The sequence below is a fragment of the Gossypium raimondii genome, chromosome 8, assembly GCF_025698545.1.
Source record: "Gossypium raimondii isolate GPD5lz chromosome 8, ASM2569854v1, whole genome shotgun sequence".
Classification (NCBI taxonomy): domain Eukaryota; kingdom Viridiplantae; phylum Streptophyta; class Magnoliopsida; order Malvales; family Malvaceae; genus Gossypium; species Gossypium raimondii.
In genome coordinates, this window is record NC_068572.1 from 44,104,089 (window position 1) to 44,227,323 (window position 123,235).

Genomic DNA, 123,235 nt, shown 5'->3' on the forward strand with positions numbered 1-123,235 from the left:
CAAACTTCAACAACCAAAAACTTCCTAAACCTCTGAAACCAAGCCAATCAGAATAGCCAAGCTCCTCAAAGAAACAAAAAATTTGGCTAACAATACGATGATTCCTACAACTCATTCAATCAAGAACAATATTCCCCTTGTAATTCATTCTCTAGGATACTATGATATTTATCCAAGATATCCCTCACCAACTTCGAGATATTAGGTACTAAACTAGAACTTTAGTCCGTCGTAGTTCATAGAGCTCCAAGGACAATTCTTATAACATCATGCATTTCAACACCAACAAGCACAAGATTGATTGTCAATGGCAAAATCTTATTCAATAGTGCATAAAAGAGTTGATGGAAGCTCAACGAGCTATTAACACATATAATGTGTTATACACATATAATATTATTATACATATCAAGTCTCATCAAGGGATCCACCAATCACATCCACCATAACCTTATGACAACCTAAGTAGATTAGGCCATCATTACCAAGGGACTCTTTTCTCCTCCAAACTTATTCTCTTCTCCATCTTTTTCTATGTCTCTCCATGAAAGAGCTTACTTATGACATTATCTTGTTGGGAAATATGTTCATCTTGTAGTAAACATGTAGTTGTTTTCTATGTATTTGAATGATGGATAAATAAGTAAAGTTAATTTCACATATCACTATTATATATTTTGTGTTTTTGTCTTTCATGTTTTGCATACATAACGAAATTGTGACAAGTAAATATTAGCTCATTGGGTGTCTAAGTTTGAACTAATGATAAGTGGTACTGTAAGAACGTTTACATTGCGAGAAAGATAACTTACTTTAGTAGATAATCTAAACGAGTCCGTAATCTCGTAAAAGAATCAAAGTAAGCATTTGATTCAAATACTTAGAAATATTAATATGTTGTCTACAATTTCGATTGGGGAGATGGCTAGTCTTGGTTGTCGGAGCAGTTGACTCCACGGGTAAAGACATAGATGTACTCATTGGAAGAATAATATATTGGACTGGACCTAAGTTGAATTAATTTTGAATTCGTTTGTAAATTAATTCACTTTTGGCATTCATGGTGTGACTTACCTAAATCCTAGGTTAGTCACTAACCATGCATATGTAACTCATGTGCTTTGATATAAGCGGAGGCTTACGCTCTAAAGATGATTGAGTCGATAGCCGGTATGTTGGGTACATAACTTGTGTATGTCATGACTTTACTAGCAACAATAGAATTCATAGCTCAATTAAAGTGTTAATGATATCCTCTCATTGGCATTGTGCAGATTGATAAATATGGAACGTGGTCACGGGTAACTTGTTCTCTAATGAGTAATTTATCACAGTCATTAGTTGATAATGATCATATTAATCATTAAGAATACACAATGGTGGCAATGAGATAAAACATGATTGTATTGAGTGAACGGATTTAACTCAAAGGAATTAATAGTATCATATGAGAGTAACATACATGGAGAGGTCATTGGATATAGCAGTTGGATTAATTATTTCCATAAAGAGTATACAGTAATGAGTTTTCAATGATGGTATTTCTTATAGACTGACTCCATGATTAAGTAAATTGTGACTTATCGGAACGATGCTTCTAGACATAATTGTAATTAACTCGAACCTAATTGTATATGTCTGATTGATCCATCCGCTAGTTCAACAAAAGCTCGATTGGACTACATTTGAATCAGAAGAAAATTCTACAACTTTGGAAATAATTTATTTGAGTCTATTTATTCGATGTGGAATTAAATTAGGTGGTCATGAGAATTGTTCAACTATAGAATTTGATTAAAGAATTTTTTTTCACCAAATTAATTTGGAAAATCTAAGTGATTTCTGAGAAAATTAATTTTAATAAAGTAAAATTATATTAATCAAATTAATTAAAATAAATATGATCTTTTTGGAAATTAATTTTCAAGTTAGACAATTGGCTTAGTGGGTAATTAAACTTGAAAATTAAACTCGAGATCGAAAATTGAACTTGAGAACCAAAACCCGAGACCAAAACCCAAAAACTAGTTAAACTGGGCCCTTTGTATAAAACTAAGCTGACGGTCTAACTGGTGGTTGGACCGAGCTAGTAAGGCTATCACTAGCCTAGATCGAACTGGCAGACCTAAGCTGGCTAGGCCCATTTGGGCAAAATAGTGACGATTCGAGGTGCTGGGGGAGTCGCGCTGACGATGGCGCCGCAAGGCACAACGGTTGCGATGGCAGTGATCCGGCGGTTGATGGATGGTCGGCGACGGTGGTTTTTCGATGTTAGAGCAGTGGAAAAATTAAACTCCTAGTGGAAATCTACCGGATAACTTGATTTCAAATTAAATTTTCCAAAGATAATATTGTTTTAATGAATTTAATATTAAATTAAATTTAATATTTATCTAGACATTAAAATGAGACATTAAATTAAATTTAATATTTATCTAGACATTAAAATGAGACATTAAATTAAATTAAATATTTATCTAGATATTAATATGAGATATTAAATTTAATTTAATATTTATCTAGATAATATTTTATTAATTTAATATTAATATGATTAATTTTAATCCTAGTTCAATACTCTCTAAACTCTCTCTATATAAAGAGAGCATGGGTTATTGTTCTCACACACTTGAATTCAAGAAAACTTGTAGAGAGAAAATCCTTTAAAGAAATTATTTCAGAAAATTTCTAGATATATTCTTGTTATTTACAACTTGACCCCAAAAGTTTAGAGAAACCACAAAATTGTCTCATTGGTAATTTTTTCAAAAATTTTCTAATTCGAAGCGAGCCTACACACGACAGATGGGAGCTTGAAGATAGTGGAGAAGACTACTCGGTCAAAGCGTTCATTCTAGACGAATCATAAAGGTACAATTTTGATTAAGTGTTTATTATTTTGGATAACACAACCAAAATCTTGTTTTTGGAAAAAAAATATTTAAAACTTTGATTTTCCGTTAAACCTATTTTTTGTTGCATTTTTCGAACCCGATTTTCCAACATATCCACCACCAAAACAATCGACTCTCTACCTCGTCCTAAATGGGGTGAACCGACCAACGCCACCACAACCTAAAATTTGTCTGATATTTGCATCAACAAAATGAAATCCCTAACAACTAGTCAATAAACAAGTTCACCAACATAAAGATTAGGAATATATGCCCTAAGTACCTCACTAGAATACTGACCTAGAGAGCAAGATAGAAGAGTTGTAAAAGGCGTTTCACGATATGCAAAAGGCAGTACCTCACAAGTTAGCACTTTCTTTCCTTAAAATTTGAAGTTGACGAGAGAATTATGATGAAATTAAAGAATTTGAGGAATACACCAATTAGTGTTATGATTACATGGAGATTCTGTGATTCTCAAATGTGTTGAAGTATAAGATGTTTCTAATGATTATATAAAAAAAAATGTTGAGAGTTGACTCCCTTCACTTTTAATAAGATATATTTGCAACTTTTTCGAGTTGTAAAAGCGAATCATGTGACATATTTTAGCCAACAAAGAATAGAGCAAAACCATGACACCTTTTCTAAGAAAAGTTATAAACTCTATTCTGCTCCTATCTCCTATCCATTCTTTTCTCGGTACTTATACTCCGATCATCTTTACCCACCCACAACTCTTGCAGTATGTTTGGTTGGGTTGAATGGCTATTCCATTCAAGCCCGATTCTGATTTCTACAGTAAAACGCTCCAAAAAAATGTTTGGTTTGGATGAATTATGGATTATGGGTGGGGATGTTTAACACTCTATTACAGTTGGGCCCGAGATAGCCATTACTTAGTCCTCCTTATGAATATCAATTCAACGCTCTATCAAATAGAGAAAAAATAATTTATTCCATCTATGCCCTTATTTATTCACAAGTTTCTTGTTGAGAAATATGCCCATACTGTAGTAAACATGTAATTATTTTCTTTGTATTTGAACGATGAATAAATAAAATTAATTTCGCATTTCACTATTATGTCTTTTGTGTTTCAAACTTTCATGTTTTACATGCATAGCGAAATTGTGACAAGCAAATATTAGCTTATTGATTGTCTAAGTTCAAACTGATGATAAGTGGCACTATAAGGATGTTTACATTACGAGAAAGGCAACTTATTTCAATAGATAATCTAAACAAGTCCATAATCCCGTAAAAGAATCAAAGTGAGCATTTGATTCAAATACTTAGAAGGATTATTATGTCGTCTACTATTTCAATTGGAGAGATGGCTAATCTTGGCTATCGGAGCAGTTGACTCCACGGATAGAGACATGGATGTACTTATAGGAAGAATGATACATTGGACTGGACCCAAGTTGAATTAATTCTGAATCTGTTGGTAAATTAATTCACTTGTGACATTCATGGTGCGATTAACCTAAATCTTGAGTTAGCCACTGATCATGCGTACGTAACTCAAGTGATTTGATATGAATGGAGGCTTATGCTCTAAAGATGATCGAGCCTATAGCCGGTATGTTGGGTACATGACTTGTGTATGGCATTGTTTTACTAACAATAATGGAATTCATAGCTCGATTAAAGAGTTAACGATATTCTCTCATTGGCATTATATAGATTGATAAATATGGAATGTGGCTACAGGTTGTTGGTTCTCGAACGAGTAATTTATCACAATCATTTGTTTATAGGTATCATATTAATCATTAAGAAGACACAATGGCGATAATGAGATAAAATAGGATTGTGTTGAGTGAACGAATTTAACTAAAAGGAATAAAAAATATCATATGAGGGTAACACACACATGGCGAGGTTATTGGAAAAAAGCAGTTAGATGAATTGATTTCGTAAAGAGTATACAATAAGGAGTTTTCAATCATAGTATTTCTTGTGGACTGACTCCATGATTAAGTAAATTGCGAATTATTGAAATAATGCTTCTGGACATAATTGCAATTACTAAAGCCTAATTGTATATGTTTGATTAGTCCCTCCACTGGCTTAACAAAAGCTCGACTGGACTGCATTTGAATCAAAAGAAAATTCTACGACTTTGAAAATAATTTAAATTAGTCGATTTATTCGATGTGGAATTAAATTAGGTGATTGTGAGAATTGTTCAACTAGAGAATTTGATTAAAGAAATTTCTAGAAAAATTAATTTTGGAAAATCTTAGTGATTTTTGAGAAAATTAATTTTGATTAATTAAAATAAAATTAATAAAATTAATCAAAATTAATATGATTTTTTTGGAAATTAATTTTCAAGTCAGACAATTTGCTTAATGGGTAATTGAACTTGAAAATTGGAGTTGATATCGAAAATTGGGCCTGTAAACCCAAAAACTTGTAACACCCCCAACCCGGCTTAGACGTTATGGCCGAATCTGGAGGTGTCACATAGAAGGGTTTTGAAAACATAGCTATTTCGATAAAGCTTTATATAATTGTTTGAAAAGTCATCTGAGTTTCATAACCCATATTCGATTATAACTATTATTGGAAATGTTATTTAATCAATTCATTTGCCAAAACATAATTAACAGCGAAAATCTTAGAAATTGTTATATTTGAAAATCCCATCCGTGTTTTCTAAAAACCTTTGTTTTAGTAAAAACCATGTTTTTAGCCAACTGTTGCAAATAAAGTGTCAAGTTGAAAATTTAAATCCAAAATAAAACCAAACAGTTCGGAGAGTCCATAAATTACAAAACTCCCAGAAATAATTATTAATTAAATAAAAACCATTAATTATAGTCAGTTCGCAAATTTGTGGTCACCGTAGGACTCCGCTGCACCGATCCGCCTAGGTCTGTGGATTACCTGAAAAAAACAGACAAACGGATGTGAGTTTTCGTAAACTCAATATGTAACCCAACAGAAATAGACATGCTATACATACAACAATCACATGTACAATCAGATTCAGATTCGAGCCCAAGTCTTTTACAGATATAGGCAACAAAATCAGATATGTAGAACAAATATACAGAATCCTACCCCCATCCTCTAGACACCAACTCCGACCATCCCATCACAACATGTGGGGTTAAAAACACCCACCTATCCTTACATACCATATAGTGTCATTACGACACATAACAGATAATATGCAGTTAAGCTGCCAGAATATAGGCGAAGGTCGCCATACAGAACACTTCCTCCACATATACAATTCCGACCCCCAAACATATATACAAAACACAGATATAGAAATATAATGTTTACATACTCGTATACAGATAACAAATATATATTTAACAGAATGATCAGACATGCATAACAGTATCCTACTCAGAGAACACTATTAGAACATCAGATCACATAATTTAGGGTTTCGTTAGCCCTTACCGACTCTACGTTTGGCCCATAGTTGATCAGAACGACCTGTGCGACCCTAGGGAAAATTTCAAAATTATAGGCCCACATGCTCGTATGGGCCCACACGCCTAGATTGGCCTTGCCCGTGTGGCCCACACGGCCTAGCCTAGAACCCACACGCCCGTGCGGCCCATACGATCAATATGGCCTAACTCGTGTGGCCCACACGACCGCATTCACACTATCACACTGTCGTGTCTTGCACACGACCAACCACACGGCCAGGCACACGCCCGTGTGGCGTCAACAGAATACATTTTCGACTTTCGCTGAAACTCAATTTTCTGCGTTTTGGGAATACACCTGGTACGATTTCGATGCAAAAATACTCTCGAGCCACACAGTACCTAAAATCAATACAACAGTCTCCCAAAATCATTCTAAATTCACAGTTAAACCAAACTAATGAAACCGACGAAGGTGAAATTTGAGGGTTCAACGCTTACTCGATTTCCTGAACGACTCCAATTACGATTCCGTGAGAGAAAAGTCCCGTTCTTCACGATTTGTTGCTGTCAAAACACAATTTCAATACTAACGGAAAAACCAACATCATTCTAAATGAATTTAAAGAAAATTCTCTCTAACTCGAGCAAAACATCTATCGCCACTTACCAAAACACACAATAACACTGAAGAATCGTAATACCGAGATTGAACAATAAAATTATGACAAAAAGCAAAGAACAAGGGAAAGGAATTGTCAATTGATAGAAAACGCAGAGAAAGGGAAAAACTAACGTCAGATTTTTTTTTTGAAAAGAGGAAAAAAAATTTAGGGAAAAAAATAAAATAATTTAATTTAATTTGAAACCAAAATCCTACTAAATCCCAACTCCCCACTAACCTACTAACCAACAACATGATCTTTAGAATTTTAGCTCTACCGAAACTCTACCAGACAACCGAGCAAAAATTAACACCCTCGCTCACATAGGGATTCGAACACAAGACCTCCAACACACTAACTCCTTACCACTTGAACCAGTAGGCTCATTCTAATATGAGTTTACTAAAGATACAGTATAATCCAATCTGTAATGGCTTAAATTTTCAGTGGTGTCAGAATGGTGATTCGAGATCACTAAATCTGAAAAGTGAGTAGAAAATATTATTAATTTAGTGAGTATAAGTTAAATGTGAAGTTAGAAAATTTTTTGAAATAGTGAATAGTATACTTGAAATAAATATTAAAATAATTAGAATAAAAACGAGGTATCGAGACCTCTGAGATTTTAAACCGAGGTATAAATATTTTTATAAATATTTATGGAGTTTAAAAAGATAGTATTAAAGTTTCATCAAGAAAATTTAAAGTTCCAATAGTTAATTGAACAAAAAGGACTAAATTGTAACAAATGAAAAATTATGGGAAATGATTAAATAGCTTAAATGATAAAAGAATGAGGGCTTAAAAGGAAAATAGACCCAAGGTCTATTTGGGCTGGACGGTGAAGGCATGAAATCAGCAAGAAAATAAGGAGAATTAAGGGCAAAATTGGAATATTGCAAAATTTACTTAATAAAACTAGGATTAAAGTGGAATTATCTAGATTTCTCTTTATTTTTCTGCATTCTCATAAGCAAAAAAACCATAGAAGGGTTTCCTTAAGCTGGTTTTTCATATTTTTACTGCAAGTAAGTTCAATTCTTGATTATTTCTTGAAAGTTTTGTGTTTTTGTGACTTTTACAACTAGGTCTACTTGTTGAATTCATTAGTTTTTGATTCTATGAAAGAAAATTGAAAGTTGCTATGAATATGTTTTGGAAGTATATGATGATTTAGCATGGAATTAGAGCTTTAAATTGTTTATATGCCGATTTTATTGAAAGAATTGAATAGAAAGTGAATGTTTGGGACCTAATAGTAAAAGAGTTTGAAGTTAGGGTTTTATGTGGAAATTCTGAATTTCAGTAGTTGTGAAATAACTTATAATGTCTAGGTAAAGTACTAATTGAGAAAAAAAATTAGCTTAATTTAGAGGTTAATTGAGCAATGATTGAATTGTATGAACTGTGAAATTTGGGGCAAAATGGAAATCAACATTTCGCACTAAAACAAATTTGGACAGCAGCAGTAGTCTAACTTTGAAAAACCACCAAAAATTTTGGGAATCGAATTAGAGGATTAATAAAATATAAAATTAAAGCTTATTGAGTCTAGTTTCTCATAGAAGAAACGGTGAAAATAATTAGGGGCTTAAATTTATATATTTAAAATCCTAAATGAATCTATTTTCAAGAGAAACAAACGGGAACATCATCTGAATCCTATACGAGGAGATAATTAATTTTTAGTGAAGAAGGGTTGGAACTGTTAGACAACGAAACAGAGGTGATTTTAAAGAATAAACTGTACTTATTGGCTAAATAAAAAATTTCGAAAATTTTATAGTAAGAAGATATGTGAGTTTGGTTTTAGGAAAAATTAGCGGATCCTAATTTAGAGTTCTGTAGCTCAAGATAAAAATAATTTAGCGACTATGACACGGATGGACAACATTGAATATACAAAAGTAAATAGTGAAATTATAGATAATGTTACTTATAAGCGGGTTATAAACATTAAGGATGTGAAATAGAGTAAAGGTGAAGTCAATAATGATAAGTGAATGATTTTACATTGATAGATCGAGAACCTGAAGTAAGTCGAGGAAAAGAAAGAGTAGCTGATTAGTCCTTGAACTTTCACAAATTCTGCAAATCAACCCAGGTAAGTTCATATGGCTGAAATTTATTGATTAAATGTTAATTTCATGAATTATATAATGTACGATGAGATATATTTGTTGATGAATTGAGAATAAAATAACAATGTAAAAACCAAATAAATGATCAAATTGAGCGGAACATCGGATTTGAATACTTTTGATCAGTGACAAGTGATAAGTGGTAGCTTTAGCTACACTTATCTGATCAGTAACAAGTGACAAATGGTAACTTTAGCTACACTTATCTGATCAGTGACAAGTGATAAGTGGTAGCTTTAGCTACACTTATCTGATCAGTGACAAGTGACAAGTGATAAATGTGATCCGTGTAAGACCGTGGCAGTTATTGATACGAACCCAAGCCCAAGGGAGGCCTTTTAGAGCTCACAAGCCCAAGATGATGTCCAAGCCATCTTCCCTCTTCCTACGGGTCTAATAACCCGTTCTAGAGCCCAAAAACTCAAGCAGGCCTTGGCAATACTTCTTTCACAAGCTTGGGCCGAATGTGAAGCAAAGGCCCAAGGAGAAGAAGTTTTAAGCCCATATAATTTATTCTTAGTGATAATTAAAACTTAAACCGCTTTTGGTATTTTGGGCCTATTTAAATTTGTTTTTTTGGTTGATTGTTTTGGGCCTAATTAATTAAAGTATTTAGTGTTTCTATATTTTAAATTAAGTCATAAGCATGTTTAGGTTATTACATATTTTATAGTATGTTTTAAATGTGTTTTCATTATATATTTAATAAGGTGTTAATATGCCTTCACTATTACATAGATTTCGTGTGTTTAATTTATCCTAGATTGTGAACTAATTTGGGTTTTAATGTGTCCTAGGAAAGCTTTAAAGTGGACGGTTGCAAGGGGGGAAGTATGTGACCATTCGGCCACCATCATAATCACCCATTCATGCATTTCCAATATGACCATTCAAGTGGACAGCACAAGGGCCGAATCATACAAAGTACTCAAGGAACATTCAAGGTGGTGCATGTTATTCCATAATTACATTCCATGAATCCTATGAGCCCATTCGAGTTTCTAGGTGACCATTCATGATACAAAGTCTTTCATGGTTGAATTTGACCTTTGGAATTGTGACCATTCGGCCATACAAAGCATCCATCCGCCCAAGGCATTAAAATCAAGTCTTTTGGCCATTGCTTACTCCAAGGTGCATGGATGAACATCAAGCTTCAAGTTGTCTTCTTGGGTTCATCAAAGGTCCTTCTAGAAGCCATTAATGCCCAAGCTATCCATGTATCATCTTTAAGACGTTTGACCATTCATGTACTCATCTTGGCCTATATATTTTCTACCATTTGGACTGCTTAAGGTTAATGAACAATTTATATTTTGTGAGAATTAAAGTTCTTCCTTTGTTCTTATTCGCTTTGTGAGACTTATCAAGCTAGCTTGTATGTCTTCCAAGTCTACTTCCATCTTGATAACGTTGGTTCTTACCTTCTATAGGTAACGGGTCACGTTCCTTAACACCACCACCCCCCTCTTTTCCATTTCTTTGCAATCCTTGCCAACATAAGAAATGGGTCTGACTCTTTAGTCTGGGTTCTTTCTTCGGCTAAGTCTTAGTTCGTATCAATTTGGTATCAGAGCAGGTTCGGGATTTCAAAAAAAAAGAAAAGAAAAGAAAAGAAGAGAAATTCGGAAAAAAAAGAGTCTGGAGACCCATCAATAGAAATTTTTCCAAAATCATCATCTATACCCTCCAATACCCTTTCGGGTGAAATTTGACGCTATCAAAAAAATTTTGACCCAAAATTCCAATTTTACCCCTGCACCCCGAAAACCTCAAAACCCTCCCAGAATTCTGTAAACATCATTTTGAGTCAATCTTGAGAAGACAAAAAAATATATATAATATATTTTTTTAATATACCCAAAATACCCTTTCTTTTTTTTTCCAAACGACACAACCGACATTTTAAAGCAGTTCGATAGAGTAAACAGAGCCTCGGTAAGAACTTGGAAAAAGAACTTTCGAGAGGAAAAAGGCAAGAGAGGTGAGATCATTCGAGTGAATAAAAGCCAAAATAGAGAGTTAAACACGAATGGAGTGAAATCAAAAAAAATTTCTGAGTGACTAGTGAGTTTTTGTTGTGAGGTGATATTCTACAAAAAAAATGTCTCGAAGTCCAATGCGAGAAGGAAACAATATGCGAGATGCTCTTCCAAATCTTCAAATGCAAGCAATGATAAGAGAAATGCAAAGAATGTTGCGAGAAGAATTAGAGCCAATTCATGAGCGTTCACAACGTGGCCGATCTCCTCCTGAAGTAAGGCGAGGCCGAGAACCAATTAGGCCCCGACGAAATGCTTTCTATGATCACCCAGATCAAGCAAGTGATCAGGAGTCTATTTTAGAAGAACGGCCGCAAGATCGTAGACACCGTCCCCATCACGTTCGTGATCGAGTGGATGATAACTTAAACAACATCAAGTTGTCTATTCCACCCTTTTAAGGGAGAACTGATCCAGAATCATACTTAGATTGGGAGCGCAAGGTCGATTTAATCTTCGAATGTCATAACTACTCGGAGAACAAAAAGGTGAAGCTTGCCGCAATCGAGTTTAGCGATTATGCTAGCATTTGGTGGGATCAACTTACCACCAATCGGAGAAGAAATGGAGAACGCCCAGTCTCTAGTTGGGCTGAAATGAAGGCTATAATGCGGAGGCGTTTCATTTCGTCCCATTATCATCAGGACCTCTTTCAAAAGTTGCAAAACTTGACGCAAGGGTCCAATAACGTGGAGGATTATTACAAGGAAATGGAGATGGCCATGATAAGGGCTAACGTAGATGAAGACCGTGAAGCCACCATGGCAAGGTTCTTGGTCGGTCTTAACCGAGACATAGCCAACGCTAGGAACTCTAACATTATGTGGAACTTGTTGACATGGTCCACATGGCTATGAAGGTGGAACGTCAACTAAGACGAAAAGGCCCGATGCGAAGTAATCCTATTTCCCATTCCACGAACAAATGGGGCCAAAACACCTTTAAAAAGGATCCAACCCCACGATCCAAAGAAGTGTCTACTTCAAACAAGCCCACTCCACCCGTTGGTGATTCGAGCAAAGGCAAGGCTGTGGAGTCCAACCAAAATCGAGCTCGCGATGTCAAGTGCTTTAAGTGCTTGGGACGAGGGCACTTTGCAAACCAATGCCCCAATCGGAGAACTATGTTACTTCTTGAGAATGGAGAAGTCGAATCTGAAACTGATTCGGAAGATGTTTCCAAAAATGATGTTGTTGAAGAGGAGGACGAGGAAAATTTAGAATATGCTGTTGAGGGAGAGGCCCTTGTTGTCAAACGGAGCCTCAATACACAAACCATTCCGGAGGAACTCCAAAGAGAAAACATCTTCCACACTAGATGCCATATTTACAACAAGGTTTGTAGTGTGATAATAGATGGCGGGAGTTGTACAAATGTTGCGAGCACGTTGTTGATTGAGAAACTTCAGCTTGCCACCACAAAGCATCCAAAGCCGTACAAACTTCAATGGCTCAACGATGGTGGCGAGATTAAGGTGACCAAACAAGTAACACTTACCTTTTCGATCGGAAAGTATATCGATAAAGTTCTATGTGATGTGGTTCCGATGCACGCAAGTCACCTACTTTTGGGAAGGCCATGGCAATTTGATAGGCGAGTTACTCATGACGGATATACGAATCGGTACTCTTTCCGGTTCCAAGGGAGAAACATCACTTTGGCACCCCTTACGCCAAAACAAGTATTAGAAGATCAAATTAAATTGCGTGAGTCTTTTGAAAAAGATAAGTTTGTTGATTGTAAAAAAGAAAGAAAAATAAAGAGAGAAAAGAAAATGAGATGAGTAAAGAAAAGAAAGAGTATGAAAATGAAGGAGAAAGTAGTAAAAAAATACAAAAGAGTGAGAGTGGAAAAATAAGTGTGTTTGCAAAATCAAAAGATAATCGGAGGGCCTTATGCTTAAAGCAGCCTATTCTAGTACTCTTGTACAAAGAGGGTTTGCTTAACACTAACGATTTAAATGATTCTCTGCCTTTGTCTGTTGTTTCGTTGTTACAGAAATTCGAGGACGTGTTTCCCGAAGAAATGCCTAGTGGGTTGCCACCCATTCGAGGCATTGAGCACCAAATTGACTTCATACCGGGAGCCACTTTGCCTAACCGACCAGCATACCAAAGTAACCCTGAAGAAATGAAGGAGTTACAGAAACATGTAAAAGAATTGATGGAAAAAGGATTTGTTAGGGAAAGTTTGAGTCCATGCGATGTTCCTGTACTTTTGGTTCCAAAGAAGGATGGAACTTGGAGAATATGTGTAGATTGCCGTGCAATTAACCAAATTACTGTCAAGTATAGGCATCCCATTCCCTGCCTTGACGACATGCTAGACGAACTTAGTGGAGCCATAATTTTCTCTAAAATTGATCTTTGAAGTGGCTACCATCAAATAAGGATACGAGAAGGTGACGAATGGAAAACGGCTTTCAAAACCAAGCAAGGTTTGTACGAATGGTTGGTAATGCCATTCTGTCTTACAAATGCTCCAAGTACTTTTATGCGCTTAATGAATCATGTCTTGAGATCCTTCATTGGTAAATGTTGTGTAGTTTATTTTGATGACATCCTGATTTATAGTCAATCGTTAGATGATCATGTTTTGCATTTAAGGCAAATTCTGGATGTGTTGCAAAAAGAAAAATTGTATGCCAATTTGAAGAAATGTGCTTTTTGTACTAATGAGATTGTGTTTTTAGGATATGTTGTAAGTGCTGCAGGTTTGCACGTCGATCCTGAAAAGATCCGTGCAATTAAGGAATGGCCACACCCGACGAATGTAAGTCAAGTTCGAAGTTTTCATGGGTTAGCAAGTTTTTATCGAAGGTTCGTACCTAATTTCAACACGCTAGCCGCTCCTTTGACAGGTATTATTAAGAAGAATTTATCGTTCAAGTAGGGTAAGGAGCAAGAACAATCATTTAATTTGATTAAAGAAGCTTTGACTAATGCACCTGTTTTATCTTTGCCTAACTTTGCTAAAACTTTTGAGTTAGAGTGTGATGCTTCAGGTGTAGGCATAGGTGCTGTTTTGACCCAAGATGGTAAGCCCATTGCTTATTTTAGCGAGAAACTAAATGGGCCTACATTGAATTATCCCGTGTATGATAAGGAGATGTATGCGCTTATAAGGGCTTTAGAGACGTGGCAGCACTATCTTTGGCCAAAGGAGTTTGTGATACACACTGACCACGAAGCCTTGAAACATTTGAAAGGTCAGCATAAACTCAACAAAAGACACGCCAAGTGGGTTGAATTTTTAGAATCTTTCCCTTATGTTATTCGGTATAAGAAAGGTAAGGAAAACATTGTTGTCGATGCTTTGTCACGAAGGTATGCATTATTTGGTATTCTTGAATCTAAATTACTTGGTTTTGAACATTTAAAAGAATTGTATGTGAATGATGCTGATTTTTGTGAAGTATATGTAGCTTGCGAAAAAGGAGCTTATGACAAGTTTTATAGACAAGATGGATTTTTGTTTAAGGATAACAAGCTATGCGTGCCCCAAGGGTCAATGCAAGAATTGTTGATAAGAGAGGCGCATTGTGGCGGCCTTATGGGACATTTTGGGATATCTAAGACCTTAAGTATGCTTCAGGAGCATTTTTATTGGCCCAAAATGAAGCAAGGTGTTGAGAAGATCTGTGCCAATTGTTTGGAATGCCGAAAGGCAAAGTCCAAAGTCCAACCCTATGGGCTTTATGTGCCACTTCCTATTCCCGAACATCCTTGGGAAGACATATCGATGGATTTCGTCCTTGGTCTTCCACGATCCAAAAGTGGCAAAGACTCAATTTTTGTTGTAGTAGATAGATTTTCAAAAATGGCACATTTTATTCCCTGCACTAAGACTAACGATGCTTCTTTTGTTGCTTCTTTGTTTTTCAGGGAAGTGGTGCGTTTACATGGAGTGCCTAAGTCTATAGTGTCAGATCGTGAAGCCAAATTCTTCAGCCATTTTTGGAGGACGTTGTGGGCTAAACTGGGCACCAAGTTGTTGTTTTGACAACATGCCACCCCAAACAGATGGACAAACCGAGGTGGTGAATCGAGTTTTGTCGACCCTTTTATGCGCATTATTAAGAAGAATTTGAAGTCGTGGGAAGATTGTATTCCCCATGTGGAGTTTGTTTACAATCGAGCCGCAGCCCACTACCCAAAGACACACCTTTTGAAGTCGTCTATGGGTTCAACTTTAACTCCACTTGATTTACTTCCTTTACCAAATAATAAGTTTGTTCATGCAGATGGCAAGAAGAAAGCAGAGTTTGTTAAGGAGTTACACAAAAAGGTGAAAGAGCATATCAAGCGCCAAACTGAACGTTATGCTCAAAAAGCTAACAAAGGTCGGAAAAGGATCGTGTTTGAACCCGGAGATTGGGTCTGGATACATATGAGGAAGGAAAGATTTCCTACTCAACGACGGTCCAAGTTGATGCCTCGAGGAGATGGGCCCTTCCAAGTTCTAAAACGCTTGAATGATAATTCAGATCAAATAGACCTCCTGTGTGAGTTTAATGTGAGTGCTACTTTTAATGTAGCTGATTTATCTCCTTTTGATGCAGATGTCGATTTGGGGACAAATCGCTTCCAAGAAGGGGGGAATGATACGAACCCAAGCCCAAGGGAGGCCTTTGAGAGCTCACAAGCCCAAGATGATGTCCAAGCCATCTTCCCTCTTCCTACGGGTCCAATAACCCGTTCTAGAGCCCAAAAACTCAAGCAGGCCTTGGCAATACTTCATTCACAAGCTTGGGCCGAATGTGAAGCAAAGGCCCAAGGAGAAGAAGTTTTAAGCCCATATAATTTATTCTTAGTGATAATTAAAACTTAAATCCGTTTTGGTATTTTGGGCCTATTTAAATTCATTTCTTTTTTGGTTGATTGTTTTGGGCCTAATTAATTAAAGTATTTAGTGTTTCTATATTTTAAATTAAGTCATAAGCATGTTTAGGTTATTACATATTTTATAGTATGTTTTAAATGTGTTTTCATTATATATTTAATAAGGTGTTAATATGCCTTCACTATTACATAGATTTCGTGTGTTTAATTTATCCTAAATTGTGAACTAATTTGGGTTTTAATGTGTCCTAGGAAAGCTTTAAAGTGGACGGTTGCAAGGGGGGAAGTATGTGACCATTCGGCCACCATCATAATCACCCATTCATGCATTTCCAATATGACCATTCAAGTGGACAGCACAAGGGCCGAATCATACAAAGTACTCAAGGAACATTCAATGTGGTGCATGTTATTCCATAATTACATTCCATGAATCCTATGAGCCCATTCGAGTTTCTAGGTGACCATTCATGATACAAAGTCTTTCATGGCTGAATTTGACCTTTGGAATTGTGACCATTCGGCCATACAAAGCATCCATCCGTCCAAGGCATTAAAATCAAGTCTTTTGGCCATTAAGCTACTCCAAGGTGCATGGATGAACATCAAGCTTCAAGTTGTCTTCTTGGGTTCATCAAAGGTCCTTCTAGAAGCCATTAATGTCCAAGCTATCCATGTATCATCTTTAAGACGTTTGACCATTCATGTACTCATCTTGGCCTATATATTTTCGGCCATTTGGACTGTTTAAGGTTAACGAACAATTTATATTTTGTGAGAATTAAAGTTCTTCCTTTGTTCTTATTCTGGCTTTGTGAGACTTATCAAGCTAGCTTGTGGCGTCTTCCAAGTCTACTTCCATCTTGATAATGTTGGTTCTTACCTTCCATAGGTAACGTGTCACGTTCCTTAACACCACCACCCCCCCTATTTTCCATTTCTTTGCAATCCTTGCCAACATAAGAAACGGGTCTGACTCTTTAGTCTGGGTTCTTTCTTCGGCTAAGTCTTAGTTCGTATCAGTTATGGCTTCGGAAAGTGATAAGTAATCATACGCAAGACCATAGTTATACTATGGCAAAGTGGAAGTGAAGTACTCAATTTCCGTAACCGTTCCCTAATTTGATTAGGGATGGTAAGTGACAAATGGGCTCAAAAGAATTATAGTAAATAGATAAGTGGTAGTGAGTTTATACCAGGGGACTCACAAATGATTGTGGTTGACAGGTAAACTTAGAAATGGTGTATAATGTATAAGTGTATGAATGTTTGGTAAGATTTATGTTTTATGCCTATTAACTTACTAAGTTTCTATAAGCTTACTTGAGTGTATTAAATGTCTCTTGTAGATTGACGTAAAAATATACGGAGGATCAGATCAACACTGAGGATCATACTATCCAGATTATCTTCGGTAGCTTTTGTAATTTCCCTTTTTGATTTATATGGCATGTATATGGTTTGATGATTATATAAATGCCAAAACTTGTTTAATGAATATGTATTAAAGTAAAGAGTGATGAATATGCTAAATGGTATAATTATAATAGAAGTATGATTTGGTATCAAATTAATTGAATTGGATTGGTTGGTTTGGATTGGTCTCGGTCTTAAAATTGCAAGGAAGGTTGGATATTTATAAAGGGATTATATTGAGTTCAAAAAAAATTTGGGATTTTGCGAAAAATTCCCTATGGTTTCGATTTAATCTTGGTTTGGTCTCGAAGTATGTTTTGGGCATTGGAGGCCCCTCTAAAGGACGTCATGACATGTTTAGGTAAATGAATAGTAATTAACTCGTAATAACGAAAAATTAATTCGGTAAACTCCGATAATGCCTCGTACCTATTCCGGCGACAAATACAGGTGGGGGTGTTACACAATCTACCAAGGATAAGACTAGGATTAGAAAATTAACAAAATTTGCAAATGTCGGACTTGAACCCAAAACCTCATACATACACCCAGAACAATTAACCACAAAAGCAGATACACATTTATGTCAGATATTTACAGAAACATAAATAAATTAAGCGAGGCGTTACAAAACTAGTCGAACCAGGTCTGGTATGTGAAATTGGGCCAACGATCGAATCGGTGGCAGGACCAGATCGACCAGGCCATCATTGGCCCGGACCAAACTGGCAACAACTGAACTAACTCGAGGGTGCCATGATGGTATCGCACCTGCGATGGCACCACCGGACATGTTGGTGTTGGTGGCATTCCGGTGGCTGGCGGGTAGTCTTTCGTCGGTTGAACAGTGGAAAAGTCACACTTCTACTAAGATTCTATTGGATAATTTGATCTCAGAGTAACTGTTCCAAAAATAATATTATTTTAATAATTTTAATTTTAATATTAAATTAAATTAAATATTTATCTTGATAGTATTTTATTAATTTAATATTAAAGTAATTATCTTAATATTAAATTTAATTTAATATTTATCTTGTAAATAAATATTCTATTAATTTAATAGATTTAATATTAAATTTAATCTAATATTTTCTTGATAAGTATTATATTAATTTAATATTAAATTGATTAAGTTTAATCATAGTTGAACTCTCTGAACTCTCCCTATATAAAGAGAGTCTTGGTTTATTATTTTTCATACACTTGAATTTCAAGAGAAAGTTGTAGAGAGAAAATTTTCTAAAGAAATTATTTTAAAAAATTTTAGAGATATTTTTCATATTTATAACTTGACCCTAGAGTTTAGAGAAATTGTGAAATTGCCTTACTGGTAATTTGGTGGAAAGTTTTTTTGATTTGAAGCAAGCCCGCACTCAGTAGACATGAGCTTGAAGATAGCGGAGAAGACTACTTGGTCAAAGTATTCATCCTAGACGAATCGAAAAAGTATAATTTTGATTAAGTATTTATTACCATATATATTAAAACTAAGTTCTTGCTTTGGAAAAAAAATTATAACTCTTAAATTTTTCTCAAATCTATTTTCCGCTGCATTTTTTAAACCCGTTTTTGCAACACTTCTTCCCTAATTAGCAAATCTCAAACCCTCATTCAATTCCAATATTAGTTTGGAGGTTGTAAATCTCTTTATCATTCAACTTTGGAGATTTGTGTATGCCTTGATTTCTTTCTCTTTGTTTAATTTACTTGTTATGGTAGTTCATTTGATTTCCATAAAGAGAAAAAGGTAATTACAAGCAAAATCTAGAAAGGAAACCAAGAAAACCTGATTTGATTTACAAATTTACAAGCAAAGTTCAGAAAGTAAGATCCTAATTCTCCCTCTTTGTTCCCCCTTCGTAAATTTCTCTTTAAATTCTCTCAATTTTCTCTTTTGCTTTAACTAGTTTATTCATCAATTTGAAACATTCCTAATTTTTTTTTATGTGTTTAAATGATTAGTATTTGAAAAGTATTGGGTATTTTAGATCTGGGCTTTTCAGCTCGTGCGAGATTAGAATTTTCCCTTCTCTAACTTCAAAACTGTTTCTTTTGGGCTGAGTTTAACAATTATTTTTAACATTATTATCCTTTTCACATTTCTCCATGCTTATAGTGGAATTTGATTCCAGTGACACCCACATCCATGATTCATTTGTCTAGTTAAAGGTAAAATGTTGGTGTTTTTAAGGCAAGAAGAGCAGAGAGCAAAAAACAGAAAAATGCAGCAAGAAGCATGAAAAATATCAACAACCATGCTACAATCGATTTAAATCTGTTTTATCTTTACTATTGGTTTGCTTTGGAAGCTTTTAGTATAGTGGTTGTTTTAGCTTGATTATGGATGTTGAGAGGATTGTTGGTGCTACCTCTTTAACAATATTTTTGTTTTTGATAGTAACACTCTTTCACAGTACTAGTGATGTTATTAAGCAAAAATATAATGTTACTCTAATGGAATATAATGTTGGATATTTGGTAAACGTATAAAATATAAGGTTAGGTGCAAATACAAAAATAATAGTATACAATAAAGTATATTAAAATATAATTGAATTAGATGTTAAAAAAAATGAAAACAGAAAACAGAAAAAACTAAATAGTATATTTGTCATTTCAGCGTCTCCACAGATATTATTTCCATTAAACTCCTATTCTGTTTAAACCGCTTGCAAACATTATATTGAGATCTTATTAAGGGAATCTAGATGCGCATGTGACGATAGAATAATGAAATAAAATCACCGAAACCGATTGTGTGAGTGAAGTCAGTGGAAATGTCAACCACCACATTAAACGCTAGCACTTTAGAATTAAATAAAACAGTAACCTTCTCTCTTTCTCTCTCAGTGGACAGTCATTTTCCCTTGCTTTTAACTCCAAAACTTTCTTCAACAATTCTCTTTCCCTGGAATTGCTTCCACTTCACTTTTCCTTTTCGTTTTTTCGTTTTGGGGCTTAAATTATTATTTCTACTTTCTCTCTCAAGTTTGTTTAGCTATTCCACCAAAAACCTAACCCCAAATCTCCTTATTAGTCTCTTTCTTACCACTTTCATTCATTTAATAACTGCACCTTCGCTTCTCTCTTTTGGGATTGAGTTTTCCTTTTTCTTCTTTACGGTTCTATTTGAGGTTTAGGAGGGTTCTGCGATTTTTATAAGAGAAGGTGACGTAAATGGAAGTGGAGTTACCCAGGCCTGATGATCCCGCCATGACCTTTGACGAGGTTTCCATGGAGCGTAGCAAGAACTTCGTTAAAGCTTTGCAGGTTCTACCAGATCTGGTTAACTTTTTAAATTTGATTGTTTTGTGAAGATTTTGTTTTTTGGGTTGACTTTAAGTTTAAAGTCACTGCTTGATTGCTGAGGGGAAATGTGAGGGAGAGAAAATGACCTGAATAAAGAAATTCCCTTTGTTTGGCTTAGAAAAATTGTGTTTTTTTTTTCCTTTTGATTTAATATTGGTAGATCTTTGCATTTGACTAAAGTTAGATATGTTTCAAAGCTAGAAAGTAGAGTTGCAGCACTGGATGAATCTATTGTAAGTTAGATATAGTCTCTTATTGGGTTTATTGAAGAAAAAGAACCGCTTACTTCCCATTATTGAGTTTAGAGCCGTCGTATTAGTCTAAGTAGAATGCGAATTCGAATTGAATTATGCAATGGAAAAGCTTTACATATTGTATTATCTAATAATATCTTATCAGAAGAAAATTGGAAAATTCATGTATCTGAATCTAATATCTGCAGAAGAGTTAAGATTTTAATTTGGTTTGCTAACTTGTTCTCCTTGTTGATGTCAAAATTTGTCTTCATGAGTTTTTGAGCTTCCCAGCATTTCATTGTTATACTAATTGATTAGTTGACCCTTTGATTTTATAGGAGCTCAAGAACTTAAGGCCTCAGCTTTATTCAGCTGCTGAGTACTGCGAGAAGTCGTATCTCCATAATGAGCAGAAGCAGATGTAAGGTTACCTATTTTACTTAAATACTTGCTTAGTTTCTTCATTGTTTGTTTAACAGCCTTTTCATGTTCATGCAAGCTATACCATAATTGATTTCAGAACTTGATCGATTACCAAGAGCACTGGCTTGCTTCTGTGATGTTTTTCATATCAATGCTTATGCATTGGATTGTGTTTACATTTGTTAGGGTACTGGACAACCTGAAAGATTATGCTGTACGGGCTCTTGTAAATGCTGTTGATCACCTTGGCACTGTGGCTTACAAGTTGACTGATCTTCTTGAGCAGCAAACATTGGAAGTGTCTACCATAGAGCTAAAAGCATCTAGTTTAAATCAGGTAATCTCTTTGTACTTCTCTGGTTTAATATGCTAGTACAAGAAATTTATTGAATGGAGAGCCTCAGCTAATTTAAGCTTTTTAATGTCAGAAACTTCTTACGTGCCAAACATACACGGATAAAGAAGGTATCAGGCAGCAGCAGTTGTTGGCATTTATCCCAAGACATCACAAGCACTACATTTTACCGAGTAAGAGTAGTTGATAGAGGCCTTCTTTTTTTCCTGGAAGCTAATTAGTGGGTTGAAGTTTTGTATGTTTTCTCATTTCCATTTCCTTTTTGTCCTGTTTCTTTGCCTCTCTTCTATTGCAATTTTTTCTAAGCCAGATTCTGTCAGCAAGAAGGTACATTTTAGTCCCCAGTTACAGACTGATCCTAGGCAAAATTATCTCCATGCTAAATCTCGTCTTCAGCCTTCAGGTATAGTGTTTCTTAGCAGGCAGGAACTCTTCTATGTTAGTTGTTTTCTGCATTGTTGTGATATAATTTCTTAAAGGAAGAATGTAAACATCATGGTACTGATTAAAAGATTTTCAAATATAGATACTCCTGCATCAAAAACTCTTTCTTGGCACTTATCCTCAGAAACCAAGTCTACTTTGAAAGGGACTTCACAAACTTTAGCAAGGTTAGTTTGGCTTAAAAATTCTATGTTGAATGGATATTTTCCTTTCTGTGTAGCGCTTCTAATGTTCAGCTGAGAGAAAGAAGTTATTAACATTGCTTACCATGCAGCAATGAAATCTCAAAACCTCCTGCTCCCGCTTCTGAGGTTTTCCAGTTAGTGGGTATGCACGTTAGACCAGTAGCTCATTTTTAGTATTGTTAAAAAAGGCTTTAGATGATAATACTTGTATTTTGACTGTAATTCTGGCAGAGAATGGAGACAATGCAAGGGCAAAGTCTTCAGCAGCACTTTTTCCTGCTTCTAATGCACTTGTCCCATCACTGGGTATCACACATAGGGTAATGTTTAAATCAGCAAGAATACATACGTGCTTGATGTTCTTTAAATTGATGCTTCTATGTTAACACAAGAATGATTCATCTTGAACTGCCATCTTCATTCCTATTAGTATGCTAGTTGATCTTTGGCTAGAGAGGCATTTCATTTCATTTTCATTTGTGAATTCTGGAAAATGTTTTATCTTATTTCTTTTTAAGAATTTGAAACGTGTTGGGAACACCACACAAATTGGGTTGCTCTCTTTGGGTGCTGCTAAAGAAGACACATCCTCACAGTTTTGTCCCCTGGTTCTAAAGAGAGCCTAGGGGTGTCTCTTAGGTTGCTAAAGAGCAAATCCAACCTCTATATCATAGAAGTCATGGTTTTGATCCATGCCTTGCACTCTTCAGCACCATGGATTTCCATCATACATCGGTTCTTCAGTGGTGTGGTTGGATTTGTTTTTCAGCTACCTATGAGGCACCCTTAAGCTCTCCTCAGAGCTGGGGACAAAATCTTGAGGGGACGGTTCTTCAACAGCACCGAAAGAGGACAATACCATTATATTATCAGCATGATGCTATAACTGGGAACCAACTTACGATTCCAAGTGGGTTGGTAAATATTCCTATGTACTTTGTTACATTGCATGTTTATGTAAAATCCCTGTTATCATTGGCAGGAGTTGGAGGGTTCCAAACCTTTGACAGCATTCAGGTCATTTGATAACCCAAAGCGCGACATTATACGTGCACCTGTTAGGAGCAAAAGTGTGCTGTCATCTTTCTTTGTCAAACAAAAACAAATGAAGCTAAAGGCTGGATATGTTGCATGAATCTCCTAAAACAAACTTACGACAACGATGATGCCACACTATGTAAAATCTCTCCTTTATGCGGATGGAGTTGCCTGTAATTAGCCACCCTCGATGTTTTTTAGTTGTTGGTTCCTTCAACAGTAGTAGTAGTATATTAATTTGCCCCAGATGAAATTCTTTTTTTTTTTTTCTTCTCTTAATTTGGGTTTTTAATAATGAGCAATTTGTATAATATATCCGATAATGAAGGTGAGTAACATTGTCCACTCTTAACAATAATTGCTTCAGTCTTGATCAATAATCCTATAATATGATCTTTAATCTCCATCTCATTTGAAATTTGGTTATATATTGGTGTTTGAAGGTTTGGATGGTGGAAAAGGGTTTTGTATTCTAATTTGATGTTTTTGATTTAAATATTTGTTAATGTTAACAAATGTGTTATGTGAAAATTTGATATTAGTTACGCAGATAGATTTACATTTTTGTTCTTTAATTTAGTATTTTGTTTTTATATTTTTCAAAATTTGAAGTGTCTTGAAGAGATTGAAATTTAAAATTCTAAAATTAAGGCGCTTGAATTAAATTTATAATTTATGGAGAATATAAAGACTAGTAGAATTATAGTAATTGCAAAATCTAAGAATTCTAATGTTTTTTGGTTAAATGTTGAAATTGGGTCTAAGTTTTTAGGGTTATAGAATGATTTAATAGGTTTAATTTTTGGTCAAATAAAATTAAATCTTTACAAAAGTGCTAAAATAAAGGTTGATCTTTTCGAAAGTGCTTAAATATGTTATTATTATTATTTTCTCTTTTATTTAGGCCTTATACAACAACTTAAGAAAAACATAAATTAACATTATCCGCGTTTCAACATTGAATTTGAAATTGCTAACACAAAACTTCAACCACTTGTTTGTTTGTTTTTTGTATTGTTAATCATTGTGCTAAATCCTTGGTAAAAATATGTTGTAATATAAATTATATATTTTATGGTGGTGTTGCAAAATGATTTAACTAAAATTTAAATTAATTATTATAGTTAAATAATAACTCAGCATCAACACTAAAATTATTTATGTAAGATAGCATTGGAAGATCATTAAAATTTCGGACTCAACACCGACAACCCGACCCACAATCATATCCTTTCCATTACTGTTTTCCTCCTATCAACTATGGTTTACAGATCCGATCTCAGAACACGTTTCCTTAAACCCAAAATTTCCCCCTTCATTGGAATCTTCTTGTTATTGTTAGTGTAAAACTACATAAACAAGCTCTTTTGTTCATGATCTTCAGTATTACCAGCAACAATGTCATCCTTCTTGCACCAACGACCCATCCAGAATCCATTCTCGAACGCCTACCCAGTCTCCCCACGTTCTTCATCAACCTCGCAAAGACCCATTTCGATCTTCAGTCCAACAGGCCTAATTATCCTCCTCTCCCTCATGGTAATCCTCGGAGTGTTCGTTCCTTGGTCTGGCATGCCCGTAGCCACCTTCTCTAACTCTAAAAAGGCATCTTCTTCCCTTTCCAAATGGCGTGACTACACTTTGGCCGAAGCCGCTTCCTTCGTCGCCAAAAATGGTACCCTAATCGTTTGCGCCGTGAGTCAACCTTACTTGCCTTTCCTCAATAATTGGCTGATTAGTATTACCAGACAAAAGCACCAAGAGAAAGTCCTTGTGATAGCTGAGGATTACGCTACTCTTTATAAAGTTAATGAAAAATGGCCTGGCCATGCCGTCCTTGTCCCTCCCGCAATTGATTCACAAACTGCCCATAAATTTGGCTCTCAGGTTCTATCCCTGTTTCACATATCTGGGTTTTTGTTCTTGTTTCTCCCCCTAACATTTTCAATTGATGCTGATTGGGTGCTTGATCTAGGGATTCTTCAATTTTACTTCCAGGAGGCCTCAACATTTGTTGAAAATTTTGGAGCTTGGCTACAATGTTATGTATAACGATGTTGATATGGTGTGGTTGAGAGATCCCTTTCCTTATTTGGAAGGAAACCATGATGTTTACTTCACTGATGACATGGCTGCTGTATGTATGCTAACTTTGCTATATGTTTTACTGTGTTAGGCAATAATAGCCTAACTATATTCATTAATATTAAGCAATTCTATTAGATCATGAGAAATTAATGAACTCTAGCTTATCTGAAGCCATTTCACAGTCACCATGATTTTTAAACTATGAATAATTGGATTGTATTCAGTGGATAGTAGTAGTAAAAAGAATGGAGAGGATGGAACGAAGACTGAATCTTGTACTTAACCTAATAGTCGCCCCACTACCCCAGACTCTAGGCTGCTATATACTAGAAATATTGCTGCCACTGCTTCTTTATCGTAAAGTTGCTTCATGCTACTTCTCTTTGGTTGATCAGGTGAAGGCTTTGAACCATTCCCATGATTTGCCACCTCCGGGGAAAAAGGGTCGCACTTATATTTGTAGTTGCATGATTTTTCTGCGTCCCAAAGATGGAGCTAAACTAGTAATGAAGAAATGGATAGAAGAACTTCAAGCTCAGCCATGGTCGAAAGCAAAGAAAGCAAATGATCAGCCTGCTTTTAACTGGGCTCTAAACAAAACTGCTGGTTTGGTATGTTTATGCATCTTCTTATCATTTCCGTTTTAGGTTGTAGCATATACCCCTAATAGTTCTCATTTGTTTTCTTCTTTGTTAAGTTGAAATTTTATGCCACATTTGCCTGTGTTCCTGAATTGTGGCTAACTCCTCAAGGTTCGGAGTTTCAGACAATATCCCGTGCATGTTCTACATGCCATAATTTGAAAAAACTTTGCTAATACGTGTACATCCTTTGATCAGCGCTGCACTTAGTGCATTCATATTCAAATGAATTCTCAGTAGTTCCATTTTAGGTTGTAGCATATACCCCTAATATTTCTCATTTCTTTTCTTCTTTGTTAAGTTGAAATTTTATGCCACATTTGCCTGTGTTCCTGAATTGTGGCTAGCTCCTCAAGGTTTGGAATTTCAGACAATATCCTGTGCTTGTTCTACATGCCATAATTTGAAAAAACTTTGCTAATACATGTACATCCTTTGATCAGCGCTGCACTTAGTGCATTCATATTCAAATGAATTCTCAGTAGTGTGTAATTGCATATTTTGTTAATCGGTAACTTGGAAATCGGCTTACCATAATGCTAAAGGAACATCTATTGTTAATCCAATCCAATGTTTAGAAAGTCCTACTTGCATTTCTGGTCCATTGCAAAGTGTTGCTCTTGGTTTGGGTATGTAAAGTCTCTGGGGTGTTAGATTTGTGGTTCTACGAGCCCTTTTTCTCTCTCGCTCTCTGTCTTTAATATTCATAATAGATGGTGTGTGATATATTATTAAAATTTGTGGTATTAAGATTTGATTTTCTGATAATCATACATTAATAATATGTTCTACAGGTGGATCTCTACCTGCTTCCTCAGGCAGCATTCCCAACAGGAGGATTATACTTCAAGAACCAGACATGGGTGCAGCAAACCAAGGGAATGCACGTCATAATTCATAATAATTACATCATCGGCTTTGAAAAGAAGATCAAGCGCTTCCAAGATTATGGCCTTTGGTTGGTTGATGATCATGCCCTTGACTCCCCTCTAGGCAGATTATGAAAAAGCTGGAATACCATCTGATTGCGTTCTGCATAACCAATTACATCCTCAGAAACCGTCCTAAGAGGTGGAACATCCAGTTTGATAATCTTCTTCACAAAACCGTCTGCTTCGATGCTCTCAGATAGGCATTGATCATTAGCAGAAGACACTGCAGATGGATGTGGACCTTTAGCAGCTAAGAATGCTCAGTTCTTCAGCAAAATTTTTAAATTTAAATAGTGTTCAAACAGGGCAAAGTCCAAATATTCTGTTGAAATTCACTCTAAACTTTTGTTTCCAGAAAAGACTTGATCAATCAATCAAATTTTTGTCACAATGTTTTTACTTAACATTATGCAAATACAATATATATTCTTTGCTGTTATAATATCTATCTCAGCTAACATCTATTCTTTGATAGCTTTGCTAAAAATCCAATGCTGACACTGGATCTGATTGCTATATTATGCATAAAAAATGCTCTCACAAAAGGCAAAGAAAATATCATATGCGTTTGCCGGGAGTCGAACCCGGGTCTATTGCTTGGAAGGCAATTATCCTAACCGTTGGACTACAAACGCCTGCCTGGAATGGGTGGCATATAGAATATATTAGTACCATAAAAAAAGTGTCGGCCAACTATTCCTGAAAACAGATATATTGTTTTTCTGTCATTAATAAACTAACTGGTCTCAATAAAAAGCGATAAACAAGAATCTATCATCTGTCATCTCTCATACTGATTTTATTTTTATTGGTCAGAAGGAAAAATAAATAATTAACAGCAGCCCCACGCCGATAATTTTACTGAAATTAAAATATATTATAAAAACGTGGCAGGAATATCTTAATTATTTAAAGCTAAAAACATAAATAAAAAATTATTTAAGGCTAAAGAAAAAATAATAATTAAAGACAGAACACGCTAAAATAAAGGGGAATAATAATATTATAAGATTCTCGACCGAAGAGATTACAGCTCGCAGCCAAATTCTACTGATCTGATCTTACGTTTTGTGTTTTTTTTTACTAATCTATTACTCTTTTGCTTTCCCTTCGTAGTAAAAATCTGTAAATCCCCCCGCCCCCCCCCCCCAAAAAAATCTCATGCCGTCTGTCAATTATTGTGTATGTCACTCTATTCATCTTTGACAATTCAATGATCCATTCAAAATCCATCTAAATGCTATTGTTGCCATATCACAAGCTTCCTCTTTCTGTAATAAATAAACTTTAATACATCCCACTTTCTAGTCTTTGCTTTGCTTTGCTTTGTTGGGTGTGTTTCGTTTATTTGTTCTAGTTATTTTAGACTGAGTTTTCTTTTTGCGTTTCAAGAGCTAAGGTTTTTTTTTTTTTTGGATGAGAATGTAAATGGGTTCCTTAGAAAATGGGATCTCGTTGAAGAGAGCCGGTAGTAGGAACGAAAGGAACCCGTTTTCGAGCCGACCCAGATCGAGATTTTCTCGGCTTTTGCTCTTCAAGAAGCTAGATTATCTCCAATGGATTTGCACCGTTGCTGTTTTCCTCTTCTTTGTTGTGTTTTTCCAAATGTTTTTGCCCGGTTCAGTAATGGACAAATCTCAAGGTTCCTTCTTGGATGATAAAGATTCGGTATTTGGAGAATTGAGTTATTTGAAAGAGATGGGTGGGCTAGATTTTGGTGAAGATATCAGATTGGAACCGTGCAAGCTATTAGAGAAGTTTCAGAGAGAAAATAAACTAGTCAATTTGGATTCTTCATCTGGTTTCAACCGGAGTCAACACCGTTTCCATTATAGAAAACCTCAGCTTGCATTGGTTAGTTAAAATTGTCTCTTACTTTTGTTGATTCAATCAATGGATACATTTTTAAGGGGGTCAGTTTTTGTTGTTGGATCTTTTGCTGCATGGTGATATTTATAGTGCTGTTTTACTTCAAAATGAAGGTGTTTGCTGATCTATTGGCTCACCCACAACAATTGCTAATGGTGACCATTGCAACCGCATTGAAAGAGATTGGGTATGAACTTCAGGTAAATGACAATGAGTTCTATGCAGTTCATGATTTGTGAGTTTGACCTCTTTTAGTTTTAATTGTTGAATTCTGTTGTTTAGTCAAGAAAACCCTAAATGTCTTTTCAGCTGATAACTTAGTGCTTGTATATTGCTGGGAATGTTTGGAGTGATAGCCTTGAATAGGCTAAAAATCTTAGCAAATGAAGTTAACGGTTCATCTTAGCTTAATGTGTTTTAATTACTTTGTTGAAAGGTATACTCCCTTGAAGATGGTCTTGCACGCAATGCTTGGCAAAGCATCGGAGTTCCGGTCACCATTCTTAAAGTCGAACAGAATGAGATTGCTGTTGATTGGCTGAAGTACGTTTCTTTGTTTGTAATCTACCAAAAACCCACTTTAGGCTTGATATTTTATATAAGTTATGTACATTAATTCCTATTTTAAGAAGTTTGATCAAGCTATTGTGACGGTTTTTTGCTTTCATTCTGGATAAGACATCCTTTTCTTCCTCAAAATGGTTTGAGTTTTTCCTATATAAAGTTTTTTTTTTTTTTTGGTATGTAATTGTGATATATTGTTCTGCAGCTATGACGGCATACTCGTTAGCTCTCTTGAGGCCAAGAGTGTCTTTTCTAGGTAGGTTATTCTATATTCTTTAGGCAAAACTCTATACCTATTGCTTTCTGAAGTTTAAGACACTTTTCCATACATGCTGAAGACATTAATTTGTTTTATTTGATCTTTTATGATGCATGTTTAGAAATTTCACTAGAATGTTATTCTGTTCAAGTCAATTAACGTGAGTGAGTTTACTTGTTATAGTTTTATTCAGGAACCTTTCAAATCTATTCCACTTATATGGACAATCCATGAACGAGTGCTTGCCATACGTTCTAGAGAATACACTTCAAGTGGACAGACTGAGCTTGTGAATGATTGGAAAAAAGTTTTCAGTCGTGCTACTGTTGTTGTCTTCCCTAACTATGCACTTCCGGTAATATATCTTTGAAAATCATTTCATCATTGGTTCATAGTTAACATATTATAACTAAAGTAGTGAAAGTATATAGGTGCTATTTAGTCCTATTAAGATGGTCAGAGGAAGAAATGCATGCAACAAAGTGATAATGCTCCTATTTTATTAGAAAACATCCTAGTAACTGATTTATATTTTGAGCCAGTTTTTACTTCAATGCCTAGTTTATGTGATTTCAGTTTCATCTAGTGTTTATGCTTCTAAGAGTGGTTTCTCACCTGGGTTTTGTTTCTAATGATCTGATTTCTTACTCTACCTTCTGCAGATGATCTATTCGACATTTGATTCTGGAAACTATTATGTCATTCCTGGTTCTCCAGCTGTGGTATGGAAAGGAGAGAATGCAATGGATTTGTTAAAAGATAGTCAGCGTATAAAGATGGGTTATGGACCTGATGAAGTACTCATTGCAATTGTTGGAAGTCAATTCATGTACAAGGGCTTGTGGTTGGAGCATGCCCTTATTTTGCAGGCTTTATTACCCCTCTTTGCTGACAATAATTCAAATTCCCACCCGAAAATCATTATTTTAAGCAGTGATTCAACAAGCAACTACAGCATGGCTGTTGAGGTATGGCCATAATTACTACATAGAGTTCTGTGGTTAAATTTATATGTGGACATAGTTTTCAAGCTTCTCACTACTATTTCACATATATTTCGCTTTCCTAGAGAATTGCTCTCAACTTGAGGTATCCTAGTGGTGTGGTGAAGCATGTGGCTGTTGAGGAAGAAGTCGACAACGTTCTGAGCATGACTGACATTGTGATATATGGCTCATTTCTTGATGAGCCATCATTCCCGGAAGTTTTGACGAAAGCCATGTCCCTTGGGAAACCAATCATAGCACCAGAACTCTCCAATATCAGGAAATATGTAAGCCTATATCACTCTCTTTTGTTCATGCATATTCGGTATCATTAGGCAAACAAGCTACTGACTTTATGTTGGTAATAACAAATAGGTTGATGACAGGGTAAACGGCTATATTTTTCCCAAGGAGAATATTAAAGTTTTGACCCAAATCATTTTGCAAGTGATATCAAATGGAAAATTGTCTCCATTGGCACGCAATATTGCTTCGATCGGGAGAGAAACTGTTAAAAACTTGATGGTTCAGGAAACTGTTGAAGGATATGCCTTTCTACTGGAAAATGTTCTCAAGCTTCCATCAGAAGTTGCACCTCATAAGGCTGTTGCTGAACTTCCTTCAAAGTTAAAAGAAGAATGGCGATGGAACCTGTTTGGGTATTTTCTAAATTTTACTCTCGAAGACAGGAGTGCCAATTTTTTGAACAAGTTAGAGGAGCAATGGAACCATTCTCGAAGGGAGAAGTTTGGTTCATTAATTGCTGTGGATGATTCATTTTCATATGAAATTTGGGAGGAAGAAAAAAGGACGCATATTCTCGATACTAAAAGGAGACGAGAGGAGCAAGAGGTAAGAATTGTTCTGTGGGCATATGTTAGCCAAAAGTTTAGTTGAACAATTTCAGCTTTTTTTTCTTTAAGTTGTTACTTAGTGAAGTTTCATGCTCTTTCAAATATGTTATAGTTGAAAGATAGAACTGATCAACCTCGTGGAACCTGGGAGGACGTATATCGAAATGCCAAGAAGGCGGACCGTATGAGAAATGACTTGCACGAAAGGGATGAAAGGGAACTCGAAAGGATTGGTCAACCATTGTGTATTTATGAACCTTATTTTGGTGAAGGAACATGGCCTTTCCTGCACCAAAATTCTCTTTACCGTGGAATTGGATTGGTAAGTCAGTGAAAGAATCATATGGGTTTGTGTTTTGTTGTACTTATTAAATTACTTATAATGAAATTAAGAATCTCTTTAAAACTTATATGTAAACAATTGGAGACCTATTTCTCCTTCAAGAAATAGAAGTTGTAAAAGGAAAGCATGAAGGTACTGTAATTCATAATTTTGACGAATCTCCATAAAGCAGTGGCACTTAAAAAATGTCTAATGTGTGTTGCAGTCCACCAAAGGTCGAAGACCTGGTATGGATGATGTTGATGGACCGTCTCGTCTGCAACTTCTTAACAACCCATACTACCGAGACACTCTTGGTGAATATGGGGCCTTCTTTGCTATTGCTAACCGGATTGACCGTCTACACAGGAATGCCTGGATAGGGTTTCAGTCATGGCGAGCAACAGCTCGGAAGGTACTGTAATATGTCAAACCCTTTTGTTTCTAGATTAATTTGTGAGAATCATGCCATTTGGCTTAGCAACACCTTAAATTAAATATATTTTGTCCTTTTAATTGTTCCCCTTTACTCGTACCTAATTGTGGGGACAAAACAGGCATCCTTGTCCGGAATTGCTGAAACTTCATTGTTAGACGCCATTGAAAAGCGAAAGTATGGTGACGCAGTATACTTTTGGGTTCGGATGGACACTGATCCAAGAAACAACATGCAGAGGGACTTTTGGTCATTTTGTGACGCTATAAATGCTGGAAAGTGCAAGTAAGAGCTGTAAATTTGCTGATTATTTCAACTGCAAAAGCCTAAACATATTTGCTAAACTCGTTTATCATTTCATTGCAGGCTTGCATTCTCTGAGACTCTTAAAAGGATGTATGGCTTAGGGCAGGATTTCAACTCTTTGCCACCCATGCCTGAAGGAGAAGGCACATGGTCTGTCATGCAGAGTTGGGCCTTGCCAACAAAGTCCTTCCTAGAGTTCGTTATGTTCTCAAGGTGAGAGCCTTTACACTTAATGTCTTCTCTGCATGAACAGTTGAAACTGTTGCAATCCGTAAACACTTAATTTCTCATTTGCTATTTGCAGGATGTTTGTGGATGCATTAGATGCACAAATGTATGATGAGCACTATCAAAGTGGTCACTGTTATCTGAGTTTCTCGAAGGTAAACTATAAAGTGCATTATTATTATGAAAGTTCATCTCAAATTATATAATTTATACAATTATTGAATGGCATTCATCAATTGAGTTATTCCCATCAGGATTTTGCAAATATTTTAGATGGTAGACTACATTATTTTTCAAAAGTCCGTCGATTCTTCTGTTGACATTGTAGTGATTGTGTTCTACAGGACAAGCATTGCTACTCACGGGTGCTTGAGCTGCTTATAAATGTTTGGGCATATCACAGTGCACGTCGGATTGTATACGTGAATCCTGAAACCGGTGCGATGCAAGAATACCACAAGTTCAAGGATCGGAGGGGTAAAATGTGGATCAAATGGTTTTCATTCAACACTTTAAAGGTCATGGATGAGGATTTAGCCGAGGAAGCAGATTCTGACCACCCAAAAAGACGATGGTTATGGCCATCAACAGGTGAGGTCGTCTGGCAAGGTGTTCTTGACAGAGAGAGAAATCTCCGGAACCGGCAAAAAGAGACAAGGAAGCAGAAAAGCAAAGACAAACTGGAGAGGATGAGGCATAAACACCGTCAAAAAGCATTAGGGAAGTATGTGAAACCCCTTCCAGAAGATATTGAGATCTCAAATTCAACAACAGTAACATCAGTTTAATTTCATGTCTGTTTTTTGCATCTTTGGCAATAGAACCTAGTTTGATAATTCTTTAATTTTTGATCTTCTTCTACCCTTTTCTTTTGCTTCTATGCCTTGTTTATGTCAGAAAGGATGCATCATTTGTTTAAATGTGAGTATTTTTGTATTTAGCTAACAGCATCCTTCTGGTCATTAATATTCTTGAATGGCTCAAACTGTACACTAAGTTTTACCTTTCTCCTTATTTTCTGCCCTCAATTCTAAATTTTATTTTTCGATGTTAAATTTTGTCTCTTTGCTTTTAACTTAATTCGATATTCTGTTGACATAGAACATTAAAAATATCATTATAGCATAAAGCTCATAGCACGGTTACAAGATTAATAAATAGCAATCAAACATGGCTTTTGATAGAAGAGCTGTATCCAGTTTGGTCATCATAGTACTTCGACCATAGCATAACACCTCCGTACTTGATGGAACCTTTGATAGCAGGGAGCACTTTTGAGGTAAGATCAGCTACTGGAATGAAGCCGCTTCCGGCTGCAGCCGGGGCTGCTGGGAGTCCCAAGAAAATTTTAGTTGCAGGAATGTCTGTAGTCCATTGCTTCCATGCATCTACTAGATTTCCAGAACTTCCAGATGTGTATTGGCATGGTGGATTGTTATAGAATTGAACCCAAACGTAGTCAAATAGACCAGTTTTCAGGGCACTCCCGACCCAAGCATCAGGGAAGGGGCATTGAGGTGCTGCGGTTAAGTACACTTTTTTACCACGTTTGCTGTATCCTGAGAGGTACTTTGCAAGGTCATCCCAATGTTGGATCGTTCCTCCTTCAATATCAAAGTCGATTCCATCCAAAACCGCATCCCCTAATGGTCGAGAAGATGACGTTCCCCCTAAAAAGTTGTTCCAAAGATAAGTAGCCACCTCCCTAGCATCTTCAGCCGAGGTAAGGTAGTAGCTCCCAGCACCTCCCCCGATTGAAAGCATTACCTTAATTCCTTTCGCCTGACACGATTTAATGTCGGAACTCAAACCAGTGCAGCCATTACTGTAGGGATCACAATGACCGGCAAGGTTAATCATCGGTGTCTGCCCATTGCCAAACGTCGGAAGAAAAGCTATGTTGACAAAGTCATAGCTACCAGTGGCACAAGTCTCGGCCAAGGTACCCTCGTATCCGTTCTGACCCCAATAAATAGCAATTCCACCAGCATCAACAGTAACAAACAGTAAAAGAACCATTGAGCAGAAAAAAGCAAGTGAGGTTGCTGGAGTTAATGCCATCTTTGATCCTACTCTGGTATATACTTAAATTATGATGCTTGGGGGTATTTGTGAATAGCTGTTATATAGAGAGGAGAAAAGCATAGGGTAGTGGAGTATTTGTTTGGAAGTGAATTTCCACGTCGTTACACATTCATCTTCCTTTACTGTTTACTATTGGCTTCATCCCTTGAGTTGAGTGTATATGGTGAATATCAAACGTGGCTCACCATGTCCATGCAATGTTTGGTGGTTGGCCAATAAAATGTGGCGTGCAATATAAACCCTTAGACTACTACTTGACTTCTCCATTTCAGAATGTTTAATGGCCGTATGAGTTAAAAGATACAACGCTAGCTTTTCACATTAGGCGACTGTTAAAAAGTAGTATTCTATCTCAGATGTTTCATACACAATTTAAAATTTATATTATTTGGCTGGCGATAAGTTATGTACTATAAATATTATAATTATTCAAATAGTATTTAATGAATGATTGTGTTTATTATCCAAATAAAAACTTATTTGATAGTTATGTCCTTATACGAGATACGAGAAATTAGACAAATTTTATTTGTAAGATATGCAAATGCACACCAAAATGCAAAACATAAATCCTTTCTTTTCCTTTATCTTTTACTATTTTCAGATTGTTTGATGTTCATGAAATCAATTAATAGTTAGCTACGGTAAGTAAGATATTGTTCTCATGAAGACTAAAAGTACTAGTAATTACCGCATTTCTATTATTTAACCGATTTATTAAAAACTGAAATTAACTAAATTAATTAACTAACGAATACGATAAAGAATAAATCAGGAAAATCGATTACACCCAAAAATTAAAATAATACCCAAGAAAGAATTCACGTAGATTTCATCTCAGAACTATCAATCTAAATTACACAATTTCAAGACTTAGTAACTTGATATGTAGAAATTCCTAAATTATGTTAATATCTCTTTCGAGCATAAGAGTAATTGAATCTAGGTTAATTAGTTGAAATTTCTTTCTAATTCAATTAAAACATCTATTATCATATTTACTCATGCTATGGATTCCCTTATTAGATTTGACTCTAATTCGATATATTTATGTCGTCCTATTTTTAGAATTACGTGCAACTCCACTCAATTAAGCAAAAATTAGTTCAAACAACAAAATCCATCGTAGGTTCATCTCCCCTAGGTATTTAGAAAATTAATTTATATTTGAAAATAAAAACATTCAATATACAATATAACTAAAAGAAATAAAGAAACTCATGATAACTTCTAAGAAATCAACTAGGAATCTTCAATCTTGACGGAAATCTGCTTCAAAGTTGACTTCAATGGTGTTTTTCGAGTTGTTTTCTTGAATATTTTATGATGGCTCAATTCTATCTTTTTATCTTTGTCATATATATGTACTAAAATGCCTGAAAAACGATTTTTCGAAGTTCAGTGTGCAACCCTATGAAAACGACACGGACTACCACACGGGCGTGTGGAATGGTTTAGCTCGTGTGGGTTACACGGCCGTGTGATCTAGTCATGTGAAATGGTTCAGCCCATGTGGCTCTTGCAGCTTGCTCCGATGCTCCGATTTTTACTCGTTTTTCGCTCCTTTTGTTCCCAAGTGCTCTATCAAACATTAAAACATGAATTTAAATGATTAATAGTATAAAATTCACAATTAACATCGAATAATCATTTAAAACACATTAAAAATGAAGTTAAAACATATTACTTTTAGCACTTATCATTATTCTATAAAGAATTATCTATAAATTCTTCATAAAATTTGATAACCTTAATGTACACCGCTGAATAAATTATTTTTATGGACACAAATAGAATATTAAAAAGTGACATATTGATTAATATTTTATAAATTTATTTTTATTATCACGCACCTACAACAGCTATTGTCTACACTGTTGGAGTGTTGAGTCTAGAAGTTAAGAATTGTGCTTGTATGATGACCCCTTTTCTTTTCACTGTGACATACCCCTTAACAGAGTTTGGAATTTATGGGCCTGAGATTGCGGCTGTGCGTAGGGCTGTTTAACTCTTCCACCCAATTGAAATCCGATCGAAGTCACAGCTTTTTTTTTTTTTTTTAAATTTCACTTTTAGGTTAATATCTATATAAACTATATTAACATTTAAATTTTCTAATTTATTTGTGAATTTACTAAAAATATTTTATTTTTACGAATAATCAATATTATTTTGAAGATATTTTTATATGAAATTTAAAAAATACATGCAAGTAATGATATCCGAACTCAAAATATAATAAACTCTATTCTTTCAATTTTAGCATTAGAACTAAACACATATTTAGTGTCTATATTATTATTATTTTATAAATTTATTAGATAATTGTTTTCAACCAAATCATGGATGTGGAGTAAATCTTATCGATAATGTCGTTGATTGGATTAGTGTTACAACTCAACTCTATACGACTCAATAAAATGATAATACCAATAAATAATTAAAGTGCATTTAATATTCTTAAGATGATGTATTTACATTTCCTTTTAATTAGTCACAATTTAAATTACCTTTTAATTTTAATTCTATATATATTGCATATATGTTATTATTATTATTAGTTTCAAACCTTACATTTTATTATTTATAGTATGTTACTTTCAAACGTATACTTGTATTCTAAATACGCAATTTCCTCCTGCATACACGCAAGAGAGAATTTCTAGTACTATTATCGTCGTTAATTGAATTGGTATTACAAGTTAACTTAATACCAACTCAAGAAAAATGACATTACTATGATAAAAAAAATGGAGTGCAATGTTCTTAATCGACGATTTACCTATTTTAATTTTTAAAATAATTTGATGCTTCATTATTTATTGTATATTATTTTTAAACGCATACATGTGTTTCTAAATATGTAATTTTCACACGCATATATATGTGATGGGATTTCTAATATTATAAATGTGTGTATATCTATATATACTAACATTTAAAATTTTTACTAAGTTGATGTTACTCTTTGATCGGGCTTCAACTCGGTGCTGAATTTACCAAAAGCTTATTATTTTTACAAAGTAATAAATATTATTTTGAAGGTAATTCTGTCATTTCATATAAAATCTTAAATGTTTTTTTTTTGCACATAATGGGATTCAAACACACAACATTATGATTTTAATAATTCAACTTTACTATTTTAACTAAAGCCATATTTAGTTTTTATATCCAATTTTCTTAAACTTTTATGCTTCGTCTGAGAATTTGGATTTCATTTATTATGTAAGTTGTAAGAATGAAATGCATATATTATGAATAAATTAAATGAGATTCAATATGGTATATTAGAAAAGCATAAAGTCGTGATTTGCCAAATCCAAAAATATTTTCAAGGATTTCAAATTCATTACTAAATAAGTCTCTAGCAACAAACAAGTGTTGGTGTAGTTCAATGCTTGGAAACAACATTGTTGATAGAAATAGTCACAAACCCCAAACATGAATCATAAAACGGATACGAACTCTACCAAAAAAATAAAACTTTTAGCAAATCCATTGATTTTTTTCTAAATAGCTTACTACTCAAATTGTACTATTTTTAAATTCCAAATTTTGAAATCCTAATTCTTAAATGCTACTTTGAAAATAAAATTTACCGACATCATAAGTGTGCCATAATTTAATATATGTTAAATATTTTGATTTGTTAGGTATTTTAAGATGATGTTGACAAAAAAAGTTGAACATATTTGTAAAATTTAGACAATTGAAGATCGACTTAATTAATCAAAGTTAGTTCAATTTGATTAATAATTTTTCCTTAAAAGTTTTGTTTAATTAATCATTAAATATTTTAAAGTTTCAATTAATCTATTTATTAACTAGACAAGCTGTTTAAATACCACTAAACTTAGCTCAAGTAAAAATATAAGTCTCAAATTTTGCTGAAGCTCACTCATATTTGTAAATAAGTAAATTAAGTTTATTTTAGGCTCACATTTGTTTTGTAGGACACGTAGGGGTGCAAATAAGGCGACTCATTCTCTAACTAGGGTTTTATTGTATGCAAATCATACTAAACGAGACTCTCCTCCTCTTTCACTTTTATCCAAGTTCTCTTTCGATGCCACTGTTGATTGTACCAATGAGGAAGTAGGACAGTAGCGTCAGGTGTATGGGGTGAGCCTACCAACTCGAGTCTAATTATCCCTTTCCTTATCTCATTGTTTTTCGTTTCTATGTTTTCTTAATTTAATCTCTTTACCTTTCGAAAAAACTTTATACTTAGTCAACATAACATATTTTTTAATGTTTACATCATAATAATATTTAAAATATTATTATATATTATAAGAGATTTAATTTTTATGTGACATAAATTATGCAATTTATATAGATAAAACAATATAATATCTTACACAACTAAAAAACGGATCAAGCTCTTGCTTTGAATGTGGAGCTCAAGTTTAGATCATATTTTAAACGGATCTATTCTTGTCTAAACCTATTTATTCTTTAAAATATTTTTGTCCATACATTTTAAATGCATTCGAATTTATTCTTAACTCGAGAGGGGGAGGGACAGGTGTATTTTTTAATATTAATATAATTATTTTAATATAAAAATTAATATTTATTTTAACAGCAACAATAAAATCAATATTTAAATCGATAGTTTAAACAAAGTCAAGATATATTTTGCATGGAATGGGTGTGTTATATACATTTGTCATTATTACTGACTTTATGGGTGGGAAAGGTTTTGGCATCCATTAATAGACCGACCAGTTAGGACTCCCTGTCCTTTTGCCTTTTTTTTTTTTTTTTTTTGCATAGCCTTTTGGTAAAGATCCTCCATTTATGCTGTACTGCCTTCATCTTGTACCTCCCCAAATACCCCTTGCTGCTTCATTTTTCTCTCAAATAGCAATATTAATACCACTTCTTTTTCATAATTCAATTTTGTTTATCATATCTTTTAAGCCATTTTTTTTCTTACAAAATTATTTCAGTTAGGAATTTTTAGCTTTCACACATATAACATTTTAAATATATTCCTTTAATTTATTTGAATTTTCAAATTTTGCTATAGATATTTAAAAAATGTCAAATTTTGCTATTACTTCATGTAAGTTGTCAATTTAGTTTTATATTTTAACGTGTAATGTTATGTCGGTTTGTTATTTTTATATTAAAAAATGTCAAATTTTGTTATTAGTTCATGTACTGTGTACAAGTTGTCAATTTAGTTTTTATACTTTAATTAATTTCTATACTTTAACGTGCAATGTTATGTTACCTTAATATTTTCATATAATATTCAAAAAAAAGTTACGTTATTTTAGTTAATAGACTTAAAGGCTACCGTTTGGGTCTAAATTGAAATTTAAAAGTTTGAAAACAGTAAGAACTAAAAATGGTCAAATTGGAGAATAGAGACTAAATTCATAACTTATGCACTGTACAAGACTAATAATAGAATTTGACCTCACAAAATTAATTAAGACTAAAATTTAAAAAAATTGAAAAACCTAGAGACTACATATATACAATTCAAGCAGGGTTAATGACGAAAGAATAAGACCTCATGCAATTATACTCTAACCTTTTGTTTGTTTCTCTTGTTTTCTTTTGGTTGCTTAAAATCCCACTTATATCAAAAGCATTGTAATATAATGTATGAAAATTGCATTCCTGTTTTTTATTTGGAAAATGGTCCCTCCTCATTTTCTCATCACGCAATCAAGTTGTATCTTTTAAGTTGGAAGTCAATTAATCAAATTCTTCAAGTTCACTTTATTAAACTTCATTCCTATACTCTAATTTTTAACTTGAATTTATTAAAAGTGGGTTTGGACGGGCATGCCTTTATCTGCGGTTAGTATAAAAATAGCGGTGGCGGTGAGGTTAGATATTGTAACGTGAGACAAAAAGTAAGTTAAACGCACTGCACTACATCACACCCTACCACCTATCCAAACCCTCCCTAAATTATTAATCTAACTAGATTAACCTACTTCAAATTGAGTGCAAATATTTCTTATTTACATCCACTCTTGGTAAAAATATTATAGAGGCCCCTATACTAAAAGTTAGATTGCATTTTGTTCCCTTGACTTAAAATATGAACAAATTAATTTATGTACATTAGATCAAAAAGTAAATCGGTCATTTCTATTTTATTCATTTTTATTATTTTTAATTGGTGTGACTAATAAAATAATTAGTAAATTACGTAACGTCAGATGTACCTATTCTTGAGACACATTTTTTGCCGTAGAAATGAAAGGAATTGTCTCATGCATGATGCATGTTACTTTTACTGCTAATTATAAATGTGTTTAGTCTTTAGAAAAGGGCCAGGTATATCTGTGGTTGATGAAAATTGTGTACGTACACGTGTGTGTTTGTTATTTATTGTTAGTTCCCATGCGCTCCATTTGCATGAGAGAGGACATGGTTTTGTGCACTCAAAACACAAAGCATCAGTATCGGACACATATGCAGCAATGTTTTTCTAATGCCGCTTGTGACCGACTCTTTCAATTTGCCTGCTGCGTATAACGACCACTTCAGTTTCATGGTTGTCAGTCAAACAGTTAGCCATTTTTTATATAGTTTCAAATCCTATCAGCAATACATATGGTAAAATCAATCTGGAAGAGCATAAAAAGCTTGGAGGGATCTTCCAAGACACCATTTCAAAAGTTGGGCATTTTTCTCATCACAGGCATGAATTCAATGATATTAATGGGTAACTTACAGGGAACCATTTTTGACAAACAGATCATTCTTTTAATAACGGATTAGCTATATATATAAGAAAAACAGATAAGAACACAAAAGCTACAGTCTATTACTTTGGCCCATTTGTCCCCTGCTTGACTTTGACAGAATAGACAATGTATACCGTCGCGGTCACCATGGTTTTCTGGTCATTTCAAAGCTACCCATTATATAAGTTCTTTAAATCCATTCAAAACACATTAATGGTTGATGATAATGGAAAGCTCACAACCCTTAGCCATTGAGAGTTTTTCTTCTAGTTGGTTATCTGACCATAAAACCTCCTTAGATGGCCTGGTTGAGTCCCCCAGAGAATCTTTTGGGTATTATTATGGAGAGTCGTCAAATAGATTTCTAACAGACCAGAACTTCAATTTTGATGCTACTGCTCAAACTCCCGAACCTGTTATTATTCATGCTGATGAGCTTTTCACCAATGGCTTCATTAGACCCATTTATATTGATCCATCAAAGAGAGATTCTTGTAATACCTTAGATTCCATTTCCATACAAATCCCACCTTTTACTTCAAGAACTGAGAATCCAAAGGGGAGGAGTGGTTGCTGCTTTGTTAGAAAGTATAGGAAATCAACAAAGAAAGTCCTGAGAAGCCTTTTTGAACATCTCAGACCTTTGTGCCATAAGCTAGGGTGCTCGAGAAAAAGTACCAGGGTTGATGACATTGAGAGGAGGATGATGGGGAGAGCTAAGAGCTGGAACGGTTCACCACAGGCATCTCCACAGCAGTTTACACCTTGTGCTTCAATGGCTGCTTCATGCCATCTTGAAAACTCTATTTATGAGGCTGTTCTTCATTGCAAAAGATCAATAGGTATTTTCCAAGTTTTTTGTTAATAACTAAACATAATTTCTAAACCCTAAACTTAATGAAAACATCACAGATTCTTATGTTGTTTTTTTGCCTTGTTTCATTTCAGAAAAATGATTCATTCATAATCTCAATATGAGAAAAAAGATGATAGCAGAATAAAGAAAGAGATGCATGATGGGTGGAAGCTGATCAAGTGTCAACTTTTTATTTTGTCTCATCTAGGTGTCTTCTTCTTTCTTAGATGTTTATGAACGACAGCAAGGTTCTTTTCTTTTAAACTAATAAGAATTAAACTAATGTGATATGGATTTTTTCCAGCTTCTTGTTAGTAATGTAAATGAACTTTCATATTATATCTATAAACTGTTTTATAAGGTTACACCAATCCATGGATGGAATCACAGATTCTTTCCCTCATTGTGATTCGTGCTTATGAAACTACAATGGTACGGTATTGATTAGATTTACATGGAAGTTTGGGATTTGACCATTGAAAACTATATGCTGCCATTGTTCTCTTACAAGAAATGAGAACATCTTTGGATGATGATGGTAAAAATTTCACCATTTTGAGAGGTTCCAAAGTTAAACAAAAAACATGTTTGTTTGTGCCTTTTCTTCCAATATTTTTTCAATATATGGGACATGGAGAAAGGACAATTCAGTTGTCCCACCTTATGTTACACTTGATATAGCATTGATGGGGAGCTAAAAGTTTTCAATATTAATTCCAATGGTTACCTTTACCAGCAGTAGTAGTTCAAAATTCTTGACAAAAATCAATCATTTTTACACAATAAGTTAACCTGAAATCCAACACTAATTCAGTAACTCGCTTTGCAAAAGCCTTGGTGTGAACGTTCGAAAGGATGTGTTGCCAATATCCACACGCAACTGTTGATATAGAGACAGAGAGAGAGGATCTTTCCAGTGTTTCTTGCATGAAACAAGGTAGACAAGACAGGGAAGGGGCACATGGAGAAGCTATATATGTTAGGACAAATTAAATTCCGTAGTCAATGCAATCAACTTTCTGCAACTTTTGTTGTCTTCTTCTTAGAGAGCTTCTTTAATACCTTCAAAGAAGCACTATAAAACAATTGTGACCTTGTCCAAATAGAACCAGTTTTTATTTTCTCTAGTGATCTCCTATACAAACCTTAGTCTATCATCAAGATATGTCTTCACTTTCTGGTTTTCAGACACAGATTCTCCACCATTAAATGCAATGTCAAGAAATTTACTAGGCTCGTTTAGTATTACAATAAATTCCAACAGGTAGTTTTGACAAAGATTTTCATTAGTCAAAAGCAATATCATGGTTTTGGTTGAAAAAAGAACATTCCGGACAAGTGAGTAAGCTAGTTAGGGATGGGAATCTTACGTTAGAGAGGGGACCAAAAACATTGCATGTTGGAAATGTCGGCCATATGTCGTTCTTTTTGGTAATGAATGTGTAGCAATGCTTACCACTCCTTGCCATTGCCATAGTCTGTCTTTGATTCATATAGTTTGATTCTTGGAGAACTGGCCCAATCTACAAAATAATAAAACGGGTAAACTACCAAAATAGTCACTTTTGTTTGGCTCAGGTTACATTTTAGTCACTTATGTTTGAAATGTTACGTTTGTCACTTATGTTATCACGTTGTAACATTTTAGTCACTGAGCCGTTAGTTTACATTAACGTTAACATGTAATGATGTGTACGTTAAATCATCATTTCAAACAAAATTATAGGTTAATTTATACAATCGATCCCCATATTTTTTCGTTTGGAGCAATTTAATTTTTTTCTTTTATGTTTTTTTAACTTTATTTCTTTTCCATTCTCTTATGCTTCTCCCTTTGTTTTCCTCCCTTCTCCATTTCTTTCAACGTAGTTTTTCTATGTTTTATTTTTTTGAACAAGTTAAATATTTCGAGTGAGGCGAGCTTGTGGACTAGTTACAAATGGAAAGCATAGTAAAACTATGTTAAAAGAAATGAAGAAGTGAGGAAAATAGAGGGAGAAGCATAAGAGAATGAAAAAAAAAATTAGAAGAACATAAAAGAAAATTTTTAAATTGTTGAAAATGAAAAAATATAGGGACCAATTGTAGAATTTAACCTAAAATTTTGGTTTGAATGATGATTTAACGTGCCACATCAACTTACCGTTACACCATTGTCGGCAATTAACGACTCAGTGATTAAAATGTTACAACATGATAACGTAAGTGACTAAAACGTAATATTTCAAACATAAGTGACTAAAATGTAACCTAATGCAAACAAAAGTGACTATTTTGATAGTTTACCCTAATAAAACTAGCCCAGGCTTAACTGAGAGAGAAGTAAAAAAACTGACCCAAAAAGAAAAAAGCATTGGGAAAATGTCAGAAGTGGGATTTGAACCCACGCCCTCTCACGAGGACCAGAACTTGAGTCTGGCGCCTTAGACCACTCGGCCATCCTGACTTTGTTGTTATATAAAATATTTCTTGAAAGCTTGTAATAGATGTATCAATCTTGAATTATTTCTATGCATTATCCTGGTTGAGAAAATCACCAAAAATTCTCCTTTTTGGTTTTACATATTTTAATTTTTATTGAATTTTATAAGGTTTTAACTGTTTTGTAATTATTTAAGTTTCAATAATGTTTGATAAATTAAAAATATGTTCAATTTTAATTTTGAATTCAATATGTATTGAATTTGAATTATAAAAATGATCGATATTTACTAAAATATAAATTTATAGTTTGTTAAATATTAAATAAAAGTAATTAATTTAAATATTTATGATTATGGTTTTTTTACTTAAAGGATAAATAGTCTCAAGAATTTTTTAAAAGAGTAAACTAAAGATTGACTATCCATTACATTGAAAAGAAAAATTAAAGATTGACTAATGTATGATAAGTTACATACAATATATTTCTGGTGAATGTATCTCAAAGGTTTCTTAATCAAACTACTTATGATATACTTATCTTTTGGTAAATGTACTTTAGAGGAGGGACAAATTTAAATTACATCTACTATTCTTGTATTATTAAAAAATTTAAATATCAAATTGAAATGGAGTTAGTATTTATTGCTTTAAAAATATCAATTATTGTTTAATGAAGTTAATTTTTAAGTTTTATGGTTTTGTAAATAATTTTTTTAGAATTAAACTGTAATTTAAAAAAATTAAGAGTAATTTGATCCATTCTTGGGTACTTAAACCTTTTATCCTTTTATAGAAAAAGATGAATTAAATGGATTTTAATATTCTCAATATTTTAATTTTCAATGAATTGAATTTATTCACTGAGTTATCAAACAAGCTCTTAGATATTTTTAATTTTTATGTAAAGATTAATGTAACATAATATTTTTCGGGAGGAAGTTTTCTATTTTGTGATCGAGTTAGGAGTACTAAAATTTTATATAAAACTGAATTCAAAATGAGTTGAAGTGGAGAAGACATAAAATTCAGTTTTAGAGTTGGAGCGAGCAAAAACCCTGCTCGTCCCGTTGGTGGAGAAGTGATGGTAGCCAAAGGTTCAGGACGCTCCAAAAAATGGAGTAACCCAGCATCCTACGAGTTCCCTTTGTGTTAGTGAGGTCTCCATTCATTGAAGTCCTCCCCTCCCTGCTGAGATCTTTCGCCAGTTTATAGCCAAAACAACACACGTTCATTCCTTTGTAAAGAACCAAATTCGAAAACCAGACCCACTTGACATACGGAAAAGGAAAAGATATCGATGTCTCTTCTAGTGATCCAATCCAAATATCAAGACTATACCTAAGTTGTTTCCCGCATATAATCATTAAAAGGTATGGCTTCTCTCTTTGTTTGTAGCCACGAAAACCATAAGGAAATTTTCATAGTGGCATAGGAACAAGGAAACAACACAAGGTCATAAAACAGCACAAAATCTGGAGGAAAGCATACATAAAAAAGCTGATTGTTATCCAAATGAAACAAAATGTCATAATAAAATCATCACCTGATAGTGGTGCCATCTGTAAGCTTGGCCTATCCCTAACAACTGATATTGCCTCTTACTCATATATGATATTTTGAATTGCAAACCAAAACATTTGTGAACAATTTGATTTGAGGACGAAATGCCTCTAGCTAATGTGAATCCAGCACACAAAACCACATCCCAGAACTAGCCAAATGTTGCCGGAGAGGTGGAGACTGAACCCCCCTTTCCTTGTTAAACCTTCTTGGCCTTCAAAGGGCCCATTGGAATTTTACTCAGAACCTTGGCATCAAATACTGCATATTGTTTTTTAATCTCGATCGCAGCCTTCTCTGCAAATGGGTCTACCTTATCCTCGTACTTCTCGTATAATACAGGTACCGTGTGCAGCAATACGAAACCTGATTTCATATAAAAGATAAATAAACTTCAGTAAATGATATCATATAGATAAATATACTAAGAAAAGTCAGTGTCATTACATATATAGAACAAGGTCAAGAAGTTGCACCAACTCCCCACAATTGACAGAACCCAGAATGCAGCTATAACCTGAAAATTCAAATCAACGAATGGAAACATAAGTAATTCTCCCACCCATACTAAAGATGAAGCATATCCCCATACACATAAGAAATAAACACACCATAAGGAACTCCTTCAGATTTCTTCCAGATGCAATATCTCGCAGAAGTTTCAATCCCTGGTTAAGTTCAATTGCCAATGCAGAGGCAACTTGGAGGAATGGCTCCTCTGGCAAATGAATTTCGGGGATGCGAGGTGGGGACCTATAAAGAAAATGGGTGGGTTATAGTCTTTAAGAAATCATACAATACCTTAGTTTAAAAAACCAAATCAACTAAATTTGCTGCAAAGACAGTAAAACTTTACTTGTGGATGAAGGTATGAGCATTGGACCACAAAAACAGTAGTGCAAGACAGAGTATCGAAATGTGACAGATTAAAGCAAGTAGGTGGTATTCAATCAACTCAAAAAGGACCCAAATTGCGGTTGCTCCACCAAGGACACCAGCTGAAATCTTCTTGTTCCTCCACAAGAACACATCAGCAGCTGCACCAAATTATTACCAACAAAATAAGATGAAAAGATACAACATCAGTATTGATCTATGCTTTAAATCTATTCACCCAAAATGCAAACAAGAAAAAAGATAAAAAAGAAAAAGACCTAAAATGTTTTAAGGTTGCATCTAATAGCTTTATTATCAAGCAAAACTTCAAAGAAAAACAACTATTTTATATTAACCAAAAAAATAAATAAAAATTCAAAAATGGGATAGATTCAGCAATGCATTTTTCTAAACTATCAAACAGATCATAAAAGCATAAAGTAAAATACAGATCCACTAATATAGCATCCAAGTAAACCATTTTAAACGTAACTGGACTATCTTTTTACTCTCATTTACATCAAGTCCACAAAACAAGAAAAATTAAAAGCATAAAACCCTAATCTCCATAATAAAATTTGAAAATTAAAAAATGGAAAAAGAAAAGGTGAAATGAGAGAGTTCAGAGTTCGTACGTTTTCCACCACCAAGCACATGATGAACTGGTCTCTCTCTTCCAAACAACCGATAAATCTTAGCCTTAACGGAAGAAGGAGAAGCCGGTTTCTCATGATCCGAATCCGAATCCGAAGATGACGATGAATCATGGCCGTGAATCTTCTGGCTGATCTTCTCCATCATCGACTCCACCGCCGACTGCTTACTCTCCGATTCCTCCGCCATTGCTAGAAAAATTAAAATCCGAACCAAACCCTAAAAAGACGGATTCTCGGTCTCCAATTCTCACGGTGTCCAAAAAGTATCGAGGTGTGTGAGAGTTGAAGTTGGAAATGTAGGGTTTTATGATGGGAATATATAAAACGTCGACGTAGTCTGAGCCTGAGGGTTGGAGCCAAACCTGAAGGCTCGGAGGGAATTCGGAAATCTAGGAAGTTGACGGCGTTTAGATTTGGACGGCGTTATGGTACGGTGTGGTGGGGTCCAGCATAAATTGAATCCTGAAATGTTTTTCTTTCTTTTATGTGATGTAAGAGGAACGTGGGGGCACATAGGGGAGGGTCGGTGCGGGGTTTTGAGAAAGGTTCACCGAAATGGAACACGTGTCGATCATCTAATGGATGAAGGTGTGTCATTGACGGCTATCACTCTTAGGGGTTAGCAGCAGTGGGCTCCACATTACCTTAACATGAAGGGTTAGCTCCGTTCCACCTTTTTAATTTCTATTTATATATTATTATACATTTTATTTTAGACCCAAAATTTTGAATTTAATATCTTATTTTAAAATATCGAATTACAAATAATTGATTATAATATAATGTATTTTTAGAAGGTAAATATTTTTTTTACTATATTGTTTTGAAAAGAAGATGTATAATAAATACATGAGATTTAGAGGTTGTTGAAAAAGGCTATCTTTATTGTTCTTCTCGTAGTTGTGTGTTCTAAATCTTACTTTAGATTCCAGCATTATATTACAAAACCAAGTTTGTTAAAATGGCATAGTTAAGAAATTATCATTTATTTGATAATTATTTGTCACGTGTTTTTATTGATTAAGGTTACGGCAATAAGATTCATAGAAGTTCCACCTTATTCGTATGGATTTAGTTCAAATAAACTATATTAATTTTATAAGGGTTAATGTGCCAACTCAATAGTATCGCTTATTGCTGTTTTATTTTTACCAAAATAAATTTAAAATAAATATTATTTTAATCTAATTTTTTATAAAATATATCAACATTGAATACCTATTTATGTGACAATAATTACATATGTCATAATCTTTGTTATAATTGATTTAGTCATATATTACGAAAAAATTAAATATTTACACACTTTGTTTAGTTTTATTTTTTAATATTAATTATTTATATATGATTTTAAAACCCAATATTTAAAAATATAAATATGTGTTTCAATTTTACACATTCATTCATGTAATTGTTTTTTAATTATTGAGAATTGAATTTCATATATAATATATATCAAATATTTTTTAATAGATAAATGTGAAATATATTAAAGATATTATTGGAATCATATAGATTAATTTATTAGTTTAGTTACCACTGGTATGTTTATTGTAGAATCATAAAATTCTTATACAAAACTTAATAAATTGGGATCTATCATATAAAATCATTAAGAATAAATTAAAAACAAAACTAGATGTAGAAGCGTACTTAAATCCATCGATTTCTTGAAATCTTGGATTTTATAGTTTTGATATTCCAAATTAGCACACAAGTAATTCAAAGGTGACTCTCTCTTCCTAAAGATAGAGATATTAGAAAAGTTACGTATGTGTAATTTGTGAATCATAACCCTAATATATATAATTTTGCACATTAATCTTAATTTTAATCAGTCAATTATCAATTAGAAATTAATTACTAGAATATCTACACATATTTGACCCATACTTTATTTAATAATTAAAGCTCAATAAACCTTAATCAAATTAGACCAACTTTTAATTTAAGCTAATCTTTTATGATAATAAATAATACCACGTAATTGCTTTTATTTTATATGTAATTTCTATATTTTCCAACAATATTTTCTTTTCATTTTGAATAAGCATATTTTTTATACAACTTTTCTTTAATAACTTAATTTACATTTTTTTCTTTTTTAATCTTTAAATTGTATTATAACTTTTTTAGAGTTAAACTAAAATCATAATTTGGAATAATATCTTCAAGTTTATTTTAAATAGTAATTTTTGGTCTTAATTATATTGATTATTATTTAAACTACCGTCACTATAAAAATTAATTAATTATATTATATTTACTTTTTCAATAATATTGTTTATGAAATATTACAAATTTTTATATTGATTTTAATAATTTAATATAATATAAGATACCTAATCAACCTATGCATCACTCGAAGAAAAAAATAATTTTATATTCTAAATTATATTTTGATAAGTATTTTATAGATGTGCTATATGGAATTTTTAAAAGGTGTTGGAAGAAACTTCATTGGTAGGATGCAATTGAATCAAGTTAAGATATAGAAAGCCCCAACTTATTTCCAAATTTGGTCGTCAAAGACTTATTAAATTTGATGAAGTTTTATTTTCAAAATTTGAGTTGGAATCCAAAAGGAGAACTTCAAACTCCTTAGATTTAGTTAATTTACTTGGTAAAATGAACTAAATTATCATAATTGAATTTAAAAATTTGTTTAAACTCGAGTTCAATAAATTTACAAGCTATTTGAATATTATATTAAGATATTTGAATTTGATTAGTTGAATAATTATATTATTTAATCATAATTTGAAAGTCCGAGATGGAATTATGATAAAACATCATGGAATAGTTCAATATCCAATAATTTAAATTTTGTTACAATCCAAATTTTGATATGTTTCAGTTAATTTAAGCAAATATCAAATTATATTGATGCATATGAATTGATACAATATTTTAATATTTTAAACTATTATGAATATCTTATTAAGTGAATGTTCGTCAAGATTAAGATAATTTTAATGTACTTTAAATTCTAATAGTCATTAGAAGTAGATCTCTACTTCATTTATATTTCTTATGCCTATAAATAGAGACTTTAGATAAGCTTTGTAAATACTTGATTAATCAATAAAATACACTCTCTCTTTGCTCTTCCATGCTCTTTATTTTTTATTTTCTATCTTTTTATTTTATAACACATTATCAACACGATTCTCTTTTAATTGTTTTTCTCCATAAGTCACAAAATTTTTTTCCCTTTCACCAAGCCTTACCCCTTTCAAGCAACAACCAATGTAATAGCTGGCCACTTAAATTTGCTACTCAAGCTGTTATCGATTGCCTTCTAGAGCTACTGCTATTTCAGTCTTTAATTGAGTAATCATTATGTAAAGAAATTTATATAATCCTTACGTGATATGTTTTTCTCCTTTGTTAATGGATTTTTGGTAAAAATATTTTTACTTTAAGGTTTCTTATAAACTAAGATTCTTTTCTTAAATAATAATATTATGATATTTGGATGATTAATTTTTTATGATTAAATTATTGTTATTAAATATGCTTGAAATTATTGTATTATATCTTTTAAATTGAATTTATAAATATTTGATTAGAGCATTAAAAGATTTTATAACATATATGTTGTATTGAAATTTGGTACAATGTGTATCAAATAACTTTCAAGCATTGTACACAAAAATTTTGATTTTGTTTACTAAATGATTTCTTTTACTATTAGATTATAAATGTTATTACGAAAACAAAACTGTTTTACTACTTGTAATAGTACTTGTGATAATAGCCGTGGTGATAACAATGAAGTTAAAGAATCTCAAGTATATTTACTATGATTTATTTATTAGATCATGTTTATTATAATTGGAGACTAATCATGATAGATAGATTTTGATTTGAAATCCACGCATGTTTTGCGATGGTGATTATGAAATAAAGAATCAATGGAGGGGTTTAGAAGTCTGTCCTACTAGATTTGTTGCATTCCCCGAAATGAATGCAAACATAAAGAAAATAAAAGATATAATCATGGAGCACTAAGGGAGAACATAGTAATAAATAAGAGAACAATGAGAGTTCTCAAGATAACTGTTTAAAGGGTAAAAGATAACATATGTTATCAATGTGATATGAAAGATTATTGGCCACATATGTGGCGTATGCCCAAATATTTTGTTTCTGTTAATATTCTTTGAAGAAGGATATGAGAACGTAGTAATGAATTCTATCATTACGGATAGAAAATATTTATCTTATTTGGTATTGAAACAAACAAATATTATTCCAATATTTGATAGTACAAAATTAGTTGAAAGCTCTAGAAGAACTAATATATCAATATCTAAAAAGCACAAAATTTGTGATGGCTAATGCATTAGTTTTAAAAGATATTCATTATAATGTATATCATATTGGGATTGTGAATGGAGAAAACATTATATTTCATATGAATCAAAAGAGGATTGAGTTATTGATTTATATTTATTACTCTTGTTATAAATTGAATTGATAGTGACTATCTTTGTGATCTTCTTTTATCATCATCCCCGTTAAGCAGTTGAAAGCAAAATATTTGACTATGAAATATCTACTTATGAGTAATAGAATATGGTAAATCTATCTAAAGATCATTATGGTTGCATGCACCTGAAGTTGCAAGTTTTTTAAAACTGTGAGTATAACTCTATAGTATTCAGAATAGGAAAAATATTACTAATGAGAACCTTGCAAGAGAGAACTTATTCAACTTTCCATGATTCAAATGTGCTTTTATAGTAGCAATATCATAAAAAAAATTTACTTATTCTTGAACAAAAATTTTTAACCACGAAATCTAACAATTCCCCGAAGAGAATGTAACAATATGTAATAAATTTGAAAGACATAATCTTTAACGTGGATGTAGTAAATTAGATTATAATAATAGTCACAGAGGATTGTCGTAATAAATTTTCTCACCTCTAGAAGTGGAAAAATGAATAACGCAAGAAAAGAGCAAGAATTCCCAAGAACTTTTTAAGAAAAGAGACAATTTATTTATGAAGAGTCATTGGTTATGTACCTATGGTACACTTAGTAAATAAGATCCACTTTCAAAGTTTGTTATTAATAGATTTTGATTGGATTCAAAGTCTACTACTGAAGTTTAATTTACTTACTTTTTATTGCCAAGGCTCAACATAGAACAAAAAAAGGTACGTCTTTAAATATTAAATCAACTTGATATATCATTTAAATATTTTGAGATGGTTTTCTTTTTAGTTTTGATTACATGTGTTACATATTGTTTTAAGAATCTCATTTGTTCATGAAAATGAATATTAACTGATTTATTTATATCGTTATAGTAGATTTTATAATTAAATAATATATTTGATTAAAACATATCTAGTATGCAAATTTATGTTAACAAACCAATGGATTTATGGTTATTTAGATTTGATTTAATTCAAATAATTGTTAACGGTAGTAGTTCATACGTTTTATATTATTCCATTTGTTAATTATTTAGAGAAATAAGATGAGCAATTGTAAATAAAGTTCTATGAGCTTGAATGGTTGGATTTTGAATTAAATTTCATGTATGTTTATAATGATGGTTATGAAAAAATTTGCTACTTTTCATTATGTCATATTTTTATGTTTGAGATGTGACATTTATTGATATATTTAGTATAGGTTTGTTTCTATACATGACCTAGACAATTATTCTTGGTAGTTAACTGATTATGCAAAACTATTGTTAAAAGGGTTTTAAAAGTATTTTGAATCGAACTCAGGATTTCTCGCATCCGAAGCAAGAATCATACCACTAGACCAAATGCCATGCATTTGAAGATTTTGGCATATTCCCTAAAGCGAATATTGCATATAATTATTTGGAAATTATATTTATTGACTTATTAGCATTATAGACTTCACATTGATTTAGATATTTCCAGTAGTAAATGTCACAATAGTACTTATATGTGGATACAAAGTAAAAGAAATGATAGTAAAATTATCAATTTGCTACAATTTAGTACAGTTGAAACGCATGTTAAAGTAAACCAAAGTTTACTGATACAAATGCATTTACTACTTGGCATGACCAGTTAGACCATCCTAGATCATATATGATGCGAAAATTAATTAAGAATTCATATGGACATTCATTAAAGAACTAGAAGATTCTTTAATTTAAAGAACTCTCATTTTTTGTTTGTTCTCAATGAAAATTGATTGTTAGAAACTCAATAGCTAAAATTAAGATTTAATATCTTGTATTTTTGAAATGAATATGGGCCCATTCATCCACAGTGTGGATGGTTTTGATATTATATGATTTTGGTAGACGCATCTACAAAATAATCACGTATGTGTTATCAACTTGTAACCTGTCATTTGCAAGATTGCTTGTTTAAATAATTAATTTCAGACCATGCAATTAAGACAATTTATCTTGCTAATATTGATGAGTTTATATCTCAGTCTTTTATTGATTGAGTTTGAAAAACTTTTGTAAAAGTTTGTTATTTATGCGCATAATGGTTTAGAGAGATTATTGACTGAACGCCTCTGATTAATGTCTAAACCATTACTTATGAGAACTAAACTTCCTATTTCAACATGAGATTATGTTAATTTACGTGTTGTATGCATCAAGCCAATAAGTTATAAATACTCCCCATTACAATTGATTTTTAGTTAAGATCTAAATATTTCTCATCTTTGAATTTTTGTATGTGTGTATATGTTCCAATTGCTCCACCATAACGCACAAAGATGAGTGAATCCTCAAAGAAAGTTGGGGATATATATTAATTTTAAGTCTATTTGTATTATTAGATGTTTTGAATGTATTAGAGATTCAATTATGACATGATTTGTGACTACCATTTTGATTTGATAGTTTTCCCGACATTAGGGGGAAAGAAATAATAACTTGTAATGAGTTAGAGGGAGAGTAATTTGAACCAAAAGTTCAACAAGGATAACTCATTACAAGTTAACTGTCAGATGTATTTACAAACTTAATGAGATTAACCAAGTGTTATATACCATCTAATATTTTAATTTGAATCAAAGTCTTAGTAGGACAATTAGTTAGAATAAATAATAGATTGATCGGTTCCAAAGATGAAATTTCTTCTAGATGGTCATATAGTGGAGGCGAGTGCTCCAGAAGAGACCCAAGACATAACTAATAAGTAAAACTCTAGAAGAGATTCAGGTATCTAAAATTGAAGATTAAAATAATGAAAATAAGAGATCTCATAAGTTATGTCAATTTGAGAAAATGTCAAACCGATAATAAAAGTGATCAACAATGGTTTTACATGCAATATTATTGAAATAATGAAATGAAATGAGGATCTTGAATAAATCTATTGAGAAATATAGATATGGAATAAATTGGTCAAAATAGAAAGGTGCAACTTGAGTACAATTAAATTTGTGGAGTTTTTGGACCAATAGACCAAATATCTAAAGGTATAAAGCCAGTGAGGGTGCAAATAAAGTAGTTTTGCAAAACAGAATAAAATATGAAGTTTTTGCTAAGTCTTGGCATTGATTATGAAAAGATATACTATTCTTTTATGGTGGATGCAATAACCTTTAGATATATTATTAAACTAACAGTTCATAAAATATTTAACTTGCGTCTAATGGTTATTGTTACAACCTTTTATGAATCACTATAAAGTAAAGTTTATAATAAAATCCTTGAAGGATTTAGAATGCCGAAGCATATTGAAATTATTGAGAAATTGTTCATTTATATGAATTGAAATAATTGAACATATGTGGTAAATTTAGCTTAGTCAATAGTAGTTGAAAGAGGATTATAAAATGATCCAAAATACCTATTTGTATTTTTATAGAGGATCATGATTAAAGTTTGTTATGATTATTATTGAAACTTCTAAAGAGATCAAAATATATTTCCCCAAAAATTTTCCCTCACTCATGACTTTCAAAAGAATGTCGATATAAATAATTAACAAATAGGTTCAAATGGTCATTTGAAAAGTTAGTATTCAAGATTGAATACATAGAATGTGAAAGATATTATGTGATGTTTTTATGAGGGGGAGTAAATACGCGCTGTACTCTATTTTCCTTAATTGAGGTTTTGTCCTATTGGGTTTTCTTGGTAAGGTTTTTAATAAGGCAGTATATTATGCGTATTATAGATATGTGTACTCTTTTTGTAACATCCCAAAAATCGGGGGTTAGTAAAATCAGGTTTGTGAATCGAGAGAGAGTGGTCATGCCTTAATTTTGAGATTATCTATGCATTTTTAGGAAAAAAAATGAGGTATTGGTTTGTTGGTTAAGTGTTAGTGAAATATTCCTTGAAACCCAAGTTCAAATCCCTTATCTCTCACCATTTTTATTATTTTGCAAATTTTTCCTTAAACCCTAGTTTGTGACATGTCTTATATTTTTACAATAAATATTTCAAAATTATATCAAGAATGAGTTATTAGTTTGATGGCTAAATATTACTGAATTTATCCTTGAGGTCTTAACTTCAATTCCATTCCCATGCAAATAATTTAATTTCTTTGATATAAACCTCTTGTTTTAATGTGTGGGCCATCCAAGCCTAGTTAACCTAGGTATAAATATTAATTTTTCACTAATAATCATCCTTTAATCCTCCTCCTCATTGTCTTAGCCGTTCCTCTCCTCCTCTTATTCTCTTTGCTTTTAATTCTTTTTCCTTTCTTCCATTGTTGTCGTCACCTAAACTTAGTTTTACCATTTTTTTTCTTTTTGCCATAAGATTTGTTAACATATTCTCCACCATATTCCTGTCAATTTTCCTCATTAAAATCATCCCCAAATTTGAAATCTTAAACTCCAAGATCGATCCCGAATATTGTCAAGAAAGTGTCATTGTCGTTTCTCTCGACTAGCTTGGGGAAAAACGTTCTTGATCGGTTGGCCATTCAAAACCCACAAATCACGAAGCGTGCTAACCCAAATGCTCCAAATTATCTGTAAAGGCGAAGAACAATTGTACGTATGGTTTGCATTAATACAGTGTTCATTTAAGGAATTATTAAGGAAAATTGGAAGATTTGTTAGTATGCTGCGAGGAAGCGAAGAATAAGGTGTGGGTCCTAAACTCATAAAATTATTTGAAAATGTTAAGTATCATGCTATATTTGATAAATTAGCTTGCTGATTGGATTGACTTAATAGCCAAATTATTGATTTTGTGAATGGTCGAACCATGTATGTTTCGAGCCTTAAAAGATTGACATGTTGGCAAAATTGCTAGTTTGATAGTATGAATGTTTGATTGAGTTTGTAATTGCATATTTGAGTTATGAGATATGAGAATGCTTGACTGAATGATATAATGTGTTGAGATATCAGGCTTATGTATGATTTAAATGTATGAGATATTTGTTATATTGGGTACTAAAAAGGGTGCTATTTATGCTCAATGAAAATCCATAAAGTATGTGAAATTGAATGATATTGATTGATACCAACACAATGGTAATTTGAAATATTGGAACACTGTTTCCAATTACTGAAAGTATGTGATCATTGAGGACATGCTGAGCATGTCAAATGAATTTGAAAAGTATTGAGATATGATTATGTGTGAGATTGTGTAACATATTGCATATGCATTGGGTTGAGATTTTGTGGTTGACGGAGGAGTTTCGTGGAGTACCGGTGGCATATTAAGTTCGCATTATTCGTAGTCAGTGCACTGCACCTAGAGTATCGAGGGGAATGGCGATTTATCGCAATATTACAAGCAGAATTTTCTGCATATTATTATCGGTGGTTTTAACCACAATAGGGTTAAGCCCATAATATTTTTGAGTTCAGATGACGGGTTCTGGGGAAACTCATGGTTTGTAGCGGATGGTATGGGTAGGAACCTTTTTGCATTGCATCATGCTCACGACATATTCGAATGTTATTGATATATGATATGTGTTGTATTGTGTTGCGCTATATTGAATGGTATCGAAATTAATGATTGTTACTCGAATGAATGATGACCTATGCTCATACACCGTTTGACATCAATATTGATAATGACTATGTAATGATATGAAATTCCTATGATGGTTCTATTTTCTTCTGTTAAAGATAATTTGTTTCACTGTATTTGATATTTTAAATAATTGTTTGACTCACACTAAGCTTTTCATAAGCTCACCCCCAATAGTGTTTAACCTTTCAGGTAAACCTTGAAATTAGGACCGGACTCGGCATTCGGAGAATCACTTTGGACCTCGGATTATTTTTCTTAATAAGTATTATTAAGACTTTATTGATTTTGGTTTGTAATTTTTAATTATTTCTGGTCTGTGGCTTGGTAACTTTTTATTTGGGGATTTTTGCATGCATGGATTACTCAAGCATAATAACCGGAAAATGCATGATATTGGGCTTAAGTAAAATTTGACATTGTTCCCTAATTTCCGCTGTATTAGTTTAACATCGAGTTTTCTTTAAAGAAGAGCGACAAGTAAACAGTTTTTCTAAAACAACACTGTTAACAATAAAATGAATCCTAAACATATACAACCTAATGAATGAACGCTTTTAAGCTAACTTAAAGTACAACTACGGTTTTCTCTAAAATGATTTTATTTAAAGTATTCAAAAGTAACGTAAGTTAACTTAGCCATTTCGGTGGCTAATGTAGCCTTCTCAATTTAGCCATAATGTCTAGGCCGGATTTGGGAGGTTACACTTTTTCCTTCACTAGGAATTTTTTCCATAGGGTTTTTATCTTAGTAAGGTTTTAATGAGACATATTATCTACCAATGGACATCCAAAGGGGAGTGTTAATGAATATCTTATTAAGTGGGTGTCTATCAAGATCAAGATAAGCTTTAATGTACTATTCTAATAGTCATTAGAAGTAGATCTCTACTTCATTTATACTTCTTATGCCTATAAATAAAGAATTTGGAGAAGCTTTGTAAATTTTTCGATTGATCAATAAAATATGTTCTCTCTTTAATCTTTCATTCTCTTTGTTCTTTACTTTCTATCTTTTTATTTTATAACGTAAAGTAATTTTAATTTTTTAATCTTAAATTAATTATATTTTTTAAGTTTTCGTAAAATATGAATAACAATTGAAAATTAAATATGAGTAAGAAATTATATAAATATATAAGACTAAACACTTGTGATTAAATTTAAAAGTTGAATAAGCTAATAGGTTTCAAGGAGTGTTAGATGATTGTATTAAGAGTGCTCAAAGTGCTTTTGTACCTGGAAGGCTGATTTATGATAATGTGCTACTTGCCTATGAGGTTTTACACTCTTTTAAACAGAAAAAGGGTTGGTAAAAAGGGCTTTATGGCCTTAAAGTTAGACATGAGCAAGACATACGATAGGGTTGAATGGGGTTTTCTTCGAGTTATGATGGAAAAGATGGGTTTTTTTTGTCATGGATTGAGCTTATTATGCGATGTATCTCATCAGTTAAAAATTTTGTGATCATCAATGGGCAAGTTAGGAAGGCTTCTCAACTAAGTAGAGGGCTTCGACAAGGGGACCCTTTGAGTCCATTCCTTTTTTTTATTTGTAATGAAATTGGCGGTCAGCGATGGTTTGCTAAAAGGGGCTAAGGTAAGTCGAAGAGGACCACAAATTTTGCATTTGCTTTTTGCTGATGATTGTGTCGTGTTTGGTGAACCAAATGGGAGAGGAGCACAAGTTTTGAACAAGGTTTTTAAGGAATATGAGAATAGTTCAGGTTAGTGCATAAATTATGATAAGTCCACAGCTTTTTTCAGTACGAATACTAGCGAGAGTGAGAAGCTATCAGCCTCGAGAATCTTAGGTGTTAAGGCTTTGAATAATCTAGAGCGATATCTTAGACTCCCAAATGTGGTGGGAAGATGAAAGAGACTAGCTTTTCAAACTTTAAAAGATAGGGTCAAGCAGAAGATAGATAATTGGAGCACTCGGTTTTTGTCTCAAGGGGGAAGGAAGTATTCATTAAAGCTGTCCTACAAGCCATTTCTACTTATTCATTTATGTGTTTTTTGTTATTGAAATCGCTTTGTAAAGACTTAGAAAGCATAATGGCTAAATTTTTGTGCCAAAAAGGTCATGGTAAAAGGGGTATACATTGGTGTGATTGGAATGGTTTATGTGAATTAAAAGAAAGGGGAGGATTGGGTTTTTGTAGCCTTGCAAAATTTAATCTTGCGTTGTTAGAAAAACAAGGTTGGCATCTTATTTGTAATAAGAATTATTTGTTAGCATGAGTGTTAAAGGCTAAATACTATCCAAATTGTGATTTTTTGGAAGAAAGGTTAGTGAATCTACCTTTCTATACCTAGCAGAGTATTTGGGTAGCAAAGGCTCTCTTTGAGAAGGAGCTTTGTTGGCGAGTGGGGAAGGGAGATAAGATTTCTATTGTGGATGATGCTTGGATCCCAGGAGCTAAAAATTATTTAATTCCTGGGGTTATGAGAAATCGTGATGTAACAAAGGTTTCCGACTTAATTGATAGTAGTACCAGAACATGGAAATTGGAGTTGTTGAGATACCTTTTCTGAGCTGGATGTGAAAAGAATTTTGTGGATCCCTTTAGCTTTGGTGGAACATGATGATTTAGTGGTTTGGAGGGGTGAGCTTCTGATGAGTACTCGGTTAGGAGTGGATACTAACTTTTACTTAAACATACAACTGATCCTAATTCTACTGAGTTGTAGAATGACATGATTAAATTTTATAGAAAACTTTGGACCCTTAAGCTTACAGAAAAACATAAAATTACTTTATAGAAAGTTTCCTGAAATTTTCTGCCAACTCTAGTTAATCTAAAACATAGAAGGTTGCGAGTGAACACAATTTGCCCAAGGTGCAAAGAGGGGGTGGAGACCACTGACCATGATTTTAGAAACTACCCTATATCAATTAAAGTATGGAAACAATTAAATCTTGAGTGGGTCATTTCGGAGGTTAATCTAGAAGATTGGGATTGGCTTACCTGAGTGTTTCAAAGAGCCTCGAGCTATCAATGCCAACTCTTTTGTTGCACGATATGGATAATCTAGACTGAAAGAAATAGAAGAGTACACGAATGAAAATATACTTCAGGCAGAGGAATAACTGAACAGATTTTCAAATATATCTAGGAAATTGAAGAGTTGGGGGTTAGGAATCTAACTAAACAGAATATGTCTGTTACTTGGAGACCTCTAGAGGATGGTTTTGTTCGCATTAACTTTGACTTGGCATACAATCGCCATCAGTTCCGATCGACATCTGGGTTGGTTGCTAGAAACAACAATGATGAGGTTCTGGCCTCACAAGCAACTTTGGAGAAAGAGATTACATCTTCGTTTGCTGCTGAAGCTTGTGCATGCACTCGGGCAGTGAGATTAGGGATCCAAATGGGAGTGAGGAGGATTGAAATAGAAGGTGATGCATTAACGATTATTAAGAAATGTCAGTCCAATAGTGTTGATAAATCAGAAATCAAGTTTTATATCAAAGACATCAAATAGTTTGCATTTAACTTTCAAAGCATTCGATTCAAGTATACTCAAAGATTAGTGAATTAGATGGCACATTTTATCGCAAATGAGAGTTTAAAGTGGGGAGAAGAAATTTACCTGGAAATACAGAGAGAAAGGGAGCTTGATTAGGGATCGAAAGGAACTCAATTGATGGAGAAGATGTTGAGATTTGGGGTTTCATTTTGGTAGCATCGTTTGGTCTCCTCGGGGAACTGGAATCGACATGGAAATGTTGTTTTGAGAAATGAATATGGTTGTCAGTTCATTCATCATGACTGGATATAATTCTAGAATGGTCTTTTGTTTTTGTATTTTTTTTTACTTTTGATAGACATGCCTTGATTTATTTGGGTCATGGTTAAAGACATGATTTTTGTTTAGTTAGGTTTCTTTGGGTTTGTTTTGATTATAAAAAAGTTCAATTTGATTATTTCAAAATTTTAAAAGTTGAATAAAATTATAATTGAAAAAAAATATTGATAAAAAATAGACAATATATATTTTAAATTTTTAATATGAATTGCCACATGATAGTATGTAAGGGTAAAAAAGAAAAGTGAAAATAACAAAATGCAGATCAACTTGGCGAACATAAAGAAAAGCTTACTGTCATGGGTTGTGGATGGGAGCCCACAACCATGGCACACTTGTGTGATCCATCATGTTCAAGGGAGGTAATTTGGCTCAACTGGACTGGTCCATTGCTTGGAGAGGTTGAAGGCTCATTTATAAAGCATGGAAAATAAAGAATGTAATCTTCAAAGATATACAATCTTGGTTATGGCTTGTAATATTAGAAGATAATGATTATGTAATCTTAGAGAAATTTGATTTTGTAGATAGCTTTTAATTTTAGCCATTGATGTACTTTAACCTATACCGTTGAATTTGGGGAGGCTCAAATATAAATAGAGGCGTCTCTCCCTCATTGTAAATCACTTCAGTTTTGAGTAATAGAATTCTTGAAAGGATTCACTCAAACATTCTTTCTAGTGCTTTTCGTTTTTCTATGGCTTTGTTTATTTTTCAAGTTTTTCATCTTTGAGTTGCTTTCGCTTTGTGTTGGTGCATTGGAGGAATTCTGTTTGAATCCTCAATTGTTGGGAGTTAGGTTGACTTAGGTGTTTTTGTAATGCCCATTTTGTGCAAGTGTACATAGTTGTTCAAGTAATAAGTAAGTAAATGAAGGATTGTGCATGTTAATTGATTAATTGCAAAATTATAAGTTAACAATTTGGTGGTAAAAACACAATAATTTGAGTGATGATGACTAGATTAATTTAACTAGATGCAAAGTTGATCCCTAATGCAATTTTAATCTAAGTATGCATATTATCTAAATGTATGAATGAATTTAGTAGTAGAAACACAACTTCAACAATCAATAACATGAATAGACTAGGATAACTACATTAATCAACTTGATTAATTTTCATCATGTTTAACAGTGTTCGAAAAATATTTCATGGCAACTCGATCTTTCATGAGTTTGGAAACCAAATTAAGTCCTTTCGGAATCTTTTTTACTTAGTGAAACATGCATTTTACTGATCATATTAAACTAAAGGTTTCTTAGTATTTATGTGAAGTAACAGGGACGGGTTAGGTTTGAAACAGTTTAATCACATAACCTAAAAACTATGCAAGATAATAGAGCTTGTTAAATTTATTATGAACCTTTAATTTAGTCAAGTTAGGATCTAAATTAAGTTTGCACTTCAAACACTTTAAACATGAATCAAACAAATCTCATTGAATTAATGCAATTAACCTAGTTAAACAAATTTAAGCTACCATTGTTGATGTCAAGATCATAAAACACATTGCAAACATAATTAATTTAAAATAACAAGTAAGGGAAGAATAAACTCTATTTCAAGTCGACAGTCTCGCGGACTCTGATTGAAAGTGTTTTCCTCTGCTCCTCTTATTGCACATTTACTAATGGCTTATCAAGGTGGCCAGCTAAGAGATGATCTTTTCACAGCTTTTGCTAGCTAAAAACTAAAGGAAAAATGGAATGATAGGCATGGTGAATGAAGAGATCAAGAGACGGAATGAAGAATATTGTGAAAATGAGGGATGAAGGGATGAGTAAGGGATGACTGAAAATGTGAGATATGTGTGGTATTTATATTTGAAAAAGGTGGGAAAGTTTACTAAAAATAGCAGCAACAATCCCTTGGATTTCTCCCTCCTATAACTGACCATGATATGTGGAAGAGAAGGTGGTTTGGTTGCTTAATTCAAGCATGTTTCATTATTGAATCATGCAAGGGGTGGACGGTTTCTCAAGCAAATCTTGTGTACAGATTTCCAATATTCCTCCAATTGTGAGGAACTTCAAAAAATTATCCCAAAATTAATTTCTTGTCTGCCAAATTATGGTTGCCGGATTGGGCCTCTCTTCTCTTGAACTGGACAGTTAATGACCCAACTAGCTTGTAGACTTGACCAACATGTATCATCTTTTTTTATTGGGTCAATGTGGCATCTTGATGACCCATTAAGTTTGGTCTTGCCGTCCAAAAAATGAGAATAATAGCTCATGTACATGTAACATTATAATAAACTCAACTTTATGGTGCCACTGCATAAGTAAATTTAACATATTAATACATAACATGAAATACTTTAATTTTATGCACAAAATCATATAAAAGGCACAAATTCACATACTTCATAAATTCGTGTTCATTATTAACATTTAAGCAAAATCCACTTAATGAATTAACAAATACTCAAGATTAATATTATTTTTAAGTAAAAAGGTGGTAAAAATTACTAAAAAAATCCTATATAATTTCAAGTTTACACTTTGAAGCAAAGAAATCGCCTAATACGATAGGGATTACGAGACTAAAGTTCTAGCCCCGTGACAGTTGGTATTCGAGCTAGGGTTATGAAGGCACCGTTAAAAGATGTTGAAAGAAGTTGTCAAACAAGTTGAACCAATGGAAACTCGTGGGAGGGCTAAGAAAGCTAGCCGTTTGAGGGAAATGCTTTCGGCACTAGAAGGACGAGTGGTCAATCTTTAGGAGTCCATGGGGGACATAAAAGAAACTCTCGAGATGATGGGGGGATGCATCGAGGAGCTTGGCTTAGAGAATGAGCAGCTCAAGGAGCATGTGGTAAAGGCCCTTAGTTCCAATGTGGATGCATTATAAGCTCTCCTTAACACTACTGTGGTGAAGCTGACGAAAAAAGAATAAGACTCTTAAAGCTATTATGATGGAAATAAAGGCATATAACGAAGCCACAATGGAGGAGTTGTACACAAAGATTGAGGAGCTTGAGGGAGAGCTTGCTTTGTGTCGTGTTGATGTGGGAAAATGGGTGTTGGGTGGAATATCGAACCATAAGGTTGATGCTCCCAAACTGGAGAAGTTCAAGGGGGCAAGGTCCACAAGGGAGGTGGACAAATTCTTATGGGAGATTGAGCAATACTTTCATGACATAGGCATCAATGATGACGATGCTAAGGTAAACACTGCTTCTTTGTATCTCACTGATGTTGCTTTGTTATGGTAGCGTCGTAGGTTCACAGATGAGTTCAAAGCACAATTTTACCTAGAATATGTCGAGAAGGAGGCACGGGCTAAGTTGCGTCAGTTCTCGCAATAGGTACAGTCAGGGAGTATGTGAAACAATTTAATATGTTGATGCTGCAAATCACTAATCTGAGTGAAGATGAGGCATTCTTCTTTTTGATGGATGGATTGAATCCTTGGGTTAAGTAAGAACTAGAACATTGGAGGGGGTCGAAGAACTCTCCAAAACCATAACCGTTGCTGAATCACTTCTTGAGCTAAATGTTAAGAAATCGAAAAATTCTGAGTCTTTAATGCCCAAATTCAAACCCAAGGGTAATGGTGAGAGAGACAAAGACAAGGCAAAAAAAATTGCCAGACCCAAAAAGCTAAGCAAGACATGCCATGAGGGAAGAAAGGCCCGATAAGTTGCTACCTTTATTAAGGCCCACATAGGGTAAGAGATTTCCCAAAGCGATTTGAGTTCTCTACTGTCAATGGGAGTGATAAGTAGGAAAAAACAAGAAAAAATCTTGGTTCAATACTTAAGGGTGTCGAAGACAAGACGAATCATGGGCTGATGTGTAACACCCCAGATCTAAAGGATCCAAAGTTTCGGCATATAGTAGTAAATAGTCTGTCTAGCGTAACATTATCTGCCAAAAAGATTTTTTTTTTGCATATACGTTTGGGCGTATAGTATCTGCCACAATAGTAAGTAAGAATTTGATTTTATAATATTTTCTCATGTATTAAGGAGACATCCATGTTAAGGGATAAAAGGGAAATATAGGATGAGTATTCGCCAAAGGTATCGTACGCCTAAATTGTATGGAATACTATTCTAGTTAGATTTTAAATAATCTGGTTAGAAACCAACTGTATAGTTTAGCCTGATAAGTTTGATGAAGGGAACTTATTTATATTTTTCTCAGAAACTATAGGCCAATAAGAAGGCAAGTTCTGATACGTATGATACTTGTTAAATTCCATTAAGCAAGATGATTCATATTTATAAGTGAGAATATGTTCTGAAAAGGGTTCTTCTTTCTTTTTCTTCCTCTTCCTCTTCCTTAAGTGGTATATACTGAAAACTTCCTTAAATATGAATGTATCCCACGTCGATAATCTAGAGGCTAAGGTTATTTTATGATCAATAGTTACTTCGCATCAGGGTAAGTATTTTAACTCTGCATGTTAAGTATTGAATGAATAAATCTGTATTTAGTAAATGAACAACAAGATTGTAAGTATAAGGTTTTTGCATGAGATGGTCAGCGATTGAAATGATAATTAATTTGTATGTATGAGAGTATTAATGGTGAAATTATGTTTCTAACCAATGGTTGTTGCTGGTTTGTGATGGATATCTGAATTTGGAGCTTTGAACTGCAATAGGTGAGAATCAGGTGAGTTTTTATTCTAACTCTTACATGTATATTGTTCATATTCGAAGTATGCCTATAAGAAATTGATTAAACTTTGGATCCAAAGTCATGAAAAGTATAGTATGTGATGATTGGTATACGAGTATTGAAACATTGAAGTGTGGCTTAGTACGTATATGTATGAAGGAGAGGTGTGTTCTGTTTGGGTGTATGTTAGTGAAGTAAAAGTTTGAATTTAGATTATGTTAATGCATAAAGAGTCTTTCAAGAGAGTTTGTGTCTGTTCACTGCGGTGGTGTCTGATGAAGTTTGTTGGGATTGAAAACATGAACTCTGAAGGAAAAATCCATGCTCATGGCACCCTCTGAAAAACAATTAAAGAATGGTGATTACCTAATAAGGTTCTCTATGTGTCCCAGGATGATGATGGAAAAACCTCACGTAATGTAAGTTTAGACAAATCCATATCGTAAACACGGCAATTAAGAATAACCTTTGTGGTGAACTCTGAAAAGAATAGCCTTTATGGAAAACTCTGAAAGGGATGCCTTTGTGGCGTGTTCTATCTAATTGCCTGTATAGTGTATTCTGATAAGTCTATGTGGCGTGAACTGTCAAGAATATATGGTAAGTTATGAATATGAATGTCTGTCTCTATGGTAAAATATGAGCAAGTTCTAGTAGTTCTGTAATAAGTATAACCAAGATAATGTATTGATATACTCTGGAATAAGAGTTGAATAAAGTTTTAAGGGTTTTCCACAAAAAAGAGATGTGTATTTGTATGTCAAGAAGGGTATTTGTTATGGTGTTTTGTTAGTATGAAAAGTAAGGGGCATCACATCTTCTTCTAAAATTATTTTGAATCTGAGTTAGTGCCATTATGAATTATGAGATTTTGTAATAGCATGATATGGAACTCAATTGGTTGTTATACCTTGTGAATTATCAATATGAATATGTGTACAGAACTGGATCAGGGTATTTCTAAGTGTGAACCAATGGTATGAAACTTTGCGTAAGTATCCGCCATATATATTTATCCACCCAAGATTATGTCAGTGGGTAGTTGTTTGAAATAAGAGCATGGGTTAAGATGAGGGGTGTGGGAAGTAGTTTTTAAGGGTATGTTCTGTTAGGTAAGTATTATGGGATAAGAGATTCATGAATTGATTGGAAGGATTCCTTAATTAATAAGATATGGAAGATTAAGTATGACAAGTGCATGATAATTGGTGTATAAAAAAATGATAACACGGTGATGGTACCAGTCGAAGTAAATGGTGCTAACTATGGCTGGCTCATAAAAAATTCTTACCATATTGCAAAGTATCCATAATAACTGTATGGTTATAGTGGGATTCACTAAGCACTCTTGTACTTATAAGGTTTGTTATTGCATTTTAGGGTTGTAACACCCATATCCTGTCTCCGTTGTCGGATTAAGGATCGAAGTGTTACAGAACCAAATAGAACAATTTATCTTGAGTCGAAACAAAAATTCAATTAATTTATAAACATATATCAATTCACAGAATAAATATTCACTTTGGCCATAATCCAGGTTTATGGGGCCCTAAAGTTAGTTTGAAAGTAATCAGGGATCAAAAGGAATCAAAACATAAATTTTAGGAAAGACTTTAAAATTTGGAAAATAGGTCGTGTGAGCATTTGAAGTAGGGACACACGGTCATGCCCCATCTCGTGTCATATACCGTGTAACTTACTGACTTGAGACACATAGCCATGTCTCAGCCCGTGTCTCAAACCGTGTGAAACCTGTACTAAAACTAATAGAGCGCATACGACCGTGTGGGGTGACCGTGTGTGGCACATGGTCGTGTGACATCCCGTGTCCCAAGCAGTGTGCTTCCAAGTTAAACCCTTAAACGAACTAAAACTTACACATCAATATGCACCATTTCCATAAACATTCATAATACCAAAACTCATTCCAAACTTACTCATAATATACCAAATTAATCATCCTATATGTTCTAACCAATGTACCAACAATATGTACCACAATTACAATCAATTTTGAACCTATTCAACAATATAATTTCCATAATTTAGCATACCATATACATACCAAAAGGCCATATCTCAAACATATCAAACAACCATATTCTTTCAACCTACATGAGAGTATGCATAGCTACCATCATCTCATATGAATACACATCATTTACAAGCCTTCATCAAAAAGACATAAACCAAAATGAACTTGGCACCATTCAAAAACAAACCAACCACCAAAACAACACTTAATACCTTATTACATTCAAATAATATCAAAATAACACACAACTCTATACATGCCACTTATAACCAATTCAATATATTCAAAAGCTACCAAAGTGGATTGATGGATAGTATGATCATGCTTCGACAAAGATTCCAACCGTTCGAGCTATTTGGTGATCTACAAAACAAAGAAAAAAAATTATATAATCAACTAATGTTTAGTAAGCTTATATAAAAGAACTTAAACTTACCAAATGCATTGAATTAAACAACCATGAGAAAACTCATTTAATCATAGGCCAATTTTCCTTTTCCTATACATCATACTTCACAAGGTTAATAGGTGAAGCAGTACACATATAAATCTATCCCAAACAAGGCATGTAATATATCAAACGTTTCAATTTCACCATTCATCTATTATATGACTACCATGTATCTTCGTCTTTTTTAACTAAGCTTATCATAAATTCCATATTCTTACATTAAATCATAGATCATTTTATATAGTCATATATTCGTAAAGCTTTAATTACACATTCATACCATGAAAAGAATTTCACTATATAAATCATTCGTCCACATAACTCAAATGTTATCTCTTCAATCCAAATACATCAAAACAATCTTCATTTCAAAGGACTTTTCATGCCATAAATCACATATTCTCAAAGTAACAATCCATATATGTAACTAATAAACTCATTATAATATCTTTCACTTACCATTACTATAATTATGCCATAATATATAAGCACAAAATAATTTACAATTCAACTCTTTCCATAGCCCGATGAACTAGTAATTTTAACTCGAGTACTTGAGTACCCACACCAATTCCATGTAACAATCCATATCATTTAGTCTAAATCATTAGTACTCAGTTCACATGCTCAATCATCACTCCATTTTTAGGGGCATCATAGATGCAGAACATAGGCACATACATGTAGTTAGGGGCACCGAAGTACAAACAGGGGCACAGATGTGCAAACAGGGACACCAAAGTGTATACAGGGGCATCAAAGTGCGAACAGGGGCACCAGAGTTCGAACAAGGGCATAGTCGTGCAAATAGGGACACCGAAGTGTATACAGGGGATCCGAAGTGCGAACAAGGGCACAATCGTGCAAACAGGGGCACTTCTTCATTTCTGTATACAAAAAAACTCGTTACATTCACAAATAATTTATTTCAAATCCCAGAATTACTACTAACAATCTTTTCTTAATTTTATATATATATGTATAATACTTGCAATTCTCATTGTTATATAAATAACCAAAGATATCTCACATATACATATATATACAATTCCATTAACAAGAAACAACATTATAAAACTCAAGTGAATTATATTCAATAATCGAATTACCATGAACTTTAATTAAAGTAACATTTAAATAAACAATCTATAATTCAAAATCACTAAATACATTAGTGTTAACTCTCATATCATTTTATTTGATTAATTCATCTATTTGAACCATAATAATAATTTATCACATCTTTATCAATTGTAAAAACGAACTTACCTCGACAAAAATAGCTGTAAAAACAAAGTAGATGACTAACCCGACACCTTAGCTTTTCCTCGGTTTAAATCCATTTGATTTGTTTCTTGATATAATAAAAATTTTCATTCAATTAATAGCCCAATTAACTTAATACCATTAATTCTAGCTTATAACCCCCTCTATTATGAAATTAAAAAATTACCCCTAATATTTTAACTTTTGTGCAATTTAGTCCCTAAACTCAAATTTCCAAATTTATCAAAATTTCTGAAATACCCAATGCTAGCCAAACTTATTTATATTTTGATACAATCCAAAATTATTCACAATTCACAAAAATTCCATGTCAATTTTAATATTTTATCAAATTAACCCTTTAACTAAAAATTAAATAAAATCACTTTACAAAATAGTCCTAAAAAATCAAGACTACAAAATCATCATTTAACATAAAAAATAACTAAGATTCATCAATGGCAAAATTCAAAATCTTTAACAGTTTCAAAAATATAGATACGGGTTAGTTGGACCAAATTGTAACGATCTTAAAAATATAAAAATTATAAGAAACGTGCTTAAATCACATACCATGCAAGATGAGACCAGCTTGGCCGAAAGCTTATTTCAAGCTCCCATGGAGTTTCGGTTCTCCAACTAAAAAGATGATGCCATTTTTTTTGTTCTTTTCATCTTTTGTTTTATGTTTTAATTTAATTTATTTACATAATTACAAGTTTACTCTTTAATTATACTTAAAATTCATTAAAAGCAATGAAACTACCGTCCATCACAAACTAATTTGGTATAATTATCACATTAATCCATTAATTTAAGAGTCCTTAGCCATTTAACCCTTTTTAGTTAATAGAGTTTAACATTTGCATATTTTACAATTTAGTCCTTTTCAATTAATTAACTATTTAAACGTTAAAATTTCTTAACAAAAATTTAATATGACCCTCTTAACACTCAAAAATATTTAATAAAATATTTAAAGGTTCGGTTTATAGAAACCAGGTCTCAATACCTCTTTTTTTAAACCCACTTGACTTTAGGGATATACCACTTGAAACTAAATATTCGTTCAAATAACATAAATTATCAAATCAAAATTTATTAAAACACTATATTTGACTCATAAATAATGAATAATAATATTTATGGACTCGCTCATCAAGTTTGTGGCCCCGCAACTACTGTTTTCGACATTATTGAAAAATGGGTTGTCACAACTCTCCCCCTTTAAGAAAATTTCATCCTCGAAATTTCTCAGCTGGTAATAGCAATCTAGATCAAGTCTTTCTTTCTGATCTTCAAAAGTAGTCCATATACGAAATTCATCTTGACTTGCTCCCATTTCCAATCAGAACTCATATCAAACTATAATAACTCAAATAAAATTTGCTATTCAACTTTGACCTATTGACATACTAGACATCTCAGTAAAAACTCTAAAATTTTTCGTCTTAATTCTGACCACTAATAATTCTGTATCCAGTCATTACACATTTTATCGTTGTTTGACTTAATCAAATAGACGTTGCTGAGAACCTTATGTAAAATATCTTTACAATCTCAAAACTATTCAGTACACATTTTTTATTTCGAAAATATAGATTATTATCACAATCTACACTAAAATTTATTGTTCTAATTATTCTGAATATGCTCTCGTTCTACTAACAAATTCGAATATTTTCTTTATATCACACAAACTCTCTAAAGAATTTACAATCTAACTCTCAAATTTGCAATAATCGAACTGGCATAATTCAAGATCATCTGAGTGAAGCATTGCTGTAAATAATGCATTCCTTCATAAACTTAGACTTAAGTGGTTACCTGACTTTACAAAAGAAATTTGATGTTTTCTTGTAATAGCTTCATCATCTATAATATATATTTTCAAATGCTTAGCATGCTCTAAATTAGTCTTATAACATATCAGTATATCATCAATATAGAATAATAATGATTCCGTCGAAACATGACTGAAAAGAAACCTGATTCATCGAATCCTCAAATGCTACTGAGTATTAATTAATATGAAAGACATAACTAGAAACTCGTAATGCTCATAATGGATTCTGAACGTTGTTTCGATACATTTACATATGCAATTCAAAACTAATAGTAACTAAATCAGTAATCTATCTTTGAAAATACTGTAGCATTTTTCAACTGGTCGAATAGGTCTTCAATACGAACTAACAGGTGTTTATTCTCTATCGTGACTTTATTCAACTACAAGTAATCTATATACAAACTTATCGACTCGTCTTCCTTTTTCACAGAATAATATAAGCGTGTCCCAAAGTGACGCACTCACTCAAATAAAACCTCTGTCGATTAATCCTTACAATTGAACTTTTGATTCCTTTAATTCGGTTAAAGACATTTTACATAAAACTACTGAGATTGGTGTAGTGCCTAATGTTAATTAATGCAAACATAGTAACATCAGAGATAGAAAAGATACTAGTAATATCGTCAAGGACTGAAACTTCCTTGTATACTTAGATCATACAAGCTTCGGCAAGAGTTCTAGCTTCAGATCAAACGACTATATCTTTTATTCCACTTCTATTGGCTCTAGTCGTACTTCAAATTCCTGGTCATCTGTCTCTCATAGAATTAACAAAAAGTCTTACATTTTTTACACAAGTGTGTTAGATTTGTTTATGTCCAAAGAGACTACTCAAGATCCAGAATGAATCGGATTGGATCAAGACAGTGAACTTAGAAAGTGTTTCAATAAAGGGTGTAGCAAAAGGAGTGGAGCTCCAACTTGGTGATTGGACCGGTAAGGCAACCATTAAAGTAATACCACTTAATGACTATGACTTTGTGGTTGGATTGAGTTTTCTTGACTGGATTTATGTCTCTATTTTTTCTTCTAGCAATTACATGGTGATATCAAATTCAAACCATTAATATATAGTGCGAATGAAAAGGAAAAGAGGCATGGAGGGAAAGACACTGTTGGCAATCCAATTTTCAAAAGAAGCATGATAGGTCTTTGAGATTGCGCATAAATTATCGGGCCTTAAATAAGATCACTGTGAAGAATAGGTACTCGATTTCTCTTATTACAGATTTGTTTGATCAACTTGGTAGTGCGAGATGGTTTATCAAGTTAGATTTGAGATTGGGGTACCATAAATTTTGAATAGACAAAGGGAACGAGCTGAAGACAGCTTTTGTGATACTCTATAGTTTGTATGAATTCCTTGTGATGGCATTCGGACTAATGAATGCTCCAGCCAAATTTTGCACCCTAATGATTAAGGTACTTCAATCCTTCCTAGATCATTTTATGGTTGTTTACCTTGATGATATTGTGGTGTATAGTAAATCGCTTGTGGGAAAATGAGATATATGTCAAAGAGGAGAAATGCTCATTCACCCAACAAGAGGTGCCATTTTTAGTCCACATTGTGGGAGGTGGCAGGATCTAGATGGATAAAAGTAAGATTCGAGCCATTTTTTTATTGGGAACCACCAACTAAGGTGATGTAGTTGCAATCTTTCCTTGGGTTTGCAAACTATTACTGACGTTTCATTGAAGGTTACTCCAAAATCACTACACCCTTGATGGATTTGTTGAAGAAGAGTAAGCTTTGGGATTGGAATTACTAGTAGGAGAATGCAATTAACCAAGTGATGACAAGGGAACTAATATTTGCTTTGTCAAATTACTCAAAGTCGTACGAGGTATGCACAGATGCATCAGACTATAAGATTGGGTGAGCATTGATGCAAGATGGGCCTCCAGTTACTTTTGAGAGTCAAAAGCTTAATTAGATGGAGCAGTAATATATGGTCCAAGAGAAAGAAATGACCACTGTGGTGTATTGCTTGCACACATGGAGACACTATTTTTTGGGTTCCAGGTTCATGATCTTTACTGATAATGTTGCAAACAGTTATTTTCTAACTTAGAAAAAGTTGTCTCCCAAATAGGCTTGTTGGTAGGTTTTCTTAGAAGAGTTTGATTTTAGCATGGAATATAAGCCGGAGAGTGCCAACACAGTGGCTGATGCACTTAACCAAAAGATGGAGCTTGTGGCAATCAGCCAGCCTGATAACTCTCTTTTAGAGTGCATTTGAAAGAGATTGTCCCATGATCCCATAGCGAAAAATTTGATCGAGCTTGCCAAGGAGGGGAAACGAGGAGATTTTGGCTTGAAGGAGAGTTACTACACACTTAGGGGCATCGCCTTTATGTGCCTCAAGATGGGAAATTATGCAAGGAAGTCATGAAGAAGTGTCATAACTCGAGATGGGTTGACCATCTAGGTATGCACTGCACTTTGGCCCTTTTGGAGGATCGTTATTATTGGCCTCACATGGGTGATAATGTGGAGACCTATGTGAAAACTTGTTTGGTGTGCTAATAAGATAAAGTAAGGTTGAAGACTGTGGTCGTATTGTTACAACCTTTGTCCATTTCGAAAGGCTCATGGGAGAGTGTATTCATGGATTTTATTGTTGGTTTGCCTAAGTCTGATGAGTTTGCAAACATTTTTGTTGTGGTGGATAGGTTTTCCTATTATGGAACGTTTATTCTAGCGACCAAGGAGTGACCTGCTGAGGAGGCAACTCGTTTGTTTCTTAGACATGTGGTGAAATATTGGGGAGTGCCACAATCTATCATTAGTAATAGAGATGTGCAATTTACAAGTCAATTCTAGATGGAGTTGTTCAAGCTGATGGATTCAGACTTGAAAGTTTACACTAGCATGCATCCGTAAACTGATGGCCAAACCGAACGAGTGAATATGTTGTTTGAGACATACCTTCGGCATTATGTGAGTGCCACCCAGAAGGATAGGCTAAAGTTGTTGGATGTGGCCCAATTTTCTTACAATTTGCAGCAAAGTGGGGCCACAAATCAAAATCTGTTCAAGATAATAATGGGCCAATAGACATTCACACCCAATACTATTGCGACTTGTAATGGATGACCAAATCTAGCAGTTTATAAATTTACAAAGGAGTGGTAAGAGCATAATTACTTTGCCAGAGCTTGCCCACACAGGGAGAGTAAGTGCAACAAGAAGTGGGTTGATCAGAGTCGTAGGGATGTGGAATTTCAGGTTAGTGATTCTGTCCTTGCAAAATTACATTTAATATTACATCACAATGGCTTGCATAAAGAGCTTGTACGACAGTATCAGGGACCTTTCCAAGTGGGGAAGAAAGTAGGCAATGTGGCCTACAAACTTGAGTTCCCAGTAAAACTCAAGGTCCATATGATGTTCCATGTCAATATGCTTAAGTCATTTCATGAGGATTAAGAAGATTTAGATCGAGGCAAGTCTGAACGAGCTCTAATGGGGGTAAAGGGCTCTTATGATCTAGAAGTAGATTGCATAATGGCAGATCAAGTTATCAGATGAAAGTCCTATCGGTCGAGGCATGAGTACTTAGTGCGATGAAAGGGACTTCCTAATAGTGAAATAAGTTGGGAACCTATCGAGGTCTTATGACAGTTCCAAGACAAGATAGACCAGTTCAATTTGGAGGACGCGTCGAGGGTGTCACTAGAACAGGTGGGGGAGAATGTCATGGGTAGCGCATGAGAGCCCACAACCATGACACATTTGTGTGATCCATCATGTTCAAGATAGGCAATTAGGCCCAACTGGACTAGTCCGTTGCTTGGAGAGATTGAAGGCTCATCTACAAATCATGGAAAACATGGAACGTAATCTTCAAAGATATGCAATCTTGGATATGACTTGTAATATTAGAAGATATGATTATGTAATCTTAGAGATTTGATTTTGTAGATAGCTTTTAATCTTAGTTGTTGATGTACTTTAACTTGTACCGTTGAATTTGGGGAGGCTTAAATATAAATAGAGGCCTCTCCCCCTTATTGTAAATCACTTCAGTTTTGAGTAATAGGATTCTTGAGAGCATTCACTCAAACATTCTTTTTAGTGTTTTTTTGTTTTTCTGTGGCTTTGTTCATCTTTCAAGTTCTTTCATCTTTGAGTTGCTTTCGCTTTGCGTTGGTGCATTGGAGGAATTCTGTTTGAATCCTCAATTGTTGGGAGTTAGGTTGACTTAGGTGTTTTTGAAGCGAAAAAATCGACTAAGGCTACTCAAATTGTGAGACTAAAGTTCTAGTCTCATGACACTTAACACAAAGTAAAAATGAAGATAAACAAAGAAAACAGAAGATAGAAATGCGAAATCAAAAATTAAGAAGGTTTTTGTTAGGAATGAGCGGGTGGTAGACAACTTGCATTGATCAATACAAATGGAGTGAGGAATGCCTTCTCCGGGATCACAACTACGAGAGTTGCTGTTAGAGATCATGAGGGGAAATGGTCGGTACAGGGTTTCGCCCATAATATTGGTTGTTGCTCGGTCTTTGAAGCTGAAACGTGGGGGGGGGGGCGGGGAGGTTGCAAGTGAACCATTTCTATCGGGAAGGTAATGTATTGGTAGATGTGATGGTGAACCTTGCCTTCAGTAAGCTTATTGATCTCTATATCTACCATGCTGAGCCAGATGAAGTCTTGACGGCGAGATAAGGGGCTCGGGATGGTTTAACTAAAACAAGGATGATAGTGGTTTAATTTCTCCATTCTTTTATTTTCATACCAAAAAATAAAAAAATAAAAGTTTTTGAAATCTTAATGGTTAAGCCACCAATTTAAAAATTAAATATTAGAAATATCTAATTTATTCAATTTCAAAATTTATAGGGACATAAAAGATATTTAAGAAAAAGAGGGATCAGGGCTCAATTGGCATAACTTAAGACGCATTTAAACCAAAAAGTAGCAAATGCCCCTCCCCCCTTCCATTTAGTTCCGTCCCTGTCGACAATGATCAAACCAAATTCAAACATTTTCATCTTATAGCAGTGACAAAGAACAGAGACCAGGATTCAGAAATTAGTTAGGAACAAGATGATGTTACTGTAATATTTCTAGTTGGCATCTACAAACATTTTGATTCCAATAAACTAAAATAAAATCGAATTCTGTAAAGAAATTAAGAAACTTGTACCTGTGTTTCAAACATGAAACTATGAACTAAAAGATAACAGTATATATCAGAATGGCCTTGGCGGCTTCTCTAACACAGCTGAGAAAAACACCTCTCTATCATCATCTTTATCTCGCTTTGGAACAACGACCCATTTGTGTTTTCTATACCTCAGCACCTTGAATGCCTCCATGTAATCTTCCAAATCTTCTTTTAAACAGAAGAAACTGTCGATCCACAGCAATCCCCCTGGTCTCAAAACCCTGTCCCAATCAAACAACACAAAGTCCAAAAGTACAAAATCAATCCACCCATCCAGAAACCTCGTCGTGTGTATCAGATCCAGGGTGTTGTCGAAGAAGGGTAGCCGCTGGTTTATTGACAAATAAAGAGGAACTAATCCTCGAAGAGCTATCATCTCGTTGAACGGTGCCCCGAGGTTGATGGTGGCTGAAACTATCGTCACGTTGAACTCCCTCATCCTTGCTGCAAATGTCCCGGTACCTACACTGAAATCCAATCCGATTCTGACCTCCCCAGGCTTGATTTTAAGCACTTCGGGTATTAAAAAGTCTGCGGTTATGTTTGTTTCGGGGTCTAAATCCGTGGGTTGAATCCATCTCGGCATTTCATGGTGTGTGAGATTGAAGCAATCTGCACATTTGAAGAATCCTTTGCGGGTTCCGTTGTTTGCTAAACAAGTGAAGTTCTTGCACCAATATCCACTCCATCGGACGTTGCGATCGTCGGGAAGTTTCCAGATGGACTCGTTGATGGGGAAAGGCTGAGTGTATAGCCGCGGGGCTCTCGCGAGGCACCGCCTCCTCGGTAACGGATCGCAGCCGTGAACCATTAGTTTCTGAGCTAGCTTCCAATCGTCGTTGCAGATTTCGCCCACGTCGTAATCCATGTACTCTTCCAGCTCCTCCTTCATTGCGAAACAAGCGTGGCCGATGCTCGTGAACGTACCATTTGCTCCCATGAAGTTCTGTTTCCCTAGTCTGTTCGGCTTTACCCGAACGTACTTCCGAATTTCCTCGATCAGGAAGTAATCCGCAGGCTCATCGGATTGATGATTCAGTTTTACCAATGGATGATCGACGGTCGCGTTTTCGACGTCGGGACCCAATGCCTGCATCGACTCGATTAGACCAAGAATATCAGCAAGAAAAGCACTATGTCTAAGCAAGATTTCCGATGACGACGACTCTTTCAACGTGCCGTTCTTCAACTCATCCATTTCTTGTCGGATTTTCCGAATAACAACCTCAAAATTCATCCTCGCTTCGCCTTCATTCAAAGGGTTCACATAGTCGCAGAAGGAATTAGTAACAAGGAGAGATCTAAAAGAATAAGACCCAGACAAGGTAGCCACTGAAACCAGAAGAGCACAAATACCCAATATAAAGATTGTCCTATTTACACTTTTCCATGTCCCCATCTTCACTAGGCTATTTAGTTTAGCCATATTATCGAGAACGAGAAGTATCATCTCCAGTCGGCGATTGAATCCAACAAATAAAAGCTACCTATTGAGTTAACTCGGGAAAGAAATCGCTTAATGTACAAAACAAGCAATCATGAGACAGCAAAGACGATGAGTAACAAAGTAGAAAATGAAAGTGAATTTGAGCCAAGTTGATATATATATATATATATATTTTTAATTTGGAAAACAATGAGCTTTGAGCTTGGGGCACATGGGTACTATTTTATACTATTCTTCATTGAGGTTTGAGCTTTTGAGAATGCGTTGTAATGGCCATGTCAACGCTTCCGAGACTCACATGTCAGTCCCATGTTATAAAAGCATCAATCTCCAAGTTTCTGACTTTCAATCTCCCACAATTTGCGTTATCTTTATAAACAAGTTAGTGATCTTCAATGGATATTGATAATTTAAGGTTTCTGGGATTTGAGAGAGCTTTCAGGCATATTTCCAATTTTAGGGGGTCAACGCTCACGTCGTCTCAACAAAAGCATACATTTTTTTACACACTATGGGTCTCTCTGTATACGTTTCCCAGTTAAACAGGTTTATGTTTCAATGAAGTTACAAACTTTAGGCCGATTAAAACTCAAGAAGGAGACATTGATGACAAGTCAAGTTCTTAAAATCGGATCTAATTCGATTCGAGTCCAAACATGATCGAAACCCGAAGCTCGACTGTTCTTTTAAGTTGGCATAATTCTTGTCAAATGTCAACTGCTTGAAGAAGAATGTGAAACAATCAGATAAGGGGGAACCAAAGCAACATGGCAGTTAAATCAATGTTTCTCTGTCAAATAAACACCACAAAAAACAAAAATTTGTGCAATTATGCATATACAAATTTACTCTCTTTGACTGAAACAACCCAAAAAACACAACCGGAAAACAACCACTAAAAACGATAAGTCACCTTCGACTCCTTCGATCCGCAGCGTATTGAGACAAAGGAACGACTTCCGACAAAGGTGTAGAAAGCGGAGTCGGTAGTGGCGAGTTCCGACAAACGGGACAAGACCCATTTAGTTTCAACCAAGCATCAAGACAAGGAACATGGAAATAGTGCCTACACTCAGGCATCATCCTCAACATCTCCGAATCTTTATACTCGCACAAACAGATCGAACACGTCGTGTTAACATTACTGGAATCCACCGCAGCCGATCGATCTTTACTGAACTGAAACTTTGGGTAAGAATTTATAACGGCTTGGTCAAGCCCCACGGCGGCGTTTTCGTTGTCGTCATCTTCAGCAACGAAGATAATCCTGGGAAGGTTGATTCCATCGGAGGCGGAGGCAACGGTGGCGTTGGGAGAGAAAGCGCGAGGGGAAGAAGAAGAAGAGGAGGAAGAGCGGCAACAAATGTAGGAAGCGAGGAGGATGGTGGAGAGGAGAACGAGGAAACCGAGGGCTATGGCGATGGAATAGCCGAGGCCTAAGTTAGTGAGATAGTTAGGGGAAGGGGTGGACATTTGAAGGGAAGATGATTAGGATCCATTAGGGGGAAGGAAAAGGGAAAGGGGGTAGGGAAAAAGGAGAAGATGAAAGGTGGGTAGAGGCTGCTGCTGCATTTAATACTGGGTTTGGAAACAGCGAGGGTGGCATTTATTATCGTGTTTTCGTGTGTTGTTGCTTTGGATTTATGATCTTTGCATGGGATTTTATTGCTAATTCAATGGAGTTTATTAGAACTAAGGAAACTCAAGGGCTGCACATGTATTGTTGAATCGTGCAAAACCCTTGGAAGATTTTCAGTTGTTAATTAAATTGCAGGAAGGTAGTTGACATGCTAATCTCATATTCATTGCTTTTTTACCTGAAAGACTTCCTTAAGGATTGGGCTTAAAAACTTTAATAAACTTATTCATACATCACATTTTAATATATATATATTGTAACTTTTAGTTATGCATTTGAAATTTAATTAATATTCAATAAATTTATAATTAAATTCATCGAATTAACTGATTTTGAATAAACATGTAATTTAAATTAATCCAATCCAATATTATTTTAATCTAAGCCGAATATAATATGTAATTTAAATTAAAATAAGGCCCATTAACCTACTGAATCTAGGTTAATAATAGATTCTTTTTAAGGTAAAAATCATCCGATTGAATTTAAAGTACCATAAAAACAAACAAATAACGAGCAAAGATTTCAAACCATAGCCAGGACCACTATTCCCAAGCCAATATGCTCACCCCAAACACCCACACCTATGTCCATTGGCTCCGGTAAAACCTATTGAAAGATTATTCGAAAAACAACTAGGAACCTCAATCGATGTAAAGTAGTTAGCACGCAACAAAGTTGCCCCAGCAAATCTAGGAGCTGCTCTATTTGCTATCCTACACGTCCATTGGATAGACAAAGAAATAAAATGTCATCTTGCTTCGAAACTGTCCCAAGCTATTATACCCAACTCTGAAACAATCGTTTGGACGAGGGCTTTCAAACACATCATAAGCTAAACCTTTGCTGACGAATAACCAACCCATGATGAATAGGGAAGGTATAGTAATACTATGAATGACCCAGTATCGAATACTGGCAATAATATCAGCAAAAGAACGTTTTCTTGTGCTTCCAGACATGCCGAGCTCCACATATTCTTGTAGGGGATCAATTCCGTAAAAGATGGGATCAGTAAATGGGAATTCACCAAAGCTCAATCTTATTCGTCAAACTATTACACTACTCAACAATCCGGGAGCAATCCATCTTTATAATAACCATATCAAAACTCATCTCCTTCAGCCATGCAATAGCCTCTTGAGCCGCTAATTCTTCTGAAGTGTTGGCCTCCATACACCCATCCCAAAATCCCAAACAACACCCAACGAAAGCTCCCTCCGGATCTCGTACCATTAATGCCCAAGCTGTCACATTGATCACATCCATATTGCATTTTAGCTTCCCCATTGGTGGTAGGGTCCAATGAGCACATCGTTCTACACTACCTACGTGACCAGCTTGCAGTTGGGAAAAAGGTCTATGCACATAGTTCCAACCATGCAGGAAATTGTCTACAAAGAAACTATATGAAAGGCAGAAATATCCTTTGATTTTCATACCAACATATTCCGAAAAAACAAAATGACCAAAGCAAGGTAAAAAAAACGCATAGAGCGTCTACTATTTGAATCCAACAACACTATTTCGATTTGATTTGACACCAACCCTTGCAATCATCCAAATTTAGCACAACCACCCCCTCGAGCTTGTAGACATTCAACTAAAACATGATCAATACTCTCTACTTCCCCGAACCTATTATGTAACACCCTTAACTAGTCTTCGTCGTCGAATTAGGGTTTTAGAGTATTATGGCACATAACGAATCTCAATACATCATAAAATCAATCAAATATTACTTTAAATACTATTTATTCATAACCAATCATCATTCATGGCATTCATACAAAACGAGCTCTAAATTGAGTATACGAATCCTAAAGATCAATTTGGAAACGATTATGGACTAATTTGAAACAAAACAGAAAAATATAGAAAAACTGAAAACAGGGGTCACACGGCTGTGTGACAGCCCAGGTTGTGTGGCTTAGGGACATGGTCGTGTGGCCAAACCGTGTACAATTCAAAATAGGGTCACACAGTCGTGTTGCCAGGTCGTGCATAATTCAAAATAGAGTCACACGATCATGTCGCTAGACCGTGTACAATTCGAAATAGGTCACATGGTCGTGTTGAGTGATCATGTGACAACTTGTGTCTCAGGCCGTGAGCACCTAAAATAATTTCTAAAACAAGCCAAAACATTACCCACTTGATCCATTCCATTTACATTCATTTTACCATATCTCAACCAACTTCCAAGAAGCAAGAAGCAAATAACCAAAGGCATATATATATATGGACATATACAAGCCAAAAAATTTTTTATATATACATATCCACAAGTATGCTTAAACTAAATTTTAAACAACATTATCATAATAAAAGAACTTAAAAGCTCCTAGTACATGTCATTTATAACCCAACATCAAAATGACTAAAACTTCTATCGAGTTGAAGAACGGATAGTGTGTGTGCTCCGACTTGAACTTCCAACCGACCGAGATTTCTGATGATCTATAGGGAAAGAAAATAACTAACTTAAGCAACTAGTGCTTAGTAAGCTTGTATAACATAAACTTAAACTTACCGAATATGTATATATTCATACCATTCATGCATAAATTCATTCATTAGATCGTAAGCATATATTTCTTTCCTATACAACACAAACCTCATAAGGTTAGTAAGTATAACAATGAAACATATAATTCCAACATATCATGGAACAGGTAATAATAAACATGTCAAGTATACATTTCATCCATCATATATCCAATAAGCATAACTTTGCCATTTCAAGTGTTCATACCAACATTTTCCAATTCACATGTCAAGATCATATCACATTTCATGTATATACATTTGTTTAAGCCTTTATCACCCATTGGACCAAATGAAATAACATCAAATACTTGAGAAAATGATCACATAACCTGTGACTGTAACCGTATATGCTCACGCGAGTTGTGGGTAGGGATGTTAGGCTACACGATACTGCTCACACGAGTTGTGGAGAATCCGCAACAAATGCATGACCTCAGCCGTCGGTAGGACATCCAAGACCAGTACTCGAAATTGTAAATAACCCTTAATGACATGTCATTTGTATCCTAAGTATTCACAAGTTTCATGTGGGCCACATTACATATCCGAATCATTTAACTCCATTTTCACTATACCATTTCAAGCTCACATCCATGTATTTCACATTTTCCAAACATAATCATCAATTTAATCAACACCGCAATTTAGTCCAAAATCACTAATCGACACATATATCATTCAATTTAACTATACCTAACATGAATAATAGTTAACATGTTACCAAAAGCAACAATTAATAAGTTTAAACAATATACGAACTTACCTAAACAAAAATGGTTACGAATACGATGCTAACGACTAATCCATTAATTTAGCTTTTCCACAATTCGAGTCTGATTGATTCGTTTTTTGATCTAAATAATAGTTTCCACTCAATTAGTCCATTCATCCAGCTCAAATAATTAAACTTAAACTTATAAGACCATTCATTATAAATTTACAGAATTACCTTAATATTTTACCCTTTATGCAATTTATCCCCTAAACCCAAAACTTACGAATTAACTGCTTTAAAAAATCCATGCTAGCCGAATTTCCGAGGGTCTCTCTACAGCCCATATTTATCACAATTTCATAATAATTCCATGAAGTTTTACTATTTTAACAATTTAATCCTTAAACATTAAAATCACTAAAAACTATTTACAAAATAATCATATTTAGCTATCAAAGCTTAATAATCCACCATCAAACTTCAAAAACACCTCAAACTCATCAATGGAAACTTTCAGGACAGTTAACAGTTTTACAAATTAACCCTCATGTTAGCTAGATTAAGCTAAAAAGATCACAAAAACATAAAAGTAACGAGCAAAAAATACATACCATGCATGAAGAACAAGGTTTGGTCGAATGCTCTTTAAGCTACCACAATGATTTTTCTATCAAAACAAAGAAAGGAAGAAGATGATAGCATTTTGCCTATTTGATTATGTAATAATTTATTTAATTACCATATTACCCTTAAGAATTCACTTAACAATTAACAAAACAATGTCCATAACCGTCCACTGTATATCTATATGGTATGCTTACCATTTAGGTCCATTAATTTACATTTTCATAGCCATTTAACACATTTAACTAATAGAAACTAACTTTTTCAATTTTTATGATTTAGTCCTTTTACTTAATTAACTAACTAACATTAAAATTTCTTAACCATATTTTAATATGACACTAATAAATACTCGTAAACATTAAATAATAATATTTATTGACTCACTTGTTAGAATTATTGTCTCAAAACCTTTTGACACCACTGAAAATAGGTTGTTACATATTACACCTCGAATTTAGAGCAATTGATCTGCTATAATTCATTATGGAAAAATAGGCTCTTTTCACTACTTAAGAAGCTTGTATTCAAGTACTTTCATGTTATTTTCATTTATTTTAAGAAGTATTTAGTTTCTAGTTACAATTGAATAAATTGAGCTTCTGGTGATGTTCTATGACCTATTAGGCTTATTTGGGCCTAAGGTAGACCTAACAAGTTAACTGAGTGCGCAGGAAACAACCGAAGCTAAGAAGCCAGTGACCTGGATAGAATGTCGCAACATTCAACATGGAAGTGCGACATTGGATGCTGTCTAAACACTTAGTCGAATTTTCAACCAAGATTTACAAGAAAAGCTCATTGGCTTGAAAGTAACGACTAGGGGCGAGCAAAACTCAAATTGATTCAATTTTTTTTTCAAATTTTGAGTTAATCGAATTGAGTTATTCGAATTATTCGTGTCAACTCGAATAACTTGATTCGAGTTTCAAGTTCGAGTCGAGTTGAATTTCACAATTCGAATAACTCGAATAATTTGAATGACAGATTGGTGTAAATACCCTTTTGGTCCTTGTCAACTTTGAAAATAAGCAAATTGGTCTTTCTCTCAACAAAACTTACAAAAAATCAAAATAAATTTAAAAATTCAAAATAATTTTAAATTTAGAATATTTATAAAAATTGAAAATTTATATTTTAAGAAAATTATAAAATTATAAAAATTACAAAAATTATTAAAAGTTAAAATTTTAAAATTTTCTAAAATAATAATTTTGGGGGATCTAATTAATGATTCAAATTTATCATACTCAAGTATCTTATTTTATTATTTTCCTTGAAAAAATTTTAAATATATATGGTTTCAAATTTATGTGTTCTAACATGGAATTAGTTATACTGTAATAATATTTTAATTTGACATGTTTAATTTTTTTAATTTAACTTAAACAGTTTCACTCGATTCGACTTGATTCGAATTTCATTTCAAATTGAGTTAGAATGATAAAATAGGACTCGTGAACTTGATTAAATTGAAGTTATTTCATCCGATTCGATTCAACTTGATTCAATCGAATGCTCATCCCTAGTTGCGACATCAGAAGAGTAAAGTCACTACATTAACCCAGTCCAAGAGATCGAGCAAACTATCTGCAAAGTTGCAACATTGGTTAGTGAATGTCGTGACATTGAAGCACGATGAGCCAAAATTTTCAAGGGTGTTTACGTCCGTACAATCTAATTTAACATATAATTCAGAGTGTGATCGACCTAATTAGGTCAAAATACATGTAGACTTTATTTATCAGTTTTCAATTTAATCTATTTTCAGTTTTCATTTGTGCTTCATTGTAAAGCGATAATCGACATATTCCGTGGATTAATGTGGTCGTTCAATCAATCACAAGTCTTGGAATCATCGAAATTTCTAAGAATTTCTTACCCTTCTTATTATTTTACATTATTTTGATGTTTGATAATTGGGTAGGATTAATTGCATCTAGAATGTCACATAACTATATCCCCAGGAAGGTTGGTTGACCGAAGGTTGTGTGGTTAGCTTAAAGTTAGGGTTTGTAAACCAATTAATTGGATTAGGTTGAATGTGCTTAAACCCTAGAATTGACAACTCTAGGAAGTAATTTAGGTAGATGAGACCGAAAGGGTATTCTACTTAGAACTGATTCAATCTAGCCCGATTTAGATCCATCAAGTTAAAAGATAAGTGGACTAAGTCAATTAATTAATTTAATTATAGGCTGAAAGGTATTAATTAGGCTAATTCTTAATTCATTGGTAAAATCCCCAACTTTAGGTTAATCGCAACCATGGATGTTAATCATACTTCAACTTGTTAATCTCATTTGTTAATTTGGAATTTTGATTATTTATGCAATTTAGTTCTTTTCGTATTCAAATCTTGAATTTAGTATTTCTTCGTACTATAATAAGTAAATTAGTAGCTACCTAGACTTAGTGTGTTAGGCCTTATTATTAATTTAATTTAAATAGACCTCTCTTGGGTACAATTTTCGAAATACTTCCAAAGTGTTTCCTTGTAATTAACTATATTACAATTTGACCTGTACACTTGGAGACACCGCACATATTTTTATATTTAATTTCAATTTTCTAAGCCATGATACACGCACATCAGGGCTATTGGATCTGATGCCCAAAGTGTAGTATATTCGTTTGTACACTTGTAAATTTTTTTGAACAGATTGGTTAATAAAATTAGTCATGAATTACATTAATACCTTTTATATATTGTCCTGATGTGATTTTTTCATGTAAAGCAAAATAGAAGCAAATATTAGCTCACTGGTTGTCTAATGTTCAACTATACTAAGTGGTATTATGTGGTCGGATTGTAATATAGAAAGACATTTTATATTAGTAGAGGAACATAAACATTTTTAGTCTAATCATAAATGAAAAAATCGATTGTAAGACTAATATGTCTGTTGACACCATTTTTGTGATAAAACGGGGTCAACTTGGGTTTTGAAAAATGAAATCAAATGTGGGAGTCGCCACCAATCCTTTTTTTGATGAGGTGTGATCGGGTCACCTCAAAAAGTGGTTGTTTTTAATAAACGATTTAATTTTTATTAAAACAACGATTTTGGTCTACGAAATTCAGAAAAATGGGTTCGGGAGTCGGTTACGCACGAGGAAGGGTTAGCACCCTCGATACGCCCAAAATTGGTACCTAGTTGATTACTTAATGTCTTGGTGTCGAAAATTAAAAACTCGAAAAGAATTTAAAAATACGATCCTTCTTTATATTGCGTTATTTTAAAAAAAATTACTTGGATAAATCAAAATGGAAAAATGCCTTCTTATCTCGAAGTAACAAGATGTCACATTCAGTAAGTTAGGACACGACACCTCGTATTTTCGAGAGTAAGCTTGCATATATTTTTTGTTTAAACCTCATTTATTTTAATTTTAAAAGGATATTCGGTTATTTAGAATCACGAGAAAAATCGAAGCCCAGTAAGTTAGGGCACGATTTCTCGAATTTTCTAAATACGGAATATTGCCTTTATTTTTGAAATTTTATATGTTTGAAATTTAAAAGGATATTTTGTTATTTGGGTTTAATGAGAAAATCGAGACCCAGTAAGTTAGGGTACAATTTCTCAAATTTCCAAAATGCAAAATATTGCCTTATTTAGCAAAATTTATTTTGAATAATAGCGGTAATCTATTTGAAGGTATGCATTTATCTCACTTAGAATAAAATAAAGCAATCTAAATTGGATAACTATGTCGGAGTTTAATTTACAATACAGTGGCGTGAACTAATCAATACAATAATAAACATAGAGTAATGATACATGAATAAAATTATACCAATGGCACACACAATGAAAATAATCACTCAACACACATTATTTTAACATCATTATTAATAAAAAGGGATGAATAAATAATAACATATATAACAATTTCAAAAATGAGTGGTATAGAGCAAATTAAAATAAATAAAATGTAGAGCAAATTTAAAATAATAATAAATGAATCTTGACCAAATAATATGAAAAAGAAATATATAAAATATATATATTATATACAAAACAATTTTAAAATACTACGTATGAAAAAAATTTAAAAGCAGTATGTATGACATATAGAAGCGTAAGATAGGAAAATTTTAAAATGGATTATAAATAAAACACGAAGACAAATAGCATGGTTGAAAAAGTACAAAACGGTTTTAAAATAATTAACATATATAAGATAATTAACATATATTAACTTAAGATAAATAATATATAAAGCACTTAAGATAAATAGCTAAAATCTTTACATTATCAGTAAAAGGAAAAATTGTTTTTATATTAAGAAATAAAACAGGAACTAGAATAGATAATGTATTTATATATATATTTAAAATAATTAATGTATATAAAACTTGAAATAAATAGTAATCAATCTAAAACAGTTTAAAATAAAAATAAAATAATATATAAGAGGAAATCCTAAATAATAAAGAATACAAATGCAGTTAAAAAAAAACAACATATGTACAAAAATGGGGGCTAAAGGGTCAAGGGTGTGATTGAAACCAAAAAAATAAAGGGGATAATTAAAAAATAAAAGATGTGACGAGGGACTGATTCGCAACATGCTAAAAACATCAGGGAGCGAAGGAGCAAATATCCCAAGCCCCTTGTGCGCGGCGTTTGATGCAAAAGGGCACACATGGTCAAAGGACCCGATTGCAGCAGACACGAAATTGGCCCGAATCAAAAGGAAAAGGTCGATTGCACTTAAGCGCAAGATGAAGGGACCAAATCATAAATTACCCATTTGGGCAAGGATGTGCATATCTCCTTCTCTTAAACGGCGCCGTTTTAATTACTATAAAAGCTAAAAAATAATCGCATACTGCAGTTTCTTTTTCTTTTAGTTTCAAAACCCTTCCTCCTGCTAGGGTTTCAAATCACCTTGGTGCCGATTGATGAGCCACCTCGGTGGTTCGCCGCACCACCACTATGGCCGGTGGCCGATGGCAAGCGACCACGGGAGGTGAGTGTCTCCTTCTTCTCTTTTCTTATTTTTAATTTTTAATGCAAAAGAAGAAAAAAGTAAAATAAAATACACTGAAAATAATAACCAAAAACAAGCGAAACTTAAGCAAAAAGAGTAAAAGAAAAATCATCTAAAAATGGTTCGCTTTTGATATATCTTGTTCATAAACATTTGTTTGGTTGAGATGGATCCTTAAGAAATAAGGTAAAGAATAGACAAATAAAAGAAAGAAAAAAATGGAGAAAAAGCAGTTCAAAACTTTGAATTAACCTTTCAATATTTCTCTGCTTCTTTTTGTTTTCCTAGTGTTCGTAAAAACGAAGAAGAAGAAGTACAAGCAGTGCTTGGGGCTTTTATAACCCGAATTACAAGTCTCTCTATTTCTAATTTTTTTTGTCTTTTTGCCATTTCTGTTACTATTGCTTGTTCTGTTCATTTTTGCGGATGTCGGTAGTGCGATAGTAGCGTCAATGACGCTGAAGGCATCTGGCGACCACGTGTGGTGCCGGATCAAGAGAGGCGCATGCGGTGCCCTAGGGCTTCCTCTTTTCTGAAAAACTTTTGTTTGTGGGCTAGGGTTTTTTAATTTTCTTTTGGGCCTATTGGGTTTAGGCTTGTAGTTCTGATTGGACTGTAATTTTTTACTTATTTTTGAGTTGGTTGGTTTTGCTAGTGGGCCGGGCAGAAAATGGGTCTTACAATGTCGTCTATCAAGTCCAATTGAGGAGATGTTTTGTCTTGGGCATGGGAGCATATAACTCCCAGAAGATAGAAATATAGATGTGGCTGATTGGACTGACAGTAAATCGAACTAGACCCAAGCAAAATAGATCCTGAATCCGTTTATGGATTTATTCACTTGTGACATTCGTAGTGTGACATACCTTAATCCTAAGTGGATGATGAACTATGTATGCGTGATTCGTATACTTTGATGTAAGTAAAAGTCTGAGTTCAAATAGATAAGGAACTGAAAGCTGGTGCATTGTATACACGACTTCTGCAGTAAGTAACATCATTCACAATAGTGGAATTCATAGCCCAAGACATGGGTAAATGATATCCTCTTATTGGCATTACATGATAGATGAAAAGTAAACATGGCCATGGGTCATTCATCTTTGTGATGAATGACTTAATTACTATTTGATAGTAGTTAACTTTTGATGAAAGAATAAGGATATCCTATGAGGGTAACACACTCATGGCAATGTTATTGGACGAGCACTGATCGATTTGCTTTCGTAATAATATGTCATTAAGGAGTGCTAAGTCATGATACTATAGTTGAATGACTTTGTGACAAAATGAGTTTATAATTAATAGGTGAAAAGCTGAAAATTAATTATAAATCATTAAGCCCTAATCATATATGTCCAATCTGTTATGATAAATTGAATGCTACATCAAATGAACAAAATAGATAGAAATGATAAATTTAGAGAAATAGGTTACATTCGAAATGAATGTGGTTTCTCATTAAGCATGGAAATAACTTGAGAATTAATTTATGGTTTTTGACTTATTAATTAATTAATTGAAATTTGAAAATAGAATTTAATTAATTGGTCATTGTGAATCCGTTGAATGTAGAAATTAAATATATTTTCTCATAGATTCTTTTACGATAAAGTTGCCATGATTTTAACGGAATTAGAATTTGGTTGAGAAAATTATTTGATGGGAAAATTAATTAATTTAAATTAATTTAATAAATAATGTACATTTTGAGAAAATAGAAAAAAACATGTATTGGGTTAGATTAAATTATAAAGTGTTGGGTAAAAGGTCCGAGAAGCACAATAATTGGGCTCAGTACAAGAGAGGCTCGAATCCCCATCATAATATATATGAAGGGAGCCCTCTCTCTTAGTTCAACTAGACGATTGTTTTTTCTATTAAATAGGCAGTAAATGCATTCTACCCAGAAATAGTGAGAATTTATTTGTAAGTATAAATTCTATTTTCCGGAATAACAATTCTACATGTTTCTTTTAAAGAGTGAATTTTGCTTTCCTACTAAAAGTAAAGTAAATAATATATGGTTCTGTATTTGATTCAAATTTGTTCGAGCCCACACTCGAAGAAATTCATCGTATGAGAATAGCGGAGAAGGTCGTTCGATTGAAAGCCGGGAGCAACAAGGATCTGTTTAGCCAAAAACACAGGTGCGATTTCAAGAAAAGTTTATTGTTATAAATATCACAAACTGACTCAGTTTTCAAAATTTTAATTTTCCCTTGCTAAGAAAATTGTTTTCGAACTGGATTTTTTCCAATAGGGGTGCAATCAGCAACACCCTTACTGAGCAGACGAGCCTTACATGGAATAAACTATTTCATACATAGTCAGGTGAAATCCTTCACCTTAGGAGGTAAAGCATTGTTCCAAAGTCGTTGCCGAAGGCCAGCAAAAGATAATCCCTCACCCCTAACAAAAGACACATAGGCCAAACGATAACTGAATTTATAGCATAATGCCCATTGGGAGAGAAATGCCACACCTTTTGATAAAAAAAAATGACCATGCACAATCAAGACTTGAAGAACCCTTGAAACATCACCGGCACCAACAACCCTTCAAGCAACACATTATCCTAACCATAACCATTAACAATGAGCTATTGGTTCACTGTTATATTCTTCATTCCTTCTAACGCATCAGATCGAATATAAAAATCATTGTCATCACAAAGTCATAGATCAGAAAAAAAAAAACCTTTATTCTTGCCCCATCACTAACCCTCTAATGTGTACCCCCCTTTACAAGCAATTGTTTCCCACCAATGATACTCCGCCAAACATAAGAACGATTAAAACCTTCCGTTGCTTCAAGAAACTCACACTTTGAGTAGTATTTAGCTTTGAAAACCTTCAGCAATAGAGTATTCGGACACGAAAGCAAACACCAGCCTTGCTTTCCTAATATCATAACATTAAAATTTTGTAAGCCACAAAACCCAACACATCAAAATTTTTCGACAAACATAAAGCATTCCATGATGCCTAATGAATTTCTCATCAATCAACACCACTCAAACCCCACCAGAAAGAGCTCATCATCTTATGTAATGTGTCATAAATATTAAAGGACAAAAGAAAAACATTCATGCAAAAAACTAGAAGTGTTTGTGCCACCGTCTTTAACATCACCTCTTGAATAGGCCAAGATAGAAACTTATTCTTCCAACTATAAATACACTTACTTAGTCTTTCCCTAATAAAAGAGAAGACTTGCTTCTTGTTCCTCTCAATTTTTACATCTTGATTTTTGTTAAAAAAATGTTATTTGTATTATATAATAATGTTACATCTATAATAAAAAAATATTTTTCTTTTATTTCTATCAACAAAAAAAATAATTAATTTTCATGAAATACAATATGTTAAATGGGCATGGATGTTAGGTCTTTATATTTTTCTAAAGCAAATTCTTTCAAGAGAAAATGTAACAACCCGATTTTGACTCTAATTGGACAAAGTAGTTTCGGGACCACAAATCTGAGTCAAAAAAATATTTTAATATTATTTTATGTGTTTATTATGTGTGAATTTGCTTGTGTGAAAGTTTAATGAATTAATTTTATTATTTGTGTGCTTAATTTGAGTAAAGGACTTAATCATGTAAAATAAAAATTTGATGGTTAAAATAAGAAAGTGCCTAATTGTTGTTTCTTTATAATTTGGAGGCCTTATGTTGAAATTTATCCAATATTACAAGGTAGTGGACGGCATATTATTTTATTATATGGTTTTTATACATTAAAAATAAAAGTTACAATAATCATATTCTAAAATATATTATAATCAAATAAAAGAAAAACAAAGCCATTATCATATCATCTTCTTCCATTGTCGAAACTAGAGAAAGAATAAAAGATAAAAGCTTGTCTAGGGTTCGGCCATTGTTGAGTTAGATTAAGATTAGTCTTTTGTTCGGTTTTTGATAATTTTTACGTTTTTGTGATCGTTGCGTTGTGTTTTAGCTAGCCCATGCTTTAATTTTAGAATTTGATGGTGATTTTGAGATATGCCATTGATGAATGTTTGAGCTTTTTGTTTGTTAATGATGAAATATGAAAGATAGATGAAAGATTAACATGTTTTGTCTTTGAATTTTTGGTGAAATTGAGTAATTAGGACCAAATTGTAATATTAAAATATTGAGGGACTAAAATGTAAAATAAATGAAATGTGAGGACTTGTATGAGCACTATAAATATTCAGCTCTTGTGTGGTGTGGGCAAATTTTGTGTATTTTGTGTTTTATGCAATAGGGACTAAATTGTAAAAAGTGCAAATGTTAGGGGCAAAATGGTAAATTGCCCATTTATGTGTTTTTGGACTAAATTGAATGTATTTATATTTAAACTAGCTTATTTTGAATATATTTAGATCAAGAACTGAAGAAATCGGAGTTGGATCAAGGAAAAACTAAAGTTATCGATTAATCGTCTGGTTTCGACTTTTCACCGTCCGAGGTAAGTCTATTAGCTGTTTAATGTCATAAAATCAGTATATAGGTATGTATATGTGCTGTATTTTTATGAATTATAATTTAAAATATGTTGGTTGAAATAATTAAAAGTATGAGTGAATTATATGTATTGTTATTACATGTTCGAATCATAGGTAAATACTTATATAGTCATTTGAATTTAGTTAAAGTATGAAGGTTTATAAGGATATACAATTATAAAAGTTATCGAATTTAGTTGGAGTATAAAAGTTTTATATTTTTATATGTACAAGTTTCAATTTATACATGTATATACAAGTATAAAGTATTGGTTTAATAAAAGGTATATATATATGTGTGTGTGTACTTAAGATTGGAAATAAACATAGGTTTATATTGGTACAAAACTTTGTATTGGATCTATAATATGCAAATATACATGTATATGTTCTTGTATTGAATTTAGGTATGCCATTTATACAAGTTTATATGAGGTTAGATTATGCAAATATGCATGTATATGTTCAGAATGAGTTTAAGTATGAAATTTATATATGTATAAGGGAGGTTCGATTATGTATGTATATTCATGTAAAAGTTCTTGAATGGAATTGAAGATATGAAATTATTAGCTTGGAATATCATAAGGTGTTGAATGTATGATATTAAGTAGTAGGCTTTAATGTATTAAGTTATATATATATGTTTGGATGTATAATTAAGTTATTGAGCTGGATTTGATGTCTGAACTTTATATACCTATGTGGTTTAAAGATATAGTTTATAAATTATTAAGTTGAATTTTTATGTGGATAATATATACAAATATGAGATACAACTTCTGTGAATTGAGATTTTAGGCTCAGTGCCTGTCAGGTTTATTGCCGGTGAAACGTGTCAGACTTTAAGTCTAGCAGGCTTGACGCCGGTGAAACATTTCAGACTTTATGTCTAGCAGGCTAAGTGCCAGTGTATTGAATCAGGCTTTAAGCCTAGTAGGTTTTGTGCCGGTAAATCTGTTCATATTATGTGTTTACATGTATTGGATATGAATATGATTTAGTCATATGGATTTAAAGAATATGTATATACATTTGGTCATTGTGTTTGATGAGCATATAAACATTCGTTTATATGTATTTGATGAGTATGTATTTATATATATATATATTCAATTTTATGAAATTGTTAAGTATATTCGCATTCGGATAGATGTATGTGAGAAATTTATATATGCATTTTGTAAGTATAAATGTATTCGGTTATATTCGTTTGATGTGTATATATATATTCGGTTATAAAATTTGTTAAGTATATATATATGCGTTCGGTTATACACATATGAAGTATATATGCATTCGGTTTTAGGTATTTGATAATGATGTATGCATTTGTTTATATTTAAATGGTATATAAAAGTATTCGATTGTAAGTTTTTGATGAGTATTTAAATATACAATTGGTGGTATGCATATTGTATATACATATTTATATATTCATTGGTAAGCATTCTACAAGTACATATATTTGATTATAAATAAGATGATTATGAGTAGCAAATATTCAAATAGTAACATATGTGGTATTTGCGATTTCAATAAGTTTAATTATGAATTTATATGATTCTTCTTTTTATACATATTTTAGTTATGCTATAGACTTACTAAGCTATGTAAGCTTACTATGTTTGTTTACGTCTATCTGTTTTATAGATCAAAAATCAAGCTTCAAGCTCAGGGATCGTCAGCAAGTTCGTCACCCTACCTGTTGTCTCGGTATTTAAATTCTAACTATTGCATGTACAGACTAGATAAATTTTTTGAAGGTCGTACTTTGTTATATTGTATATGAATATAATAGCCATACTAAAATGATTTATTTCCTTATGGATTTGCTAGTTTGTAATGTTTTTATTAGTTGGATTATAATGTATTTGTTTATTAAAAATGGTTAGAAGAGAAGTTTAACATTTTACATATTTAATATTAGACTAAGTTTATTATTAAATAATATATACAATGTATATGTATTGATTTTGAGATGGTTGTGTTTTGTTCAGTAATGCCTCGTAACCCTAATTCGGCAACGGAAACGGGTTAGGGGTGTTACAAAAAAATTGTACAATCTCAGTTCCACATCTAAGATGCATATGTTTTCTTAAACTTGCAAATTAAAACCAATCACCTTGACACATATTCTGTTGATTTTAATTTTTTTAAATATAATTACAATTATGTTATTTGATAAGAATAAAATAAAAGGCTAGAACTTCTTCATATTTCCTTATCTAATAAATCTATAGGTTTCCCTTGATGGAGAGTTCAAAGCAATAACATCTAATCTAGTTTACCACAAATTCATTAATATACACGCATAGACATAATTTTCAGGTTAAATTTATTAGTTAGTTGATATATTTTAATTTACTCATTTTTAAACTTTTTAGATTTAGAAAATTTGATCTATGATTTAATTTCCTCGGATTGATTTAACTATGATGTTAATATTTTGGACATAGCTCATTTGAGTACTTATTTTGGTTAAACTAGAAGATGCCATATTGTTTACAGTTAATGACTCTGGTGTATGTCAAAATTTGGTAGTTCACAAACTTCTTTTTCTTGAACTAATCTCATATACGTTTTGCCATTTGCAGGGAAATCAAGTGTAGATAATGAAATTTTTAGACCAATTACAAAGTGCAATATGTCAAATTGGAATTACTGTGGGCCAAGTTGAAATTACCATGAAGGAAAATGATGATATCATATACTATCATAACTCTTTTTTAAATTAATTTAAATTAATTAAGAAATAAACATATAATAAAAATTTATATTATCACTAATTAAAATAAAATAATTAAGTAATATTATTAAATGATTATTTTATCTCTAATTAATTCAATTAATAAGAGATAAATCCTAAATAAAAGAGTTTAATTGACAACAACCCACTTTTACTTGATTGACTGACACTGTAAAAGGGGGTCACCTCCAAGACATTGTATACATTCACAAGTTTAAGAAATCCAAAAATTCTTTGAAGAAATTGAAGAACTTGAAGAACTTGAAGAACTTGAAGAAATTTTGATGAACACCATATCAGTTTGAAGAAAAGCCGCCTTTCAATCCAGTTCAACTAAAGAAAAGAGATAAATCATGTTTTCAAGATCAAGTCTTGATGACCCTAAAGCAAATATCATTTATTCAAGATCAAGCCTCGATGACCCATAAATCCAACTCAAATAAAATTCTCAAGCAAGCATCTTTCCAAACATGTTTCAAGAGCAAGTCATTATGACACTTAAAGCAAACCTCATCCTTCTGAGATCAAGTCTAGATGACCCTTGAATCGAAGCTTAACCAAAGGAGTTTTCTTTGTAAAGAAATTCAAATATTGTACTTGTAATGACCCGATTTCTAGTGGTGTCAAAAAATACAGTTGTAGAACCCCATTTTCGTAAACAGAGTCCATAAATAGTATTTAGGGATATTTACGGAGCTACTATATTAATGAATTGAAATTTGGATAAGTAATTTAGTCAAAAATATGGTTAATTAATGCCTAGGGACTAAATTGTAAAAGTTTAATCATTATAGATTTTTAATTAGGAAAAATCTTGGAGACTTAAATACCAATTATTCCAAGGACTAAAATGGCTAATAGACCAATTCTAAATGGATGATAGTGAGGTGTGATGTTAAATGTCATTTGCTTAAGTTGATTAAAGATTAATGTTTAGCTAATCATGATTAAGTTAATTAATTAATATATAACGGAAATTTAGTGGGAAAAGATGAAAAAAATCATCATCCCCACAAAAATCATCATCCACCTTAGAAGCCATTGAAGGAAGCTTAAAAACCTAGTTTGAGCATTCGATAAACTTTACAAGTAAGTCTCTAGCCATTTTTCTTTGATTTTTATAGATTTTCGATCATAAGAGCTTGACTAAGCTAACCTATGGATCAATTGGTGAAATTTTGGAAAGTTGTAATTTTTGAGAATTAGATGAATTAGGTGTGACATTGATAGAAATTAAGCTTAGATTATGAAAATGACTAAATTGTAAAGCTTAACAAACAAACTTGATTGTTAGCTTGTTTACATTAGGGACCAAATTAAATAAAATACAAAAATGTTATGAAATTTTGGTAGGAATAGAAAGTATGAGGTCCCTAATGAGTAAATGTGAAATTGGATTTTAATTCGAAGCTTTAGATCGAAAGTTATGTTTGTCTCGATTTTAGGGACTAAATTGAATAAAATAAAAATATGCATTAATTGATTTTTGATTGTGAATTATATGGAAATTGATAGTATTATATATTTTGTGACTATTCATGGCTAATGTCGACGCAAAACCTTCAAGAGGAAAAGGGAAAGCGAAAGTTGTCGACGAGTGACGCGAGACCACAATTTGTACTTTTATGATTCGAGATAGAAATATCTATTTGCATATACATGTTTTTTGAATGAATGATCATTGAAATGAGTATATGAAAATAGTATGAATTGCTTTAATTGAATTTAATATGTAATATCGAAATAAGGGACTAAATTAAATAAAATAGGAAATGATATGGATTGCTTAAATTATGATATATGTAATATGGAAATGGAAATGAAATATGTCATTTGATATGAAATATAGGAGTTGATGATGAAATTGGCTTATGATTATGAATATGAATGGGAACTGGCATATGTATCATATTGTATAATGTATTTGAACATTGGTACCCTATTAACTAGTCGGGCTGAGTTAGATATACTTGTCATGCCATAGGATTAGATTGTGTACGGGGTTATGCACGTATGCGCCAAAATAGACCTTGTGTGCTAGTAAGAACTTAGTGTGCCAGTATGCGCTTCGTGCGTCAGGATGCACTTCGTGTGCCAATATGCGTTTTGTGCACCAGTGATGCGCTTCGAGCGCCAGTATGCACATTACGTGCTAGTTTACCCTAATTTGGTTTATTCGATAATGCACCTCGGTGCCAGTTTGGTGTGTTGGTTGGGTGATCCGTGTATCTGTCCAAGTGTGAGTCATGTTAATGGGGATTATAATTGGTAAACTTGGTAAATGATATTGTAAATTGAAATTTTTGATGATATGACCTCACTTATGTTCAAATGTGAATTGTGATAGAAAGATCATATAAGTTATTGAAAAAATCATTTGAAAACGAGCCTTAGGGGCCAAAATGATTGTAAATGAGTTAATAAAATCTAGAATAAGGATTGAATAATAAGCTACTAAGGTAAAAGGTGTTAAATGAATATGATAAGGAATGACATGTTGATGTTGGGAAATATGCCCATATTGTAGTAAACATGTAACTGTTTTCTATTTATTTGAATGATGAATAAATAAATAAAGTTAATTTCAGATTTCACTATTATGTCTTTTGTATTTCTATCTTTTACATTTTGCATTCATAGCGAAATTGTGACAATCAAATATTAGCTCATTAATTGTCTAAGTTCAAACTGAAGATAAGTGGCATTGTAAGAATGTTTACATTGCGAGAAAGACAACTTACTTTAGTAGATAATTTAAATGAGTCTGTAATCCCGTAAACGAATCAAAGTGAGCATTTGATTCAAATACTGAGAAGGATTATTATGTTGTCTACAATTCCAATTGGGGAGATGGCTAGTCTTGGCTACCGGACTAGTTGACTCTACGGGTAGAGACATAGATGTATTCATTGGTAGAATGATATATTGGATAGGACCCAAGATTAATTAATTCTAAATCCGGCTTTGAATTAATTCACTTGTGACATTCATAGTGTGATTTACCTAAATCCTGAGTTAGCCACTGACCATGTGTATGCAACTCATGTGCTTTGATATAAATGGAGACTTATGCTTTAAAGATGATCAAGCCTATAGCTGATATGTTGGGTAAAAGACTTTTGTATGACATGGTTTTACTAGCAATAGTGGAATTCATAGCTCAATTAAAGAGTTAATGATATCCTCTCATTGGCATTGTGTGGGTTGATAAATATGGAATGTGGCCATGGGTTGCTTGTTCTCGAACGAGCAATTTATCACAATCACTTGTTCACAGTGATCATATTAATCATTAAGAAGACACAATGGTGAGAATAAGATAAAATATGATTGTATTGAGTGAAAGAATTTAACTCAAAGGAATTAAGGATATCTTATGAGGGTAACACACATGACGTATTGGACAAAATAGTTGAATGGATTGCTTTCAAAAAGAGTATACAATAAGGAGTTTTCATTCATGACACTTCTTGTGGACTGGCTCTATGATTAAGTAATTGCGAATTATCGGAACGATGCTTCTGGACATAATTACAATTACTAGAGTCTAATTGTATATGTTTGATTGGTCCCTCCGGTAGCTCAACAAAAGCTTGACTAGATTGTATTTGAATCAGAAGAAAATTCTACGAATTTGGAAGTAATTTAATTGAGTCGATTTATTCGATGTGGAATTAAATTAGATGGTGGAGAGAATTGTTCAACTAGAGAATTTGATTAAAGAATTTTCTTAAAAAATTAATTTGAAAAATCTAAATGATTTTTGGAAAAATTAATATTAATCAAGTAATTTTTTTTTTGAAAGAAATAGTTGGCATGCATTAAGAAATTAAAAACAAAAAAATGCATAATAAGAAACAAACATTTCACGCTTTTAAAGAAAACCATAATTTCCTAAATTAACTTCTTAAACCTATTTCCTAAGCAGCAATCTGGCCTTTTATTGACGTTCAGGTTTCCAAACGAAACAACTTCCACCATTCCAATCCCTTGCATGACCGTCCATTGTCCTCATCTATGAGATTCAGACCACCGAAGATACCTCCATTTCTTCCTACTGTCTCCTCTGAACAGGATTTTACCCATATCAAGCCCAGATTCAAGGTACCTCTGTTTCCCTAGCCATTTGTTTAAATCAACAAGGGGTCTATGGTTTCTCTCCATTGCACAACATTCTTTTCTATTACTATTGTCTTGGAGCCAAAAATGACCAGACCTGTTTTGAGTTTGTTCCCCTCCTCCTGTTTCACTGCTGCATTATCTTTGTCTGTCCGTTCTGGATGAAATCCTCCTACACTCATCATCTACCACCATTTCCACTGCTTTCGGGAGTCTACTTTGTAGATAAGTAACTTCTTCGCTTTGTAATCCTTCTTGAGCAAGAACATGTGCTCCTTTGTTTGCCTGCCTTGTTGCATGCTTAAATAGACACGCCTTAAAGCCAGAACTTAAATTTTTTGCACTAGATGTATATGCCCTAATTTCAGAATTATCTTCATTCGTTGATTGTAATTTTTTAATTACTGTTAATGAGTCTCCCTCAATCATGACCCTTTCAAGTCCTAGATCTATCCCGAATTCAGTTTCTTGGACACAAGAAAGTGCCTCTGCAGCGAAAGCTGTTGGTATTTTTGTATTGATAAATACTTTAAAATGTAGAACTTGACCCTTTGAATCTCTAACCAAAATCCCTGAGCATGATTTTTTGTTTTGTTGATTAAAAGTAGCATCAAAATTAATTTCACCTCCACTGTTTCTGGTGGCCTCCATTGTTCGCCTACCACCCTTCGACCGCGTAGCCTTTGATTTAACCCATCTAATTCATGTATAAATCTCAATATAAAATGCATTGTATCATCTCCCATCTGTTGCATCCTGTCATGCACATATTTATTTCCAGCTGTCCATATTGCCCAAAGTGCGCATGCAATTCTTCTACATTTATAAATTGAATTCTTGTTATATAGATGTAATTTTCAGTCTTTAAATTGTACCTGATGCTGCTCTTGTGGCCATCTTATATCTAATTTTTCCCATATTTCTACTACAGATGGGCAATCCCAGAAAGCATGTTCAGTACTTTCAATCTCCCCTATACATTTGGGGCAACTTGCAGATCTTACCAGTCTTCTTTGAAATAGATTAAGTTGAGTAGGGAGATAATTGTTAAAAAATCACCAATTCATAATCTTGATTTTTGAGGGTAGCTCCAGCCTCTATAGTTTTTTTGTAAATAGGGCTATAATCTTGTAATAAATTTTTATATCCATTGTGCACTGAGAATTCCCCAGAAACTTTGCCACACCACACTAATTTATCCATCTTTGGGACACATAGAAGAGGAATACACAAAATTCTATATGCTTCTTCCGCACTAAAGGTATCCTTTATTTGATCTTCTTTCCAGCAGTTTGAGCTTTGAACAATTAAATTAGACACCTAACTTACTAATTGATTATTCTCTTATATTTGTACATTTAAATCCTCAGGTCCTAGAATCCAAGCATCCTTCCATATTGAAAATTGGCTTCCGATCCCACTACCCAACATAATCCTTTCTCAAGAAGACCTCTTGCCACCCAAACACTTTTCCAAGTATATGAAGGTATATTTCCCAACCGAGCATTAACAAAATCTGAATTGGGATAATATTTTGCTTTTGAAGAATGAGCCAATAAGGAATCCAAATAACATATTAAACGCCATCCTTGTTTCGCTAATAATGTTACATTAAATTTTGACAAAGACCTAAATCCCAATCCCCCGTTTCCCTTTTAATTCACCCAATTTCTTCCATCCACACCAATGTATTCCATGTTTTTGCCACCAAAATCTATTTATAATGTTTTCCATTTCAACACAAAGTGAATTTGGTAATAAGAAACACGCCATAGAATAAGTAGGGATCGCTTGTAAAACTGATTTTATAAATACTTCCTTCCCCCCTTGTGAAAGATGCTTTGTACTCCCAACTATTTATTCTACTAGTAAGTCGATCTTTCAACACTTGAAAAGCCCTTTTTTTTTTTGTCCTACCATATTAGGTAAGTCTAAATATTTCTCCAGATCCCTTGACATCCCGACATTAAGGATTGAAGACACTAATTCTCTTATTTTGACATCCTGACATTAAGGATTGAAGACACTAATTCTCTTATTTGTTCTGGAACATTAGCCTAAAGCAGGAAAGTGGTTTTTCAAAATTAATACACTACCCTGAGCAATTTTCATACTCTCATAGAAAATTTTTTAAAGAGTGTGCTCCCCTTTCTAATGCTTCTCCAAATAGAATACAATCATCAGCAAATAATAAATGTGAAATAATTGGACCTCGTCGACTGACCTTTTCCCTTTTAATGATGTTTCCTCGAATTGCTAACCTCATAAGAGAAGAGTCTTTCACTGCAAATTAAAAACAAGTAAGGGCTTAATAGATCTCCCTGTGGTAGTTCTCTTCCTGATTTAAACATTTCCCCAATTTCACCATTCAAGCATACGGAATAATAAATTGTACTTATACAATGTCTTATAAATTCCACAAATGAAGCAGCAAATCCCAGTTTTTTCATCATTTGTTCAAAAAAAACCCACTCCACTCTATCATAAGCTTTACTCATGTTAAGCTTAAGTGTTAAACTCCCTTTCTAACCTAACCTTCTTTTTTAAAACGTATGCATGAGTTCAAAAGCGAGAAGCACATTATCTATAATCAGTCTTCCTGGGACAAAGGCGCTTTGGGCTTCGACAATATAATTTTCTAAAACTTTTTGCAGTTGGTTTGCTACTGTCTTTAAAATAATTTTGTACAATACCATGCATAAACTTATTGGCCTAAAATTTTTTAAACTTTTCGGATGATCCATTTTCGGAATAAGAACAATATTTGTCAAGTTTAGATCTTCTAAAGAACAACCTCGATTTAAGATATCCCAACAGAATCTGCCTACCTCTCACCCTAAAATATGCCAATACTTTTGAAAGAACAAAGCTGGAAATCCATCAACATCAGAAGCTTTCGTTGGCCTCATCCCATTTAAGGCTATCACTAGCTCTTCTCTCATATAATCAACAATCAAAACTTGATTCATACTATTTGAGATGCACCTTTCCACACCTGAGAGAATATAATTCAAATTACCAACTCCCTTCAATGAAAATATATCTTCAAAGTGCTTTTTTGCATCTTCAATCATCTCTTTTTGATCCATACATAACTACCCATGCTCATTCTCTAATTCATCCACACGATTCATTTTTTTCTGGTGAGATTTGAACTTGTGAAAGAAGGTCGTATTCTTATCCCCTAATTTTAACCAATTCGTCTATGCTTTTTGCTTCCAATATCTTTCCTCGTTTTTAATCTCTAAATTCCTATGTACCTTTACATCAATTAGCTATGCTAAATTCTCATCGTTTCTTTCTAGCCCATCCAATTCTTCTAACCACACAATTAATTTCCTAGATAGGTTTGTTCTTAATTTCTTAATCCCTATTGCCCATCTTTGCAATCCCTTTCTCACTATGTCAAGACGCTCAATCACACTTCCCTTACTTAGTGTCCATAATCTCTTTACCTCTTCCTCACATGATTCTTTCATAGCCCACCATGCTTCAAATCTAAACCCTTTTCTCCTCAATCTTAACGCCTCTTGCTTTATTTGAATAAAAATTGGACAATGATCAAAAAAAGAATATGATAAGTGTCGTACAAAATATACTGGGAATAATGTCAACCATTCGGAATTAGCAATACTTCTATCAAGTCGTTCTCTAATATTTGTTTCAGGCAAATTTCCCATTTCCCAAGTGAACTAACGACCTAAATAACCCAAATCCTTTATTTGACAATCTTGTAAAACTGTTTGAAATCCCTCCACTCGCCAGTCTTCTCTCGGCAAACCACCCTCCTTTTCAAAATAATATAAAATTTCGTTAAAATCACCACAACCCATCCATAGACCCTCTTGTTCACTTTTTCACCTTCTTAACAAATTCCATACTTCCGTTCTAGTTCGAGGTTCCAGGGCTCCATAAAACCCTATCATGCGCCACTGTGGACCCTCCATTTTCTTCCTAAATATCCATATCAATATGATTATTAAAATAGCTTTTTTAGACTTACATTATTATCTTCCTTCCATCCTAAACTCAATCCTCCCTTAGATCATACTATCGAAACATCAATACCAAGCTAGAAGCCACATCTTCTTCAAACCCTTTCCATTCGTACACCACTTAATTTTGTCTCCATGAAGAAGACCATTTGGAGACTATATAACTTTAATCCTCCCTTAGATCATACTATCGAAACATCAATACCAAGCTAGAAGCCACATCTTCTTCAAACCCTTTCCATTTGTACACCACTTAATTTTGTCTCCATGAAGAAGACCATTTGGAGACTATATAACTTTAGCATATGCTGAAGACGCTGCACAGCCCGTGAACTCCCCAATCCATGGGCATTCCAATATAGTAGTTTCATTGTATCTAGTCGGCTTGCCAATTGGCAGCCGCCAATATCTTTTTATTGCAAATTTCTTCTTGCTTTTCAGACAATTCTGTAAGGATTGTGTTAATCAAATTATCAAAACCTTGTCTATTTGATCTAGATCATTTCTTCCCATCTCCACTACCCAATGGTCTTTCCCCACCATCCTCTTTCATATCTGCCAACTTTATCCCACTCGTATGTCCTATTTTCTTTAATCATTCTTGATATAATGATCCCTCTAGGTTGAATCCCAGATTAATATTAATAGGATTAAAATTTTTTCCCTGACTCCTGTCTAATCAGCTCTCATCCATTACTTTCTTGAGATTGTGCTATTTCTTTTACACCCTTAGAATCATCAGTTATATCATCACATAACCATACACTCTAAGTAGTAATTGCCCTCTTCAGTTGTGCCCTCAAAGACAGGTACCAACCCAACTCCATCTCCCTCATTCCATGACGAATCCTGATTTGACAGAAATTGTCCTCATGACCTAAACATCCGCACAAAAAGCAGAACAACGATAATCCTTCATAGTGAAATTTGGCATAAACAAAGTTTGACAGAGAAATCATCAACTTTTTCTTCCTTTTTAATGGCTTTCGCACATCCACCTGGACCCTTACTTGGATGTAATTATTGAATCCTTGATTTAATTGATTTGTATCATATTCTAAGAATTTTCCAATAAACTTCCCATATTATATAGCCACATTCTTCGAGAAAAACCCTGGTGGAAGATCATGTATCTGCACTCAAAAATTTGTAAACATCAATGGGACTAACTTCGAATCTTCTCCCTCTTTTAGCCGATAAAGTACAAGAAGATGATAATCAAAAGTCCATGGTGTACCCCTCAACACTCGTTCTATATCGAATTCAAGAAAACATTTAAACAGATAACGTTTATCCCCCAAATCAGAAATTTGTATCCCTCCAATGGATGCCATAGATTTGTCATTGTATTTCTCATAGCCGGAAAGTGTACCACGCTTGCAATTAAACAACATCCTACCAAACATAATTCATAACTTGATTCTTGTGTACATGAATCAGACAATATTACCCATGCCTCGTCCTCGCCGTCATCTATATGCAGATCCACCATCTCTCTTTCCATTTAATGCGAGTTTTCTTGATTTAATAGAGAAGACAACCAATCAGTCTTTATTAATTACTTTTCTTGATTTAATGCGAGTTTTCTTGATTTAATCCGCAAAAGTACAACGAACAAACCTTAAAGTAATTGGGAATCAAGAAAAAATAAAAGAAGATAAAAAAAAGAGAAAGAAACAATCCTTACTACTATCGAGTAGACGATATCGTGCTATTCAGTAAACCTTAATCAAGTAAAATTAAATTAATTAAATTAATTAAAATTAATATGATATTTTTGGAAATGAATTTTCAAGTCAAACAATTGGCTCAATGGATAATTAAACTTCAAAATTGGACTTGAAATTTGGACCTAAAATTGTAAATTGGGCTTTGGTTCCCAAAAATCAAGACCAAAACCCAAAAATTGGTCAAACTAGGCCTAGTATGTGAAACTGGGTCAACTGTCCAATTGGTCGCTAGACCGAACCAATCGAGTCATCATTGACCTGGATCGAACCGGCTCATGGTGTCGTAAAGGTGTCGCACTTGCACCACCGAACCCGGTAGCTAACGCTGGTTGGTCTTCGGTGGTTAAGCAGTGGAAGAGTTACACTCCTACTGAACTCTACTAGAAAATTTAATTTCAGATTAATTATTCCAAAAATAATATTATTTTAATAGGTTAATATTTAATTTAATTTAATACTTATTTTAATAGTATTTTATTAATTTACTATTAAAGTGATCATCTTAATATTAAATTTTATTTAATGGTTATCTTGTAGATAAACATTCTATTATTTTAATAAGATTTAATCTTAAATTTAATCTTTTTTATAAATATTATATTAATTTAATATTAAAGTGATTAAGTTTAATTTTAGTTGAACTCTCTAAATGCTTCCTATATAAAGGGAGCTTTTGGTTATTATTTTTCACACTTAAATTCAAGAGAAAGTTGTAAAGAGAAAATTCACTAAAGAGATTATTTCAGAAAATTTCTAGAGATATTTTTTTGATTTACAACTTGACCCAAAAGTTTAGAGAAATTGTAAAATTACCCCACTAGTAATTTTAGTGGAAAAAATTTTGATTCGAAGCGAGCCCACACCCAACAGACATGAGCTTGAGGATAGTAGAGAAGACTACTCAACCGAAGCACTCATCTTAGATGAATTGAAAAGGTACAATTTTGATTGAGGGTTTATCACTTTAGATATCACAACCAAGATCTTGTTTTGAAAAAAAAATTAAAACTCTGGTTTTCTCCTAAATTTATTTTTCGCTGCATTTTCCAAACCCGTTTTTTCTAATAGTTGAAGTTGTATAATTGTATGTTTGGTTTATAATTGATGATGAGCAAGGATATAGGTTAAAGAATGGTAATTGATTAGTAAATTGGCTTATCAATGCTATATGTATGCTTATATGTATTGAGATATGATGAGACTTAGCTTGTATTTGTAGGGCATGAAATGGTTAATCATGGAATGAATATGTAGTTGTAGTTGTATTAAACTATGGTGTTAATGTTTATGCTATATTATATTGAATCATGAAAGTACCATTGAGCCCTATTGCTCAACGTACTGTTTGTTTATTTCGTGCGCAGGTGCAGGTAATATCGAAGCCCCAAGAAAGTGAAGTCAGCATCCAAGCAGCAGTAATGAACCCATCCTAAGTTTGTATAACCTTTTTCATTAAATCAATTGTAACGACCTAAAAATCCGTGGGCACCGGAAAAGTACATTATCGGGCCTCCGTCTTAGTAAACTGAGTCATAAATAATTATTAGAAGTAATTATGAGTTTAGTTGAGTGCTTAATTAGGTATTAATTAGGTGAGTTTAGTTTAATTAAGAATAATTAGGAAAAAGAATCAAATTGAATAAAGAGTGAAAGTCTAATTATAAATTAAAAGAAAGTTAAAAGGACTAAATAGGTAAATATGCCAAGTCCCATAAATGAGGCGGCATAAGTTTGATAAAAAATTTAGATTTTTATGTTTTAAATATATTATATTATATTATATTATATTATCATGTAAAATAAACTAAAATTATGACAAGTGTGTGGTAGAAATAAATCCAAGTGTATAAATAAAATACATATATTTGTGATTATTATGTATTTACTTATTATTTAAGTAAAATTATTATTTTAATATAAATCATAATAGAAATAAAAGAATAGAAAAAGAGAAACAGAACAGAATAGGAAGGGACGAAACATGGGAGAAAGAAAGAAAGAAAAAGAAAAAGAAAAAGAAAGGAAAAACTAGGGTTTAAGGTTTTAAAGCTTTAAAGCTAATAAAGATTTCGAGGTATCGGCACAAAAAGGGAAGGAGAAGGTCGTTGAGGAGTAACTGCGAAATTCGGGTTTGTATTACTATAATTCAAATTATTTATTATTAAATGTTATATTTAAATTTATATGTATGGTAAGTGAAATATAAGGTAAGTATTATTATTAAGTTGAAAGAAATTTAATTGAATAATGGATATATGTGTAGAATTGAAATGAATATTGACTTGAAAATGGAAAAATAAATTTGGAATTGAATTATGATAATGAATTGAATTTGAAATATGAATTTGAAAAGTATGTGTTGGTATTGAATTGTGTTTTGATTAGTGAATGAAAAAGTATAATTGATATTGAAAATGAATTCTTGAAATAAAGGTGAAAATTGGATTGTGAAATTGAAATACCCTATTAACTAGTCGGACTGAGTGAATATAGTTGGCATGCCATAGGATTTGGAAAAGTACGGGATTTATCGGCTTTGCCGATCAGACACTTTATGTGTCGTACATCAGGAACTTTATGTGTCGTATCAGGCACCTCGTGTGTCGTTTCAGGCACTTATGTGTCATATACTGATCAGGTACTACGTACCGTTTTAGGCACAATGTGTCGTACTGGTGTGTTTGGGTTGGAATCCGTGTATCCGTCAAAGTCCAGATTGTTAATAGGGTGAATAATTGAAATGAGAAAATCAAATGAATTTGATCGATTGTAGTATTGAATATGAGGAAACTTAAAATTGTGGATTGAAATTGAGATTGAAAACAAAAAGACATGAATTTAATGTTCAAGTAGTGATTGAAATTGTTACATGTGATATGTGATTGAAATTGAATAATAGCTATAAATTTTATTGTTATTGTTAATTGATGAAAGTTTAAGAATTAATTGATAATTAAGAAGATGGATAGTTATATGCTTGGTAATTCTATTTCTTTCTTGCTATTATAATTTGAATTATGGTAATACCACTGAGTATAAAATACTCAAATGTCAGTTGTTTCCGTCTCAAAAGAGTTAAAAAGGAGTCAGCGTCTCGGTTCAGCATCCAGGACAATCCCGACTCCAGCATAAAGATTATGATGATGTTTTCTTCCTTTAAGTGAAAGTGGCATGTACATAGGGATTATAATGGGTATTTTAGTATGTTATATAATTTTGTTGTAAAGAAAGATATTTGGTGTTTTGACGATTAAATTAGTAAAATGGTAGAAATTGTTTATGGCATTGGTATTGAATTGGAATGGCTTGAATAGTTGATGAACTAATTAGAAATCTTAATAGGGTTTTCATTAATTAAAGTAGTAAATCAATTTATCAAGCATGATTTAGTGGCGTTTTAAAGTATAAAATCATTGATTGAAATATTGTTATTGGTTTGTTGTTGGTTTTAAGTTTGCAGGGGGTTTTATGTAAAAATAAGCAGAAATACTGTCAAAATTTTAAAAAAAATGAATGAAGCCAATTAGTATAAATTTATATGAATTTATGATTCTTTTATATATGTTTTTTATTTATTTAAGAATTATTTGTAAATTGTTTGAAATGTTCGGTAATGCCTCGTAACCCTATTTCGGCGACGGTTTGGGGTTAAGGGGTGTTACATCAATGGTATGTACCTAGGGAATACTTGGTCTACTTTTAGAAATAGTCAAAATGGATGTATGTAAGTTGTGATTATATGAAATTGGTTTTAGTTATGCTTATAAATGATGTTAATGGTTTGGTAGTTATGTTTTTAACAAGTTTGAGTATATAGAATGGTTGATTTGGGACCTTAAAGCCAAATAATGTTAATCATGCTTAGTGGAAATCATTTGAAACTGAGACCTAGTAATTTACTTGCATTGCCGTGATTTCACACCATGAATGTTGCAACATCATGCCATCTCGTCATGACTTCCCCTGCTTGAGGTCGTGACGTTGACCCTATTTTATTTTGGAAATTTTAAAAATTTGTCCTCAAGTTGGAAACTTAGCTACTATCTTCAATGCCGCGACATCCACATGAGATGTTTTGAAAACATTACAGTTTAGTCCTTGTTCGATCTCGAGATGGTAATGAGCTTTCACAAGCTCGTATTTGACCTAGAAGTGATTTATTATCATGTTTTAAGCATGAAATCCTCGTATTTGGGTATTTAATGTTACAATTTGAATATGGTTATTCGTAGTTACTTTGACAATGAATATGGCATCTATAGCTCGGACCTGATGATCGAGGTGTGTTTGGGGTGTTATATTACTATTTTCAAAGTTTATAAAAAATTTGACTTCAAATTTTCCAAGTCAATTTATGACTCAAAATTTGTGTGTACATCAAGTTCTTCTATTAGAGATCCTTCAAAAGGCACTATGGATATCTTGGCTATAGAGTTGGGGTTTACCTCAAGCTATTGTTGAAGTTGTATATTTGAGGTCACCAACAAGATTTGTTGGTACAACACCATACAAGTAAGGGAGTTGGAGTTAATGCTAAATGGCTTAATGAAGGTATTATTTGATGAAAGTGCTGCAACAAGCCACTACTAAAATTAGTTTGAGCACTAGAAGAAGTCTTATCTTCTTTAAAGAAGAAATTTGATAAGATGGAAAAAAATTCACAACAACAAAGAAAAAAGCTATGGAGTCTGGCAAAATGATTGCTGAGAGTGGGGGCTTGCAAGATAGATTTAGGACTCAACTACAAGCGCCGAAAAGCAAAAAAAAACCTTAATGAAGGAGAAAACTGAGGCAAAATCCAAATCAAATTCCTTGGAGGAAAGGATAACCTCGTTGAAGGCTAAACATAAGGAGAAACTAAAGAAGGCTAAATTTAAGCTCATTGCTAAATAAGCTAATTTTGCGAGCTTTAAGGTTATGTAAAAATACTGATCTAGAAGAGTTCAAAAGGCAACCCCAAGTGAATATAAGCAATGCATTTCCAAAAATTAGGCTAAATATTACTTTAAGCATTAAGGCTACTAGGGGTCCTCTTAACTTATATGGGTAGATTTGGAAAGTCTGTTTAAGGTAGAGGTTGGTTTCGATGTCCTGAATCCTTTAAGTGAGAGATGACCTCCTTGGATGAATTTGTTAATGAATAGAGGGATTTATGAAAGATCTTTGATGAACCTGCTGAACGCCTCATCCGTCGACACGTAAACACCAAGGCTGAGAAATCAATACTAACACAATCAACTAATAAAGTGGTATCTACAAGTGTGACAAGTCAATTGTAATATTTATAATGTTCAATGGAATACCAGAGTATTCCAAGGATCGAACCCATGGGAGTCAATGATTGAGCGATTTCTAAACTATGGACATGTAATTAAAAGAAGTCTAGCCAACTACTCTAGAAGCACTACAATACGACAGGCCATAAATGAAGTTAATTATGTTAATTTACTAGCTAATTGCTAGAAAGGACTAAATCGTAAAATAACCAAAACTATGAAATTAATCGATTAATAACAAGCAGTGGTCGATTGACATCCACGTTGCTAGTTAGACTCATAGGTTTGCTTATTTTACCTCTGGATCTCAATTTTATCAAGTTAGACGAATTAGTCCAGTTTATCTCTCGACCTCACCCAACTAACTTGGGACTTATCAATTTGGTTCTCAATAAGATCTCCTCTCGGTCTCACTTATCTTGATTTTTCCTTAAAGGTGTCAATCCTAAGTTTTTAAGTCTATTCGATTTAGTCTAATTTTTACAATTTAGTCCCTGACCCAAAAGTTAACTAGCAACATTTCCATCAACCTCCCACTTCATATTTGGTTACCCATTATCATGCTTAAGCAAACAAAAAAAAACAAGATAATCACATACAATAGGCATAAATGGAAAACACAAGAAAAAAGAGAAAAGTTTGGGCTTGTCTCGAAGAAGCTTGAAAACAATAACAATGGCAGCAAAGGAATGTAAAAGAACACTTAAAAATCATATTTTTAATGATGAAACTAAAAGGTAAATGAGTTGCATTGAAACTAGGATTAAACTGAAAAATAAAAGAATTTTGAGGTACTAAACAAGTAAATAACCTATCTACAGTGTTAACTAACTTAACCAGTAGTTAAGGAGACTAAGAAAAACCAGAGAAAACTTAAACTTAAACCTTTAAGCTATGGAGAAGAAGACTAAAGCCTAAAAAATGAAGAGAAAAATAGTATCTAATTTTGGCATTTTTTAGCAAATTATAGACCCAAAAAATAGTAACCAAATTGCCTTTAATCGTCTAATTTTGGTTGAGGGACATGTTGGACAAAGACAACCCCTACAGTCATTTTTTGTCTCCCCTCGACAGTGATATCGTGATATCCATGGTCCAGTATCGCGATATCCTCGACAATCTTGAAATGGGGTTCCTTCAGGAGTTATGGGTATCGCAAGGTATCGCGATACTGCTGTTGGTGGCTCAATCTTCCTTTTTTTCAAAATTGTTAGGGGTTTCACGACTTTCATGCTTCAATAACGCAATACCCCCTTCTAGGTGATGTTCTCATGTCGTTTGGACCACCGTGGACTCTTTGCATGACTCACCAACCTCGTTAGATTCCTTAGGTGCCAATTGGCCATCTTAAGTCTCAAAATTGCAAAAAAATGCACACCGATCACTTATTAATGCAAAGAACTAAAACTAACTAAAAACACAACAAAGACTTCTAAATTGCTCAAAAAAAAAGCTCATTAAGTGTAATGGGAAGCCTAATTTGACATATCAAATTACGGTAGATCAAACTGCCCCACACTTAAGTTTGTGTTTGTCCTCAAGCAAACACACAAAACATGCAAAAGATGACCCTTGAACTAAATCGAGCAAAAAGGTACATGTATTTAATTATTGAATTCGTACAAGGACTATCTCATGTACAACCTAAAATTGATATTTGGCTAACTTGAATACTACTAAGGCAAACATACTTAATTCAATAAATTAAAATGCTAATGAATCTAGAGGCAATTCAAATGGATATATATACAATCATCTTACCCATCATAATGGACTATATAGACACATTATAGATACAAAAAGTGAGTCGAAAGCATTCATCAGAGAAAACCTAAGCAAGTCTAGAGAATTATGCACGTGAAATGTTCGGACCACTTCAGTCTTCTAAGTTGTAACATTTCGAGGTTTAGGACGGTTCGTAATTCAAATGAAAGGTAACTCAAGCTGGTTTTAAGCGCTAGAAACAGTGAAGCACATGACATTGTTCCCTATTTGCCCCCAATTTTATCATTAAGCTCACCTCCTTATTCTCTTTCTCTCACTTTTCTTATCTCTCCAAAACTTTAAAAGATAATGTTCAATATTAGTGCATACAAAAAAACTAGCAAGAACTAATGCATTATGAATCAAAATATTTTCATTTAAACTCAATTTTAATTTTTCGTTTGAGCTTTCTTTTCTACAATTTTTCATTCTTTTACTCACAATGCTTTTAACACTCACCATGCTTTTAACTCACAAAATTTTGATTTTCTCAATTTTTTTCTTTTAAGTACACTTAGCAAGAGTCTATATACATTATATCAACAGTCTTTTCTCTTTTCTCTCACAAACATAACAAAGCCACGACAATGTCTCTACCTACCCTAATATCCATGGCTTGACGTACATTTCATAGTGCGTTTTAGTATTAAGGATAAAGAGTTGTTGAGTTTTTCAACTCAATTTAAACTCAAGACTTCGAAAATTAAAGCTCATAAAGAAAGGGATACTTGAAGCTCAAAGTATGGGAACTAAGGGTATAAAGCATACAAGCTAGGAATTTAGGCTCTAGGCTACACAAACAATGCCTTAGGTCCTTCCCATAACATTTCACAAGACACAAATTATATCATGCTTACATTTATTCGAATGAATAACCATCGATTCGACTCTATTTATCTACAAGCATCTATACAATCCATCTATTCTATGGCACAATTTGTACATTTTGCATAAAAACATTTGCATCTAGTCTATTATGCAAATTAATTTATTGAACTAACTAGTCTAGATTTACGAATACCAAATTATCTAATATCAATCAAAATTTAAATGCTTGATAGTCCAATACACCTATTCAATATTCACAACCAATGGCCTATTGCCAAATTACAGTCCAAGAACCATGCAAAAACACTAACAATAAAAAGACAAAATAAAAATATTTGTGAATATTTTTTTGAAAAATGACAAAAATGTCAAAAACAAGCAAAACAAACACACATAAAATCAAATCAAAATAAAATAGTGTGCATCCCCCCACACTTAAACTACACATTGCCCCCAATGTGTATCCCAACAACAAATTAGAAGGTAATCGGACTTCTCTGAATGGCGTGATGGCTCATAGCCGTTAGCTAGGGTTGTCTACCTTAACATTTAAGCTCGATATTGTAGTGTAGTCTCCGAAGGGGTGGCTATATAGAAAAACATAAAAACACACGAAAATGAAAGCAAATAAAAAATAAAAATAAAACAAAAAAATACAAAAAATCCATCAAGAATTCATCATTTAATACTTACATGCTACATAAAAATAAAATTAAAAATGCAAAGATATGTACTAAACATTGGGACTAGAATCGGTCTCTAACTCCACCACCATCTTGCATTTCCCTTTCTTGGTGGTCCTCTTATAGGTGAGTTGAGGTGGTCGGCGCTGTGACGCGTCCTCGCTGGGATCACAAAAAATTACCCCCTAATGGAGGGGTGTTCGAGAGTGAAAATCGCCTCGTAGTAGTCAATATAAAGAACGGTGTCATCGTCTTTCATTTCCTCCTCGTCATCTTTCTCTTCTTTTTCTTCGTTTCCTTCCTCATCTCCGTCCCCTCCGGTGGATGCCAAACTTGGTTTCACCGACCACTCCAAATCCACCAACCCTTGTTAAGCCACATAATGGTCAATATATGGGCTCATTGTCTCAAGCATGAAATTATTATAGTGCAATTCCTCGAGCATTTCTAGCTGCAACTGTATGCCCCTGCTACCCTTCTTTGGGGAGGCCATCTTCGGGAGGGTACACAACATCTTCATTTTATGCTTGCAATGACGTCTCCATTCCTGAATCTGCTTGCGTTGCAATTTCTAGAAATGCTAAAGTAATGAATTGCCTATGATGCTGCAAGAAGAGTGACAGTATTGTTTGGTTGGGTCTATAACCACCCTTGCTCGATGGCATAAATCAGTGATCAGGTTTAGACAATAGCTTCTAACCTTACCTCCTGCCACACATTTTTTCATTTCTTTGTTGATCTGTTTGCCCAAATAAATATGTTTACGTTGCATAATATAGTCGTCTTGTTCCAAAATATAGTTGCAAAGTACGGTGCCATCGCCGGCGTGACTCCCTCGACACCCCGAACTGTCATTGTTTTGCCCGAATGGGCCTGGCCGGTCTGGTTACTATAGGTTCAATTTGGGGCCAATGATGGCCCGGCCAATCCAATCCAACCACTAGTTGGACCGTCGACCCAGTTCAACAAGTTTTTGGGTTTTGGTCTCGGGTTTTGGCCTTCAAGTTTAATTTTCAAGTTCAATTACTCACTGAACCAATTGTCAGACTTGAAAATTAATTTCCAAAAATATCATATTTGTTTTAATTAATTTGATTAATTTAATTTTACTTGATTAAAATTAATTTTCCCAAAAATCACTAAGAATTTCCAAATTAATTTTTCAAGAAAATTCTTTAATCAAATTCTGTAGTTGAACAATTCTCATGATCGCCTAATTTAATTCCACATCGAATAAATAGACTCAATTAAATTATTTCTGAAGTCGTAGAATTTTCTTTTGATTCAAATGCAATCCGATCGAGCTTTGTTGAGCTAGCGAAGGGACCAATTGGACATATACAATTAGGCTTAAGTAATTGCAATTATGTCCAAAAGCATCGTTCTGATGATTCCCAATTTAATTAATCATGAGTCAGTCCACAAGAAGTACCATGATTGAAAACTCCTTATTGTATACTATTTATGAAAGCAATTCATCCAACTATTTTGTCTAATAACCTTGTCATTTGTATGTTACCCTCATATGATATCATTGATTCCTTTGAGTTAAATCCGTTCACTCAATACAATTCTATTGTATCTCATTGTCACCATTGTATCTTCATAATGATTAATATGATCACTGTCAACTAATGACTATGATAAATTACTCGTTCGAGAATAAGCAATTTGTGGTCACGTTTCATATTTATCAATCCACACAATACTAATGAGAGGATATCGTTAACTCTTTAATCAAGCTATGAATTTCATTGTTGCTAGTAAAGTCATGCCATACACAAGTCATGTACCCAACATATCGGTTATCTGCTCAATCATCTTTAGAGTATAAGCCTCCACTTATATCAAATCACATGAGTTACATACGCATGGTCAGTAACTAACTTAGGATTTAGGCAAGTCACACAATGAATGTCACAAGTGAATTAATTCACAAACGGATTCTGAATTGATTCAACTTAGGTCTAGTCTAATGTATTATCCTTCCAATGAGTACATTTACATCTCTACCCGTGGAGTCAGCTGTTTCGATAGCCAATATTAGTCATCTCTCTAATTGGAATTGTAGATGACATAATAATCCTTCTAAGTATTTGAATCAAATGCTCACTTTGATTCTTTTATAGGATTACAGATTTGTTTAGATTGTCTACTAAAGTAAGTTGTCTTTATCGCAATATAAACATTCTTACGGTGCCACTTATCATCAGTTTGAACTTAGACAATCAATGAGCTAACATTTGCTCATCACAATTTCGTTATTTATGGAAAACATGAAAGACAGAAACACAAAAGATGTAATAGTGAAATGTGAAATTAACTTTATTTATTTATTCATCGTTCAAATATATAGAAAACAGTTATATGTTTACTACAATATGGACACATTTCCCAACAAGCTTGTGTGAGGAACCTTGATATAATGTCAGCTTGTGTGAGCAACCCTAATATAATGTCAGCTTATTTGAGCAACTTAATCATCCATGTCTCCGAGTTCGTTTTACTATAGTTTCATCAGGTGATATTCAATTGAACTGAAATGGAAAACTTGAAAGTGAATTGGAAATGAAATACTTATGCTTATAACTTGATATGTAATATGTGATTTCCTTAATGTTAGTAATATTACTCATGATGTGTAAACATGACTAGCATATTTGTTTGGTAATGTTCATATATGTCTAGTTATGCCATTAAGTGACAAGGATAGTCATGTTGAATACCAAAATGATTAGTAGATATTTTACTTTTAATGACCAAGGTAAGTATGGTAATTCCATTTGAACTTAACAAGCATTGGTATGCTTACTCTGGTTGTTTTTCCTTCCCTTGTAGATTGACACCTTGCAGAACTTGCCGAGCTGGATTAGCGGAGGAGCATACACTATCAAAAGACGGTAGTTATATGTTCATTTTGAGTCTAGACATTGTGGCATATACATAAGAACCTTTGTTGTGAAAATGGTCAAACTGGAGATAATGTCTTGTGAAAATGTGATAATGGTTGAACTTGTGTAATATGTTTATTATGTGATTAAGTTGATGCATGTTTTGGTCTTGAGTGATGCTAGTATGTGTAATAATCTTAATTGGTATGTTTTAGCTTGTTAAAGATTATAAGTATGACAATTGGATTAGCCAAATTGATAAATGGCTTGAGAAATGGTAAATTTAAATGTTAAGTATAAGATCAAAATTGAATGTATGCTTGCGTGATTCATATAGAAGTCATTTAAGTGATAAGCTCTTAAAGTTTTATAAATGTGGCATGTTTAACTTAGTAAATGATGTATTTGGATTTAGGTAGTTGGATTGAAATTGATAATGCCTTCTAGTTGATTGATTGAATGGTATAAGTTTGAATGGTTGATCTAGATGATTACATACTTGAATTGGTATAAATAGGCATGTTTAATAACTTTAATCATGTAAATGGTTGAGATATATCATATTCATTTTGGTTTGAAAGTAAATGAATAGGTACCTAAGTGTTAAGTTGCCAAAATGGAGACAATGTCGCAACCTCCAAACTTTGAAGTCGTAACATGGGTTGACAATAACGTCGCGACATGGAGGTCATAATGTCATGACGTTGATCTGAAACTTTGAAAACTTCACAATTTGGTCCTCATTCACACTCAGGTTAGCAAAAGAGCTTTTGTAAGCTCGTGTGAGGCTCGAAAATGATTATATTGGAACACCCCTCACCAAGACCGATCGCTGAACCCTAGTTACGGAGTGATACAGAAAAATAGAGGCATTCACATGCAAGATTGTCAAAGAAATCTATTTTAAAGTCACTATAATTCTTATTCTAATCATACATACATATTAGAGGTATAAACATTTATGAGACTAATCATGGTTTAAGCAACTTTATTAGTTTTAGTATTTTATAATTCTATAAGAATACTTTTAAACAAAACGCGCCAAGGTGATCCGTTAAAATAGTGACCATCGAACCTATCCGCCAAAAGACTATCCATTGTGCATTCTTACTACTTTATTATTATCCACCAAATAGTCCACTTTTATAAGTCCACCAATTAACCAAATGAGTTAACATTTGTAACACACGTAATTACTTTCATTTTAGGCATGCTACTAGTTTGCGTTAGCATTGAACAATTATCACAAAAGGGCATATATATATACACAATGTTCAAAACATCATCATTCATTTCATGTACATTATCACCAGATAAACCTTATATACATGCCACTTGACCCAGTGCAGAATTAAAATAATTTTACCAAAATAGAAGCTGGATAGTGTGAGTTGTGATCAATTCGCCTGTTGAGTTCCGCCAAAATCTTTACAGGGAAGGGAAAAGATAAATGGGGTAAGAATTAAATATTCTTAGTAAGTACATAGTTTTAAAATGTTCAACTTACCTTGCAAAAAATTCCTACATTTATACCAGTTAACAAATTTCTTTATCCTGCCAACACATTTCACATGTACAATGTGAGTGCATCGCATTCAAACATATATGTATCTCAAACATATCAACACTCAATTATACCTTATTTCAATTCATATAAATCATCCAGTCAACACTTCTAATTCAGAAACATTCAGCCTGACAACTCCAAATAAACAGAATGAGATATGCGGGTAACCATCCGATAACACGCCAGATTCCTCATAAGGGCTTACCAATCGATAACACGCCAAATGCACATGGTGCAAATCTCGTAGGCCAAGTATTCTCCCCCGATAACACGCTAGTTATCTCATAAGAGCTTTCCAATATATAACACACCAGATGCACATAGTGAAAAGCTCGTAGGCTAAGTATTCTTCTTCGATAACATGTCAGTTTACTTATAACAGCTTTCCAACCGATAACACACCAGATGCACATGGTGCAAAGCCCGTAGGCTAAGTATTCTCCCCTGATAACATGCCAATTTGCTCATAAGAGCTTTCCAACCAACAACACACCAGTTTGAAGAGATTAAATTAGAAATCTGCAACAAATGTAGGATTCCAGAAAACTTCAGTAAACTTCCTCCATCTTCTTCCCATCACCCTTCTTCCCATATAGTGCACAAATACCCCTATTGGCATGCCAATTGTAACCTTTATTCATTCGGGCTCTGTAACATCCTGATTTTGGGTCTAGTCGGAACAGTGGTTTCAGGACACCAAATCCGATGAGGAAAAAAATTTATTTTATTATATTTTTATGGTCTACGATTTCACAAAAATGTTTTGTGAAAATTTCGTTTGAAAATTTCGACGTTTGGGCACTCAATTTAGTCAAAAGAACTAAATTGTAAAAAGTGCAAAAGTTGAGTTCTACATGTTAGAGGTGTCCAATTGTTATGAAATTTTAAATTGGAAGTCCTTATATGGTAATTAGACTATTGGTTAATTTGGTAGACAAAAATGGACATGGTTAGGCATGTTTCCAAAGTTTTTCATTAAGGGCATTGTGGTCATTTAGTTATTAAAATGAATTAAAAACAAAATTAAAAGCCAATTTTTGTCCATCTTCAACCCCATGGCCGAATTTCACAAGGGGAAACCATGGCTAGGGTTTTTCAAGCTTCCAAGCTCGATTGTAAGTCTGTTCTAGCCCCGTTTTTAATGTTCTTTACGCTTTTTTAATCCTGGTAGCTTAATTTAGCTTATTCTAGCAATAATTTAACCTAGGGTTCATATTTGGAAAAATACCCATAGGTGAAATATGTTTATTTTGATGTTTTATGGTAGAATATGAAGCTATAAATTATGTTAAACAACTTTTGCTAGTCGATTTTAAGTGAAAACAAGCATATTGACATAATCGGCAAAAATACCTAATGTTCATAAGTAAGTGTCAGAGTAAGAATTTAATGTTGTCATAGAAGAAAAAAATGTTCAGCATGTTATAAAACATAAGAATAAGAGATGAAGTTTAATTTCCGAGCTTTGGGGCAAAAGTGTAATTATGTAAAAGTTTAGGGGCAAAATCATAATTTTGTCAAAAGTTAGAGTTGAGGACTGTTTTGATGAATGTGGGTATTAAATAAGCTAAATTTTCAATTATAGATCACGAAGAACAACATCCGGAGCTAGACCGGGGAAAGAAAAAGATTGAGGACTAAAGTGTTAGATTTGATCACATTTTTGTACCGAGATAAGTTTAAGGTAAATAAATGCAATATTTTGATAATTATTATTAATGCTGCTATTTTTCAGAAATTATGTATTTATTTCATGAAAATATCTAATGTTGACTTAAGTATGAGATGATAGAGAATCAGTGATAAAAACCCCGTTGAAACATTAGAAATGTATCGGATACAAATGTCATGACATTTGGGTAAAGAGATCCCATGTAAGACCATGTCTGGGACATGGCATTGGCGTCATTGAGATTATGAGAGGTCCTATGTAAGACCATGTCTGGGACATGGCGTTGGCACCGAGATGAGAGGTCCCATGGAAGACCATGTCTAGGACATGGCGTTGGCACCAAGATGAGAGGTCCCCCATAAGACCATGTCTGGGACATGGCATGGGCACCGATATGAGAACTCCCGTGTAAGACCATATTTGGGATATGACATTGGTAGTACAAGAAACATCCCATGTAAGACCATGTCTGGGATATGGCTTTGGCATGTTATTATCAGAAAAGAGACCCAAGTATCATTATTATTCCAATGTGGCTCAACGGGCTAGTAAACAAATTATGTTCCATGAAAGTTCAGATAAAAGCATAAATAGCAAATTCAGGTGAGTTATAAGAGTTAAGAACATATTATGTTATCAATTGAGAACCAACATTTCAGCAAGATAAGAGTAAGTTATAATCATGAGTTATCTAAGTAAACAAGTAAGTGAACGAGTAAGAGATTAAGTAAAGAGGAAATTAGAGATCATGACACTTGAGTATATTTATTTGTGTTAAATATTGTTATTTATTTGCTTGTAAACTTACTAAGCTTTATGCTTACTTCCTTTATTTTCCTTCTTTTATAGTATTGCAAAGCTAATTTGGGGATCTTAAAGACGTCGGAGAACGCTCACACTATCAACAACAACAACTCGGTATTTTATGATGATCAATGTTTGAGCTATGGCATGTATAGGGAACTAGTCATTTTGAATGTATGTCCTTATGATATTGATAAAGGATGATGTGTAAATATGTGATAATGTTTAGCTATCAAAATGGCTAAGTAAGAATATGTTTGGTATTATGAATGCCTAGGTGATAGTTTATACCTAGAAATTATGAATGAGTAAAAATTTTCAATGAAACAGTTTTGGGACAGCAGCAGTGACATGACTTTGAAAAATCACCAAGGATAGTATAAAATGAATTAGAGAGTGAATGATCTATAGAATTAAATCTTATCGAGTCTATTTTCATATAAAAATAACGGTGTGGGTACATAAATTTTATATTCTGAGATATTTGAATTTTAGTGAGACAGGGTCAGAATGGATTCTGAAGTCCCCTGTTCTAAATTTATAAAATCATTAAAACTTGTAAAAAAATATTTATGAGTTGTAGTTTATATTTCTAGATTGCATATTGAGTCTATTTTCTGTAGAAATAAGTTAGAACACTATATGAAGTTTGTACAATGAGATAATTTAATTTTAGTGACGAGAGGTCAAGACAGTCGATTAGTGAAACAGGGGATACTTTAACTAATAAACTCTGCTAATTGGATGAACCAAAAATTCTAAAAAATTTATGGTAAAAATATATATGAGTTTAGTTTCAGGGAAAATTTACGGATCTAAATTTCTAGTTTCATAGCTCGAGTTATAATTAATTTAGTAACTGCTGTGCAGGTGGACAGCCTTATTATGAACAGTGAAATAACTTTTAAAAGTAAATTTTTATGCCCCGAACTTTTAAGTTAAGTCAAGTAACGCCTCATGCTCGACTCCGGCAACGGTCTCGGGTAAGGGGTGTTACAGGCTCCATATACATAACAAAACTTTATTTTTATTGATTAATACCTTTCTCACATTATCAATACAAGTTTACTAACATTTTACCATATACATTCATATACAACATTTTATAAATATACATAACAACACCATATGAACTTACCTGGTACAGTAGCAAGAATTGAACGTCAATGATCAACCAATGATCTTTCCTTTTCCTCTGTTATCTACTAGTTGAGTTGGTTCTTGATCTATACATTAATACATTTAGTTTATCAATGACAACACTTCAGACTTTAATAGTTTTGAGACTAGACATGCAGGTTAGCTAAATCGAGATACAAGGATCTCAAAAACACAAAACTCATAAAGAACAGGCTTTGGGAACACTTACATGCAAAATCGATTAATCAAGAAAACCTAGAGCTTTTCT

General features: G+C 33.3%; 9 protein-coding genes, 1 long non-coding RNA gene and 2 other non-coding genes across 13 annotated transcripts; 6 read left to right on the forward strand and 6 right to left on the reverse strand.

The window, feature by feature from the left end:
- Nucleotides 1–11,205: 11,205 nt before the first annotated feature.
- Nucleotides 11,206–15,145, forward strand: LOC128043050 (uncharacterized). Its single transcript, XM_052634853.1, has 7 exons — nt 11,206–11,464; nt 11,546–11,919; nt 12,003–12,824; nt 13,142–13,431; nt 13,516–13,580; nt 13,836–13,915; nt 14,036–15,145. The coding sequence occupies exons 1-7, from the start codon at nt 11,206–11,208 to the stop codon at nt 15,143–15,145; spliced, it is 3,000 nt and encodes a 999-aa protein (XP_052490813.1).
- Nucleotides 15,146–20,234: 5,089 nt separating this feature from the next.
- LOC105791559 (protein ABIL1) lies at nt 20,235–23,799 on the forward strand. The gene is made up of 9 exons (XM_012619669.2): nt 20,235–20,673; nt 21,287–21,369; nt 21,558–21,708; nt 21,800–21,899; nt 22,037–22,129; nt 22,253–22,337; nt 22,445–22,497; nt 22,587–22,675; nt 23,338–23,799. The coding sequence occupies exons 1-9, from the start codon at nt 20,581–20,583 to the stop codon at nt 23,488–23,490; spliced, it is 900 nt and encodes a 299-aa protein (XP_012475123.1). The 5' UTR covers nt 20,235–20,580; the 3' UTR covers nt 23,491–23,799.
- A 788-nt stretch (nt 23,800–24,587) lies between these two features.
- LOC105791558 (UDP-D-xylose:L-fucose alpha-1,3-D-xylosyltransferase MGP4) lies at nt 24,588–27,445 on the forward strand. The gene is made up of 4 exons (XM_012619666.2): nt 24,588–25,280; nt 25,369–25,530; nt 25,877–26,092; nt 26,917–27,445. Exons 1-4 carry the CDS (start codon nt 24,792–24,794, stop codon nt 27,124–27,126), a joined length of 1,077 nt encoding a protein of 358 aa, XP_012475120.1. The 5' UTR covers nt 24,588–24,791; the 3' UTR covers nt 27,127–27,445.
- Nucleotides 27,446–27,617: 172 nt separating this feature from the next.
- TRNAG-UCC (transfer RNA glycine (anticodon UCC)) lies at nt 27,618–27,689 on the reverse strand. The gene has a single exon. It is a non-coding gene; the product is annotated as a tRNA-Gly (tRNA).
- Nucleotides 27,690–28,212: 523 nt separating this feature from the next.
- Nucleotides 28,213–33,892, forward strand: LOC105791557 (uncharacterized). Of its 2 annotated transcripts, XM_052634649.1 has the most exons (15): nt 28,213–28,236; nt 28,476–28,908; nt 29,037–29,123; nt 29,360–29,466; nt 29,693–29,743; nt 29,930–30,101; nt 30,409–30,714; nt 30,816–31,019; nt 31,108–31,584; nt 31,699–31,908; nt 32,135–32,323; nt 32,466–32,629; nt 32,711–32,863; nt 32,955–33,033; nt 33,223–33,892. In XM_052634649.1, exons 2-15 carry the CDS (start codon nt 28,483–28,485, stop codon nt 33,664–33,666), a joined length of 3,069 nt encoding a protein of 1,022 aa, XP_052490609.1. In that variant the 5' UTR covers nt 28,213–28,236; nt 28,476–28,482; the 3' UTR covers nt 33,667–33,892. The 2 variants fall into 2 exon arrangements, with proteins under 2 accessions (XP_052490609.1, XP_012475118.1); XM_012619664.2 differs by lacking the exon at nt 28,213–28,236 and having other exon boundaries at nt 28,269–28,908.
- Nucleotides 33,893–33,965: 73 nt separating this feature from the next.
- Nucleotides 33,966–35,000, reverse strand: LOC105791560 (acidic endochitinase). Its single transcript, XM_012619670.2, has one exon. The coding sequence runs from the start codon at nt 34,937–34,939 to the stop codon at nt 34,043–34,045; it is 897 nt and encodes a 298-aa protein (XP_012475124.1). The 5' UTR covers nt 34,940–35,000; the 3' UTR covers nt 33,966–34,042.
- Nucleotides 35,001–41,900: 6,900 nt separating this feature from the next.
- LOC105791561 (probable membrane-associated kinase regulator 6) lies at nt 41,901–42,912 on the forward strand. The gene is made up of 2 exons (XM_012619671.2): nt 41,901–42,527; nt 42,634–42,912. Exons 1-2 carry the CDS (start codon nt 41,906–41,908, stop codon nt 42,639–42,641), a joined length of 630 nt encoding a protein of 209 aa, XP_012475125.1. The 5' UTR covers nt 41,901–41,905; the 3' UTR covers nt 42,642–42,912.
- A 1,991-nt stretch (nt 42,913–44,903) lies between these two features.
- TRNAL-CAA (transfer RNA leucine (anticodon CAA)) lies at nt 44,904–44,987 on the reverse strand. Its single transcript has one exon. It is a non-coding gene; the product is annotated as a tRNA-Leu (tRNA).
- A 1,434-nt stretch (nt 44,988–46,421) lies between these two features.
- Nucleotides 46,422–48,354, reverse strand: LOC105791562 (reticulon-like protein B5). The gene is made up of 5 exons (XM_012619672.2): nt 48,037–48,354; nt 47,382–47,562; nt 47,137–47,278; nt 46,973–47,042; nt 46,422–46,891 (listed from the first exon to the last, which is right to left on the reverse strand). The coding sequence occupies exons 1-5, from the start codon at nt 48,242–48,244 to the stop codon at nt 46,725–46,727; spliced, it is 768 nt and encodes a 255-aa protein (XP_012475126.1). The 5' UTR covers nt 48,245–48,354; the 3' UTR covers nt 46,422–46,724.
- Nucleotides 48,355–77,138: 28,784 nt separating this feature from the next.
- LOC105791563 (probable methyltransferase At1g29790) lies at nt 77,139–79,329 on the reverse strand. Its single transcript, XM_012619673.2, has one exon. The coding sequence runs from the start codon at nt 78,722–78,724 to the stop codon at nt 77,300–77,302; it is 1,425 nt and encodes a 474-aa protein (XP_012475127.1). The 5' UTR covers nt 78,725–79,329; the 3' UTR covers nt 77,139–77,299.
- Nucleotides 79,330–79,468: 139 nt separating this feature from the next.
- On the reverse strand, nt 79,469–80,355 carry LOC105791564 (RING-H2 finger protein ATL68). The gene has a single exon (XM_012619674.2). The coding sequence runs from the start codon at nt 80,192–80,194 to the stop codon at nt 79,631–79,633; it is 564 nt and encodes a 187-aa protein (XP_012475128.1). The 5' UTR covers nt 80,195–80,355; the 3' UTR covers nt 79,469–79,630.
- Nucleotides 80,356–100,465: 20,110 nt separating this feature from the next.
- LOC105791565 (uncharacterized) lies at nt 100,466–102,279 on the forward strand. The gene is made up of 3 exons (XR_008198925.1): nt 100,466–100,602; nt 101,549–101,878; nt 101,988–102,279. It is a non-coding gene; the product is annotated as an uncharacterized LOC105791565 (long non-coding RNA).
- The last annotated feature ends 20,956 nt before the right edge of the window (nt 102,280–123,235 follow it).

Excerpts from the sequence above, each read along its gene's own strand:
- LOC105791557 (XM_052634649.1), top strand. The coding sequence starts at position 28,483 with ATGGGTTCCTTAGAAAATGGGATCTCGTTGAAGAGAGCCGGTAGTAGG. Across the intron at positions 29,744-29,929 it reads GCCAAGAGTGTCTTTTCTAG|TTTTATTCAGGAACCTTTCA; the intron begins GTAGGTTATTCT and ends TACTTGTTATAG. Across the intron at positions 30,102-30,408 it reads TCCCTAACTATGCACTTCCG|ATGATCTATTCGACATTTGA; the intron begins GTAATATATCTT and ends TACCTTCTGCAG.
- LOC105791561 (XM_012619671.2), top strand. The coding sequence starts at position 41,906 with ATGATAATGGAAAGCTCACAACCCTTAGCCATTGAGAGTTTTTCTTCT.
- LOC105791558 (XM_012619666.2), top strand. The coding sequence starts at position 24,792 with ATGTCATCCTTCTTGCACCAACGACCCATCCAGAATCCATTCTCGAAC. Across the intron at positions 25,281-25,368 it reads CCCATAAATTTGGCTCTCAG|GGATTCTTCAATTTTACTTC; the intron begins GTTCTATCCCTG and ends TGCTTGATCTAG. Across the intron at positions 26,093-26,916 it reads TAAACAAAACTGCTGGTTTG|GTGGATCTCTACCTGCTTCC; the intron begins GTATGTTTATGC and ends TATGTTCTACAG.
- LOC105791563 (XM_012619673.2), bottom strand. The coding sequence starts at position 78,724 with ATGATACTTCTCGTTCTCGATAATATGGCTAAACTAAATAGCCTAGTG.
- LOC105791564 (XM_012619674.2), bottom strand. The coding sequence starts at position 80,194 with ATGTCCACCCCTTCCCCTAACTATCTCACTAACTTAGGCCTCGGCTAT.
- LOC105791560 (XM_012619670.2), bottom strand. The coding sequence starts at position 34,939 with ATGGCATTAACTCCAGCAACCTCACTTGCTTTTTTCTGCTCAATGGTT.
- LOC105791559 (XM_012619669.2), top strand. The coding sequence starts at position 20,581 with ATGGAAGTGGAGTTACCCAGGCCTGATGATCCCGCCATGACCTTTGAC. Across the intron at positions 20,674-21,286 it reads ACTTCGTTAAAGCTTTGCAG|GAGCTCAAGAACTTAAGGCC; the intron begins GTTCTACCAGAT and ends TTGATTTTATAG. Across the intron at positions 22,498-22,586 it reads TGAGGTTTTCCAGTTAGTGG|AGAATGGAGACAATGCAAGG; the intron begins GTATGCACGTTA and ends TAATTCTGGCAG.
- LOC105791562 (XM_012619672.2), bottom strand. The coding sequence starts at position 48,244 with ATGGCGGAGGAATCGGAGAGTAAGCAGTCGGCGGTGGAGTCGATGATG. Across the intron at positions 47,563-48,036 it reads TGTGCTTGGTGGTGGAAAAC|CTGCTGATGTGTTCTTGTGG; the intron begins GTACGAACTCTG and ends AATTTGGTGCAG. Across the intron at positions 47,043-47,136 it reads ATCTGAAGGAGTTCCTTATG|GTTATAGCTGCATTCTGGGT; the intron begins GTGTGTTTATTT and ends TTGAATTTTCAG.
- LOC128043050 (XM_052634853.1), top strand. The coding sequence starts at position 11,206 with ATGTCTCGAAGTCCAATGCGAGAAGGAAACAATATGCGAGATGCTCTT. Across the intron at positions 11,920-12,002 it reads CCACCATGGCAAGGTTCTTG|GTGGAACGTCAACTAAGACG; the intron begins GTCGGTCTTAAC and ends ATGGCTATGAAG. Across the intron at positions 12,825-13,141 it reads CACCCCTTACGCCAAAACAA|AAATTCGAGGACGTGTTTCC; the intron begins GTATTAGAAGAT and ends TCGTTGTTACAG.